Source organism: Phyllostomus discolor, chromosome 5, assembly GCF_004126475.2.
Source record: "Phyllostomus discolor isolate MPI-MPIP mPhyDis1 chromosome 5, mPhyDis1.pri.v3, whole genome shotgun sequence".
In the NCBI taxonomy this organism is placed as follows: domain Eukaryota; kingdom Metazoa; phylum Chordata; class Mammalia; order Chiroptera; family Phyllostomidae; genus Phyllostomus; species Phyllostomus discolor.
In genome coordinates, this window is record NC_040907.2 from 23,130,297 (window position 1) to 23,248,048 (window position 117,752).

Below are 117,752 nucleotides of genomic sequence, written 5' to 3' on the forward strand. Positions count from 1 at the left end.
TTGTTTATTCTCCATATATTTGAGTTTTTTCTGACTTTCTTCTGGTTGATTTCCAGTTTACCACCATTTGTAGTCAGAAAATTTGCTTGGAATTATATGTTGTCTTAAATAGATCAAGACTTGCCCCGGCTTGTGTGCCTCAGTGGATTGAACATTGGCCTGAATGAACTGAAGGGTCATCGGTTTGATTCCTGGTCAGGACACACGCTTGGTTGCAGGCCAGGTCCCCAGTTGGGGGCGTGTCCGAGGCAACCAATTAATGTTTCTCTCCCTTACTTTCTTCCTACCTTACCCTCCGTCTGAAAAGAAATAAAATCTTTTAAAAATAAATATATTAAGACTTGTTTTGTGCCCCAATATAAGGTTTATCCTAGAGAATTTTCCTAGTGTACTTGAGAATGTGTATTCTGCCATTTTGGGAAGGAAAGTTCTAGACTATCAGTTAAGTCTATTTGGTCTCATGTGTCATTTAAGACTGATATTTCCTTACTGACTTTCTTTTAGGGTGATCTGTCCATTGCTGTCCATTGTATTCAGGTCCCCTGCTAAATTGTACTTTTATCAGTTTTTCCTTTTAGGTCTGTGAGTGAATTATGTATTTTGGTGCTCTCGTCATGTTGGGTGCATATATATTTGTGTGTTATTGTCTTGTTGATGAGTTGTCCCTTTATCATGACAGAATGACCATCTTTGTCTCTGGTTACCTTTTTACTTTGAAATATATTTTGTCTGATATAAGTACTGCTACACCCATTTTTCCTTGGATGTTTGTTTGAAGTATCATCTTCTATCCCTTCACTTTGAGCCTGTGTTTGTCTTTGGATCTGTCTCCCACAAGTAACACATTGTTGGGATTTGTGTTTTAATATGTACCACTATTATTCTGTGCCTTTTCATTGGTGACTTTAGTCCATTTACAATTAGGGTGATTATTGATAGGTGAAACTTAAACCCACAGACATTTTTTTCTTTTGTTTGTTTTTGTATCTCCATAGTTATTCCCCCTTGTGATTGTTTCTGCTATTTTAGTTCAGTGGTTTTTCTATGATTTTTTTTTCTCCATTTCCTCTTTAAGTTTGAAATCTTAGCTCTGGATTTTTGTTCTATGGTTACCATTAGGTTTGTGTAAAATTCTTCAAACCTATTCAAGTTATTTTCCTCCTTTGCTTTTATGATTTTTGTGGTCACAAACTATCCCTTTTTATGTTATGCATTCATTACCAAATTATAGTGGTTAATAGTTATTTTTTCAGTGCCCACATCCATTTCCCCCTCCTTGAACCTTTGTTATAATTGTTCAATGTCCTGTTCTGAAGTAGATAGATGGTCAGGTTCCTGCTTCTGTTAGTCATCATGCTCAGTCTTGTATACTTTTCTTTTTTTGTTCCCAATAAAAGTGCTCCTTTCAACGATTCTTATGATTTAGGTCTGACAGCTGTAAATTCTCAGCTTTTGCCTGATAAAGCCTTTATTTCTAAAGAATAACTTGCTGGATATATTATACTTGGCTGATGGTTCTGCTCTTTCAGTATTTTGAATATTTCCTTTCATTTGCTCCTGTCTTACAATGTTCTACTCTGAAGTCTAATCTAATAGGGTTTCTTTGTAGATCAGTCTTTTTCCCCAGGCTGCCTTGAGAATTCTTTGTCATTGATTTTTGACAGTTTGAATAAAATGTGTCATAAAGGTAGTCTTTTTGCATTGATATAATTAGATGTTATTTATGTTCACTTCTTCTATTATAAAGTGCAGTTCTTTCCAGAGGCTTGGAAAGTGTTCTCTTCAGTTATTTCTTTGAGTAGTCTCTTCTGGTATACCCATTATCCTTACATTGCTCCTTCTAATGTAATTAGGTCGTCTTCACAGAGTCCTTCCATTTTAAATTCTTAGTTCTCCCTCCTGGGTCATTTCTAGATTGCCGTCTCTGAGCTCTCGTTTCTCTTTCCATCTGCCTGCGCTGCTGTTTCCAGTGTTCTCTCGTGTGTTCCTCATCCCACCCATTGAGTTCTCTTCAGCTCCAGAGTTTCTTAGTATAGTTTCAGTCTCTTAGTAAGAGGACCCCTTTTCTTCATTAGCTCGTTGAACTGCCTCTCAGCTTTCTCGTTTATCATTGAGTTTTTTCACAGCTGCAATCTTAAATTCCCTGACATTTAAATCACCATCTTCCTGTCTTCCATGACTTTGAGTTTGGTTTCTGGAGACTTTGCTTTTTCTTTCTGTATTCCCAAAGTACCTTGGTTGGTCATGGTATTTAATGGATTATTTTTCTATTTGAGGTAGTGACCTCTTCTTTAAATACTGTTTGCTTTCATCTCAGCAGATTGATAGGTAAGTACCTTTATTTTCCAGTAGATGGTGTTACAGAGCTAGTTTTTGTTTTTTTCTTACCTGCAGTATTTGTGCCTCTGGGATCACAATAGTGGCATTGCTTTGGTTAAGGAAGTGACATTTACCTACTCGCCTGTGTTAAGGAGCACCCCCACTGTGGTGTGGGAACATGGCAGATGGTGAAGTGGGTTTTGTGAGCTCCCAGAGCTACCTCCTCTTCACTAATCGCTGCTGTCCCTACTCTCTTGGGGGGTGTCTCCCCTGCCTCTACCAGGCTGTGCTAGGATGTGTGGGGCAACAGAAGCAAGTTTGTGATTTCACAACTACCCCCCTGCCTGCAATGGCTGTCAGTACCACTGTGCTGCTTAAGGTGGCAGACATTGGAAGTGACTGTTGTGGGGGCCAGAGCTGAGGCGTCATTGTCAACCCTGGCAATGAACTTGAGCCCAGGGAGGCCTGTGACAGAGGGCCTGGGCCTATAATATTAACCTAAGTTGTTGGTTTTTTTTTTTTTTAATGCACTGGCTAGTACAGTAATTTATTTCTCTCATAATAATTCAACAGCCATCTGATAGGGCAGTTCCTTCTAGATGGTGGTTCAGGGTGAGGCTCCCTCTGTCTTGTCTCCACCATGGCCTCAGTGTCCCCCAAGTGCTCTTCTGTTCTGGAAGGGGAGCGGGAGTCACCCAGAAAATGTAATGGGCCAGGGCTGAAGATGGGACACCGCTCTTATGCCCATATTGTGGAGAGGTCTGGAGATGTAGATGAGCTGTGTGTCCTGAAAAGGACCCTGGTTTGGTGAACAGTTGATCTCTGCCACACCCAGCTCCAAGGGCCTCTCCCTGAGGTGGTTAAGAGGTACTGGGTGTCTGGGTACTCATTCCTGCAGGTCTTGAGGCTGAGCTGCTAAGCGTTATTCCCTACTCATCAAGGGCATGGTGTGACTGTACAAATTATCTGAGGAATTAATAAAAGATCAGTTAAATGTTCAAAAACCAAAACCTTCTGGATGTGGGTTCCAGGTACCAGTGCGGTTTAAAAGTTGCTCAGGTCCTGGCTGGCGTAGCTCAGTGGATTGAGCACGGGCTGCGAACCAAAGCATCGCAGCTTCAATTCCCAGTCAGGGCACATGCCTGGGTTGCAGGCCATGACCCCCAGCAACCGCACATTGATGTTTCTCTCTCTTTCTCCCTCCCTTCCCTCTCTAAAAATAAATAAATAAAATCTTTAAAAAAAAATTTTTTAAATCTCACAATTAAGTAAAACAAAAAGTGGCCCAGGTGATTCTTTTAAGCAGCCTTCGTGGGAACCACAGGTGTTGATGCACAAAAACGTGCTGGTTAGCTTAGACTCGAGGGGGGAGGGAAATCTGAAGTGTAGTTTGAACCTACACTGCGAATTGGATGGAAAGTTGGCCGAGACCTGTCCTTCCCATGAACTTTACTTTTTTTGCCTTGTGAGCCAAAAAGCCTGATAAATACCTTTCAAAGTCAAACCTGAACAACTCAGAGCTCTTCTTTGGGGGTGGGGGCGCACAGGAATGGCAGCCATAGCCCCAGTGCTGGAAATCTTGGAAACTGGGTAGCCGCCACCACCACCAAGCACAAACTAGGGGGTTAGGTAAGTGGAAGGGGTTATAACAGTGGCCTGGGCTTAACCAAAGACTGTATAGGGGCCTGATCTCCTGAAACTCTTTTCTAGGGGCTGATGGCCCAATTTCACCCACCTTTTTTCCATACCTGTTTTTGGAGAGTTAATTATCAGTGTGTGTGTGACCACCTCTTCAGCTCCTTCCACTTACCAGGTGGACCAAAGGGAAGCTGGAAGAACAAGAATCAGTCTTCCCCCCAAACAGGAAGGCCAAGGCTGCAGCCTTCAGCCCTAGGGGTTTTGAGTTTTGCTTCCTGGTAAGTTTCCTCTCTGCACACAGTACCCAGTGGGGTTCCAGAAATGAGAGGATGCCCTCTGTTTGGTGTTCTTTCTAGCAAGGGCCCATAGCCTGGGCATTAGGCCCTGGAGCGAGGGGGAGCTATAGGTGTGTGAGAAAGGACAGCAAACCCCTCCCAGAAAGCCAGAGCAGCTGGCATCAGGGCCAGGAGTGACACCATCCTCCACCAACAGCCACAGCGCTGATGCCACTCCTGGGACTTCCCTGCTGGAGGAAGGTTCCCTTCACAGGGACGCACAGATAGCTGCACCCGTGATACAGGTCAGTGATGGAGCACAAAGCAGCACACTCAGCACACACAGGTACAATTAAATAGCATGTTTAATCATCTCACAACAGGCAGTAGTGTAGTAGTATAAACTGTAAGTTTCTTTTTAAAAAGTCACTCCCCCAAAGCTCCCATTCCTTAACAGCCAGACACAATGGCTGAGGAAATGGCCGGAGGGAATCAGGAAGTCCAAGGAGCTGAACGTCTTTCCAATTCAAGGTTGCCTCAGAGCAGCCAAGAGCTCTACAAGGAGCTGATGCACGCATACACACTCCAGTGTGCACACACACGCAAGAGACAAGAAGACAGTCGGACATAGAGGAGAACACGGTGGGACAGTCACACACATGCGCTTTCATGCCATAACATTCCAGTCTAGCTGTGGCTGTCTCCTCTGGGCACAGGGACTGGTGGCCTGATCCCTGAAGCAGCCAGCACTGTTCAGGAGAGGGAGAGGCAGCCTATGTCCAACCCAGCTGCTCTGACGACAGCCAGTTCTCCCCTAATCTTGGGCCTGACACCGCTTCTGCACTACCAGCCTGCCATCTGCAGTGAGCAGGAAGGGTGCCACTTCTCTGGCCCTGGCGAGACGGTCCGCTCCATCCCAGAGAAGAGAACGAAGAACGTGGAGCAGGCTCTTGGAGTCAGGAGGCTGGTGGTGCTTGGTTCTGTACCTAGGTTGTGTGGGGCACAGCCAGGCCTCACTGGGCAGGTGCCCTGGGAGCAGCAGCAATACCATCAGAGCTGGCTGTGTCCACCCTCGGAGCAGGGAGGGGTTTGCAAAAAAAAAAGGAGGCCCTGAGGTGAGGATATTTTGGAGGGGGGTGGCTACCAGATGAGTATAAAGAGGAAACCTCTTCATTCACAGCTTTGTTCAGGGGTTCCTGGAGAATGTCTCTGGATGCAGGTGCTAGCAGCTCCGGTTGGGGATGACGGGGGGAGTGACCAGCAGATGCTGGGAGAACAGCTGCCCACTGAAATGGGAAGTGTGAGAACCAGCCTGGCAACGCTCTGGACCCTGGCACTGCCAACCCTCCCCTGAGGAGACAGACCAGGTGGCTGGCTATAAGATCTCCTCTCGTGGGCTCCTGGCCTTAAGCGGGGTCTGTCCGTTGGGCACGGAGCCATTCTGACCATGCAGGAGCTTGCCCTTCTCTCTGTCTGGCCAAGTGAAGATGGCATCATCGCTGTCCAGCTCGGACTCGGAGTGCATCAGGCTGCTGCTCAGCACTGGGCCTTTCTGTTTGATGCCTGCGAGGGAGAGAGGGGACCCGAGAATTAGGAGCCACATCCTTCCCCAGCCTGAAGAGGAGCAGAGGGACTGGGAGGGGCAGATGGGAAGGAGGCTTCCTGAGTGCTCTTGGTGGCTGCTTATTGGGACAGCCCCATAAGGGGTGTCTATAAACTGGCCATCAACAAACAGTTCCAATGCTGATTGTTTATCTCCAGTAGCTTTGATTAATGCCACCCAATGATATTTTCTCTCTCTCTCAAATGTGCTATGTCTTATCTCCCTGTATGGACAGAGTGACATTCTCAAGGCAGGAAATTACAACAGAGAACAGAAGCTCTAAAGAATGAGCTTCCACGGTGCCCTGGCTCGGTATGGATGTGATGTGCTTGCCAGAGTGCCTGACACTGACAGAGGATATGACTTTCACTCTATGGGGATGTTTGCTCGGGCTTCACTGAGCTGGCACCGGAGGTGGGACAGCAGGCACAGGGCTCAGGAGGCTCTCCCTGCTGGGAGAGCCCGATTGGAGTAGAGGTTCTCAGAAATAGCCCCAAGCCATCAGCTCATCGGACCACACAAACAAGGACCCGTAAGAAGCACCTGAGATCAGAAAAGATGTCAGATTCTGCAAGCCATGGAGGTTACCTTCAGTTCTATGCCTATGGCTGCAGAGGCCACGCTGCACAGTGTGGTCTGGCGATGGCTTTAGGGCAGATCCCATCCCACAGCAAGATGGCTGCCCCCTGGCTGGTACCAGTACTATTCCAGAGAAAGCAAAAGGAAGGCTGAGAGAGCAGGACTGCAGAGGGGAATTGCCAACAGCGAGAACCCTGCTCGGCAGTGCTCTGGCCCCTGGCACTGCCCACCCCCAGCAGAAAGGAGCTACCTCCTTTCTCTATAAGGTAACCAGTAGTCAGGTGAAGTGTGAACCCTCATCATCTGACAATCACGCTCCCTCCCCTGGTCCCACCCAGAGCCCCAGAAAACAAATGTCCTGAGATGATTCTCAGCCATTGTGCCCCTTCCTGGCCAGACATGACTGAAGGCTGTGAATGCTGGGGGCAGCCAGACTCTTGACGGCATCTGTCACCCAGGAACCACACCCTGCAGACCATCTCAGGGGTCCTGTTCTAGGACGTGACTGCAGAGAGCTCCACCTCCCACTGAGTCTCAGGATGGCGGAGCTGCAGGGCCAAAGAAGAGTGCTACTCGCATCCAGGGCTTCTACAAAGTGGGGGCTGTGGCCAGCATAAGAACCAGGCCCAGGGAAGGCTCAAGGTCCTCAAAACCCCTGCTGTGCTCCTACAGAGTAAATACCCCTGCTTCTCCGTGACTTCGGGGGCTTTCTCCTCCCAGTCCCCACTGGAAGCGTCCCTTCTTCCCCACCGCCCTTCTGGGTCAACGCTGCAGAAGATGGGAGTCGGGGAAGGGAAGCAAATGCTCCCTGCTCCACAGTACACAGCACTCACCCAGGGCCCCCCACCGCGGATTCCTGCTCTGCTTGAAGAGCTGAGTGGACTTCCCCCACTGAACAATGCAAGCTGAGAAACTGCTAACTTCAGTGGGAGCTGAAGAGACACACCTATCACAAAGCAAGTGCCTTCCTAGGTCTACACCTAACAGAAATCCATGCCTGTGTCCGCTCAAGGACAAGGAAGAGGGACATTCACAGCAGCACTCCTCATGACAGCCAAAAATGGAAAGAAAGCAATTGCCCACCAACAGTATCCCTGACCAATTAAAATATTCACAGTGGAAATTACACAGCAGTGAGAATGAACGAACTATTGCTAAACCTAATATGGATGAATGTCATAAATGTAATGTCGAGTGAAAGGAGCCCAACACATTGATTCTGTTGGTATAAACTACTCCAAGACACCAGAAATGGTCGGTGGGGGTGGCTGGAGAGAAGCACAAAGGCACTTCTGGGGCGCTGATTACATGGGCCTGTTCACTTGTGAAAATTCATTGAGCTGTGTTGACAATTTTCTGTACATACTAGGTTGAACCACAAAAAAACTGCCATTTTTATTGGCCAGATAGTAATTTCACACAGTTCAACCTAATATACTTCAATAGAATGGTTTTAAAAAGATCAATAGAGTAGCAAAACAAAATCATAAACAACGGCTGCCAAATGTGAACCAATCTCCCGAGCCGGGCGTCCCCCACGATCCGCCTGGCAGCCTCTGGGCCCAACGGCTCGCCCAGCCCGGGCCGTGCTACTTCCGCAGCCGCTCTGCATCCAGGCTCCGCCTGGCTCCCAGCAACGCTTCTACACACGTCCTCTTCCTCTGCAACACACCACCGCACTCGACTCGCCCTTCCAGCTCAGCATCTTCAGTGCCACGCCGTATGCAATACCGTCTCGAATCCTACGAGTGACTGCCCTGGGCTGTGCCCGCTAATCCACAAAGTCCAGAACAGGAGCCAGGGGTTCTGGCCTGGTCAGACCCACCCCAAATCCAGAGGCACCCGCACGGCCCCCTCAGCTGGACACCTTCCTCCAGAGAAGGGCCTGCTGAGCCTCATCTAGTTCCGCCCTAGTTACATAGATGGGACTGCCACCCTGTGGCTCTCCCTTGCCACCCTCCCCTTTCACAAGAAGCCTGCTTTGGTTCTGCCTTTCAGCCCAGCACTTCTTGGCACCAGCAGCTAGCTTTCCCTCCCTCCCGCCTCAAAAGAGGTGTCTGCCCTTCTCCCTCCATCCTCAATGTCTTCTGCATCTCTGCCCAGACTTGCTCCCTGAGAGAAACCCGTCCAATAAAGCTTTGCTTTCCAACCCCCATTCTGCTGCTTCTCCACTTTTCATCGCTCAACCTCCACAAGGACTTTTAAATATTTAATGTCTCCGTTTCCTCACTGCCTGCTTCCTCCCTCCATAACCTGCACTTTCATTTCTGCCGTCACCCACCACTGCTTGGGCTCTGCAGGTGACCAGAAACCGAACCAGTGTGTGGGCAGTTCTGGCCCTGCAGCAGCAAACTGCTGGCCACACACTAGTGACGCCCCTCCCCCTCTTTGAGGACCAGCCTTAGGCTCCTCAGCCCTGGGCTCTTCTCCCTCCACATTCTCCCCAGGAGGGGTCTGATCCACTTGGGTGTTTCTGACTCTCACCTGCAGGTAGATTTCTCCGCTGACACTTCTAGTCCTAACTGCTCTCTGCTCAATTCAGTGTAATTCATCTTCTCTTACCCAAACCATCAACTGCACCGAATGTCCTAATTCTGTCAACAGTGCTGCCATTCTCTGTCTCAGGTTGGAAGTCAGCCGTGACCTTGCCCGTCCCTGCGGTCCAAGAACACTATGCTGTTCAAGCCATCACTACCTCCTCCTCCGGCCATCACGGCAATCCTGCTGGCCTGCACCTGTAATCTCTCCTCTGCAGTCAGTAAAAAACATTGTCATTAGACTAAATTTCTGAAGCCAGAGCTTTCAATATGTCACTTCTCATCGCCATCAAAATAAATGCTTAATTCCTTAGGTTGATGTGCGGCTCTTTCCCCAATCTGGTCCTCGATCTTCCAGCCTCACTTCCTCGTCCTCATTCATTCCTGCCCCAAACCACATGCTTGATCTCCATTTCTTCCAGGCTGCCTCAGCTCAGAGTAACATTGCCCGCCTCACAGGTGCCCAAACAAGTGGCCTGGGGGCCACCCTCTACTTCTGTCTCTCACACCCCTCAGCCAACACAGCACGGACCTTGTCACGTCTCCCCCCAAACCCAATCCAGAAGCTGCCGGCCCCTCTGTCCCACCACCTCTACCACTGACCCTCCCCTCACTACTCCTGCCCTCTTCCGTTCCTCCACACAGCAGCCACAGCTGTCTTTTCAAAATGTAAATCACACCGCATCGTTTGCCCCTTAAAAATTATTGGTGGCTCCCCATTGCTCGTAGAAGGAGGCCACAGCAAGTTCCCCGCTCCCTGTCCAGCCTCAGGCCACCCGCCTTCTCGCCAGTGCCTGTCTACCTCCTCAGATGCTCTCCGCCCTTTCCAGCAGCTGGGCCTTCGCCCGCTGGGCCCTGGAGTGCTGCTTCCCAGCCTTCACGTGTCTAACTCCTCGTCCCTCGGGTCTCGGGTCTGCCGTTCATTCTTTAGAAAGACCTTCCGTGGTCACGTCTGTGTGTGTGTGTGTGTGCGCGCGCGAGTGTCTGTGTCAATCCGTTTTCCCAGATTCCCTGCCCTCAAGAATTTCACTGACCGGGAGGGAGACAAACGCATCACTAATAAAATATAGACGTGCTGAACTGACGGGGAAAGGTGAGCGCGACTTCAAGTAGCAGGTTAAGGGAGGGTTGAGAGGGAGCTTTCTGGACAGAGACATGAACCAGGAGGAGAGAGCAGAAGGAAGGAGGAGCTCGGAGAAGCAAACTGCTGTCCCACCACGGCCGTGCCCACCGGACCTGAAGTGTGCCACTGAAGGACTTGGGGGGGGGGGGGTGCGCGGTCAGAGCAGCATGAAGACAACCGTGGCTGCTGTGCGGAGGGCGGCCTGTGCACATTCTGACCTCCAGGCCTCCGCTCCCAGCATCTGCGGGCGGATGCCCTGGCTGCACGTCTCGGTTTACCGCCCGCCAGCTCCAGGCCCCACCCCACCGCGCTCTCTAACCGAGCTGCCCGGGTGTGGAGCCCAGGCGGCCAGTGGCCATTTGTCTTCAGGTGAGCCTTTCCTCCCTCACGTGACTGAAACTCTGAGGAGGAGGCCTGTCTTACAACTCTTTCTTTTCCCTACTGCCTCTCCTAATGATGAATAATTATTTGGAATAGAAATAGTTACATTCAGAAAGTTTAGAAAGAGCTCTACGAAGCATCCAGCCCCCCAAGACAGACAATGCCTGTGCTGCGGCATCCATGAGGGACGGAGCCGGTGACTGAGCCCGGCGAGGAGGGGCCTCTCCCGACCCGGCTCTCGCAGGCCCGTCCCCTGTCCCCCGTCCCGGGGCAGCAGGGCGCCTGCCCTCCGCCTGCGCTCGGTCCAGGAGGTCCAGGACGGAGCCGCGGGCCTGCCGGAAACACTGGAGAGGAGGCGCTCTGACCTCATCACTGCCTCGCCTTGCTGGCCAAAAGGAGAGACCACAGTCCCCTGAGCCTGACTGCAGGGGCAGCCTGAAAAGCTGAACTCCAGGACAGGATCCTGAGGGGACCGAGCAGGCAAAGGAACGGAACAGGCCTAGCCAAGCTCTGCCGAGGAGTGAGCCCGGCCACCAGGGCTGGTCCTCAGCCGTGCCTGCCAGCACAGGGCCCTGCCCACCCTCGGCCTTCCTCAGGGGTGGACAGAAGGCTCTTCCAGCACAAACAGTGGCTAATGATGCATTTAGGAGGGAACCAGTGACGGCAACTCTTCCCAGGGAGAGTACGCAAATGTAGGTGCCCCCGGCCCCCGCTCCCCAGGCCACTACCTGCTCGGGGGGTTGGCTTCAGTTCCAGGCTTTCCTGGTCCGTGGCGTCCAGGATCTTGTACTTGCTTTTTCTCTTGGGCTTTCCTTTTTGCCTGAAAAACACAGGGCCCTCCGCTGCTCAGGAGAGGGGCTGTGTGTAAGATGCAGGCAGCCCACCACCGAAGGCGGCCACTGCAACCTGCTCCTCAAACAGGCCTTACCAGCTCTGGGAAGAGGCAAGGGAAATATGAGTGTCTTGGCCTGGACTCACCGGTCCCAAGTGGCACTGATGGACAGATTGGTTAAAAATGGAGAGACTGAAAATCCTGTGCTGAGGGGTGTGGGGGAGAGAAGCAAGCATTAAACCAAAAAAGCTGTGAATGGTGGTTGTCTTAGGTTGGTGGGAATTTTTAAAAATTCTTTGAGTTTTCTCAAGTTTTACGTGTGGTGATAGCAGGGGACTCCCAGCGGTGCCACCTGCTAACCGTGCCCATGGGTGAGGGATATCATTTTCCTATCTGTAAGGTGAGAAAAGGGTGTCGTGCGTATTAAAACACAGTATCTATAAAGTGTTATCGTGGTGCTTGGCACACAGTAAATGTAGAAATAATACTTATTAATAATGAAAAACATGCAGTAAGCATCACCATTAAATATTATAAGACCAGATAGGAAGACCAAATGAAACAACCCGTAACACTTAACCCCGACCAACCTAAGACTACAACTACGTGAAAGCATGTGGACACGTGAATCCCTTCTAGGAAGGAAGGAAGGCAGGAAAAAAGGAAGAACTCAGGTGCTAAGGTGGCGGGGCTGAGCTACTGAGTGCTGAAAGACTATGCCCTGGAGGTGTGATCAAGGTCCACACCCACTCCCACCCACTCCCACCCTGGCCATACTCCCCACATTGCAAATCACCGTGCTGACAGCCACTGGCTGCAGGAGTGTGCTTCCGCCCTCAGCGGTGTCCAAGGCGGGGAAAGCCTTGGTGCGCAAGCCTTGGCTGGGCCAAACCACTACAGCAGTGACGGGAAGGGAGGAACCCAGGACTCAGCGCCTCCCCCATGGAACGGGCCGGTATCTCTCTGATGAATGACTACGGGACTAGAAGCCCGAATGAATTTCTAAGGAGAACCCATCTTACCTTTTACAACAACAGACCAGAGTCCAGGACAGGGTTCCCAAGGCAACAACAATGACGAAGCAAGCGATGATAACATATAACACGCTCCACTCTGCCAAGAAAAATGAAAGTCGGGTGTGGAGAGAGGCTGGAGGGAGGTCTGGCCCAAGGTGGGGCCATTCCCTAGTAGATCAGAAGGACCCCAGGGCTCCCCAGGGAAGGTGAGACCTCAGAGTCTAAGGAACTGTAGCTTTAACCCTGTCTCTTCTCTGAGACCCTGGGGCAGTGGGGCAGAGGAAGGAGCTTTCACAGCTTTAACAGAGGGAGTGGGGTTCGGGGGGAAAGAAAGCAGAAGGCTCCCAGGAGGCTGTGGCGTGCAGGCACCCCGGAAAGACGGCAGGCCTTGGGGCCGGTCTGGTTTGGGCTGCGATTCGCAGTTGGTGTGACTTAAGTTTGGTTCTTATACCACTGCTTCAGAGCTTCCCTCTAACCTTGGGCAAGTGCGGAGGAAAGAAGTAAAAATCCTCTGCAAACAGAAAATACACAAAGTTCTTGTCTCCGCTTGCTCATCTGCCTCGGAAACACCAACACCCACTCACTCAACGCAGAACCGCATTCGGTGCCAAGTCAGCTGGCTCGGTGCCAAGCGGAATACTCACCACAGTTGCTGTCTCCATCCCTCAGCTGCACCTTGATGAAATTCTCCATCCAGAAAGGGTCACAGATGCAGCGTTTGGTGAACGAGTCACAGTGGCCGTGGTCTGAACAGTTCAGCTGGCACGCTGACCACGGTGGCAAAGAGATACAAGACAGCAGGGGTCAGAGCCAGAGGAAAGCCCGCTCCCAGTGCCTATGTGCCGGGGAGCACCCGGTCGGTGGCCCGGGGTGCAGTGCCCCGGGATTACCATCCTGGTTGGGTGGGACTGGAGCAGTGGGAAAAGCCACTGGAACTCGGTTCCAGCCTGTTTCCACCTGGTTCATTCTGTGTGCCAGCAGGTGTTAACATTTCTCATCCTGCAGATGCCCTTCTCGGAATAATTTAATTGGCGAAATTATTATTGCCAAAATAAAATGTGTAGTATTACAAAGGAAAGTAATTACATTGAACATGTTTTTAATACCTAAGAATATGATTTTTAAAATAATATATGTGTGCTTTTATTAAAACATGAAGCAGCACCCTGGTCAGTGTGGCTCAGTCGGTTGGAGCATCATCCCATAAACTGAAAGGTCAGGGGTTCAATTCCTGATCAGGGCACATTTCTAGGTTTTGAGTTCGGTCCCTGAGTCGGGGCACATAGAGAGGCAACCATCAGTGTTCCTCTCCCTTTGTCTCCCTCCCTTCCCCTCTCTCTAAGCTCAGTGAGCATGTCCTCCAGTGAGGATTCAAAAAAAAAAAGAATGAAACAAAGGAACAGCAAGATCTGGAAGTGGATCTAATAACTGGTAACTCTGAGGGAGTGATGAGTAAGACAATTTCAGCAGGTTGTGCGACAGAAAATCATCTGCGACTCCATTGCCTCGAAGTCACAGGCTGCATTAATGATACTGTAGTCTGTTGCCTACTTTCATAATTGAGGGCAATAATCAAGTTCGGTTAGTGGTTAATGAAAAGAAGAATGTAATTTCTCCCCAAACATACAGCCCCTCTGAACCCTATCTCAGGGGCCCACAGACCCCAGGTTAAGAGCCTCGACCAGTCAGGACTCTCCTGGTCATGACAGTCGGGGGAAGAGGTTATCTCGGTGTTCCTGGGCACAGCGGGTGAAGGCAGAGGACGGGGGGAATGACGGGTGAGGGTGGCCACTGGGCAGGCTCTTGTTCCCGACACCCCAGCATACTCACTGACAGTGTAGATTTCCAGGGCTCTGAACACCAGAAAGTCTGCCTTTTGCTTCCGCAGCTCATTCTTGAGCATCGCTGCCACCTCGTAGCCTTTGAGGATCTGGTGGGGAGGCTCATTTTGAACAAAAAATACCATCTTGGTGCTGTAGAGACATGCAGCAGTACGTATGAATGAGCCGGAGCTGTCACCAACGACAGCGGTAGCTAAGTACCTTCTGCTTAAGCCAGGGCCTGCGCTGAGAATTACATGCATTCTCTCCCAGCAAGCCAGTGAGAAAGGGTTACAGCGTCAGCCCCATTTCAGAGGACAGCACTGGGCTCAGAGGTGTTAAGTAACTTGCCCAAGGTCACACAGTTAATGATGGCAGAGCCAGATCCCAACCCTGATGTCCCTGACTCCACAGCCTGTGCTTTTAGAATGCCCTACGCCGCCCCAGCTAACAAGACAACCCATGCCAAACAGGTAACCGCAGGTCAGGAAAATGGGGATTTGGTTATGACGACATCCCTGCTACCATTAACAGCTGAGACTGTGGTGCTGTTGGGTTTGTGCGTGGGTTTCTTATAAGCCAAACCACAATGCTTTGTAAAATGTAAATAATGAGATGGCATCCAAGAATTATCCATTAGCCAAAATGATCGTTACTATGACAGCAACAAGAAAGACTCCACAATGGGGTGGCTGGTACAAGTTTATGTCACTCCATGCTCAGAACCTGCTTCCTGTCAATTTCTGTCCGAGGCAGACCACGTCTAAACTCACACCTGGGTGGCACCACACCTGTCTCCGGCTTGGCCTCAATTTTGGGTGCCCTGCTTCTTGACTTCATGTTCGTCTCACAGACGGACCTTCCCAACTCCGGGAGTCACACTGGGTTCATAGCGGCGCCCAACACACGGACCCACGGAGGCACACGGCACAGCTGGGGGGGACCAGCTGCTCACAGGGTAAGTCCATTTATTCCCAAAGTGCTATGTAAACAGCATCATTTTCTGTGTGGCATGACATACAAGTCTGGGAAGCACTGGCAGGAAAGACATTCTAGAAGCCAGCTGCAGAAGGCTAACAATGGGGTATCACAAATTCCAGAATCAAGAAACAAATCTTTACATAGAAGGTCTGTGGTCCATTTCTCATTATCTTCTGTAGTTATCTAATCCATGCTTATAGTTTCGACTTCTGTCTATATACCAGTAAATCTCAAATCTTTATCTCCCCTCCCCATGCCGCTGCTGAATGACCATATCTACCTGCAAATGCTTGCCAGAATATCTACCCCAGACCGTCCACAGGCACCTCAAATCCAACATGTCTCAAAGTAAATGCATAATAACCACTCACTGAGCACTCCCTGTGTGGCAGGGACTACACAAACGCTGTCTTATCGGACCCTCTGTAACAGCCTACAAAATGGGAACCCGCACCTCGCAAGAGACACAACAGGTTTGGGGAGGTGAAGCACCGTGTCTGGGAAGGGCCACACTTTCCCCACTGTAATATATGAACTAGCTCCCTCCAATGACCCAATCCCTCCAGAGTTCCTCAGCTAAGCCAAGCCAGTCGAAGCCAGAAACCCAGCCACCCGATGCTGCTCTCTCCCTCAGGCCCCCAGCGACACCCAGCCTGCGAGCATGCCCTTCCTCACTGTTCTCACCAGCACGGTTTGTGTCTGGCCTGTTCCCACCAGCCTGGGTGGGTCCAAGCAGCCACTTCCCCTGCCTGCCCCTCCCTGCTGAGCAGAGCTCACAAAGAAAGTCCTGGTCCCCATGCTGCCTCGGACCCAGGGAACCCCAGCTGTACCTTAGGTCCACTGGGAGCTTTCAGACTGTTGGTGCCAAGACCTCGCTCTAGACCGAGAGCACCGTCATCTCTGGGGTGAGGTGGGGGTAGTGGCGTGTTCATGAAAGCCCCAGGTGATCAATTCTCTGACGTAGCCCAAGCCGGGAACCACCGATCTCGATCTCGTCGCGTGTCTCTAACCTCGGCTGAGACCCCAGTATGGCTCAGGGCCGGCACCCTTTCCAGGCGCTGCTGTCCCCAACCTTTCCCACTTTCCGTGGGCTGCCCACCTCACTCCCACCGCCTCACAGCAGATGGGCCCGTCTCCAGTTTCAGAGACAAAACAGGATGCTGGTACCCACGGTCTGAAACTCGATGCTCGCTCCCTCTGCATTCGCCCACAACAGCACGTCTTCCCTCCTTTCCCGTCTCCAGGGTGCTGCTCCGGCTCGGTCCCCCAGGCCTATGTCCATTGACAACCCCCTCACCAAACTCTGCCTTCTGCGTCTCCTCTGTGCCTGTCCCTCAGTCTATAAAAATGTGCAAGTATTTCCTGTCTTTAAAAAGTGTTCTGTTCCTGACTGGCATAGCTCATGGACTGAGCGCAGGCTGTGAACCAAAGCGTCGCAGGTTCGATTCCCAGTCAGGGCACATGTCTGGGTTGCAGGCTACGGCCTCCAGCAACCGCACGTTGATGTTTCTCTCTCTCTCTCTCTTTCTCCCTCCCTTCCCTCTCTAAAAATAAATAAATACAATCTTTTTTAAAAAAGTGTTCTGTTGATATCCCCCAAATTCTTTTCAGCACCAACCTCTTCAAAAAGGTGTTGTTATACTCACCATCTCTGTATCTCTTCAAACCATGCGATGAATTTGTCCTCTGCCCCCAACATCTAAGTAAAATGCTCTCACCATCACACACCTACAACCTTGCTGGGCACCTGCATCTGAATCCCTTGGCAGCCCAACCCCCCTTAACTTCCAGACCAGCTCCACCTGGCTCCCCCCACCGCTCTGACTGCTCTTTCTCAGTTTCCTTTGCCGCCTCTTCTTTCTAAGCTTCCCCCTTAAATATGGCTGCTCTCCAGAGCTCTGTCCTTGGCCCTCTCGACACCCCCAGTGTGACTACTCATCTGTCCTCACAGCTTTGGCTCCTGCTCTTGTTCCCGACTTCTGGCTTTTCCTCCACCCCAAGTTCCAGCCTGTACTGGCTATGATCTGCTAAAACATCTCCCTAAGTCGCCCTGAACAGAACAGTCAAAACTGCCTCATTCTTGGAAACGGCATTCTTCTGTGTCCTGGCTTCAGTCAGCGGCACTCACCACCTGTTCAGGCCTCCAAACCAAAGCCTCGTGTTTGATACCTCACTCATCCCCAAAGTCCCATCGATTCGATTCACCTCTGAATTTTGTTTTAATCTCTTCTCTTCCTCTTCCATTTCCATCGCTGCTACCTCCATTCACCACCTTTTTACTAGACTGGCCCAGGAGCATCCTGATGGACCTCCCAGCCGTCAGCCTCTCCCTCTTTTAGCCTGGCCCTCCCACTGCTGAACTCCCTTAGAAATCATGGTAATTTCCTTGCTTCACAAACAAAACAAACAAAAACGTCACACGCACGAAGAACTACTCGAGTCCTCCTGCCCTAACGATTAACACTGAACCCCTGGCTTGCATGTGACCTTCCTCAGTCGGCACAGCCAGTACTGCCCTCCCCCGCGCTCCGGGCCCAGGGAGCTCTCTGAACCCAGTGACTCTCCAGAGGAGCTGCTGTCCTCCCTCCCGCAGGCCCACTGTGCACGCTGAGACCCGTTCTGAGTTCCTCCCACGCTTGACCAGTGCAAGCTTTGCCGCTCGTGGAAAATCCCTGGACTACCCGCCCCCGCCCCCCGGCCCAGCCCTCCTGAAGGACGTCGCTGCCCTCGCCACCCTGCCACCAGGACACCACACGTTCTGGCAAACCCACCCTGTACCGATGATACATGTTTACTTGATTATTCCCCCACTAGACTGTGGCCTTCCAACACAGTGGACCTCTTCTGACCTCCTGCCCTGACACTCTGCCGCAGCGCCTGCCACAGAGCACTCGAGCTGTTCCAGAAGAGAAGAGCTCGTTACAGGAAGGCACGCCACGCGTGGTTCCTGGTCAGAGAGCCCACCCTTCTCTACCAACCCACACTGCTTTCTCAGCTCAGTCACGAAGCCCGGGGGGCCCCTGGTCTTTCCTTTTCTCCTCCCCCCACTCGCAATTCATTGCCCAGCTACCTCTGCTCCGAGTACGGCTGAATCTTTTGCACGATGATGTCGGAATCCAGCACCCCCAGGAGGACCCCGATCTGGCGGATGAACATCCCCTTCAGCCTCTCAGTCAGCTGACTGACGTTGACGTCCAAGATGACCTCCACCAGGTTGTTCTTCCTGGGATCTGGAAAGCATGTGGGTCAGTCATGGCTTTAGAAGTAGGGGAGTTCACACACCCTGTGCGTGTGCTTGGGCACAGGAGAGAAAGTAATGAGGGCATCAAAAATGCAGCTGCCTTTCAAATGGAAAGGGACATTGATGAAGTCTTAGGGATGCATCCGGTGTTGGCTTGGAGAGCTTTGAAAGCGCTCATGGTCCCTAAGTCACCCTGAGAATGACCAAGCATGTGCTGGGGATCAGGGAGGCAACTGGGTTTAGTGAAGGGAGTGGGAAAAAAAAGAACATGTGTTTTAAAAGCTTCTCCCAGCCCCAGCTGGTGTGGCTCAGTGGACTAAGTGCCAGCCTGTGAACCAAAGGGTCACCAGTTCGATTCCCAGTCAGGGCACATGCCTGGATTATGGACCAGGTCCCCAGTGTGGGGTGAGAAGCAACCACACATTGATGTTTCTCTCCCTCTCTTTCTCCCTCCCTTCCCGTCTCTCTAAAAATAAATATAAAATATTAAAAAATAAACAAAGCCTCTCCCTCAGCCAGGCAGCAGCCATCTAACAGTAGTCATCTAACAGTCTCTCCTGATCCACATCTGATTTTCGGTGACCTGCTGTACTTTGCCTACAACATGGGAGGGAAAACGCTCATCTCATCCACCTTACCAGTAACGCGAGTGTGTCTGCCCTACAGGTTTCACAACAGCCCAACACAAAGGAAAGCCGGGCAGCCAAGAAACAAGGAGCCACATCGCAGCTCACGGTGCCTTTTCAACTCTGGAACTGGGAAACCACTGTGCTTTACTTTTGATTATATATTAAAGACTATTCTATACTTGGAAATTCAATGATTATTCAGAATACCTTATTCATATACCTCAATGTACCCTTTGCTTGTTCTGATGTATAATCTGCATAATTACTGGGCTCCTTGTGATCTGATTTTAAACAGAGAGTGATGGGACAAGGAATGGACCACCTGCCAAGCCCCTTTCCCATCTGCGACATCACACAGGAGCTCAGCCCAGATAATGGAGTAGGTCCCTATCCCACCCCGCACTCACTTCCTCTCTAAAGCCAAACAAGCCTCCAGGCAAATCTGGAAATATAAAGGACACCAGTCACTTTACCTTCCCTGGGTTGTCAGAAAAAGCCTGAGGCTCAACTCACAAAAATAAATTGTTTTCTGCATCTGGAGCTGATGAGACATCGTGACTCAAGTCATCCCTGTGCTCAGATTCCCAGAGCACCTGAGCCGTGTCTCATCGGTCGCATGCAGAGCAGAAACTGCAGGAAGGGGCACAGAGGCCTGGCTCCGACACAGCTGCCGTGTGACGCTGAGCGAGCCCTGCCTGGGTTTCTGCTCCTGCATCTGAGATGAGCAGGGGAGGTCCACGTGCCTGTGTGGGCAGGAGGGGTAATGCTGCCACAGACAGGCCCGAAGGATTTTTCAGCTTGGGGTCTCTGCATTTTTTTCAAAGCTGGATATCCCACCTGGCTCTGTGCAGGCCGGGGCCGGCGGGGTCTCAGGACCGAGGCCCTGCTTGGCTGACCCAGCAGTGCCATCCAGGCCTGTCACACACGGACTCACCGGGTTTCACCTCCACAGTAGTCCGGTCCGTGCTACTCTCACCCTTCGCATCAGTCACTTTCAGATGGAAAGTGTAGGTGCCCTCGACCAGGTTGGAAAGGAAGAGGACGGGCTGGTGGTCAGAGCGATTCAGCACCTCCTGTGGGGGTGAACAACACGGTCAGGCTGCAGCACAAAACCACTCTCCTTCTGTGGACTCGGCGGCTGCCTCTGTCACCGCTAAGCCCCTCTGAGCCGCACTCTTCAACTCCACGCAGTCTCTGCTCTGCGACAGCGCTGCAGCCACAGCTGCTGGGATGGGGGAGCAGAAACACACCCTGTGCCACACTGGCTTGCAGAGTGCCCCTCGGCCAGTCACGTAGCACCCCCGGATTTCAGAGAGCAATCCGGCTGTGACGGAGGAACCGCCTGGTTAACACAGACCCTAGGATGGTGGGCCCGGCCTCCTCTCGCCATCTCACCACCGTGGCCGGGCACCGCCCTCCGGCTCCTGGCACACTCACCCCTGCTGCGGGGCTCCCCTCATCCCGGGTCCAGAGGTAGCTGACTATTCCCTTGTCATCCGAGGACTTGGAGCCATCCAGCTCTGCCGTGTCCACGGGCAAGGTTATCACCACGTTCCCAGTTATCTTGGCAATAGGTGGTTTGTTCATTTCTAAGCAAAGAGAAATTATTGAAATAATATAACATTCTGGGAAAAAAGAAATGCTTCTTCATGACACTTATGGGGAAGTTAAACACCAAATGCATCTTAAATGGAGAACTGGTTCCAGCACCTGTCCCCGCTGGCAACATTGCACATTTAAAGCCACCACTGCCACAGGCCCTGAGGCTGCAGCCGCACCCAGAAATGTTCTCCTGATGCCACACAATGGAGGGGACCAGCGCAGTGTCCTCTAGTCCTCTAGTATTGTTGTAGCAGCCTCCCCGAAAGCAATCCATTTCTGTGCTTTGGAGGTACAGGACAATTGGAAACAAAGGCCCACAGTGGATTAAAGCCTTGGAGTTTAGGTTTCATCCAGCTAATACCATAAATTGTCTTTAAAATACGGGTTAAGCTCTGACCAGTGTGGGTCAGTGGGTTGGGTGCCGTCCCATAAACGCAAAGGTCACCAGCTTGATTCCCAGTCAGGGCACGTGCTTGGGTTGCGGGCCAGGTCCCTGACTGGGGGAGTGCAAAAGGCAACAGATTGATGTTTCTCTCCCTCTCTCTCCCTCCCAATCCCCCTTTCTCTAAAAATAAATAAATAAAATCTTTAAAATAAGATAAAATATAGGTTAAAATGTTATTCTCTGAACATCTTTTTTGATGCCTCCTTAGTACTGTAACAGAGAAAAAGGAGAGACCTCTCTTAACCCGGACCCCACCTGCAGCTTTGTTTACTCAGGTGTGTGCTTTCCAGTGCTTATTGAGCTCAGGTTACCGCAGGTGGGGGTCGCCTGCATATCTGACAGTTTTTCCTACCATCAGCTCATAGCCCTCGCCCAAGGCCAAGGCCATCACTGAACATTGTGCCTGCGAACCAGAGCAAGGCCCATCAACCCTTGCCTCCAGCTGGCTTCAACATGCAGATTCCTAGGACCAGCACAGACAGCGCCAGTGCAGGACAGCCATTCTAAGGTCTGACAGCAGGTGTCACTGTAGCTAGCAGGAAAGTCACAGGAATGCCAGGTCTTCGCAGCACAGAGGCAAAGTAAAAATGCAAAAGGAAAAAACCTTAATCCTTAGATTTAGTTGTTGATAGTTGTGATTTTGTTGCCATTTTAATGTTCATAGTTTTGAACTATCAACAACTGAATCTAAAAAAACAAACTAAGCAAACAACCAGAACAGGAACAGAATCACAGAAATGGAGATCACATGGAGGGTTATCAGCAGGGAGGGGGAGGGAGGAGAATATGGGAAAAGGTACAGGGAATAAGAAGCATAATTGGTAGGTCCAACAGGGGGAAGTTAAGGATAGTGTAGGAAATGGAGAAGCCAAAGAGCTTGCATGCACGACCCATGACGTGAACTAAGCGGGGGATCGCTGGAGGGAGGAAGGGTACTGGGCGGAGGGGACAAAGGGGGAAAAACTGGGATGACTGTAATAGCATAGTCAATAAAATGCATTAAAAAAAAACACCTTAATCCTTTCCCTATTCAGTGAGAAGGAAAGAAAGGAGGAAGGAGGAAAGGGAACACAAGAAGTTAAAGTTCACCTTACAGTCACTCTCAGTGAAGGTTGTTTTCGAAAAGCAAGTAACAGCTGCCCTTACCCAACCTTCTCCCCCACACCCTGTCTCTGACCGATTCCTCAGCCAAACAAGAGACGATGGATTCTCAGTTATCCGACCCAGAGGCTGCTGCACCAACCCGAGGCAGGGAGGTACCTTCTTTGACAATGACATTCACAGAGCTCTGGCTTTGCAGGTTCCTCTCATCTTTGACAGTCAAGGTGAACACGTAGGTTCCCACCTGCAGCCCCGTCACAGTGGCAACACTGCCGTTAGCGTTCTCGAGCTGCACCCCTTCAGGGCCCCTGGACAAGGAGAGAAACCAGAGGATGGAGCTGTGCCTGCTGCTCCCCTGTCCCTGACTCAGCAGGTGCAGACAATTATTGCCTCAGCGAACACATGAACTATTGTTTCCCAGACCTTGAGAGGACAAGTTTTAAAATATTCTATTTGGGCAGAGTGTCATTTGGCCCCAAAATACAGGCTACCTGCTGAGCAGAAAATTCCATTCACCAGCTTCCAAATACATCTAGCCTTATCCTTTATATGAGCTTCTAGAACATTCAAACTCTTTGCTGTTCCAGTTTGTAAAGGGAAGGAAGTGCTCCAGGGAGGTCTCCGATCAAAAGAATGACTTCCGAGTGATGTTTCTGAAAAGTATTTCTGGCCCAGTAGTTGGTTCAGCTCTTGCCAGCAAAGAAGCAAAATGTATTTCTTAATCCCATGCCAAACTCACTCTTGCTGAAAAGTCAGAGAAGGAAATGGGCCAAAGCTGCAGTGGAATTCTCAGGGCAAAACCGTCCGCTTCTTAGCGGCTCTGTAAGCAAAGCTGCCTCCAGCTACTGGACAGGGGCCTCAGAGGGCCCGGGACACCTGCTCTGTGCCCACATCCAGCACAACGCTGCACGCGCCAGAGAGCCCTTCTGCTCAAGAATCAAAATGCCCCAGAGGTTTCCCTAAAACTACAGGAAGACCAGAGACATCTGCAGATTTGCAGATGGCACTGTAAACACCATTGTTTTGTTTCACTGTTCAAATCTACCATCTCTGGCCCTAGTAGCCCTCCCTGAAACAGACGCTTCTCCAAGAAGCTTGCTAAGCATGATTTCTGCTATAAACACTAATAAAAGTCAACCAAAAGGTTCATCACTAGTATCTTCAATAGTTATAACTAAAACGCCCTAGGCTGGGAAAGATTAGGTTCTCAAAAAGATAGAAACAAGAGCAGAGAAAAATAATTTCTAGAATCCAATTCACCAATCATAAGCCACGTACGATCCAGAAACAATGCCTTCCCACTATTCTCTGGTGCCCTAGACCAAAAACCAGAACAAAAACTAAATAGCCCAGCTGTCCTATGGTCGCTACCTTTGGAAGTAGAGAAATTTAACTCCTTTTCAACTTTTAACTCTTCCTTGGAATTCTTTCACTGCTTTTGGGGTCCTGCATATAATCTGAATGCCAGTTGTTATGGTTTAAAGGAGACAAAAGGAACTGCGAGATTTAGGAACGGTTCAATTCGGTAATTCTAGTTTAATTAGAATTATTTCGGTTACCGCCTTTGCCTCTGGCTAGCATGCTTGGTAAGTGCAGTCTTGTTCAAGGGAACGGAAACAGAGCAGTGCTTTCATTCTGTAGATGAATTTCCAACTCTCCTTAATAGCTGCTCTGTCCCATCCCCCCTGCCGGCCTTACCCAGTTAATTTTGAGCAACAGTATTTTTCTGCTCCATTACCCCTTCCAACCAGCCTCTCAAGTGTAATTAAACTATGCATTTCAGCAGATGGATTATACCTGCGAAAGCACCAGGATCACAAAGTACTACCTGGGGACAAACTGATGGTAAGCATTCTTTTTTTCTTACAAAAATTACTTTATATCATTTTCTTAGAACTGAAGTTTGACATTGCAAAGTTTCTTTCTCAGTCACTCCCCTCCCCGCCCCTTGAATAAGTGAACAAAAACAAGTAAACTCTTTAAAAAGCAAGTAAAACCGTGCTCTTCAAACGTCTGGAGCCTCTGCATAAGTAAGAGTTTGTGTCAATACTCACTGTGTTTTTTTCCAGAGATAAGAGATAATTTTCTGATCATCTGAGCTTTTGCTACCATCCAGGGTCGTGCTGTCCACGGGAAGGGTCAGCTCTTTATCTGGGCCTGCGTCTGCCTGCGGAGGCTTGTTGTTTTCTGGAAGACAGAGACGTGGAGGTCAGAAGCAGGCAGCCTGGCTGGGAAAGGAGAGGATCCAATCGGGCCATGTGTTCCGGAAGCCACGAGGACTCCGCCTCTCTGCCCGCAGAACTGTCAGACACCGTGGGACAGCTATGTTCTGGGGTGTACTCAGGGAGCTCACAACGCAGACTGCGAGGCTGAAACAGAACAGTTCCGAAAGAACATGGCAGAATTTAATGAAGTTACAGTGCCACACTGAATACAAAATATTATGCCATAGCAGTGCACATAAAAGGGTCTGAGAGGTAAGACGGGGCTTTCTTGAGGAAGTAGGCTTGAGGCTGGTCCTCAAAGGGCACATGATAGGATTGCGGATGGCAGAGACTCTCTCTGCTCTGTGGCCTCAACGACACTATAACTAGCGAAGGGCAAGGGCATGAGCTGAGGCTGTGACATACTCTTCCTCTCAAGCTATGAAGAAAAAGCACCAGAGGAATAAACAACAGAAGTTGCTAGGACAACAGAAGCTGCCGGGTGCTCTGTAGATTAGTGCCTCCCACTTCCCCCCTCTTTCAGCTCAGAACCCAGACCCTCTTCTTCCCCAAGGGTAAAGGGACCAGCCAATCGGAGAGCCTGCACCTCAGGTTGGACCTTACCAGGCTGCACAATCACAGTCACTTGAGCAGTGGCCTGCTGTCCTGTTGTGTCAGTCACTGTGAGCTGGTACGTGTAGTCTCCTTCTTGCATGGCAGACAGCTGCAGGATCGGTGTTCTAACGCCCTGGATACATAAATACAGGCAGTGGAAAAACAGCCTCCCAGAATCCCATCATACACTAGGTCCTGCTCGGGTCTAAGAGATTTACCCAGTTTTCTAAGCCTAGTTGGTGCTGGGCTATTACCTCCTAGTTCAGCCAAATTAGTGAATCCTGGATCAGACGCTGTGAAACATCTTGTTAAAAGGTTCCCCCTTAGAAGGAACAACCCTCCCCGACACAGCAGCTGTTTCAAATGAAATCAAGAGCTCTCACAAGGGAGGGGAGTACAGGAAAATACGCAAAGACAACCAAAATCAGTCTCCACTACCCAAGCAGAAAGGCCACAGATATATAACAACACAACTTTAAAAACAGTGCTCTTCCTACGAAGGCCACACAGCAATCCCAAGCTGCCTCAGTAAAACATGGCAGTAGCTCAAGATGCTCTGTGAAGCCGTGCTGCCTTCTTACAGGTCGGCACAGACCTTACAATGGCAGAGAAACCCAACACACTCCTCAGACTAACTCCGGGTGAGGTGTGAGCCTTAAGCCACGCCTCAGATCTAGAAACATGGATTCTTGAGTGTCAGAAGGAACATCATTTGTAACCTAGCATTCACCCTTCCAACACAGGAATGTGAGAACAGGGGCCACAAACTGGCAGCCTCTGGGCGGAATCCAGCTTGTAGAGTTTTTGTTCGGCCTGTATGTCTTAAAGAGCTGTAACATTTCACACAGAGGTCTAGATTTCTATCTTTTCTGGAAAAGTTGTGCATTCTAGCAATACAGGGACCATACTTCCATCTGGCAACCACCAGCTGGGCCTGTGGGGCAGCCGACCCTCTAGCCTGGGCTTGAGTTCTTGGGTGCACCACGCCCACCCAGTCTTCTGTGTGCGCTTTGTCACTGGTGTGGTGGCAGGTCTAGGCTCTTCCTAGACATCTCTGGAAAGACGATGCTCCCTGCCTCATCAGGTCGTCTGCCCCAATTTGTAGGATTCACACCGGGGTCACTTCTAAATAGTCTGACTTTCTGGAATCGCCGTGGAACAGCTACCATTTCTCATCCAGTCTTTTCCTGACACTAAACATTTAAGATAAATGTTTCTGCCAGTATGTTAATTAAAGGATCTTTAAACTTTCTGGATTTTTTTTTAAATTATATATTCTATGCACAAATCTGACTTTGGTAATTAAAATAGAGCAGATATAAGCCTTGGATGGGTGATCCAGTCCAGCAGCTCTAACTCCCCTGGGCAAGAAAGAAACTCCTCCCTCCTACCTGCATCTCCACCACCTTCCCTTTGCTGCTGGGGCTGAGGGACCACTCATAGCTGGTGATGCCGTGGTCGTCAGTGCTCTGGTTCCCAAAGAGGGTGATAGAGTTTTGGGGCAGGGTGATCACTTGGTTGGGGCCTGCGTTGGCCACAGGAGGATAATCCACAGCTTTGTTCACTGTCAGGCTGGCCGTGGTGGAGTTGGAAGCTCCGTCCGAGTCCACCACCGTCAAGCTGTCAGGGCAGAGAGAGGCGTGCAGTCACAGAGGGGCTTTGGTGCAGAGGAATCAACATGAGAGGACTGATAGCCAAGGCTAAGGAATACCAAGGTGGCAGTGTTACCAATTGGTAACCGATTCTTACCATTCCTCTGGGAAAGGCAGAGTAATACTAGAGGCTAACCCTGACTGAGGGTTTACTGTGTGCCAGGCACTGGGTCAAGTGATTTGGATCTCAATAAACCGTCCCAAGAGCTCTGTAAAGTCTATCCTCATTTTTCTCCTTATACACATGAGGAGACTAAGGCAGAGAGAGGTAAAGGAACTTGCTCGGAAGTGGAGGTGTCGGATGTGCATCCAGGCAACGTGTCTGCCACGCCGTGCCGCTCAGCTGTCTGCGTGTGTCTGTGTGCGGGGCCGGTACGAGCACGGTCTGATCCGACCCCACAACAGTCACCAGTCTCCCTCTGCAGGTGGCAGAGAGAGGCTACGTAACCTGCCCAGGGCCCCATCATGAGCCAAGAGGCAAGGCCAGTTCTGACTCCCAAGCCCAGAAACCAAGTCTTAAGAAGTGATAGTCCATGGCCCCTATTCCTGTGGGGCTTGAAGACACTACACTAACTACAGCTCTGACTGCAGCAGGCTCTCCTGCCATCATCCTGGTCCAGAGGTGTGCGTATCACAAGGACGGACACCCTGGCACACAGCCTCTGGGATGGACTAGGAGGGCTGGCTGCGGTGAGACACAAGCCTGAGATGGAAATGCACTCTCCTACGCAACAGCCCCACAGTTTGTGCCAGTGTGAAACAGGATTTGAAAGAGAAAAAAGTGCTCATTTATAAGAACAGGCTTTTACCTAAATGATGCTTTCCAGCTGAACAGCCTAAAGCTGCTCTTGCCACCTCAGAATGTGAGCATAAGCAAGCAAGGAGGTTTGGGCTCCTTCCATTCCGCTGACGGAAAGAGGAAAAGCATAGAAAAGGCCTGTCGTTTGTTTAAATCTCACCACCAGCCACAGACAGAGCCAGACATCTGTGGGCTTTCCCTGTGGTCTGGAGGGGGTTTGGTACCGCAGCCTTGAGAAAGAGCACAGGAACATCAGACACGCAGACATGCAAACCAACAAACACCAGAAGGAGAACAATCCACAGGAGTTTTCTTCCTTTTCCAGTTTGCCTGTTGCTTTCACAGTTTTTTGTTTTTGTTTTTAAACATATACTATTTGTCTCCTATTTCAGAAGAAAAGCAAGTTACAGATAGGTGGCAAAATGGCAGCTGCCCATCACGGACTTCCACCTCAGTCCCTGGCTTTCGGGCAAGAACCCTGGAACCAAACAGCAGCTGACCACAGGGCTGGGGAAGGGCTGCCCATCACTGCCGTGTAAAACCGGGGTGAGGAAAAGCGAAGAGGAATCAGACTGAACCTTAATGCTAATCAAACCCAAACCTGTCAGTTCACAGACTGAGGCTTAGAAAAAAAGAATCACTCCCTAATCCCCCATCCAACCAAACCACTGCAGGCTAACATTACCGTGAAAAGCTCAGACTGCCTGGGCAAGTTACTTAACCTCTCGGTGCCTAAATGTCCTAATTTATAAAATAAAAGTAATTATTTTTTAAAAATATATTTTACTGATTATGCTATTACAGTTGTTCCATTTTCCCCTTTACTCCCCTCCACCCTGCACACCCTCTCCCACCCACATTCCCCCCCTTTAGTTCATGTCCATGTGTCATAAGTTCTTTAGCTTCTACATTTCCCATACTATTCTCACCTTCCCCTGTCTATTTTCTACCTACCATCTATGCTACTTGTTCTCTGTACCTTTCCCCCCCTCTCCCACCCCCCTGTTGCTAACTCTCCACGTGATCTCCATTTCTGTGGTTCTGTTCCTGTTCTAGTTATTTGCTTAGTTGGTTTTTGTTTTTGTTTTAGGTGTGGTTGTTAATAATTGTGAGTTTGCTGTCATTTTATTGTACATGTTTTTTATCTTCTTTTTCTTAGATAAATCCCTTTAACATTTCATATAATAAGGGCTTGGTGATGATGATGAACTCTAAAATAAGAGTAATTATAATACCTGTTATAACGATTAAATTGGCTACTGCATGCAAAGAGCTCAGAACAGTACTGAAGACATAGTAAATGTTCAAGAAACAAGTTATTATTGTTATTATTTTTAAAAAGATCATCCTAGCCCAGGCTAAATTCCATAAATGTTAAAATTCCTACATTAGAAATCTAAGGTAAAAACCATTCACATTTTGATTTTAAGCCAATGAGAAGACTCCAGCCTTGTGGAATGGCAACTGCCTTTCCTCCTCCTGAAGTCCCGAGGCGCTGACGGTTCTGCACAGTCAGAACCTGCACATTCACCTGCACGGTGGGTGTTGTGCTGGATCGCTCAGCACTGTGTTTCTGGCTGTGTCTTAGCCTGACTGACCTCAGGTCCAGTGAAGAAGACAGACACCCATGCATAAGCTGCTGCTCCACGGTAGGTGCCACATAAGGGCGCCGAGTGCAACATTCTCTGCTCTTTGGAGGGTCTTAGAGAGCCTCATAGGAACCTGGAGGTCCTTAAGAGTAGGCAGAACTCCAACAGATTGAGAAGAGCATTCCAGGAAGCTTAAACAAACCCATATGGGCCACATCAAGGAACGGAGTAGAATGAGCCCTGACATAGGGTTTAGAAAATCTGCATTTCAGTTCTGGGTAACCTCAGAGAAGCTAGTAAATGCGTGGAGCCTCACCTTTCTCGAATATAAAATGAGGGCAGTATCATGTACACACGGTGTCTGTATGGTGCAAGCGCTTTGTACCATATGAGGAATTCTGCAGATACAAGAGTTACTCTACAGTCAGCCTCACACTCTTAACCGTACTCTACAATGTTGACACCGGGTCCCCAAAGGACTGCCTTTGAATCAAATTCTCCAAAAAGCCCTGTTAGAGGAAGATCCTACAACTCACATTCAAGTAAACTACTTGTCAAAAGTAAAGCGTTAAGAAGCGTTTCCCAAGGGGAAGAGATAAGATGGTAGGTAGGTTCCTTCTAGATTTGTCCTGAGAAAAAGCAAAGAACGATGGACCCTTTCACTTAAGAACAGCAATCCTAAAAATACGTTTGGGGATCTGCAAGGTAAGGCTTTGAAAAGGACGAACTGTGGTGGATCCTCATCTACTATGCAAGGGCGTTTGCCCTAAAATGCTATTAATGTTGTAACCACAGTCACCACAGGGCTCGGAGAACTAATGGAACCACAGGCTTCGTTTCCATCCAACTCTACAATGAATTTGGTATCTGCCAGAGTCACTCCTGTAAGAATGTAAAACCCACAAGGGGGGGAAAACGGCCAATGGTAAACTTGAAGGATCCTAATTTACCTGAAAGTGTAGTTCCCAGGGACGAGCTTACTTAGTTTTAATATGGGCGTATCTTCAGAAATCTTCTCTTCTCTCAGAGGTCCCTTAAGTTCTTCCCAATGGTACTTGACGATTTTATCATCATCAGTGCTTTCTTGACCGTAAAGAAACATCGGTTACAACATGAGCGCGCTGGTCTCAGCACTTATCCGGTTTACACAAACCAGGGCAACTGCCTAGAGGCTTGAGGCTAGGAAACCGCCGCGAAATTACAGACTATCTCTCCAGAGTATTTCCTTCCTAGGAATAGTGGGTCATTCTGCCTCTCTATGAATATTCCACTGAACAGTTTTCCAAGGACTCCAACACAGGCAACCTCTGGTTAAAAGGCTAATGCATAAAAAAAGGAAAATCAAAAACTCTTAATGCATGAAAAGATACTCAACCTCATTGAAAATAAATGCAAATTTAAATTATACTTAAGATACCATGTTTAAACCTCTCAGATTGGTAAAGACCAAAGTTTCTTAACACATTAAACAGGTAAAGGTATGGAGGAAGAGGCCCTTTCACATGTCATGGTAGAAGCATAAACTGATACAACCTTTCTAGGAGCAAGTTGGCAAAATTTACCTTTGTCCCTGTTATTCCTCTTCTAGGAATGTATCCTACAGACATCCTTGCATGTGTTAAATGTCATGCTTATGAGATTATTCATGGTAGCATTATAATCATGAGAAACTGAAAATAATCTAAACTAACAGTCATTAATAAAGAGTGATTGAAAACAAGTATTCAAAAAATGAAACTATACATCCATATAATGGAAGGCTATGTAATCATTAAAAGAAAAAAAATGAAGTATTTCATATACTGATTCAGAAAAAATTCTCCAACACATCTAAACAGGCATTGTACATAAGTGTGCGTAATGTTTTATCATGAAGAACTGTACGTGTCTCTTATGTATGCATAAGGCAGCTCCAGGAAGATATGTAAACTATACCACTGACTGGAGAAAAACTGGGAAGCTGGGAGACAGGGATGGTAGTGACTCTTTTTGCCGTAAACCTTTACATAGCACTTAACTCTGATCTACTCAAAAACGTAAAATAAAGCGGTGCAGCATGAACCTTTCTACCATCCTCACACGTGCTCCTTCCTGATCTGCCTCTTCCCTCCCAGCCTGCTCTTCTTCCAGCCTCCTCTTCTTGTCCAACTATCTACACGAAACGTTTAACATCGCTGGTGGTTCCTCCGCTAAAGCAGGAACCACCTCTGCCCCAAACCACTATTGCTGCCAAGATAGTCAGGGTAACAGGGCCTTAATGAATTTTAAAAGAGACAAGCAAATACTGGTGAGATTCGAGGCCTGAAACCTGCGCACGCACAGCCGGGACCAATGGCCAAGACCCAGAAACCCTCTCCTGCCCTCTGACGGGAAAATCTGAGTGAGCCCAGGCAGGGGGCGGAGCCTCTCACGTTCTGTGAGTCTCTCGCAGAGAAGGCCACCAAGAACCCTGTTAGGCGGAGACGGCTGGGCTGGGCGAGAGCTCCTCGGTTAAGCCTCTCAGTGACTTATCTCGCCAGGACAGGAAAGAGCTTTGTTTCCCATTACTGAGGATGGCAAGTTTGCCTAAGAAAATTTGAAAACCAGCAAGTTTCAACTAAATTAATGCTAAATACATGCATAATCCCACTTTCTTACCATCTCAGAATAGAAATATTACTTCAGACAAGCCACGTGGAGGTCTTAAATAGGGCCTGTCTGGTGCTCACTTCCTCATCAGCTGCTTCAGATGGTTGGTCTTCCCAGAGCATGGTCAAGAAGCCTAAGCAGCATGCAGACATAGCCGGCCAAAATCTTCTACCAGTGGGCACAGTGAACGCTCTCCTAAAACACCATGCCTAGGGAGGTACTCACGGCTGCCATCGATGACTGTAGAAGTGGTTGGCAGAGAAATCTCCTGGAACTGTGGCGACACGATGGCAACGGGAGGCCGATTCTTACGGGGCTCTGCAAGAAAACGACCCGGGAGAAATTAAGAGAGGGGCTTTGTGAAGTATGCAAGGGGGAGACCCTATTTGGTTGAATTATAAATGTTCCCATTCATTACATAGCTGGTGGCTGAAGCATCACCAAATTCAAAAGTCACAAGACCAGGTTGGCATCCTAACATAAGACACCTGGGAATGTTAAGCCTCTTCCAAACTTGACTATTCCTAAGACTACGCCCTGCATTCTTTCAAACGCTCAGGGGCCATCTAGCTCATGAAAAGTACTGAAGCAGTAAGTGCCTGCTCTTGGGCAAGCTGACCAGAGGTGGACTACAAATAAGCTTTGTGCAATAAAGGCCTTGGCAGGCAGACGATCCCTTGCCACAAGACTGTGCTGAAAAGATAATGGGTAATTTCTCAACCACCCGTGAGCCGACTGTGTGTGAGGTGACTAGGCCAGAGTGTTGGGAAAGGCACAAACCACTCTGGTCCAGCTGAGTGACTGTGAGCCCGGTGGCCTTTTCTTTGAGAAATAATCAAATGCCTTTATGCTAAACATATTTTTAAGAGGAAGTATTACCTTGGCTACAAGGTTCAAGGAATTAAAAGAAAATCTATTACAAAGAAAACAGTATTAAGAATTTCTGCCAACGTATATGCCACTTGCCAACTTCTGCCAAATATCTCTGAAAATGCAAAACAAGATATACTTGCTATTGCACTGTAATCTACTTAAAAACAATGATGGAATTTGGTGTCCAAGGTGAGGGAAAACTGGCAGGGTTTCAGTGAGGAAGTCTGTGTACAAAGGCCCACATTTCTGGAAAGAGATCAGAAAGGGCCAGCCACGCGACTGGTCCTTCTACATGCTTCTCCTAGGCTCCTGGTTTTTTCGTGTCTCTTAATTACAACACATGGTCCTCTCTCAGCATGACCCACTTGGAGAAGTAGTTCTCAGGTAGACAGGCTATCGTTCAGGCCAGACTTCACTGTCGGTCATATGACTTACGTTTCCTTGCCCAGCAAGGTGTTTCACCCAAAACGAAAGTATAAAAGTATACTTTGCCATTCCTAACCTTTTACTACATTGAATTAGGAATTGCCCCCAAAAAATGTATTACAAAAAAGAATGGGAATTTAAAAACCCCTAAAGTCAGCTCTCCACCTCCTTGGGAACCCTGAAAAGGGCAGAGAACATACCTGGTTTTACAGTCACGTTCACAAAGCCTTCCCCTTCGGAATTCCGACCATTTACACTCACTTTGAATTCATACAGGCCTGGAGTGAGCTGCAGAAAGGACAGAAGATTTCATAGTCAGCCACAAAGACTAGCAATTATACTTAAAATCACACATATGTGAACTTCCCTGTGCTGATTCTTGGCACTCTCATCTTCTTGCACTGTTTTCAAAATGGAGAAAGTAAACTAGCTGAAGAGACAAAACGATGAATAATAAACTAAAAAACCATAGCTTTTAATGTGAACCTTATTGCTAGCTGACTCTAGAACAACAAAAGGGATTTCAGTATCTCTGTACTCCCATTTTCATTTAAGAAGAACATTAAGGGCCCAACCATCCTAGTGCACAGAGTTATGAAATTAAAACAATCATCTGCAAAGAAAAACATTTTGTAAAAATACCAAATAGCTCCCAAATATCAGACTGTTTTTCCCTCCTGACTTTCACTAACTGTATAAACATAATATAAAAGAAAAAATAATCACCCAATATCCCACTGTCCTAACACATCAATTGATGGTATTTTTCTTATTTCCTTCCAATCCTTAACCACACAAAAAAACACTTTCCAGAAGTTCATCCATTTGACAAACATATATTGGGAACCAACTATATACCAGTACTCATCCTAGGCCTGGGACTTGGAGATGAATAAGGTAAGATCCCTGCCTTTAAGGAACGTGTATGTAAAAGGTGAGGCGGGGGCGGGGGGGGGTCTGGCTAAAATCAAAGCATGTATCAAACTTTTTATTATTCTTTCTTCCATTCATTTAGCATGAACACTTGTCCCATTGTAACAGTGTTTTCAATAGTTATTTTAATAGCTGCAGAACAGTATATGAATACATGTGCCATAATTCTCATAAGCATTCCACATTGCTGGCTATTTGAGTTGTTTCCAAATTTTTACTACTATAACTAACAGTATGATGACACCTTTTGGGCTTTTGAATTGTCTTCTTTGGGTAAATGTTAATTGACTACACGTAGCGTTTCTGACCACTCCCTTCTTTTTGTAATGCCCTCCCCTTCCTTGGCCTTCACTTCCCTGCCCACTCCTCAGTTTCTTCAGTCTCCTTTTTCCTTCAGTGACAGTGTTCCCCAGGATCCCACTGGCAAGCCATTTACTCCGTCATTCTGCACACTCTGGGTGATCTCATCTGTTGCCATGGCTTCACCTGCCACCTCTTTGAGGCTGGTGTGCATGTTTAGCTCTCCAGCCCAGACCCGTATATAACCTGACCTCCAGCTCCTTACCCTTGCTGGACACTGCACTCAAATGTTTCACAGGCACCTCACACTCACTCTGTCCGAAACAAGTTACTCATCTGCAAACCTCCCGTAACCCAGCCCCTCTTTCTGTGCTCCTCTTTCCAGTGACGACCCCCACGTTCGCACCAACACCCGCACAGGGGCCTAAGCCAAAGGCTAGAATTATCCTGGACTTCTTCAACACCTTTGGGCAATTAACTGATCGCCAAGTCTTATCATCAACTCAACCTCCATAATATTTCTCCAATCCAATCACTTCTCTCCATTCACACTACCATCAGTTTAATTTTTAGCCATCCATTGCAGCTTGGCTGTTAAAAGCAAGGGCAGGGGGGAGGCTTTAACGACAGAAAATTCCAGTTCAAATCTCCTGTTTTACAGCTTTGTGAACTTTGGCCAAACCACTTTATTTTTCCAATTTATAGTTTTTTCATTTGTAAAACATATATTCATATCTACATCTTGGGGTCACTATGAAGATTAAATAAAATAATTGTATTAAACAATCAGCTTGGTTTCTAGCATATGGTATGAGGTCAATAGGTGGTTTTCAAGTTTTATTTTATTTACTTAGTTTTCTTTTTACTCAGGTTATTATCCTCTCACACCTAATTTTGTCAACAGATTCCTCACTGGTTTCCCTGGTCTGACTCTTCTTCTCCTCCATCTGCACTCAGGGTGACCACTCTGAACTGAAAATCTGAACATGTCTTTCTCCTGCTTAAAGCCTTTCAAGGGCTCCATGATCCCTCCGGATTGGACTCAAAGTCCTTACAAAGGCTCTGTGTGGTCTGGCCTCTGCATCCTCCTACCTTCCTTGTGCCATTGCTCTTCTCATACCTTAGGGTCTATTCAGGCCGAACCACATGCATTTCCTTTTTTCCATGTTTTCACTCTAATATTTGCCCCAGTGGATTATCTCCCTAATTACAGTGTCATCTCCCCTGATTACAGTGTTATCACTCTGCCCTTTACCCAGTAAGTTAGTAACCCAACTAGGCAAACTCTAAGAAATCTACTCCAACTCCCCAGGGTTTCAATATCCCCTGCACTGACCTAGTGCACCCCTCCCACATTATAACTCCCTGTTTCCAGTCAGTGCCACCCGCTGTCTTTGAGAGCTAGCTGTCCATTGTCTTTGAAAGCTAAGAGTATGGCTTAACTCACCGGTAAACCCCCAATGCCTGTCACATAATTAGTGTACAATAAACAGTTTAGGAAGGAAGGGAGGGAGGGAGGGAGGGAGGGAGAAAAGAAAGAAGTTAACTGCTTGACCAAAGAAAATATAAATTGTTATGGCTCTTAATAATTATATTGAGTCACAAGAAAGACTGAGCCAATTTACACAGTTATGTGGCCGCAAGTAACCTAGCTTATCTCCCAAATTCTAAACTCCTTATGTTACCCTTAAAAGCTGTTCAGTGTATATTTGCAGCTATCTCCACCATGCTTGTACAGTCTTCTCATCATAAATGAAAATTTGAGAATCATACACTAACAAATATTGGATGTCAGCCAGTCAAGACTTTCGAATGATTCACTTTCAAAAGATTGCTCCCAATAGGAGTGTGGCCAGATAATTCTATATTATAAACTTTTAAAAATGATCCACACCTCTACCCCAGCCCTGCAAATGACAGGAGGCAAATTCACCTTGGATAGTTTGAGGCTCTTGGAATATTTCCCTTCCATTTCTCCACCATAGTCTTTAGGATGAGTGATGAGCTGCCAGTCATAGTTGTAGGTTTCTCCTATAGAACAAAAGTTACAAAAATCATCAAAACACACATCTACACACAAATAGAGCAGGCACACAAATCTCAACAACAAATCTCATCTAAATCTTTTTTTTTTTTTTTTTTTAAGAGAGAGGGCAAGGGAATGAGAAAGAGAGGAAGAGAAATATCAATATAAGAGAGAAACACTGCTTGGTTGCCTCTCATCCGTGTCCTGACTAGGGATGAAACTGCAACCCAGGCATGTGTCCTGACCAGGAATCAAACCGGCAACCTTTTGCTTTGTGAGATGATGTCCAACCAACTGAGCCACACTGGCCAGGGAGACATCTCATCTAAATCTTTTTTTTTTTTTAAGATTTTATTTATTCTTAGACAGAGACCAAGGGTGGGAGAAAGAGAGGAAGAGAAACATCAATGTGTGATTGCGTCTCGTATGCCCCTTACTGGGGAGCTGGCCCACAACCCAGGCCTGTGCCCTGACTGGGAATCAAACCATCGACCCTTTGGTTTACAGGCCAGCATTCAATCCACTGAGCCACACCAGCCAGGGCGAAATCTCATCTAAATCTTGACAAAGCCTTAGTTCTTAAGATTTCATCCCAAAGCTTGTAGGGAAACCAAACATTCTGTTGGAAGAAAGGATGGATTCTGATATAGTCAGGGTTTCTTCCACTTTCTTCCAGCAATGGTCAATCCTGCCCCAAACTTACCCGACTCAGGGCCGATCCTCCCTCAAAATACCAGGTTTCTCATGGTATGGTATCCTAATGAAAATGCGTGCCCTGCCTACCAACCACCATAGATGAACTCCTTGGGCACAAAGGCCATTTTCTTGCAAAACTTCTTTTGCAACAAAGAACAGCAATAACTTCTAAATAACATGGTTCAAAAATAGCTTTTTACAAAGTGCTAACAATGCTCGTCTCACTGAGGTCATCACACCCTGGTGAGTTAAAAGAGCTACTTCATTCCTGCTGAGCTAAATAACACAGTGCAGAAGGTGGTGGGGATGGCCCACTTAAAACAGGCCCCACTGAAATTAATTAAGATCAAATGAAGCATTAAATGGTCTTCATTTGTAGCTCAAACTGTATGACTGGGTAAAGCAAGGATACGAGGCCTTTATCTAAATGGAATCCCCCCCAGTAAAAGTGGTTTTAAATTTTAGGGAAGAAAAATGCATGTGTGGCTAGGAAAGAGTGGGATTTGGTAGGAAGGTTTAGTTTTAAGTTACCACCCAAAAGTAACAAATAAAAGGAAATATAAGAAACCTCAAATGCTTAGCAGAGAATGGTCATCTTTTTCTTATAAGTTCAAAAGTTAAAGTTAATGCATAGAACCCCATTCCAAGATAGCCTTCATCTGAAGACCAGATTTTCTTTTATGAGCCTGAGATACAAGATCTATTACTCTTCCTTCCTTTCCAAAACACTAGCTTTCTCTTGGCCAGCGCTCACCAACGCCCATGCAGATGTTAGGCAAGGTGAGGAGCAGGAGGGAAGGAGCACAGGCAGGACTGGCGCTAGGAGAAGACATTTCCTCCGACTGTAGCTGGACAGTTTTTCACATAGAAAACAGACCCACACTAGCTTGGAAACTGACAATTTTGTAATCTCTAAGACTAACAACACAAATTTCCAAAAAAGAACAATATTCCTAGAACAGAAAAGCTCAGGGGATAAATTATGTCTTATAGCCAGAAATTGATCAAAGGGTAGGCAGGACTTGAGTACAGGCCTGCTGGACAGAATGCTGGTTTTAATGACGGAGGGCGGTGGTTTTCAAACGGTGCCTGCAAACCCTGGAGGGGTCCTGGGAGGTGCTCCAGGGGCTGCCATGGGAGATGAGGGGGATGAGGGGCAGGCAGAGCTGGTCCTGCCTCATTGTTCCCAACCTTTGAAAGTTTGAAAACACCCACCTCCTGTATCTGATTAAAGGTTGAAGAACCTGGAGAGTGGAGAGTTGGAAAAAATCTGTTTCTGAACTGTGTTCTGATCTCCACGGCAATGTTAACTCACAGAAATGCATATGCAAACAGAGGTCAGAAAAGAAAACACCATGGTAGAGCCCAGCATATCTTTCACCAAAGAGTGGAAGCAACGGCAGCTCCAGGCAGTTCTTTCCTCACCTCTGTCTTCAAAGACCACCAATCCATTCACCTCAACTCACCACCAGAGGAGGAAAGGGGAAAGCGCTAGAGGGAGGTGGAATAAATTGACAAGGAAACAGAATGTGAGGACAGAAATACAGAACAGAGAGGGCATTTAGGATCGGGAAAAGTACTTTCTGCATAAATATACTATTTGATGTTAGGCCCAGAAAGTAGAAATATTATATTGGAACTGTGTATACCTAAAATGGAAGTACCACTGCACTGACTGGCGTGGCTCAGTGGGCTGGGCATCGCTCCGCAAAGAGAAACGTCGCTGGTTGGATTCCCGGTCGGGGCGCACGCCTGGGGGGAGCATGCGAGAGGCAACCGATGTTTCTCTCCCACACTGGTGTTTCTCCCCCTCTCTCCCTCCCTCCTGCCCCTCTCTCTAAAAAATAATAAATAACGTCTTTTAAAAAATAAAATAAAATGGAAGTACCTCTTCCTGAATTGAGTATGACATTCCGCTTGACTAACATTATAAATGACAGTAATATAGACCCACTGCAGTCATTTTTCCATCAAAGTATGCTTCACTTCATGTCACAGATAGTCTTAAGAAAATATGTATGTGTTTATAAGTCAAATTTTGGTATATAATGTATACTTCTAACGTGAAAGGGATGCTCATATTACAAAAGTTTTCTTAAACAATGAATTAATCATACTTAAATTTATATATTTTGTAAATTTGAGTTTTATATATTACATTGGGCCTGTCTTTTTCTTTTTATAGTAGCAGTAATCTTGAATAACTTCTCTACAAATTTTGTATCTGTTATTTTCTAGTTGTTTGGCCAAAACAAAGAAACAGAGTCTCAGTTTCTTCCTCTTTTAAGTGCATATATTACAACCTGCATTTAATGAGCATTAGCTATATGCTAGGCATTGAATTGGGTGCCTTATATATACTATTTCATTTTGCCCTTAAAGTAACATAATTATACAGGAATCATCCTGATTTTACTGAGAAAGAAATAGAAACTTAGAGAAGTTAAATAACTTTCTGAACATCATTCAGCTAATGACAGAATGAGCTGGGATTTCAATCCGGGCTTGACTAAAGCCTATGATCTCACACAAATTATATTACCTCTTGCATCACATAAATATTTGTGCAGTTGCATGGGATATCCCATTCTCACAGGATTGTTGCAATGAGTAAATGGGTTACAGTGTATAGATATCATTATACATTAAAACATTATCCAAATGTAAGGGGAGCCCTGGCTGGCGTGGCTCAGTGGATTGAGCATGGGCTCGTGAACCAAAGGGTCGCTGGTTTGATTCCCAGTCAGGGCGCATGCCTGGGCTGTGGGCCAGGTACCCAGTTGTGGGTGTATGAGAGGAGACCACACATTGGTATTTCCCTCCCTCTCATTCTCCTTCCCTACCCCTTTCTCTAAAAATAAATAAAATCTTTTTAAAAATGTAGGGGAATGTTTTACCTTCAAGTGGTTCTTGAAGCACAGACGCATTTAACTGAACTTCATCCTTAGGCAAGGTAATCTGGACACTCTCTCCAGCAAATACCACCAGTTGCTTTTTAACTGCAAATAAAGAAAATATACAAGAGATAAGAAATTAGATCCAAACTATCTCATTTATCTTCTTCCTTTTGTGGCCAAATTTGTTTTATAAACAATATTCAGCTACTGTCTTCATTTCCTCATTATTTAGACACTCGAATCCCCTGAAATTTGATTCTGCCTCCACTTCTCCACTGAAAAGGATCTTTTGAGGTCATTAACAAACTGCTTCTTGGCAAATCTAACAGCGTTTCTCAACCCTCACCCTTCGCCTCCGTGGCATCTAATACTGCTGACTGCCTCCATCTTAGAACTTTTGGTGACCATGACACCACATTATTCTATTTTTCTTCCTTTCTCTCTAAGTTTTTCTACACTGTATTTTAACTATGGTTGCTCTTTAAACTCTCTTTCTATAGAGTTGAATAAACAGAATTCAGCTCTGTTTCAGGGACCATCTTCATGCTGATAACTTTCTAAATAAAATACATCTACAAAGGCCCTGGCCAGGGAGCTCAGTTGGTCGGCACATCATCCCAATATACCACGGTTGCGGGTTCAGCCCCAGTCAGGACACAGACAAGAATCAACCAAAGAATACATAAATAAGTGCAACAAAAATCAGCGTCTGTCTGTTGCTCTCCCCTCTTCCTCCATCTCTCTAAAATAAATTTTAAAATATACATACATAAAGTTCCTAGAAGAAAAGGCAAGTGTTGACTACAAGGCCAGCCTTACTTTCTTTCCATTCCAATTGCTGCAACCACAGGCTTAGACCACTCCAAGAATCTTCACTGTTCTTTCCTCTGTTAGCTCTTTCCACTCTACTGCATTCTGTCTTCCTAAAACACCCACCAACATTAGTCTTTCCAAAATACCCACCATGTTACTCTCCTACTCAAGACCCCCCACCCCCCCGACACACATCATGTTTAAGGCCAAACTCACAACCTGGTATAAGAGAACCACTATCATCTGATCATATCATCTTGCCCTTCCTACCCAATTCTGTCTCTAATTATATTTTTCTCTTGTGTTCCTGTTGAAGTCTACTCCTGGGGACTTTAAAGCTATTTGCTTCAGTTAGGGTGTGAGCTTTCTTTACTCTTAATACAATGCTTTGCTTTTAGCTTAAAGCCACTCTTCTCTCCAAGAATTCTTCCCAGACGGTTTCAGTTCAAACTGATCTACTTTTTAAAAAATTTTATTTACTTATTTTTAGAGAGAGGGGAAGGAAGGGAGAAATAGAGGGAGAGAAACATCATTTGGATGTCTCACACATGCCCCAACCGGGCCCAGGCCACAGCCCAGGCATGTGTCCCAACCAGGAATTGAACTGGTGGGCCCTTTCTCTTTGCAGGAAGATGCTCATCAGGGCCAACCAAGCCATGCTGATCAGGGCCTGACCTACTTCTTGAACTACTTTAGCATTTCTGGAACACCATACCACATCAGCTAATAGCAATATATTGTCTTTATACTACTCATCAGCTATTTCATACATGTTAGGATTTCTCAACCTTGGTGCTTTGGACCAGATAATTCATTGTTGTGGCCAAACTGGGTTGTGCACTGTAACAAGATCAGCAGGATCCCTGGTCTCTACCCACTAGATGTCAGCAGCACCCCTCCTCCATAGTTGTAACAACCAAAAATGTTCGCTGGTTGTTGAGAAACGCTGATTATATAAATCTGACAATAATCGTTCCTTTGGTATGAGACCTTGGGAACTAGGGAGCTTAAAGCAAACAACTGGCTAGTCCACCTACATTTCAAGACTGGAGGTGAGAAAGCTTCCTAACAAACAGGAAATTTGAGATTATCAGTCTGCATGGGAACACTGCGTGCACTTGGGGAGTAATAAAATCATCCATTATGGAAGCTTCACCATTTAGACACGCCAGGAGGTGGAATAAGAATTCTCTGAAGTGGCTTTCAAAAAAAAGAAGAAAGAAAGAAACCACTATACTCAAGGAAAGTATAAAGGACAAAAATGTAGTACATCCCAACCCTTTCTCAATTATACCAAGAATTATATTTGCCTGAATAACAAATTACTTTAGTGCCACAAGACTGAAACCCTAAAATTTCATGTTATATTACACCAAAAAAAGACCCTTGGAAATTAAAATTTGGCAAAAAATCATTTTCACCGGCTTTGTATCACTCTGTTGACTTTTTCAGGGGTTGAAGATCAACTCAGCCTCCTTCATTGACCACTTCCTCCTAATACCTAAGAATGGAACTCATGAAGCACAGACTTGTTAAGGCAATATTCTACGTATAAATCTCCATCTTATGGATAGCTTTAAAAAAACACAGATGCTGTCAAAATCAGAGAGGTAAATATCTGACCTACAATTGGCCATTCAGAGGCAAACAGGTACACAGATCCAACTCTTTTTTCCCAGTAGCCTTTGTTTGCTTGATTCCTTGAACATTACTTAATTGAATCTATGCCTTGAAGTCCTAGGCACAGTGGAATCTGGCTTGGGAAAATGAGCCTCATAAATTCCCATAGGTTGGGGCCTGTTGAAAAACGGATGGAGAGCCCCAAATCCTATGTTTACAGGGACACTTACAGGATTATTTTTTCTCTAACCTACAGAATTAAAAGACATGCCTCCTTCCTTTCTTTCCACTAAAAGGGAACACTTTGATCAAATGTTCAACTTCCCCATCCTATCCCCATGGGCAGAAGCAAAGGGCCTCACCTGGATATGGTGCTGAGGTGGTCTGGAAAGAAGCGTGGGGGGTAGGAGTAGCATAACTGTAGGAGGGAGTCACTGGCAGAGGAGTAGCAATCTGGATTTTCCCAAGGCTTTTCACTTGCTGAGTGCTAGGCATAGTAGCCAGATCCTCTGATGTCTCAGGTTGGACTGATACATTCTTTGCCCAAACAGTAACCTCCCCAGGCACATCTGTGGTTAGGGGATTGGAAATTGTAATTGCCTTGTGGACCTAAAGAAATACAAAAATTCAAATGAATAGGCAAAAGTTATACAGCCTATTTTTTAGGTATGTCTCATGAAATAATTGCACATCAAATTTTTTTAATGTAAAACTGTCAAAAAAAAAAAAGAAACTAACCTCACCATCCAAACCAGTGTTAAAATGTTGACATAAATCTTAAAACAAAACAGTTATAATTACATTCTGTGTAGTACTTTTATTTTTTTCTCAATATTGATATTCAATCTTTCTGCAAATACTTATTACACACCTATTATGAAACAGGCCTTGTGGGTCCAAAATATAAATAAAACATAATCACTGTGGTCAAAAGTGAACAATCAAGTGGGGGAGAGAGAACTTAAAACACAGTAAACCGCAATGGTACCTGTATCTATAAAAGTTATGGCGAACCAAAGAAACACATCTGAGAGCATTTAATTCATCTCTTGGAGAAAGGGAACACATGAAGGATGGTTTAAATAAAGGCGTTCTGGAAGGGGAGAGTCCTCAGCTGAGTTTTAAAGGGTAAAACAGTTGTTTACTCAAAAAGCTGAGGCGAGAGATGCGTACAGGCACCACAAAAGGGATTAACATGGCACGTGCTGGGAACTGAGAACTGAGAATTCTAAGCAAAGAGAGAGGCAGAAAAGTAATGGAAGGTGAGCTGGAAAGATGGTCAAGGGCCAGACTAAAGAAGACAGTATATGCTTGTTTAAGGAGCCAGTTAATGGCGAGCAATTAAAGAGTTGTATGCAGGGAAGTGACAAGGTCGGGTTTCTGCTTTAATGGATCACTCAGGTTGCTGCCTAGTGTAAGGGTTTAAAGAAGTAAGACAGCAGCAGGAATACCACTAGGAGGGTGCTGTGTTCATGCAAATAAGAAACAATGAGTGGCCAAAAAAAGGTGGTGGTATGGATTTTTTCAAGTTAACTTAATTGAAGTATAATTTACATAAAATTAACTGCACACAGTTAAAATGTATAGGGAGTACTTCCGGCCAAGATGGCAGAATAGGTAAACACAGCTCAACTCCTCACACAACCACATCAAAGTTAAAACTAAAATACAGAACCACCATCACTCAAAACCATCAGAAATCAAGCTGAATGGAAGTTTGACAACTACAGAATTAAAGAAACCACATCCACCCAAACTGGTAGGAGGAAATGAGACTTGGAACAGGCTGGTCCCACATCCACATGTGATGGGTAAAAATTAGGAAGGGATATCTTGTATTCAAGGAGTCCCAGCATCACACCAGTCCTCCTAGCCCAGGGTTCCAGTGCCAGGAAGATAAGTCCCCACAACTTCTGGCTACAAAAAGCAATAGAGACTGAAGTCAGTGGAAGAACTGCTAGAGCCCCAAGCAGTTCCTCTTACAGAACCCACGCACAAACTTACTCAGACTCACTCCCTCTGAGCTCCAGCACTGGGGTAGCAGGTTGAAAGGCACCAGTGACACACAGGAAGAAACTGAAGATTCTGGCAACAAGATGAGTGCTGGGGTACAGCTTTTTCCCAGACAGAAGGGTGGGCAGAGGCCATTATCCCTTTTCTGAACCCTCCCCCCACAGAGCTATAGATCCAGCAGGCTGGTGCCATATCTGAGACTCCATCAACCTGGCTAACACTGTTTTCCCCTCCCTAGAGGTCCCCAGAGACTCTGTCCCACCCAACATACCCTCCCATGCAAACTGCTCTTCCATATGACTGGCTGGTCTTGGCTCAGGGTTTACAACTTCCTAAATCCTATCAAACAAGGAACAGCTGGCCTCAGTGAGTCCCGAGCCCCTGTACCTCTTGATAAGTGGGCCCCAGGCCTGGCACTAACAGCAGCCAACCTAGATTCACAGCTTTGCTTTGCCTGAGAATCTCCAAGCTCGAGTACAAATAGCAGCCATCTCACATTGCTTTATAGCTCAGGCAGGGTGGACCCAGGCAAAACACAGGTGAATGACCTTGATCAGTACCACCCAGGAAACCCCAGAGCCTGCACACCCAGTAGACAGCTACACACGTCAGAGCACCACCAACCTGCCCCTGCACAGCTGATCCTCCACAGAGGGCAGAGGTTGGTGGTCAGTGGTCACAGCCAGTCCCTGCTGTGGTAAATCCCTCCCATTGACCTACTAACAGCAATCAAGTTCAACTACAAGAGGAGGGTATTCTCAGTCCACACAAAGGATGCGCCTCAAGTACCCAACTTGGGTGATAGGATAGGCTGTGCCTCTGGACTCTCTACAGGACACCTACCTCATTAGGCCATGCTACCAAGACAGGGAGTACATAGTACATAAAAACTTAAAACAAACACAGAGAGGCTGCCAAAATAAGGAGACAAAGAAACATGGCCAAAATGTAAGAAGAAATCAAAACCTGAGAAAAAGAACTAAACAAAATGGAGATAAACAATCTATCTCATGCCGAGTTCAAGACACTGGTTATAAGGATGCACAAGGAACTTAGTGAGGACCTCAGCAGCATAAAAAAGATCCAGTCAGAAACAAAAGATACACTAATTGAAATAAAGAACAATTTACAGAGGGAAAAACATAGAGTGGATAAAGCCAAAAATCAGATCAATGATTTGGAACATCAGGAAGAAAAAAAAAACATTCAATCACATCAGCAAGAAAAAAGAATCCAAAAAAACAAGGACAGTGTAAGGCCTCAGGGGTAGCTTCAGAGGTCCAACATCTGCATCATAGGGGTGTCAGAAAGAGATGAGAAAGAATAAGAAATTGGAAATGTATTTGAAAAAAAAAAAAAGAAAGAAAACTTCCCTAATTTGGTAAAGGAAACAGACATGCAAGTTGAGGAAGCACAGAGAACCCCAAACAAGATGGATGCAAAGGGGGTCCACTCCAAGACACATCATAATTAAAATGCCAAAGAGAGAATCTTAAAAGCAACAAGAGAAAAACAGTTAGTTACCTACAAGGGAGCTCCCATAAGACTGTCAGCTGATTTCTTAAAAGAAACTTTGCAGATTAGAAGGGACTGGCAAGAAATAGTCAAAACAGGGACCTACAGCCAAACCTGCTCTACCCAGCAAAGATATCATTTAAAATTGAAGGGCAGATAAAGAGCTTCTCAGACATGAAAAAACTAAAGGAGTTCATGATCACCAAACCATTATTATATGAAACGGTAAAGGGACTTATTTAGGAAAAAGAAGATCAAAACTATGAACAATAAAATGGCAAAAATTAAAAATCTATCAACAATTAAATCTAAAAAACAAACTAAGCAAACAAGAACAGAGACAGAATTATGGATACAGAGAGCATTCTGCTGGTTACCAGATGGGAGGAGACTGTGGGGGAATGGGTGAAGAGGTGAGGGGATTAAGAAGAACAAATAGGTAGTTAACAGAATAGCCATATGGATGTAAAGTGCAGTATAGGAAATGGAGTACTCTAAGAACTTATACATATGACCCATGGACATGAACAATGGTGTGGAGATTGCCTGAGGGAGTGGGGGGTGCTGGTTGGAGGAGGTCAAAGGGGGGAAAATCACGACAACTGTAATAGCATAATCAATATAATCTAATTTAAAGAAATAAAGTATGTAGGTCAATGGGTTTTGACAAGTATATATACTCATGTAACTGTAATAAAGAGAGAACATTTCTATAAGCCCCAAGTAGGTTCTTGCTTGCCCCTCTGCAACAAATTCCTGCCTCCATCATCAGGTTCAGGCAACCAGTGATTTGCTTCTTGTCACTATAGACTAATTTGGGCTTTCTTACGTTTCATATTTTAAAAATCTTACACACACCATTCTGGTTTCTGGTTGTTTTCACACATGTTTTTAAGGTTCATCCATGATTGTGAATATCAATGGTTCATTCTTTTTATTATTGAGTAGTTTACTATTATAGAAATATAAGCCCTGGCTGGTGTAGCTCAGTGGATTGAGTGCAGGCTGGGAACCAAAGGGTCGCCGGTTTGATTCCCAGTCAGGGCACATGCCTGGGTTGTGGGCCTGCTCCCCAGTAGCATGTGTGCAGGAGGTAACCACACATTGATATCTCTCTCCTTTTCTTTCTTCTCTAAAAAATAAATAAAATCTTAAAAAAAAAGGAATATACGATTTTTTTATCCATTCACCTACTGAAAGAGATTTAAGTTGTTTTCAGTCCTCAGCTCTTATAAACAGAGCTGCTATAAATATTTCAATACAATTGTTTCTGTAAACATGTTTTGATCCATCTTGAGTAAATATTTAGAAGTACTTATTGTTAGTTACATATAAGTGCATGTTGAACTTCATATGAAACCATGAACTGTTATTTAAGTGGCTGTACTCTTTGCATTTCCACCAAAAATGTATGAGTTGTGGTTGCTCCACAACTTCACCAATACTTGGTTTTCATTTTTTTTTTTTTGCCATTCTAATAGTACCTCACTGTGATTTAATTTGTATTTTCCTAATGACTAATGAGGCCAGTCATATATTTTCTTTGGTTAAGTTTATTCACATCTTTGTTCATTTTTTTACAACTTTATTAAGGTATAACTGATAAAATGAATAAACTGACCATATATAAAGTCTACAATTAGGCAAACTTTGACATATGTATATACCTATGAAACCATCACTGCAATCAAGATAATGAACATATCCATCCTGTCCGAAGATTCATGTTCCTTTGCAATCACTTCCCCACCTCCCACCTCCCTCCCCAAGTAACCACTGCTCCACTTTCTGTCACTATAATTAATTTGCATTTTCAAGAATTTTATATTTTACGTACTTTCTTTGGGGGGGGGTCGGGCTTCTTTCACTTAGCAAAAATTTTTTGCTATTCACCCATGTTGTCATGTGTATTAACAATTCTTTTCTTATGATTGCTGAGCAGCATTCTATCTGATTCATTAACTGAAAGATGAACACTAGGGTTGATTCCAGGTTGGCTACTACAAATTGAGCTGTTATAAATATTCCTCTAGTCTTTATGTGACTATATCCTTTCATTTCTCTTAGATATATATCTATGAGTAGAATGACTGGTCATATGGAAGATGTACCTTTAGATTTTTAAAAAAACTGCCAAACAATTTTCTGAAATTATTGTATCATTATATAGTCCTACTACCAAACTGAGCCCTCCAGTTGTTCTACAGCTTTGCCAGAATAAGGTGTAGAAAGTCTTTTTAATTTTAGCCATTACGGAGGTGTAGAGCAGCATCTTATTGTGGGTTCAATTTACATTTTCCTAATGAATAATAAGGTTGAGCATCTTTTCATGTACTTATTGGACATCTTATTGTATAACTTCTTTGGTGGGCAATCTGTTCATGTCATTAGTTTTCTAATTGAGTTACAAGAGCTCTTTATATATTCCACAAATAAGTCCTTTGTTAAGTATTTATTTTGCAAATATATTTTCCCAGTCTGTAGTTTGAGTTTTCATCTATCTTGATAGCATCTTTAAAACAATAAGTTTATAATTTTGATGAGCTTAAGTTTACCAATTTTTCTTTTGTCTCATGCTTTTAGTGACTTACTCATTCAAGATAACAAAAAATGTTCTACTGTGCTTTCTTCTACAAGCTTTATAGTTTTAGTTCTTAAATTTAGGTCTATGATCCATTTTGAGCTGATTTTTATGTATGGTGTAATATAAGGATCAAGGTTCATGTTTTTCCTTATCACTATTCAATTATGCCAACACAATTTATTGGAAACACCATCCTTCCCCTGCTGAATTGCTTTGGCACATGAATTGACCATATTTGTTGAATCTATTTCTGGATTCTATTCTGTTTCATAGATTTAATCTCTCTTTACGCCAACACCACTGCTTTGATTAGTACAGCTTCATAGTAAGCCTTAAAGCTTAAGTCTTTCAATTTTGTTGTTCATTTTCAAAATCATTTTTGATCATTCTAAGTCCCAATCCATGTACATGGCTGTATGAGTTTCCTAGGGCTGCCATAACAAATCACCAAAAACTTGGTGACTTAAAACAGCGGTCCCCAATTTTTATTTTTTCAGCACCAGAGACTAGTTTCATGGAAGGCAATTTTTCCCCCGACTAGGCGGAGGGAGGAGGTGGGAGGGAAATGGTTTCAGGATGATTCAAGTGCATTACACTTATTGTGCACTTTATTTCTATTACATAGTAATATATAATGAAATAATTATACAACTCGCTATAATGCAGAAACAGTAGGAGCCCTGCGCTCGTTTTCGGGCAACTAGACAGTCCCATCTAGGGGTAACAATCTGTATTTGCAGCCGCTCCCCAGCATTAGTATCATTGCCTCAGCTCCACCTCAGATCATCAGCATTAGATTCTCATGAGGAGCACACGACCTAGATCTCTTGCATGTGCAGTTCACAGTAGGGTTCGTGCTCCTACAAGAATCTAATGCCACCATTGATCTGACAGGAGGTGGAGCTCAGGCAGGGATGTAAGCAATGGGGAACAGCTGTAAATACAGATGAAGCTTGGCTCGCTCACTCACGGGCCACTCACCTCCTGCTGTGCGGCCCAGTTCCTAACAGGCCATGGACCTATACCAGTCCGTGACCCAGGGGTTGGGGACTCCTGACTTAAAATAAAAATTGATTTTCTCATAGTTCTAAAGGCCAGGAGTACAAAATCAAGGCATCAGTATGGCCACATTTCCTCTGAAGGTTTTTGAGAAGAATCCTCTGTGCCTCTTCCAGCTCCTAGAGGCTCTTAGCATTCCTTGGCTTCTGGCAGTCTCCACCTTACCCTAGCCTTCTTTCTTGTGGGCCCAAATCTTTCTCTCTCTTTCCTTTTTTAAATAATCCTCTCCTGAAGGTATGTGTATTGATTTTAGAGAGAGAGAAACATGGATGTTAGAGAGAAACATCCATCAGTCGCCTACTATATACACTCCAACTGGGGATCAAACCCGCAACCTTGGCATGTGCCCTGACTGGGAACTGAACCTGCAATTTTTTTGGTATACCCAATGATGCTCCAGCAAACCAAGACACCCAGTCAGGGCTCTCTCCCCTCTTTCTTGTAAAGAAGCCAGTCATTGGACTTAGGGCCCACCCTAAAAATGGAATGATCTCATCTCAAGATCCTTAACTAATTATATCTGCAAAGACCCTATTCCCAAATAAGGTCACATAGTTAAGGTTCCAAGTGGATGTAATTTTGAGGGGTACACTATTCAACCCATTACAATGGTATCTCTCCCCATTTATTTAATTTTCTCTCAGCAACGTTATAGAGTTTTCTGTACATAGTTTTACCCCTATTTCATGTTTTTGGATGCTACATTTTAAAACTTTAATTCTCAATTATTGATTACTAATATATAAACACACTTGATTTTGTACATTGATCTTATATCCTGTAACCTTGCCAAATTCACTTAATAATTCCAGTAGCTTTTATGTATATTCTGTGGAATTTTCTAGGTACATGATGGTATCATCTGTGACTAAAGGCAGTTTTGCTGCTTCATTTCCAATTTGTATTCCTTTCATTCTCTTGCATTATCACATTGGCTTGGGCCTCCAGAACAATACTGAGTGACAGTGGTTAGAGCCATTCTTTGTTGTGTAATTGTCATTCCATTTTCCTTTAAATCTTAGACATAGATTCCTTTACTTTTTAAGCATATTTGAACAGCTGCTTTAAAGTATTTGCTAAATTAATAGGTGAGTTCACTCAGAATTCATTTGTTATTTTTTCCCTGAGCATGAGTCACATTTTCCTGATACTTTTTTACATATCTCATAATATCCAGTTGAAATTTTTGGTAATAGATTGTAACAACTCTGGATTCTGTTTTATTTTTCTGAAGGACGGTTATTTTTAGTAACTTCCCTCTACTTAAACTAGAGTCTCCCATACACACACACATACAAAGTATGTTGCCATTGACATCCCTGCTCAGTTCTTTTCATTCTTATTTTGATTTCAGCCTGGGTTCCTAGGTATCACCCTGTATGTGCATAGTTTAGCAGTCAGCCAATGATTTGGGTAGAGGTCACTCAAACACCTGAAGCCCACAAAGCTTCACCCTTTGCCAGTCCTTCTGTGTATTGCTTGAGGGATGCATTCTAAACTTCAGCCAATTGTTAAACCTCCCTTGACTTTTACTTTTTACCAGGCTCTCTTGGATCTCTTTCGCACATGCAATTAGTTTCTCAGTCAGCTAGAGATATGTGGAGAGCTTATCTCAACCCTTCTGTGGCTCTCTTATTTTCAGGATCTTCTCATTACGTTTCTGGCAGGCCCTCCACTCATCCAAACAGGCATTGCAACCTCAACCTAGTCAAGCTGTGGATTCTCTTCATTCATTCTCAACCAAATTTGCCAATTCTATTCAGCGCAGCTGTAAATTTCACCCTCTGCCCCAAATGAGGTCTACCTCCTCTTGCAGAAAAGTTGCTATTTTTCATATCCAGCCACACACTGATAAAACTGAATCTCTTTCTTTTTCTCACAAACAGGATTCTTTATTTATAACCATTAAATGTCTGAGTTTTAAACAGACTCTTGGACTGAGGGCTCATACCCATCAGTTCATTCAACTTTAGTACCTGTCTCATCACCAGTACCTTTCCCAAAACTGCTGCCTTCACCATGAAATTCCATGAGTTTTCTCAATTCAAACATGGGCTTCTTCGGTATTTTGACTTTTCTAACAAAGACATATGGGGTGGATAATTAGATGGCAAGCCTTTTCTATGTGTTTTCCAATGCTATCTGGAGTCAATTTACTTACAACTTCTTTCAAGTAATTTGTCTGCATCTCTCAGGTCATGAATTCCATCATTGTTTTTTGGATTTGGCAAGCCCGTTGATGCCAAGCATAAGAAGTCTTCCAAATATGATCGTTGCATTTTTTTAGTAAAACCAACACAGAAAAGACGAAGCAAATAATCATCAGTAGTCTTGACATCAACATGATCTTCAATTATGGTCTGCCATTTTTTGATCATGGAGCAAGCACATTTTGTCACAGGTAAGGTCCGTGTCGTGGAAATTAGGTAATTTTTATCCTGAACATTCTCAGTAATTAGCTTGTGTTTTCTAAATGCAATGTCATCATTCTTCAGATCAATGAGGGCCAGGGGTGTCAAACTCATTTTCACTGGGGGCCACACAGCCTTGCAGTTCCCTTCAAAGGGCCTAATGTAACTTTAGGACTATATAAATGTAACTACTCCTCAACAGTTAGGCGAGAGCTCTGCCAGATACAAACAAGGTGTCGGGCCAGATTCATCCCGAGAGCCTTTGTTTGCCACCTGTGAGCTAGGCTCACTTCAAAACCACAATCCGTGAGACGATCAGATACGATTTGGGTTCCTTGAGTCCTTCCTAACTAGTGTTTTTCCAGTATTTATCAGAAAGCTGTGCTTTCACATCATATCCATCTTTTGTAGAAACTGGATAAACATTTTCTTCTTGGCTTCCTTTTTGCCACCTTTTGTAAGTGCTTGTTCTTGATGAATGCCATGATGCTGCTCAGACAGCCAAAAGGAAAACTACATTTTCTTGTCACCTGAGCCAGGGTGATGGTGGTCAAGACAGATGGGACAAGCCCCAGGAAGAAGGCTACAAGACTCCCACTGTACTTGTTTAAAGCATTACCAAGAATAAAGAATAAATACTTTTCAAATAATAAACACTTCTCAATTTGCTTCTGCCTCTATTATATTTCTAGTAGCTATTATATTCCAGTTTTATATGTATTTTTTTACAATGAAATAATTATGACTCCATTGTGATGTCTTAAGTGAAAGTTCTCCTATTTCTATTTTCCCATTTTAAAAATTGTTTACATTTTGCTTTTGGAATTCCTCAATTGTCCCACACTGAAACCATTTTCCTTTAGTTCTCTGACAATACTTGGGAGTCTCTGACAATTAACTCGAACACCTGAGCCAACCTGGAGTCGGTTCCTATTGACTGCTTTTTTCCTGCTGACTATGGGTCACTCTTTCCTGCTCTTCAGCATGTCTAATAATTTTTGAATATTGGACATTCTATCTAATACATGTAGTGACTCTAGATTCTACTGTTTTCCTTGGGATTGTTTAGAGTATTTTTTTCCTAGTAGGCAAGTCATTTATCTAGATTTAAACTGTAGACTTTGCTTCCTCTGCAATGTGCAATAACTGATACACTGTGTAATTCTTGCAGCTACTTTATTAGCCTGGTCACCTACAGGTCTTCTTGAGTAACCTGATGATTGGCCAAAACTTTGGCCATAGGTTATGCTCAGATTTGGGTAGGGCCTGCTATCACTGTGTTTTTTTATTCTGGAGATCACTCCCTAATTTTTCAGTCTTAGACTCCATTCTCTGGACTGCAAATCCATAAGACTTCAGATTTTTGCCACCTGAGCTGCATGTGGTTGGGGAATGCACTCAGTTACAAAAGCAACAAACTCACACAGCTCACCTGGTGCAAGCTCAGTTTTTCACAGCCAGAACTCTGCCTCTCTGATTTCTGTCTGCTTTTTTACCAGGCCCTCTGGAATCTCCCCATGTTTAGAGGTTCAGCCAGGAATTTTAGTACAGTTTAATGGTCAGGTTATGGATTTTACCCTCTTACTTTCAAAGGCACCTTCCCTTATATTTCCAGGTAATTTTTCTGTTTTGAACTCTGTTCTTTGCCACCATAAGAAAGTAAGACTGATTTTTCCACTGCCACTTTCCTTGGCTGTGAGGGATGGTTAATGCCCTCAGGCAAGAAATGTTAAAAGCTGCAAATTCACAATTCTTATCACATCCAGTTGCTGTTTTTCAAGAGTAAACTCTTCTCTAGCTTCTGCCTGCTTCTGGATCCTTTCCAGTTTCTTTAAATACAATTTTTACATATTTTATAATTATTATGTGTGGGAGAATTCAAGAGACCACTTTATTCTGCCACCGTTACCGAAAATTCCCCCTAAGGGATGGATTTTAAAATATTAAGGAACTGTATTTGTGAAGCTGAAATGCATCTGAGACTTGGTGAAAAGAATTTAAGATGACTCCCATGTTTCTAGCTTGAGTGAGGGACTAACTATAGCAATGTCAAAAACTAGGATAGGCTGGCTCTAAGAAAATAACAGGTAGGTTATGTTTTAGACATATTGAATCTGAAGTACCTTTGGGAAATTCAAACAGAGACCCCAGAGCTGGAATCAAGTTCCTAAAGACAGAAGCCAAGCCATGGGAATAAATGAGTTTACCCAAGAAGAACATATAAATAAAGGAAACAGGCTCAAAATACCAATGGGAATACCAGTATTTAAGATGTGAGCTGATGCCCTGGCTGGCATAGCTCAGTGGATTGAGCGCGGGCTGGGAACCAAAGTGTCCCAGGTTCGATTCCCAGCCAGGGTACATTCCTGGGTTGCAGGCCATAACCCCCAGCAACCACACACTGATGTTTCTCTCTCTCTCTCTATCTTCCTCCCTTCCCTCTCTAAAAATAAATAAATAAAATCTTAAAAAAAAAAAAAAGATGTGAGCTGATGAAATGACCCACAAAACTGACTAAAAAGGAATAATCGGAGAGAAGGAAAAAATAAGAAAGTGTTATAACAAGAAAGAAGGGTCAATTGCAACCTGTATGAAATAATGCAGGGAGGTTCAATCAGATAAGGACTAAAAAAAAATACATTATACTTGGCAATTGTGAGGTTACCAGTGAACGTAGCAAGAACAGGTTGGAAACCAAATTCCACAGGGCTGAGGATTAAATACAAGTGAATGAACAAAAGCAAGTGTAAATTACCTTTCAAATTTTTGAATGAAAAGAAAGAACAATATAATAGTAACTAAAGATGCAAGGGGACAAAGATCAAGGACATCTTTGGAAGGACTGAACTTGAACAGTAAGCACCATGCTCTCAGACTGAAAAGACAATAATAGGCTATTAATTACTCAAACATTTAGGAGAGCTTGTGGGCCCAATTTGGGGAAATTAATATCAGAGAAAGCTTCCTATAAGAAGTAAAGCCTGGGGTGACTCTTGAAGAATAAGCAGTAGTTAAGCAGGTGAATGCCAAAAAATTATAATTCAAAAGATAAGATGATGTATTTATAGTTGTACACCTGACACATACATAATTTTATTAACCAATGTCACCCCAATGAATTCCGTTAAAAATTATTTTTTAAACTTATGTTTTATATATATTTTTAGAATTTTATTTATTTGTTTTTAAAGAGAGAGGAAGGGAGGAAGAAAGAGAGGGAAAGAAACATCAATGTGTGGTTGACTCTCATGTGTCTCCTAATGGGGACCTGACCTGCAACACAGGCATGTGCCCTGACGGGGAATTGAACCAGCAATGCTTTGGTTCACAGGCTCGTGCTCAATCCCCTGAGCTACACCAGCCAGGGCCTGTTAAAAATTATTTTTTTAAAAAAGACAGAAAATATGATGGACTTCTGCTTCCAGTCAAGATGGAGTAACAGGTACCAGATTTATCATTCCACCTCCAACAATTCAAAAGCCAGACAAAATATATGAAACAATAGCACTCAAGACACTGACATTAGGCAATGAAGAAAAGCAATTCCTAAGAAATGAAAAAAAAATAAATAAATAAGATGACTACTATGATTGCCCCAGCAACTGCCAAGAGAAAATTTCTAGGCTACAGCACAGGAAAAGGAAATCCAAACAGAGACTGGCAGTCTTCCTGAGTTGAAGAGATGCAGCTGGGCCCTGGCTGCTATGGCTCAGTGGATTGAGCACCAGCCTGCAAACCAAAGGGTCACTAGTTCGATTCCCAGTCAGGGCACATGCCTGGGCTGTGGGCCAGGTCTCCAGTAGGGGGCGCGCAAGAGGCAACCACACATTGATGTTTCTGTCCCTCTTTCTCCTTTCCCCTCTGTCTATAAATAAATAAATAAATAAATAAATAAAGTCTTTTAAATTAAGTAACAAACACACCTAACATTAAAAAAAAAAAAGATGTAGCTGGACATCTGGGAGAGCAGAGAACTACATAGAGACAGAACTCTGAAGATCTGCAGAGGATCCCCCTCAAGTATTCAGCTGAGTATTAATCATCTCATATGTCTGTGAAAATGACAAAGGCCAAAGAACTACCAAAATGATTATAGGGCACAGTACCCAGAGTTCACATTGGCCAGGAATAATATCTATTCCAAAAAGCCAGGACTAAATCTTCATAACTCATGGGGCATAAGTTAGAATATTAATAACCACAAAAATGTATCATCTTACAATTCTGTAAGACATAAATCTGACACAGATTTCACAGGACAAAAAAATCAAGGGGTTGGCAGCGTTGTGTTCTTTTCTAGAAGCTTTACAATATAATTGATTTCCTTTCCTTTTCCATTTCTAGGAGCCACTCACTTTCCTTGGCACATGATCCCCTTCCCCCATTTTCAAAGCAAGCAATACTATATCTTTCTGTGTGTTTCTTTCATAGTAATATCTTTCTCTTTCACTTTTAAGAGCCCTTGTGATTCATTTGGGCCTACCTAGGAAAATCTCCCTATTTTAAGGTCAGCTGTTTAACAACCTTAATTTTATCTGCCAGCCTAACTCCTCTTTTTCATATACTATAACACAGTCACAGGTTCCTAGATTAGGAAACTGGCATCCTTGGGGGGGGGGGGGGGGGAGGTTGTTATTCTGCTTACCACAACTAAGAAGTCAACAAAAGGGGGTAAAATGGAATAAAAATACCCAATTAATTCAAAGGAAAGCATAAAGATGCAGACAAAATAAACAAAGAACAATTGGGACAAACAGAAAATAATACTAAGTTGGTAGACTTGAATCCAATCATATCAATAATCACTCCAATTGATCGGCAGAGACTGTCAAACTGAATAAAAAGCAATACCTGGCTATATGCAGGCCATAAGAAATCGCCTTAAAACATAAAGACACAAATAGGTTAAGGGAAAAATGATGGAAAGATGGTAAAAAATATATACATTATGCTAACACACAGTAACCAAAAGAAAGTCTGAGTGGCTATATTAATATCAGACAAACCCTAATTGGTGTGACTCAGCTGGTTGGGCATTGTCACAAAGTGAAAGGTTGCTGGTTGCATTCCCAGTCAAGGTACATGCCTAGGTTGCAGGTTTGGTCCCTGGTTGGGGCACACTCAAGAGGCAACCAATCAACTTTCCCTCTGACATTGATTTCTCTACCTCTTTCTCCCTCCCTTCCCCTCTTTCTAAAAAAAAATATATATAACTATTTAATAATTATTTATTTATGTTTAATATTTGTAATATATTATATATTTAACATTTACAGTATACTGTATCTTTAATATATTATAAATATATTTACTATTTATATATTATATGTCTTTAATATATAAATTTGTTTAATCTTTATAAATATATATATTTTTTAGACAAAACAGTTTTTGGAGCAAGGAATATTACCAAAGATAATGAGGATAATTTTATAATAATAAGTTATCAATTCTTCAAGAGGACATAATAATCCTAAAAATGTACACATTTAATAGGACTTCAAAGTACATAAAGCAAAAGTTGATCTAACCATAAAGAAAAACATATATCTACACAGTGTGATATTTCATTACCTCTCTAAATAACTGATAGAAATTAATAGAAAATAAGTAAGAACATAGAGGATCTGAACAACACTAACCAATTGACCTAACTGACATTTATAGGACACTTGCCCAACAATAGTAGCAGGATACATATTCCTTTCAAGTGCACATGGAATTTTTAACAGGATAGATCATATTCTGAGCCATAAAACAGGTCTCAATAAATTTAAAAGGATTTGAGTCATACAATGTTCACTGGCTACAATGGCATTAAATTATCAATCAATAATAAAACAATATCTAGAAAATCTTCCCAAGTATTTAAAAATTACATAAGATACTTCTAAATAACCCAAGTGTCAAGAAGTAGTCAAAAGGGAAATTTTAAAGCATTTTGAACTGAATGAAACTAAACACAAAATATCAAAATTTGTAGATGTGGCTAAAGCAGTATTTAGAGGGAAATTTATAGCACTAAAATGCCTATGTTAGAAAAGAAGGAAGTTTCATATCAATGACCCCAGATTACAACTTAAGAAACCAGAAAAAAAAAGAGCAAATAAAATTCAAATTAAGCATGAGAAATGAAATAAGAGTAGAAACCAATGAAAGAGAAAATGGACAAGCAATAGAGAAAAATGAATGAAACCAAAGACTGTCTGAGAAAATCTAGCCAGTGTGATCATTAGGAAAAAGAAGGAGATGGAGGAATGGAGGGAGAAAGAAAGAACACAAATTGCAAATATCAGGAATAACAGAGGTAAGAAATTAAAAGGACAATAAGGGAGTATTGTGAACTTTATGCCAATAAATTTGACTAATGGGATAAAATGCACAAATTCCTTCAAAGACACAATCTGTCAAAGCTCACTCAAAAAGAGCTATTACAGATAATCTAAATAGCTATATATCTATAATGCAAATTGTATATGGAGTTTAAAATTTTCCTACAAAGAACTCCAGGCCCAGATGGCTCTACTAGAGAGTTACACTGAACATTTAAGTAATAAAAGAAAACTACAGACTAATATCCATGATGAATCCAGATGCAAAAATTTGTAACAAAATTTTAGTAAATCAAATTTAACATTATTAAAAAAAGGAGACTTCTGGCCAAGATGGAGATGTAGGCACAAACTGCCTCCTGGCACAACCAAAATAAGGACAATTTAGAAAAAAAATAACAACCAGAACTGACAGAAAATTGAACTGAATGGAAGTCGGACAACCAAGGAGTTAAAAGAGACACATTCATCCAGATGGATAGGGAGAGCAGAGTTGGGCAGCCAGAGGGAGAGGGGTTGTGGCACAAAAACTGGTGGCACCAGGAGAGTAAGGCATCCTGGGCGTGCAAGACCACAGCGGGCAGACCATGGGCGCGCAGGTGGTGGCAAGGGTGGCAACAGGCAGACCCACCAAGGCGGCGATTGTGAAGCGAGGCACTGCGCTCAAGGCTGACCAGGTGGTCCCACATTCAAACACAGATAAACCACGCAAAATTGGGGAGCAAGACAGACTGCGCAACCCAGGGTACTAGCGCCCAGAAATAGAGCCTGGGGCACTGATTGAAAATAGCTGTGGGGTTGAGGCACAGGGAGAGACTCCTAGCCTCACAGGAGAGTTCATTGGAGAGACCCACAGGGTCTTGGAACGTGCACAAGCCCATCCATATGGGAATTAGCACCAGAAAGGCCCAGTTAGCTTGGGGGAAGCAACGGAAGGGACTAAAATCCAACAGAGAGAGGAGCAAGCGCCATTGTTTCCTCCTGGACTGCGCCCCCACTTACAACGTCACAACCCAGCAACTGGGTTGCCTCACCCTGGAGAACACCTAAGGCCACGCCCCTCATATGTAACAGGCGCAACCAGATTAAAAAAAATGGCTCAAATCAATGTACAAATCAAAGCCCGAGAGCCAATACTTTTAAGTGACCAACAGATAGCCAACCTATCAGATGCACAGTTCAAAGCATTGATGATGCTCAGGATGCTCACAGAATTGGTTGATTTGGGTCGTAAATTAGATGAAAAAAATGAAGGCTACGGATAAGAGAAATGAAGGAAAATACACAGGGAACCAATAGTGATGGGAGGGAAACTGGGACTCAAATCAATGTTGTGGACCAGGAGGAAGTAAGAAACAACCAAACAGAAAAGAATAAGAAACAAGAATTCAAAAAAATGAGGAGAAGCTTTGGAACCTCCAGAACATCTTTATACGTTCCAACATCCAAATTACAGGGGTACCAGAAGGGGAAGAGGTAGAGCAACAAGTGGAAAAGTTATCTGAACAAATAATAAAGGAGAACTTCCCCAAGCTGGTAAAGGAAATAGACTTCCAGGAAGTCCAGGAAGCTCAGAGAGTCCCAAAGAAGTTGGACCCAAGGAGGAACACACCAAGGTATGTCATAATTACATTAGCTAAGATAAAAATGAAGGAGAAAATCCTAGAAGCAGCAAAAGATAAGGAGACAGTAACCTACAAAGGAGTTCCCATCAGACTGTCAGCTGATTTCTCAAAAGAGATCTTGTAGGCAAGAAGGGGCTGAAAACAAGTATTCCAAGTCATGAAAGGCAAGGACCTAGATTCAAGACTGCTCTATCCAGCAAAGCTTTCATTTAGAATGGAATTTAAAGATAAAGTGCTTCTCAGATAAGGTCAAGTTAAAGGAGTTCATCATCACCAAGCACTTATTTTATGAAATGTTAAAGGGATTTATCTAAGAAAAAGAAGATAAAAACATGCATAGTAAAATGACAGCAAACTCACAATTATTAACAACCACACCTAAAATAAAAACAAACTAAGCAAATAACTAGAACAGGAACAGAACCACAGAAATGGAGATCACATGGAGGGCTAGCAACAGGGGAGTGGGAGGAAGAGAGAGGGGGGAAAAGGTACAGAGAATAAGTAGCACAGATAGTAGGTAGAAAATAGACAGGGGGAGGGCAAGAATAGTATGGGAAATGTAGAAGCTAAAGAACTTACGACACATGGACATGAACTAAAGGGGGGAATGTGGGTGGGAGAGGGTGTACAGGGTGGAGGGGAGTGAAGGGGGAAACTGGACAACTGTAATAGCATAATCAATAAAATATATTTAAACACACACACACAAAAGATAATATATCATGACTAAATGGGGTTTATCCCAGGAATGCAAGGTGGGGTTAACACTGAAAATCAATCAAGTTATTTACCACTTTAACCCACTAAAAACAAAGACTTATATGAATCTCAATAGATGTAGAAAATGTATTTGACAAAATCCAACATTTATGCCTGATACAAATTCACATCAAACTAGGAATAGAAAGGAACATTCTCCACCCGATAAAAGGAATCTTAAAAAAACCTACAGCTAGCATACTTAAGGGTGAAAGACTGATTTCTCCTAAGATCAAGAATGTGGCAAGGATGTATGCTTTTACTGATTCTATTCAACATGTATTAAAAGTTCTAGCCAGTGGGATAGGCAAGAAAGCATCCATACTGGAAAAGAAGCAAAATGCTCTATAGTCACAGACAATATGATCACACACAGAAAATCCTATGAAATCTATTTAAAAAACCTACCAGAATGAACAAGTGAATTTACCAAGGTTTCAGCATACAAGATAAATATATAAAAAGTAATTGTATTTCTAAAGATTTTATTTATTTTCAGAGAGAGGGGAAGGAAGAGAGAAAGAGAGGGAGAGAAACATCAATGTGCAGGAGATACATAAATTGGTTGCCCCTCACACCCCTCCAATTGGGGACCTGGCCCGCAACCCAGGCATGTGCCTCGACAGAGAATCGAACCAGTGACCTTTCAGTTTGCAGGCTGGCACTCAATCCACTGAGCCACACCTGCCAAGGCAAAAGTAATTGTATTTCTATACACTAGCAACGAATGGAAACTGAATTTTTAAAATATCAATTACAATACATCAAAAATGTATTAAGGATAAATCTGACAGAAGAGAACAAGGTCTATACCCTAAAAACTATCACACATTGTGGCCAGAAATTAGAGATGACAAATAAAAGGGAAAATATACTGTGTTCATGGATTAGTAGACCTACTATTATTATTAGGCTATCAATTCTCCCCAAATTGATCTACAGCCCGAACATAATCCCAATCAAAATCCCAGGGGGCTTTTTAAAAAGAAATTGACAAGATGATTCTAAAATTTATATGAAAATTTAAAGAACCTAGAATAACCAAAACATTTTTGATAACAAAATACAAAGTTGTAAGATTTACATATCCAATTTAAAGGCTCATTACAAAGCTATCAAGACAGTTGTTGATGTTAATATAAACCATTCTACTGTTTGTTCCCTGTAAATTTTTCTTTATCTCACTACATGTAACCTTCATTTCTGCCTGGGTCTTTTTATGCTTTTGAAGTACCCAGAAAGTTCCTCAAGCATCCTGATAACCAGCATGCTGAACTCTGCATCATAGGTTACTTATCCCAATTTGTATACTTCTTTTTCTGGAATTTTATTCTATTCCTTCATTTGGGCCATGTTTCTTTGTCTCCTCATTTTGGTAGCCACCCTATATTTGTTTCTGTGTAGTAGATTGAGCTGCTTTGACTCCCTGGTCTTAGCATGCTCGATTGTAGAAAAGTGTACCAGTAAGTTTGATGGGGTAGAGCCTTAGGTAATTGCCAGGGCAGGGTAACCCATATGAACCTGGTTGATAGAGTTTCTGATATGGTGTCACCACGCTGTGGCTCTGTGTAAGGGAGGATTCAGTAAGGGAATAATGCCATCGCCTGGCCTCTGGAGTTTTGTCTGGGAGGAAGCTGTCCCCCAGCACTCACCCTGATGCCAGATACTTCAGTTTCTCTCCATATGTCACTGGTACCCTTCCAGCTGCTGTCCCAGTGCTAGAGCTGAGAAGGAGTGAGTCTGAGTAAGTCCTAAGTCCATTGTTGGCCCTTTAAGAGGAGACTCCTGAGAATCCCACAGTTTCTTCCATCACCCCAACCTCTTCTGGTATTTACAGCCAGGAGTTATGAGGACTTACCTTCCTGACACTGGAGTTCTGGGCTGGATGGTCTGCTGTGGGGCTGGGATCCCTTGCTCCCAAGGCAGATTTTTAGCTGCCACCCATTCCACATCTCCCCATCTCCAGCCCTCCTGCCCATCTGGATGAACGTGATTTCTTTAATTCCTTGGTTGTTAAACTTCCATACAGCTTGATTTTCTGATAATTCTGGGTGATAGTTGTTTTATAAATTAGTTGTAATTTTTGCTGTGGCTGTGCAAGGAGGTGAACCATGTTTACCTATACCTATACCTTGGCCAGAAGTCCCTGATTCCATTTATTTTTTAATTCCAGGAAATCTATATCACTCTAAAGCAGATCAGAGGCTGACTAGAGATAAGGGCGGGAAAGAAAGATTAAAAAGGGACAGAAGGAAACTTCTGAAGTAATGAATACCTATTTTTGTGGTGATGGTTTTATGGGTATACACATATATCAAAACTAGTCACATTGTATACTTTAAACATGAACAGTTTATATGTCAGTTATACTTTAGTAAAGCTGTTTTTAAAAAGTATGGTGTCCATGGAAGAGCAAACATTCAAACATGGCTGGAATGGTAAGCAGAAGAGAGCAACAAAAAAAAAGCCATTCATGCAACCAAACATATTTTTAATGACTGTACAACATCCATTTTCCCCTTCTCAGAGTACTTCCAACTTTTTTATTAAGTAAACAACATCTCATCATTGTGTGCAAAGCTCTAAATAAATTACCACTTTAGAATAGAGTCCCAGAAATAGGAAAAAAGTATGAATATTTTTAAGTAAGGCAGGCAGATTTTTAAAGAAACAGCTTCATTTACTATTTATTATTTTTAAAGAAACAGGAAAAAGAGATAAAAAAACGAAACTTTTTAGTGGGTTGGGGACACTTGGGTGAAATTTCCTTAGGCATTTGACAGAAATCATAAAAACTAACCCAATTCCGAACAAACCATAAGTCATATAATCATGCCCCAGAAGGCACACATGTGCCTTCTTCAAAGAATCTTTATTCAGAATGATAAAATGTTTCTATTTACATTCCCTTTCTCCATCTCTCATTTCTCTCTCTCTTCCTCCTCTTGCTCCTTCCTCCGTCCTCCTCACCACTATTCTGGGACTACCCTCTACAAATCAAGCAAGCCAGACCCAGTTATTGATACCATAACTCAAAATGAACAAAAAACCCTCTATTACAGGCTATTCTTGACTATGAGACTCTGAGACTTCAGAGCACACATAGGATGTTGGTACTTACCTGGATCCTATCATCACAGTCCAGGTAGAGGCCCTCCTTGATAAGATACATGCTACCCTGGTGTCTACTTAATATTGAAGAACGATAAGCAAAAATTCCATTCTCTACACAATTTGATTTGAGGCACAACTGTATTAAAATAAAAACTACTATTGCCACAAACAAAATCCTACTAAGGCAGGGAGACAATGCAGTGTCTCCCTACATTAGCAAAGCCAGTGGGGTATAAAAGACATATCCCAGGCAAATTCTTAGTAACTAAAGATGTGTCTGGAGAATATAGCAGGGTTCATGTTTGTAGTAGTCAGTTACAAAGTTATGTCTTCTCAGGTCTCCCTGATGAAATTAAGACCACCAAAGAAGGGAGAAGGGGGGAATGATGAAAGGAGTGTTGTTAACTAAGGATAGCTGCTTCTGAGACATTTTTACCATGGCTTGAGTTCAGCCAATTAGCAAGGATCTGTTAATGAATTCACACTAAAATCCTCATCACCTCCTGCTTTATAAGTTAACTTACAAAGTAACCAACAAACACATTTTCAAATTCACTTCACAGAGTAAAACCAGATACGTAGATAAAAGAACCAGAACACTTAGGAGATTACAGGAGAAAGTGAGCAGCGGTGGTGAAAAAAATTAAAGAAAGGCCTTTATAATTCAGGCACTAATACTTTAGAAAAAGGAAAAGTACAAGAGCAGAAATTCTTGCACAACCCTACAGAAGGAAATGGGCTGACCAGGTTTTCCCTCCATGCAATAAGCCGCTTGTATAAGAGTAGAAGGGTGGGGAGGTGGGGTTGGCGAGTGCTTAGTGAGTCTACGCACACAGACAAAACTGGAAGGGCCTCAGTCACTGAAGGGTCAGAAGCCCATATAGTTTATACACGCCAGACAGCCGAAGGGGGCCTGGAGCTAAAGAATTTTTGGTGTTTTCTGCTCAGGTAACTAAGGATGAGAATCTGGGAAAAACTAGGTCCTAAGGGATTCCAAATTTGCCAGGAAATAATAGCCAGAAGAATAAACAAACCCTGGGCAAAAATTGTACAAGCCTAAAGGATTAAAGGAGAGATTTAAAAACCAAAAGAAAGCAACCAAGCAAAAATCCCTGATAAACAAACCAAAACAAAACAAGAGCAGAGAACTGCTTGGGTTTCTGTCCTTGGTTATGCAAGGCTCTTCATCGCTGCCCACACCCCACGCCTCGATTTCCTAGTAAGAGGTAAGCTTTGGCCTTATTAAGAGTCAGCACAAGAGTTTTCTTCAGTGAAAAAAGGCTGCAGAGAGGTGTCCAAGGACTTGGCTCATTTATCCACTCAGTCATTTGTTCCACAGAAAGCCATTGCTTGTAGGGGTTGAAATGCTATAATTATTGACTATAAGCAGGGAGTTGGGTGGTAGAGAGAGGAGGATGTCAGTTTTCCTAAAGTCAAACCTTACATGTAGGGTTACCTAATTGGACCTTCATTTCCTGGACTCAAAGAGAACACTCCTTTTGCTTTCACAAAACAGGACTGGCAGCAATTAATTGTCAGTGGCTGAAATGCTTGTACTGCAAATGTTCCAGTACCCAATCAAGACGCCTTCACGCTCCTCCTGCTAAGAATTCAGAGATTCGTGGCACAGAGCAGATGCAGTAATTAAACTAAGCAGTAGCAGCTTCTCCTTCTTTCAGTTGAGAAAGGGGAATAAATTGGTGATATTCCTTTCCACTTCTGGAATTGCAAAAGCTCCACAATACCTTCTCCTGTATACAATATATGTACATTTCCCAAAGAATGAAAATGCTACTCACAACACTAGGCCTTTGCAACTCTGCAGGCATTTCAGGCAAGACAAGAGCAATTTATGATACACTTTTTTTTCTACTTTCGATGCAGAGTTGCTTGACCTACCTTAGTGAAAACAGTACAAACTAAAAACTAGTGCTGCTAGCCAGCCATCCCTAATTATAAGGAGACGATCTACCATGCATATATTTCTCTTCCTTTCCCAAGTGGATTAAGCAGAAGTTTGAACCCCAAGTCCTCTCCTAAAAGAAATGCCTACCAGTTAACCATTCTGAATGTACAAGGTGATCACCTACCACCCTCCCAAAGCCATCCATGGCTTTCTTAAGCATAGCACACAAAGTCTAATACAAACTGCCTGGATCTTCACTTTGCACCATTTTTGAGCAATGCTTGCAGTTCTCAACGTGTAATGCCAAACTATAAAATGCCTCTGTGCACAAAGGCCCACACAAAGGCCCACTCCCATTCTTGGAGCTTATATTTCAAGTTCAATACCCCTCCCTCGCACCAACATCCACCCTGTCTCCATGTTAGGCCACAAAATTTGAGATTGGTGAACAAGAAGAAAAAGAACTCCCTAGCCAACACAGGACCTTCCTTCCAGCATACACCTGAAGTCTATCAGGCCTGAGTTTGAGTTTTCACCATCTTCCAGGAGATTGTCAGGCCTAAACCTACCATGTTTCTCATTTTACTGATCGATTTCTAATTCTACCAAACATAATTATCTTCTAGTGTGCTGACTGTGCCCATCTCTCCCAATTCTGTGTTCAGTGATTTCATGTTGGTAGCTTGAAATTGGTTATGGTGGTAGTATTTACACTATGAAATTGGCTGAGTCTACAATTCAGGGCCTGTTTTTGTTTACTAGGGGAAAATCAGTTGTTAAACATGTACCACACTAAACTGTTATCCCTATAATCATCTATGCTTCCTCTCCTGTGAGACCCAACCTCCTTTTCTTTGAACTGAATTGCCTTGTTATTTCACTCCATGATCAAAAAGTCGCTTATATGCTCAGTCATTTCATGTTTTGTTCCCTATACCTCCTGCAGGACAGGCTACATAATTTGCAGGATCTGGTGCAAAATGAAAATGTAGGATCCCTTGTTCAAAAATTATGAAGAATTTCAGGACAATAAGAGTAAAGCATGAAACCAAAAACAGGGCCTTTTCTAAGTGTGGAGACTTGTGCAACCACACAGGTCACCTGCCCATAAGCTGGTCCCCGACCACTTATTCTAGGATTGAAGGTGGGTTGCTATTTTATCTGCCTCCCTTCCCAATGCTCTTTGCAAACCATTACTCTTCTGTCTTCATTGTAAAAACCTCTCCTCCTTCGCCATCTTGCTGTACTACAGCTTCAACTCTCATCATAGCTGTCATCTCCCAACTTATTTGTTACTCCTCCTACTTTATTGATGGCTTTGACATCTGGCTCTCAAAATTCCTCTTCACCCCAAGTCCTTGCCTAGTTAAGAGAACAGACTCCAGACACAATCAGACTGCCTGGGTTCCAGTCTTGATACTACCATGTACTAGCTATGTTACCTTGGCCATGCTCCTTAACCTTTCTTTTCCTGAGCTTCCTCGTTTATAAAAGAGAGATGATAACAGCACTTCACAGTATTTGTTACGTGGATTAAAAAGAGTTAATACACGCAAAAGTTTCAGAATGGTGCCTGGCACATAGCAAGTGCTCACTCCGTAGACATTAGCTGTTGCTGCTATTATCATCACCACTGTTAAAGTCAATCTCAATGTCTACATGGATAACTCATTTAATATGTGCTTTGAGCTCCCTGTTGTTGATAAATGTCTTCTTCACTCTACCTCAGCAACCTTCTTCCACAGACAGCTATACCCTAGATCCTGTGATCACCAGAACTCCTTAAGTTTTTTCAGTCAAAAACTTAATTTCAAATATCCCTGACGATTACCTCCTATCCTTCCAAGATTCACTTTTGCCTGTGCTGTGCCCCATAAGTCTGCTTCCTATCAGCAAAACCTCTGAATATCGCATCTCCTCCATCATCTCTGTCGGCCCCTCCTATCTTTACTTCTTTTCCTATCTTCTTACACTCTCTCCCTCATCCACTGTCTTGACAACAACCTCTATGTCCATGCCCCAATTTCCTTTTATACAAGATTGGCAAAGTTTCAATCCTGGATGAATCAAACTATCAGCTTTTTCTGGAGAGGGCTGCTGAAAGCTGCAAAGAGGAAAATCATACAACTCTAAAGTTTAGTACTACTTCTTGTAAAGTCATGGCCTCCATCATTAGTGCTGCCTAGAATTTTTCTATTTCTTTCCCTAGTCTGCCCTCTCCTACCCTTCTCAATGGCTATTTCCAACCGTTACCACTCTCTCTAAACCTCTGATTTTCCTGCCTCTGCATACCTATCCCCACTTCAGCTACCTTTGCTTCTGCTCTCAGTAACTCAGACATGAAGACAGATATTTCTACCCCACTTCAGAAAAAAACAGGACAATAACAGAACTACCACAATGTCCTCTACCAATCCTCAAAACCACTTTAGCGAAAGAGAAAAAAAAAAAAACAAAAAAAACACTTTAGCTATACTGTATCCACCCATTTCTTCCTTCCTATCACAATGAAGGTGTCTTTCCTCTTGCTTAAAGCTAATCCTGTGCTCCATTTCTGGATTATAATGCACCTGTCCTGGAGGGCAATGGTTCTTGAAATATAGCTCTCAGACCAGTAGCATCATCATTCTCCAGGAACCTGTTACAAATGCAAATTCTCAGGCCCTGTGCTAGACCCACTAAATCACAAATACTTGAGTTAGGGCCCAGAAATGTTTTAACAAGGCATCCAGGTGATTCTGATGCATACTAAAGTTTGAGAACCACAGCTCTGAGGGATTTGCTGTTTACTCCTTTCCTGTATCTTCAACCTCCATCTTTAATGCAATGGTTTCCTTGCCTGAAGAGCACCCTATTTGACTGCTCCATGTATACTCTTGCCCTTCTCCAGTCTATTCACCACACAGCAACATATCTAAGTCATGTCATTCTCTGCTTAAATAAAGACCAATATTTTAAGAAGGCCTCAAGGCTCTGCACACCATCAAGCATCTCTTCTTTCACCACTAGCTCTCTTGCTCTGTTTGGCAAAAGCAAGGCTCTCTCAACTTCATTTTTTTTTTCAACTTCTTGATCTTGCCACCTGACAAACTTTGAAACTGTTATCCCCTCTAACTGAAACACTCTTGGCTTGTTTCTTTCCCTAACTCCTACATCTACTTCAAGTCTCAGATTAAACTTTCCTTCCTTAGTAGCCTAGCCTTACCCCTGAGTCTTGATTAGGTTCCTACTAGATGCTCTACAGAACTCTGCATTTACCCTCTCACAACCTGCAACAAACTTATAATTATTTAATTATTGTAAGTGTAATGTCTGTTTTCCTTGCCAGAGTGTAAGCTCTATTAGGGGAGAAATCATGTTTATCTTATTTACTATAATATTCCTAGTGCCTAGCTTAGTATATAGTACCTTGTACGAAAAAATATGCAATCAATATTTGCTGACTAAATCTTTGCATACCCTGTGCCTCTGTCCAGAATGCTTTTTGCAACCTTTAATCCCTTAGTGAAATCCTACTCCTCCTTTGAGAAACAAATTAAACATCTCTGTAAAATCTTCCTGCGCACAAGTGGATCACTTCCTCTGTGTGATCCTGTTGTGTTATATACAGAACTCTTCTAATGCAATAATTATACATTACTGTAAATATCTATCGTCATATCTCAGCCTCCACTAGACTGTAAATAAACTCCCTGAGGGCCATGCCTTGTTTACTTACATATCTCTAGTGCTTAGAAAAGCACCTGACACTGATAATAAGTGTCTATAAATGTTTACGGGCTTTTAAGCCTAAGACTATACCTCTAATATTGCACTGAAAGGTTTTTTTCCTTAACATTAAACCTGGGATCCAATTCTAGGTTTGCTATTCCTGAGCTGCATGATCAAACTGTTTAACCTCTTTAGGCCTCCGTTTCCTCACCAGTAAAACAGGGTTAATAACACCTACTTGGAAATATTGCTATGAAAATTAAACAAAATGACATAGTGAAATGATTAGCACACACAGTGCCTGGCATGCAGTACTGCCTCCCCACTCTGGCTTCAATTTGATAGAGACAACCAGGACAAAACAAATACAAAAATAAGTCAGAGCAATCAAGGGAGACTGAGCATAGAGTGAGTCATTCCTTTTAATCATTTGCTCAGGAAGAATAACAATGAAGAAAAATAAGCAGAATAAACTTGCCTGGTGGTACCTCCCTTGGCATACAAAGCTTGGTAAGAAATCACCCTAGAGACCTCTTGGCTAATGGCCAAATCTGACTCCCTAGCCCAGTAGGTGAGGTATTAATCTGTGGTACCATGGTTACTTCCTACTGAATAGAAGCTACCTCATAAGGAATGTGTTTACAGGCAGAGATGGGGGAGGGGGAGAAGAGAACTTGACTGCAACCACATCAACCAAGTATCTTGCGATCTGGCAGAAATCACTGCAGAATCGTTGGTGGAGACTAACGCCCCCACGATGGTACTTACCTGCAGCCAAGAACCAGCTTTGACTAGAAAATGAGCAGCTTTCTGCTTTTACCAAATAATGGTCAGACTTGTATGGAGTGAACATCACTAAGGTCAAATTACACTTGTTCATCTGGGAAGCCCCCACGAAGATGACACCAAGTGGCTTTAGACACACACGCCTCAGCCTAGGAGCACTGCCCACCAGCACCAGCTCCATTGCCTAGGTGTGCCAAATGTAAAGGCAGATTTAAGGGATTCTCTGCTCCTTACTCATAATACGCTTACCTCTTCAGAGCCACTGGTATTCAGATGACCTAGTTCCTTGGAGTCGTTCACTTCAGAATGCTGTGTCACTGCAGGTGTAACTTTAACTTCATCAGGAGACTCTCTCTTCGCAAGCTTCCTGATTAAGCTCTGCTGGTTACTGGAAGATACAGTGGGTCTGAGTGGAGCTCTGAGAGGGCTCTGCCTCCTCTCGGACGCCCTGCTCCAACCTAGCCCCAGAATATGAGGCGCATCATCTTCAGGTGTAAAGCCTAAATCATCTGCAGTTTGGAGTTTTTTTAGAAACACCAGCATGGAATTAGAAGAGTCTGTCCTAAAAGCCTGGCAGCTCTGGGGCCTGCTGCAGTCAGCCTGAATGCACACCCCTTCTAACCACCAAAGGGCGTGGCACGCAGAGTCCTGGCAGCAGGCATCCCAACATGACTGGAGAGAAGGGGTTCCTTCGAGAAGCTGGAGGTGATTTTCTCCCCCAGATCTTAGGCCAACTCCAAATTGTATCTTCACCTGCTCGCACCTGCTTTCACTGGCATCTAAAAACAAAGAACGAAAATATTTTAAGATGAAATAAAAACAGAGACTATTGTTCTGTAAAGAACCCCAAACACCAACATGTGAGGCTATTTTGAAGACTGGCTTTTAAGAAGGTGGGAAAGCTATCTCCTAAGAGGAACAGAAGAAGCAAAAGAGAGTGTTTTTAACTCAAGATGTTTTATCTTGTAGAGTACTGCTCCACCTTCATGGCTGGTTCCCTCTCAGCGCGGCCCTTCCATGTAAACCTCTTGCACAGAACTCTATCCAGTTCATGAAACAGGAAAAAAACCCACAATCAAAAGAGCTACTCTGGTGGCAGGACAGGGAGGGAAGTGGGGCACAGTCACCTCTAAGGCATTTCTCAGGAGCAGCGTGAGGACTACAGGACCAGAAGAACAGATAGCTGAAGAAGCTTGAATATTTCCCCCACTGAACTGGCAGCAACACAGACAAAATGCTTGATCTTTAGCAGGTTACAGGTTTATCATGTTCTAATCAAATGTTTGACAGAGTCAGGTAGTTTTACATACCCTGGTGTTAGACAGACCAGTAGTCAAGCTTAGCAAAAATTTTAATCATGAGAGGGATTCTGCTAGAACTTCTTAATGACAAGCCATGTCATAATAGGAAAAACAGTGACTTACTGTGGTTAACCTAGATAACATGGTTCAAAATTCTGGCTAATGTTGCTTATGGAGAAACTTTTGGTCTGCTGAATTACTGCAGGCATGGCATTGACTTTCACTTCTGTATTCTTAAATGCAGTAAAGTCAAAGCAAGCTCCAAATGAAAGCTGTTATACAGAGTTCATTTTAAGGTCTTGGTTATGCAGGTGTCTGTAACCAACTATGGTCAGGGTTATACGGGGCCAGAATCAGAGTGAGGCAAGAGAGGTGCCTCAGGCACAAAGTTTAAAGAGGTGCTTACTCACAGAGTCATGAAGTGCAAGGGTGGTTACCCAACCCTTGAGAATGAGTGTCTCCTTAAATTTTGGGCCATATGTGCCTCTTTCTTCACCCTAGCCCTGGCCCTGCAGTTATAACATAAAGTATATTTTAGAATTTCATATAGAAAAGATGCAGAAGAATCAAACTATTAAGAAGATGGATAATCATGTCTGCATGTATGCATAACTGATAACGGGCTACAGCTAGCTAAAGCCGCAAGCTGATAATCATCCAAAGCCAACCTGACTCCCGGGAAACACCTACTTAAATGTCCGACAGACTAAATGTGGACACAACCAAAGAGAGATAAGAGGAAAATAAAGGCAGGCTTCTGGGTCACTGAGCTAAGCCAGAAGCTTTAAAAGTCCCTTTAAAAGACCAAGCAGTCTGCCTTTGGTCTTTCAAAGAAAAGAAATGCACTGGCACCAACTTAACACCAGGCAAGGCAATTGGGAAAGTTATAAAAAACAGAACTTCCTTAAGAAAAAATGAAGAAACAGCAACTAGGAAAAAAATGAAGCTACCAAGAGCTGCAGAAATACCCCTCATTTCCTCATCCATCTTCCCACACAGTACCCAATGATGTGAATCTTGGTAACAGCTGAGGGTACAGACTTTGTTGAAATCAATAAATTGTTCAATAACTACTGTGTTACTTTTGTATCAACTTTCCATCATTCTACTCTGAAAAATTCTCTCATATTTAACAGTGAAGATGTCAGCCCCAAAGCAAAATACTTCTGAAGAGGTCCACATAAATAAAAATAACTTGCACTTTTCTGTAAGCCACTATTATATTTCATTTTTTTAAATGTACCGTGACCTCCACTTCTACCCATAAGGGAGAAATTTCCAGAGGACTTGCCCTCCCACCATGAGCAGCTAGGAAACCAGACCAAATATACGAAACAACTGTTTCTAGACACTGAACCACAGGTAGTCCAGGCTGTGATCTCAAAGAAAAAGCACATAAACATGGTGTGCCCTACGACCACCTTGGCGTTCCATATAGAAGTGAGCTCTGAACTGTGGCACAGAGAAGGAGATCCCAAGCCAAACAGAGAGGTCCTGCTGAGGAAAGAGAGTTCGGGGTGCCTGGGACAGAATTTTGGAGCAAACTACCAGAAAGGAGAAAGATCCTCAGAGAAAGAGCTCCAGATATCTAGGTAACAGTCCCCTTCAGTCTTTGACTGAATACCAACTTATGCCAAGTGTAGGCTGAAAGTACATGAGGGAAATTAGAAAATATTTTGAACCAAATGAAAAATAAAACAAAACATATCAAAATGTATGGGATTCACTTAAAGCAATGATTACAGGGACATTTGTAGGTTTAAGTGCTTACTTTAGAAAAGAAGTTTAAAGTCGACAATCGAGAGAGGCATATAGGGAGAACGCCACGTGATGACAGAGGCAGAGCTGGATTGAATCAGCTGCAAGCCACGGATGCCAAGGACTGACAGGGACCACGAGAATTAGGAAGAGTCAAGGAAGTATTCTACTTAGAGTTGCAGAAGACCAACTCTGCCAACACCTTGATTTTGGACTTCCAGCCTCCAGAACTATTATTGGCTTATGCAAGATTCTCTGTTCCTACCTGGGAGAACAGTTCAGGAGACAGATGGCTCCAAGATTTCCAAGAACCTAGATATCCAGGGCCCAGTTACATTTGAGTACATGGCTATGTCTTTTACTCAGATCGGGTAGAATTGGCTGGATGGCATTCAGGGGCCACGTGTACGGATGTGATGGTAGAAAACTACGGGAATCTGGTGTCTGCAAGGATTCTCTCTTTTAAATCAAAATTAATTACCCGACTGGAGCAAAGGGCACAGTCCTGGGTGAAGGTACCAGAAATTCTGCTAGGTATCTATGCAGTCCAGGAGTCCTGGTTTGAAACAAAGACATCAGCCCCAAAGCAAAATACTTCTGAAGGATCCGCTCTGGAAGAGCAAACAAAACCTGTCATGTGCGATATTGGTCTGAATCAGGAGGACTGACAAGTTTTCCACAGAGAAAAATCACTATAATGTGGGCAAGTCTTCAAATCTACTTCCTCCTTTATTAGCCATGAGAGAAATCATACTGGGGAGAAGTATCATAAATGTAAAGAATGTGGGATAGCCTATATGAGTAGCTCATTTCTTTTAAATCATAAAAGCCACATAGACGAGCAATCTTATAGATCTGTTGAATGTGGGAACTTTCTCAAGGAGCACTCAACAATTACTAATTATCACAGAATTCACTCTAGAGAGAAGCCCTATTCAATGAATGGACAAAAGCTTTCGGAAAAAACTGTATCCTTTTAAATCATCAGACAACTCCTACCAGTCAGAAACTCTACAAATGTAAAGACTGTGGGAAAGCCTTTGCTGGAAGGCAGACCTTAATCATTATGAGAGAATACATAGTGGACAAAAGCCTTTTTAAAATTGTTTTGAAGATTTTATTTATTAATCTTTTGGGGGGCGGGGGAGGGAAAAAGAGAGGTAGAGAAACATCGATGTGCAAGAGAAACATGGATCGGTTGCTTTTTGTATGTCCCCAGGCAGGGTCCTAGCCTGCAACCCAGGTGTGTGTCCTGGCTGGGAATCAAACCCACAACCTTTTAGTTTACGGGATGACGCCTAACCCACTGAACCACACACCAGTCACGGAATCAGGGCAGAAAAGCCTTTTAAGTGTGTGAATTTGGAAAAGCTTCCAGGGATAATTCAACTATGTTGGAATATCAGAAAATCCATGATAGTACAATGAATGTGGAAAAACATTTAGGAGGAGGTCAACTCTTTTTTTTTCTTTTTCAATTTTAAGATAGCATGGGTTTAATCAGTCTGTCAGTGTGGAACTACTTCAAAAGTTTGTGTGTGTGTGTGTGTGTGTGTGTGTGTGTGTGTGTTTAACTAAATATAATGGCCTTCAGGGGCACTGGGAATATAAGAAAAAGCTCTTATAAATTTTGAGAAATGGGCTAAAGGCGCAGCACTAAGATACCACAGCTCAGATCTCAAGATTCTGGTACAGACACTCCTGGGGAAAAAGATGTGTTTAGTGAGACACAAGTAGAAAGAGGCAGGACTCTGCAAACCCAAGGATCATCAGCTCGATTCCCAGTCAGAGCACACTGCTGGGTTGCAGGCCAGGCCCCCATTGGGGGTACGTGTGAGAGGCAACCACACATTGATGCTTTTCTCCCTCTCTCTTTCTCCATCCCTTCCCTTCTCTCTAAAAAATAAGTAATAGTTTAAAAAGAAAAGAAAAGAAAAGAAAAGAAAAGAAAAGAAAAGAAAAGAAAAGAAAAGAAAAGAGGCAGGATTTATTAAAAAATACCGAACCCCCCACACCCTAAAGAATACAGGTGGGTAGGTGGATGGGGTTGGAGGCAGGAGCTCTTTCATCAGGCCCCTTAGGAAGAGCTCAGCTCTCAATGGCATTGAAGAATGCAGAGAGGAGACAAACCCTACCACTGTAGTAAATGTGGACAATCTTTCAGGTATACATTCTTTGCTGGGCATCAGCAAACTTATAGTGGAAATGAACTCTATTAGTGTAAGGACCATGGGGAAGACTTTATAAAGAGCTGAATTCTTATTGGACATCAGAGAATTCATACTGGACAAAAACCCCATCACTGTAAGAAATGTGGGAAAGCCTTCAGATGCAGCTCAAGACTTGCTGAACATCAGAGAACCCATACTAGAGGAAAACCTTATGGAGGTAACTGATGTGGAAAGATGTTTTCCCAAAGTTTGGCTCTTAAACAATGTAAGAAATTCATAACAAAGGAAAGACTATTCATTGAAATTAGTGTGGTAAAATATAGAGAAGTAATTATTCCTTCTGGGCATCAAAGAGGAGACACTGAATAAATTACATGTTTATCAAAAATACTCTGTGCACCTCTATCCTGGAGAACATCTCACTCTTAAGGATTTTATTGCAGTACAGTTTGTACTGGTGAAAATCTGAAGAACCTCAATGTCTATCAATATAGAAATAATTACTACAGAATAGTATGTGCTATTAAAAACATGTTGCATTCTATATACAGGTAAAGCAAAAGTAGGTATATAGTTGTGAATACACAAAACACAGTTTATTCTTGCATTGTTATTTGTTAATCATTGTATTATTTTCCATATGAACAACTGTAAACCTACTTTTGCCCCACCCTGTATAGCCATAGAAACATCCCCACAATGCCTTATTAAATTAAAAGAGTAAGTTGTGAAAAGCTACATATCATGATCTTATTTGTTTGTACATATATATTATATGCCTTCAAAAGATCTGGAAAAATAAAAACCAAACTTTAACATAGAAATAAAAAAAATCAATGATCTATGCTTTCATCATAAAAGCTATAAGAGTAATTTATACCCAAAATAAGTAGAGAAAGGAAAAGATAGAGATTAAAGTAATCAATAAAACAGGAAGCAAACAAAGAACAAAGAATATCAAAGACAAAAGACAAAGAAAATCAAAGAAACAAAAATCTGGTTGTTTGAAAGATCAGTGAAACTGATAAAGCTCTAATCAGACTGCTGACAGGAAAAAAGACAGTAGTCATAAATTAACAGTATCAGGAACAAAAGAAGGATATCACTACTGATTCTGTAAAGCAGGGGCAGCAAACTATGGCCAATCTGCAATTGTCCATAAGCTTCCTATTACTGTAAATAAAGTTTTATTGAAGCACTGTCACACTGATTTATTTATGCATTGTTTACAGTTGCTTTTGCTCTAAGATGGCAGAGTTAAGTAACTGTAACAGAGTATCTAAAGACTGGCAAAACATAAAATATTTACTATCTGGCTCTTAAAGAAAGTTTGCCAACCCTGGTCTAAGAGAATGTACTTTTAAGATATCATTTATTTATTTTTAGAGAGATGGGAAGGGAGGGAGAAAGAGAGGGAGAGAAACATCAGTGTGAGGCTTCCTCTCGCACACCCTCTTCTGGGGACTTGACCTGACCTGGCCCATAACCCAGGCATGTGCCCCGACCAGGAATCAAACCAGAGACCTTTCGGTTCGCAGGCCAGCACTCAATCCATTGAGCCATACCAGCCAGGGCTATTTTGATTTTTATAGAGATGCAAATTATTTCTTTCTGGTATAAAAGATAACCTCTAAGGTTTAATTAATAATAACCTCACTTCCCACCTAGATATTATCCTTATCTCCTTATTCATTCATCCATTCAACAAACATTACTGAGCATCTGTTTCATGCTAAGCATTGCTTTGATGGAGCTCGTAACTTGGAAGAGGAAGACAGAAATTAAATAGACATAATAAATGTAGGATTGCAAACTAATCTAAGTGCTCTGAAGGAAAAAATTTGGCCTTTATAGAATAAAGGCAGCTAAATTTGGAATTTATTGAATAGATATATTATCATACATAATATCAAAAATAGTCACTGTGTGTTGTTTGAGATAAAATAAATATTGGGAATAACTTATACATCCATTACTAGAGAACTGGTTCAATAAATTAAGGAAGATCCATGTAGTTACTAGAATAAGACCATTCTGTATCATTCTGATATGGAATGATATCCAGGATACACTATGTTGAAAAAGAAAAGCACAGCACAGTGTATATAATGTGCTACAATTTGTGTTGGGGGAAAAAAGGATTAAAGTGTTTATGTATATTATGCATAGACTATTTTTGGAAGAATATTCAAGAGACTGGCACGGCCAGCCTTAGGAAGGGAAACTAGGAAGCTAGGAGACTAAAGTTAAGAGACTTATTTGTTCACTAAGTACCCTTTTATGCCTCTGAATTTGTATAATGTATAACATACTGTGTTTTGAAAAATAAATTTTAAAAGTTTACATAAACAAGATTTTTTATGGCTTCCCAGGGCTCTTAGAATAAACACCAAAAGCCTTAATTAACCTAAAGAGATCCCGTATGATCTGGGCCCAGCCTACTTTTCTGGCCCCATCTTATACGATGCTTTCCCTCCTTCACTGAATTCCAACCCACCAGTCCTCTTTCACTCCTTAACTGGACCATGCTCCCTCCCCTAACAAGGCTCTGCACACACTGTCCCCTCTGTGTGGAACTCTTTTTGCCTCCCTTCTTTACCCAATTAACTCCTCAATATGAGGTCTGGGTTCAACCATCATTCCCTCAAAGAAACCTCCATGCCAAGTTAGGTCTCTCTCCTATACACTCTGTGGATCCTGTTGCCCCTTTCCTTCAAAGCAAGTATAATACATAAAAGTTACATTTCTTTGTATAATCATTCGCTCAGTCTTTTCCCCACTCACAACACTGTAAGCTCCAGGATGACAGAATGATGTCTGTTTTTTTTTTCTTTCACCCCTGTGTCTCTGATTCTTGTGTTAAGGCTGACACATTACACTGTAGGTGCTCCAAAAATCTTTTTGAATGAAGGCACAAATAAATGCATCTATGCATATGCATGAAGTATTAAAAGAATAAACAGATACTCCCATTTTATTCTTGCAGCTGTCTCACACACAGTTCGGAGACCAGGACACCAAAATGAGTGCAAAAAAATGTCTTCTAAAGAACAGAAGAGCATGTCTGACTTTTCAAAAACCCTCATGCGAGGATATTTTTTAATTGATCATAGAGAAAGGGTAAGGGGGAGAGAGAAACATTGATAAGAGAGAAACATTGATATTAGAGAAACATTCATCAGTTGGCCACACTGACCTCCTCTCCACCACCGCCCCCTCCCCCAGTACATGCCAGATCGAACCTGCAACCTAGGTATGTGCCCTGACCAAAACTCAATCCACAACCTTTTGGTGTACAGGACAATGCTCTAACCAACTAAGCTACCTGGCAAGGGCAAGAGCATTTTTGAAAAATACATAGCCAGAAAAGGTGATCCAAACCAGCTGTTGAAAGAAAGCTGTTGCTATTGGTTCAGAATGAGTTTCCCAGTTTACTGAAAGGTCCAAGTGCCCTAGAGGACCTGTTTAAAGAACTGGACAAGAATGAAGACCGAGGCGTTAGTTTAGAAGAATTCCAGAGGTTATTGTTATTGAAAAAAAAAATCCCAGTTGAGAGAAGAAACAAACTGGTATCTTTTTGTTCATCAAGAGAAGAGTACCTGGGAAGTGGCTGTATTCTACATGGAGTCCCCAGTGTCTGCTTAATTCCTTCCTATTATAATAGTCCGGCGGTGATATCCTGTTATTGCTAAAAGACATGCAACGACACCAAAGAATGAACAGTCAGGAAACCAGGCAGCCAGGTACCACCCAGGTCAGTCACACTGAAGATACCCTGACTGATGACAAGATGGAGAGATGAGGCCCATCTGCCATCATAAACAAGGGGGGTGAATGACAGTTGGTAGATGAGTAATGATTAGTGGTATAAACCTCAAAGAGCAGAGTTTTTACATGAAGGTGGAGGAGTAATGTTCAAGAAGTGACAGTGAGGAGTAATAAGGACATCACATCCACCTCCAAACTCATACATACATGGAATGAGCAACCACTGCCTGCAGGCTGGAGAGGAAAGCAGTGCCTTTCTCCAGGAAAAAGCCAGGTCTCAGAACATCCTTCTCTCTCAAGTCTTCACTAACAAGTCTGGGTATAAAAGGGATTTACTAACGCCACAGATTCTTGTCATGGTGAAAAAGCTGGGGAGGGGGAAGGTGGTGAGTGAGTGAATTGGAAAGCACAAAGTTATACAGCAACTTTGTCAAATCAGACACACACAAATCATAATGGTTAAGGCACTTTACAGAGAGAAAAAAGGAGAGGATGGAAAAATATGATGAGGAACTGACAACATGATTGCTGCCTATCCATCTTTCGTATAAAATGTTGAAAGTTTTGAGGTAAATCACAACCATGTCTTAACAATGGTTTTCAGGGAACAGATTTAGAATTAGGGGAAATGGTCAATGGGATTTATGGGGATTACAAGGTCAGAGGGAAGGTAACAAAAAATTCTAATTCCCTGGCTGTTGCTAATAGCTCTGGTTAAATCCTGGTCTTCCAACTAGGAGATAAAAGCAGGGAGCTACAAGACTGGTTTGTCCTGCACAAGCCTTTTTATGCTTCCACAGCTCCCTGAGGAAGTCACATAAGCTACACAAACATCTGGTAGTATAAAAGGAACGGTCCATAACCTGAACACTCCCTGCTTTATGAGGTGACCTGGACACCTCAGTTGGAGATCTCACCTATGACTGGCTGGAGAGAGTAAGCTCAATGAGGAAAAGAAAACCTGGGGGATCCATATGGATGTTCCAGACTCTCCTACTTCACTTGTACCTCTTTAAAAAAAATTTTTAAAGACTTTATTTGTTCACTTTCAGAGAGAGGGAAGGAGAGAAACATCGACTGATTGCCTCTCACATGCCCCAACCGGGGACCTGGCCTGCAACCCAGGCATTGCCCAGGCTGGGAATCGAACTGGCAACCTTTCAGTCCACAGGCCAGCATGCAATCCACTGAGCCACACCTGCCAGGGCTCACTTGTACCTCGATTGCTATATTGTTAAAAATCATTACTAGCCCTGACCTGTGTGGCTCAGTCGGTTGGGTCCAATTCCAGTCAGGGTACACGCTGGGGCTGCAGGTCCAGTCCCAGGTCGAGGAGCAAACATGTGAGAGGCAACCAACTGATGTTCCTCTCTCACATAGATGTTTCTCTCCCTCTTTCTTCCTCCCTTCCCCTCTCTCTAAAAATAAATTAAAATATTTTTAAATTATTACTGAAATTTAGTTATAGTTAAGATCTTTAATTCATGTGAATCTTATCTGACCATTTTAATCCTTTGTCTTAGCCCAAGGGAATAGAGCCTGAGAAGACAAATGGTCAGGAGCACCTGGTGGCCAGGTGTGAAAGACCTGTGAGTTCTGGGGGCTGCTAAGAAAATTAGCCCCAATAGCTGACAATAAGGGAAGAAGGTCCTGTGATCTCTTGTTTCACATGTTTAGTTAGTGGGGCCTTGACTGAGTTATTTTGATTAACTATTACTTAATGTTTGCTCCACTATGTGCTCAATAATAAAAATATGGGAGGGAAACAGTTCTTTTTCATCCATTCAGTGGATCACAGTTCTTCCTTTTAGATGGTTAAAAGATGGTCAACTGTCTTAAGCAGTTAAAAGACATGACGACAAGAGTTCTAGTTTCAGCTCTAGATTAAGTCCATCTACTAGTACTTGAACCTTGAACAGTAATTTAACCTCTCCAAGATTTAATTTCCATTGCTTTCATTGTTGTTACTCTTGAGAAAAAGTTCACCTGAGGAGGAAGCAGGGAATCATTCCTAAAGTCAATATTGGATTCGAGATGTAACTAGGATAACGGGTAAGATGAAAATAAGCTCCAATTTTAGATTGGTTCCTCTCCCTGGCCATGCCACCAGTCTGGCTCTGTTCCCAAAGCCTAAGTAAAAGCAATATTAAATCCTTATAAAAAGGGGCCCTAGGCCCTTTTGGAGCCCTAGGTTAAAAACCCTGTGGAAAAGTCTGGAACTCACTGTTGGTAGGAGAATGTACAATAGAAAGCTTAGGTTGAGAACAGGGGACAGAGCCATTCCCTTTCCTTTTAAAACCATGGCCAAGCAGAAACTACAGCGAGACAGGACAATAAGAAGCTGGGAAAATTCCTTGGCAGGTGGAATAGGGAAACTGAGACAGCTGAACACAAAGGCTGAGCAATCTGCAGCCAGATAGGAAAGGTCACCTCCCTAGAGATAACATCTAGCCCTCAGTTGTACTTCAGCTCCAGGACTAGAAAAGCAGCCAAAGCAGGTGGGTGTCACCAGGACCAACTGCAATGACTAATGACCCCCTGGCACTGACCAATCAGTGGAGAACACAAGACCACATCCCTAAAAGCACACACTTGGAAAACTGATGAATATTCTGCTGTAACCCTCTCCTGATACCTCCCCTAAGATTCCCACCTGCAGGGGAGAGATAAAAGCCTCAAGACAAAAGACCCTGCCTGGGCTGAGGAGCAGCAGGAGCCAATCCCTTTCTCCTCCTCTTTCCTGTCCCGAGAAGTACTCTAACATTGTGAGTGTCCCCGTGAAGGTCTGTCCTATATAAGTCAGCCTCCAGCCTTTGTCACAAACCAGAAGCTCCGGACCACCTATATGGCCACCAGCTGTACAGACAACATCGGCACCAAGGAATAACCATGAGCCAACAAAGGTGACTACTATGCTATTCACTCAGCTTTTATTGATGCAGGTTCAATCTCAATCAGTAACAATTAATCAATAGTGAGAACACTCAGAAACAATCAGTAACAATATCACACAAGAGAACTGGGGAATAACGAACCCAGGTCCCAACACTCCAGATCAGGTCCGGGTCTGGGAGGCAGCTGGGCAGGCAACAGGCAGAGTCAGAGAGACACGATCGTGGCAGAGCTTTCTCCAGAGGCAGAACGTGCAGCACATCTCAAGGTGACTCACTCTCGGATGCACTGTGCACCGTCTGAAGTCCGTCCTCTGCTTATACTCTCTTGTACAATGCAACGTTGTGTCAGCTTCTGATTAACGCAAGCTGTTTTGTGCAACCTCAGTAGACACATGTGGTTTATGTCGCTCTACTGCACATGCTCTGAGAGGATGGTGTGACCCTTCAGATAAGCACATGTTGACCACCTTGTACTTCGCATGCTCTGGAGACTGCATCATCCCCCTGAGTCACTGCTTTACGGCACATGCTCTAAATATGGCTTCTTAGTTGACAAGACTGACACCATCTCAGTTTGTCCTGCTCTCCACACTTCCCCACAGGCACACATCTCCTAAACTGTAAGGCAACGAGCAACTGGCAGCTTGTCCCAGGATAATCTCCTGAACCTGTTCTCAAGGCCACCTTTTCTCTGACTTCCCTGAGACCTTAAGCAGCCCAGCCTAGGCTCTCCAGTTGCTTCCTCTATGCTAAGCCCTTCCTTGTTTCACAGTCCCCAGCTTTAATAAACATACTCTCATAGTCGCCCAGACTCGTATTCTGAAATCTTTCCCACATGAAGTCAAGAACCTATGTACCACCAGCTGGCCCTAGGCAGACCTGGTCAGGGCCAGGCCCCCTGCCCAGTAACAACAGGACTCCCATATGTACTGCGTGAAGGATCCCTAAAACAGGAGGCTCTGGAACTAGCAATGCTTACTTATCATTACCACCTCTCAAAAGGCAGAATTCTAATACATCTAGCACAAAATCTAGACCAAGTTTCATAATTTCAAGCAGCAGGGTAGAAAAGTCTATAGAATATATGAATCATGGCTCAAAGGAAATTCACCAAATACTTTTAGAAAGCTATGAAAAACTCTGGAATTATTTAAGAGGTAGTGCTGTTGCCTCTGGCATTCTTCAATCTCAGATAACAAGCTTGACTTCTCCAGCTAACTTGGAAACTGCTGGCTGACAGCCAAGCAGAAAGCACAGACAGAATGCCCCCACATCTCAGAAGCCACAGTGCTAAGGTCCTTGAGAATTCAAGCTTTAACCAAATTCATCAAACTGTATCCCAATGGAAGGGCTGAAATGGTGGGAAAGGGTGTGGAGAGAATGCCGCACTAATATTATTCCAAAAGAAAAAGAGCAGTCAGTAAATTCTTCCCTGGGGCAGGGGGTGCAGGGTGGCAGCAAGGGGAACCAACTTTCTGTAGAAAACAATAATACGTGGTTAGGACATTTTATAGGTAAAATGTGCACCTACTTTTAATATTCATTGAAACTAAAATTCTTTTCTTGGCATCACGCAATTTTATAATATGATCACAAATCCATTCAAAGCTTTCCTGTAATAAACTATTCTCAAGCAATAGGACAGAAGCCTTCAATGTGGTGAAGCCGGTGACTAAACTTCGGCTGCGCACCATCTGTCTTCCTGCGGCTATCATCAAAAGTCCGCGTTCTCTCAGACACAGCTGGCCTTGGCCAACATGGCTGCCGTATGAAAATGAGACAAGCGGGCATATTATCAATCTCAAAATCAACTCACAGGAACTGTTCAAAAACAAACCACCCCAGGGGGCACCCTTCACCTTCCTTTTGACTGTCAGCATGTCTGTCACCTGCACACCCACTAATAAACAAATACAAAAATGGTTCCATATTACTCCCTGCACCAGTTCGCTCCCTCAGGGGTTAGCCTATTCAGAAAGCCAGGCAGAGGAGGTAACTAAATCCTTTAAAGCGCACAATCGGGTATTATGAAGTTTGGAAAAAGCCAGGGTAATAACCACTGCCCTCTCTCCTTTTCAAAAGGGCCAACACTTTTTTCCTCAACTGCCATAGGTTAGATTGAAAGGTGGCAGCAGCCTCACAAAGCAATCCTTTGAAAAGAAAATAATTACTATTCATTGCCTTTGCTGTGTGCCTAGCTTTCGGAGTACCGTTTGTTAAACGTTATGGTGTAGGTGATTTGCTGAAACTAAGCTAACTGCTAAATGAGAATAAGTAGGCTTTGTATCCACAGTCTGACTCCTTTCCCTTTACCACAATGTTTCCATCTCTCCCAAACACCATTCTGATCAAAGACAAACTCCCTATGGAACTAGCTGCTCAGCAGATACCTCTCAGACACTATTCACATTAACTCATTTGTCTACAGACAGAGGTGGGGAAAAACGCTTCCAAATAAATGATTACAAAACCTGAGTCTTGCAACACTTCTCTAGTTAAGAATACTTAGAAGACTGAATCCTCTCCTATAAGGCTGTCACAAAGAAAACTCAAAGGCACTAGATTGGGGCAAACTGACGAAGAGAAAAAGAATACAATAACATCTCTGAAAAAGAGGGCAATATTTACATGCAAAAAAAGAAATGTTCTTTTAATCTACCTACTTAAGGGAGAATAACTGTACTTTCAAGGTTAAAAGAACTATGAAAATAACCCTCATTTAATCTTGGTTTAATGAGAAAATATATTCAGTCTCCAAGCTGAGGTTCATATAGATCCCTCAGAAGAGTGAGCTTAAAAACTTGTTTTCAAAAGAAAACCCCACGTCAAGATCAATACCCTTATTCCATCTTACTCTATCTTCTGGCCTCCACCCTACAAGTCTAGTAAAGGCTCTGGCACCTGAAATAAGACTGACTGGGTTTGAATCTCAATCCAGTCAATTTACTGTGTCACCTTGGGTCAAATTTCCTGGTTTCTTCATGTACAAGGACCTAACCTGTGGGATTACTATAGATGTTATAGGAGACACGCTATGCAAAGCGTATGCAAAGCCTGGCATGTAAAAGCTCAGTAAATATTAGCTGCCATTACTTTTGTTGTTATTACACTTCATTTCAGCTCAGGCACCACTTCTTCCAGAAAGTCTTCCTTGATGGAACCTTCACCCCAGGGTTCCTCTTTTCTGTATATTTTATATATGCTTCTATCGTAGTATCTCTCTCAATGGATCACATTTGTTTGTCTACCTCACACACTCTGCCCTCTTTAAATGCTGGGGTTGTAGCTTGCATCTCTGAATTTATACTTGTCATGTAGTAGACATTCAAAGAATTATTTGTTAACTTTAAAAGTTTATTCAATATTTAAATATATTTGTGTTATTTTTGTTCATTTCCTTTAATCCTCATCTGAGGATAATTTTTAAATGATTTTTGAGAGAGGAAGTGAAAAAGAAACATCAGCATGAGAGAGAAATATCAATCAGTTGCCTCCCATATGAGCCCCAACTGGGGATCAAACCTGGGGATTGAACTGCAACCTAGATATGTGCCCTGACCGGGGATCAAACCTGCAACCTTATGGTGTATGGGCTGACACTCCAACCAACTGAGCCACCTAGCCAGGGCTACATTATTTTTTTTAAACAAAATCTAACAAAAAATGTCAGTTCCAATATGGAATTACTTGAATTTTAGTCACTTGAGTCAGATCCTTAGGGTTAATTAATTTACTTGAATAAAAGAAGACAAGGACAAGAGATAAAAACAAAGTCCTCAGTTAACTAAAAAAATATTTTCCAATTAAACTGGGGAGAGCACTGAATGGGAAGTATGATGAAGATGTCAGAGAGAGAAACTGAAAAAAAAGCTTAGTGGGTTAGGAGGAGACAACTGAATCATGTGACCAGCCAGGAAAAAAGCCTTTCTGCCTAAACATTAAACTGAAAAATCCTTTCAAATCTCAAAAGCAATCTTTCCTCAAGAAAGGGCCAATCGAATTTCAGTTCCTTGAGCTATCTATTTCAGACCACTCAACTTCACTCACAAGCAAGATATGCTTTCATCATAGAACAAAGCAACAGTGGGTGGAGAATAGCTTTCCAGTTCACCTAAGCAAACAGCCATCCATCATCCATCACTGATGACACCTAAATCCATTCAATTTCTCTTCTCCTGAGTAATGATGGGAAGAGGTGGGGAGAAAACCCTCAAAATGCTAGTCACCTAGGTGACAAAATGGAAACCGGTCTAGTATAATCCTACGCCCTTAGCATCTACCTGACTGATACTTAATTAGTCAAAAGTTTGCATTAACTAGATATAGTTACTGTTAAATTTCAAAAGACCTATCTATTAAGGCTTGGTCCAAAGCCATTTTCACAACTGAGGTATAAGTGAGAGTATTATTCAAAACACTGCTATAGCTGGAAAGAGCTCTCCTACCATAAACTCACCTGCTCAGAAATGATCCAGTCATCAAGGGTTTTATAATATTTAAAGGTAGATTAAAGGCAAATGACTTGGCCATGTGCTTTTTAAACACACACACACACACACACACACACACTGTAACTAGCAGTTACATTGCTACATGTGACATACTCAGAATCTGTATGCTTCACTCTTTCTCCCACCACCTTATGACTAAAAGACTCCGGAGAACGCTGTCAGCAAGGAGAGCACGCCTCCAAGCCACAGTGTGAAGGAACCCACACCTTTCTATGTAACACTGTCTTTGTATTTTAAAAATCACAGGTATCAAATGATAACAGATAAACTTTGGCCTATACATAAAAATGGCTCTAAAAGGAAAAATTTTGTTTCCAAAGAGAAAAGTGTCTAGATTTGATGTCATGAACCTAGCAGTTCCCTGTAGAGCCCCTGTAGATGTGCCTGTCATCAGCCTGCAGTTGACTGCTGCCTCTGACTGCAGCGCTAATAAATCATTTGCATTCACCACAATCACAGCAACCTTCTTTTGAAACCCACACAGTGAACCTTCAATCAGAATACTGTTTTGTCTTTTGTAAAGATTTTCTTTCTGTCCTTTCCTTTTCTCTTTCCTTTCCTTCTTTTCTTTTTTCTGACTGATCTTGTTGTTTCTAAAGAGAAGGCCATTTAGAGGGCTGCAGCAGAAATATGTAAATTAAATAAAATAGCAGTAAGCTATGGAGGATAATACGATACAGCAAACCATGATGTGTTATTTCAGCAGATATGGCCAATAGAGGAAAAGTTTATGTCAATTTATCCATTAAAAATCTCTCTTTTTGGAGCATTATGTAAGTGTCATAAAAAAAAAAAAAAAAAAAAAAAACAACCCTGCAGTGGGTTGAACTGGGACATGTGAGGACTCAATACAACCAAGCTTCAAACACTTAAATATCTCAAACAACTTTTTGCTTATAGCAAATAAAACGCAGAGCTACAGATGCTTTCTCATCTGTGTGTAAATGAAAGCAAAACTGTGTGAGTAGTTAGTATTCTTAGAATTTTGGAGCCAGTTTATTTAAATGAAATCAAAGTCAATCTGTATCTGTACAGAAATAATTTTCTTAGGGCTCTCATTCTCTAGTTCTTACAGAGCTATACATACTCTTCCCTCTACCCCTCCCTCCGAGGTCAAGAAGTGAAAAGAGCTCTGCAGGTTAAAAAAACGCTCCCAGCAAACCTGGGAGAAGGAAGTTCAAAGGGATCAGAATATCCCTTGTCTCACCAGCCTGCTTTCGAACAGGGTTCAGCACATCCCTGCCCCACTCTTTGTGCTCCCAGAGCGCATCTGGGAATTGATCATGCTGCTTTATGTTTTTTTACATCTATCTCTGCCTCTACAGAGTGAACTCTCAGATGGCAGGAACTAGGTTTTATTTAGATGGGGACGGTGTTTGTTGACCTGAATTGAATATATCTACTGTGTGAGCATAACACCTACATATTAAATATCATTAAGTGATTTGAATTAAGCATCCTAAAGAAGGAATTAAAATTCAGTAAGCATATTTTTAAGACACTGAATGGAACACCACACATATAAAGAACCAGGGATACACTGGGGGCGGGGGGTGGCGGGGGTGCGCTGGGATGGGAGTAAAAGGCAGAAAACTGTACTTGAATTAAAAATAATAATAAAAATACATTTAAAAAAGAACCAGGGATACAAATATTAGAAACGTGTATTTTAGTTAAAGTCACCAGTATAATATGGCACTGATATTCAGATACTTCGGTATTATTTGGTTTATTTACTATAGATGTATGACTTTTTAATAGACTTCATTTTTATGACAGGCACCTATATGCTATCCTTCTCTTAGAGCTCCATTTTCAAGTTGACTGTAATTCATACTGACAGGATAAAAATTTGGGCAAAATGGTCAATACTTCAGACTTCCAAATTACCTGGTACGGGCTCTTTCTAACCACAGAGAAAGTGGCTTTCCCTACCTTCGTCTGCAAAATGGCAATATTTCTTTGCTGCTTCAAAAGTAACCTTAATTATAGGCAGAACATAAGGATATCAAAATGCATCTTGGTGTATATGTGTGTGTGGCTCTCACACATACACACACTCCCTGTGGGCACACAGAACCACGCCCCCCCCAAACACATCGATGCACAGAGGGCCTTCATCTTTATCTCTTCCTCTCTTCCTCCCCACTGACAGAAGCAGCCATGCTGCCAAGGCAGCAACCCCCACATGAATTATGAGAGTGGAGGCGAAACGGCTCAATCAAAACAGCTTGGGAAAAGAAAGGAGGGTATGCTTGTCAGCAAAGTCTCTGTGGAAAGGCCAGAAAACTTTTGCTTCTGCCTTGACCATCCTGGGCAAATAACCCTATTCCAGGGCTTCTTACCTGAGCTTAGAGGCCAAACACCAACACTTAACCTTTCACATGTGGGTAATATGGAAATGCACCCAGTTATTTGAAAAGTGCACTGTGAGAAATGTCAGGGTGCGGCTTAGAAGCACACTCTGGAGAACAGAGCTGAGAGCAATTTTGAAAACAAGCCTTAAAAGACTGATGAAGTGGAAAGCACAAGCAGAAGCAAAGCTCGCACTGCTCCAGCACAGGGGGCTGTTTTGCAGGCCAAAAGCCACAAACTGACCCAGCAGGATACAGATTACTCAGCTTTCTGAAATGGAATATGACTCGACACCTCTCTACAAGGCTGCTTCATTTGTTCTGATTAAGATTCACTCATTCTACCAGGCCCACTTCCATAAGCCTCCAGCTGACTCAGTTAAGAACAATAAACACTGTTATCAGAGGGGGGGTGGGGGGAGGGAGGGAGGGAGGGAAACCATTTCTTAACAGGCAGAATAGCAGTCCTTTAAACTTTTAAACCTGAATCTCAAATTAGAGCTACAGAAGTAAAGCCAAGTCAATATAAACTCCTCATCTCCCAGGTCTGATAATACTTGTCATTTTCCTCATTACTTAAAAGATAGAATCCACAAACACACACTTATTTCAAACTCAAATATGCTACCTGGTTTAGAATCCAAGTTATTAATGTTAAGCCAGTTGGAAGAAAAACAGCATGTTTAAAATCCTGTCATTTGCTGGGAGAGTTTAAAAAGGGGGGAATTGGCATGAGCTACACTGGGCACCCACCCTTAGGGACAGAGACTGCAGTTGGGGTTTCAGATACGCCTTGGCCAGCATTCTTCCCTGCTTTTGTATCTCCTAGGGCAGCGTCTGTGATGGTTAGTACACCGCTCAGGGACATTATAATTCTACTTTATCTTAGGATATTTTACAGTTTCCTTTTGTGACTGACCAGAGAAGGTCAGGATTTATATAATTTGGTGTGTGTCAGACGCTAAGCACTGGAACTGTTCCCCTCAGACCTGATGCCAAAAAGGCAGCAGCATCCTGATGCAGAAAAAATTTTCATGAGCTGACTGGCTAGATGTATCTAAAACCCATGAAGTCAACCGAGGATACATACTTCCAAAATGGGAGCCAAGGCTGCAGCTGTAGGACTTTTTCCAAATCTTCAGATAACCACTCTCACTGCTCATTCAGGAATCTGAGTTATTAGCGGTGGAGAGAATTGGCTGGATTGAAATACTAATATTGTGGACAAGGGCTTCACCTACATAATTCTTAGCAGAAGGTTACTCTATTGAGACCAGCTTGAGACATCAAATTGCTGACTCTCCCACAGTCCTGGGATTCTGCAAGCAGAGTGGGTCCCTGAGTTGCCTTGGGGCCCTAGAGAGGCCTCAGCCTCTTTGGAGGAAACTCTATACCAGTGGCATCATTCCTCTCCAAGAGAACTTCCGTTCCCTAGGAATGACAAAGGACTCAAAGACTGCCAGCTCCAGCAGGACAGAGACCATGTCCACCTTACTCACCACTGCATACCTGATGCCTAGGTTGTGAGCTTCCAATAAATATGTTTTGAAGGAAGGAAGGCACTAACTCTGTAAGCTCCTTCTGACACAAAACCCAAAAGTACTATTGAATCACCTTCAGTCAAAACACTGTGCCAACCAAAAAAGTCGGAGCTAACCTGGCCTAGCACAAGGCTTTGCTAAGCACGGACACAACATTAGCGTTGCAGGACGTGAGCCAGGGCTGAGGACCAGGTGGTGTCCTGACAGCAGGAGAGAGTTGCCTTCCAGAGGAAAAGCATCCTTGGCTGAAGGATGAACATGCAGCCAGTCAAGCTCCTCCCTCAGTGGCATGTTACAGTTATGGAAAACGCACAACACAGCTCCCTCTGTCATGGGCTTCAACAAACCTCCTGCCTGTAAAGCTGTATGAACGGAGGTCTAGTTTTTCCTGACAATGCAGAAAGGTCGGGTTGCCTACATTATACTTAAAAAATGTAGGGACAGCCTTGACCAATGTGGCTCAGTTGTTTGGGCGTTGTGCCAAAAGTAAAAGGTCACAGGTTCAATTCCTGGTCAGGGCCTAGGTTGCGGGTTCAGTCCCCAGTCAAGGAGTGTGCAACAGGCAACCGATCAACGTTTCTCTCACACATCGGTGTTTCTCTCCCTTTCTCCCTCTCTTCCCCTCTTTCTAAAAGTAAATAAATAAACAAATAAAATCTTTTTAAAATTTATTTTTAAATGTTGGGAGGGACTGACATCCCACTAAATAGAACTGTAAAGAAGCCAGCAAAGACCTCAATCCTGCTGCCCACTGGGTCATCGTGGAATCAGACAAGAGTTTAACCAAAGAGAATTTTACTTTGTCACATTATAATGACTATTGCTAACATTTCCTGAACTGTTATTTATGCACCTGGAAGTGGGTTAAGCACTTGGTGTGAATATTTTATTTAACCCTCACAACAATCCCATGAGGGGTGCTGCCTCTCCCATGTTGCGGGTGAGGAGCCTGATGAAAGGTGGGTTTCAGGAAGACCAACCAGTAAACAATAGAACCAGGGCCCAGATTCAGGCCTGTCTGACTTCAGAGTGCACGCTCCCTACCCCTGGCCACTCTGCCTTCTGCCTCTTGCTCAGATGGTAAGTAGGCAGGTGATCAAGACCAAGTCTTAACTTCTCTCTAGAATTTAACCCAGTAGTGTCTGGAACCAAAAGTGGCTAAAGGATCTTAACCACACGGGCTGACATTTTATAAGGAGGCTCTTGGATTAAAGGATCAAAAAGAAAATTCAAAATGCAGGCCCTTAAACCAAGAACTATGCATTTTGACTCAAATTCTTCAATATTGCTAATGTCATTAAAAAATGGCCAAACACGAAGCACGCACATAATTCTTGGTCATATTCTTGCCAATTCCACATATTGAATTGAAAAGTGTTCCAGTTAGTAAGATCACTTACAAAAAGGTTTCCTTTAGTTATTTTCAGAGAGAGGGGAAGGGAAGAAGAAAGAGAAAAACATCAATCAGTTGCCTCTCACACATCTCCAACTGGGGACCTGGCCCATAGCCCAGGCAAGTACCTTGACCAGGAATCAAACCAGTGACCCTCCGGTTCACAGGCTGGCACTTAATCCACTGAGCCACACCAGCCAGGGTCTAATTAGTAAGATTTTTATACAATCTCCAAAATAGCCAAAAGGCCTTGCTTTGGCCCTGCAAATATTATTTTGTTTTAACAAACTCCTCCACTATCTTATTATTTCCTCCCTTGAGGAATTCCTGAGAAAAGTGAGTTTAAGAAAGTTTTTAAATTGAATTGGATTTATTGGCCAATTATGCTATTTTTTTATCCCTCTTTGCTTTGTTAGGAAATGTTTATTTTTGCATAATGTTTCTAAAAGGCAAAAAGAACCCACCAAAATTATAGTTTTCCAAGTTAGAGAAAAGGACTTAAGATGATTATCTTTTACTAAAAAGTATGTAAGCAAGAACTTCATTGCACTGGGAGAGAGGCAAAATTAGAGGATTCTGATTGGTCTTACTTAGCTCAGTTAAACTGTGATGTAACAAGATACCGAAGACTTGCTCAATGTTAGCTGAAGTTTAGAATCAAAAGGCTTGCATGGTTTATGTTAACAGCCAGAACACGCTACCTTCCCCCAGCTGCCATGTACTCGACTCATTGTCCTACAATCCAAGGAGACAGATTTAGGATTAATAATTTATCACCTTCCTGTACTGCAATGTAGTTAAGAATATAGGACAGTTTGGCAGGAGAAAGTTCCTGCTGAAGGCTCATTGGTATGAGATATATTTCATTAGTCATCCATAGGTGCCCAAAAGATACAAGAGCATGGATATAATGCCACCTAAAAAGTCTCCTGAAAATGTTTTTCTCCTGAAGATAATATCAATGCACATTCAAAATACATTCTCTTAAAGGAAAAAGAAAACACTTAGTCTGCTACAAGAGGGGTTACAGCCATTCCTTAAAGTACAACCAAAGGATAGAGGCAACGGAGGAAAGTGAGTTCCGGTGCCTTCTATCTGCCAGAGGCAAATACAAGCAGTTATATTTTGATAAGATCAAAAACAGAATGAGTACTGGGGAAAAGATCTCTTGTCCAACCAGGAGCTGTCCTTGTCCTATATGTAGTCTCTGTGTGGTTTGAGGGTGATAATTAATCTCTCCCACCCAGAGTTTGGGATTAATTACAAAACATAAAACATGGTAGTCAGAGGTAGATGGAGACTGAAATACTATCTTTATAAGAAGTGATAAGGGGACTAGAGAACAAAGCTTAGATGCACAATCAAAATGGGCTTTCTAATACTTCCCCATGCTGAATGAAACTTACCCCAGTGGACAAAGGCAGGGGGTCCTAGCATGGGCAGACCAGTTACCTAGAACACGGCAGGGAGATTGATTCATGCAAATCCTGAAGACTGGCCACTCCACACAACAGGACTCTTTTCCAGTCTCACCAGTCAGAAAAATCAGTCCTCCATTAATGAAGACAGACAGAGTAAAGGTGGAAAAAAGAGTAAAAATTTCCTTCCAAATATTATTCCCTCCTGGGAAGTAAAGTGTCCATTAATGGGCTAAGATTGAAAATCAGAGTAGGAAACAATGATTCTCTTTAACATGTATATTCCAATGTGGTACTATTTCCAGCATTATCTTTAGGTTAACCCAACAAACCTTTACTGTTACCTACTATGTGCCAGATGCTAGGTATGTAACTAGGAGTAAGATACTTGCATGAAGCAGTCACATAAGTAATCATAGTAGACTCTGCTCCCAGCCATGATGGAGTAACAGGTACCAGACTCACCATCTGCCATAAAACTACACAACCGACAGAACAGACAAGACAACTGTTTTTAGGAGATAAAAGGCAATGTGAGGCTACAACCCCTGAGAGATGGGAAACTTGAAGTGAGCCTTACTACTGCCCAGTTCTCTGTTAGAGACAATTTCCCAACCAGCGCACAGAAAGCCAGAACCCAAACAGAACAGAGGGGCCTCAGTGAGCCCAAGAAGCAGCAATCTGAGTGTGGCTAGAATCTGAGTGGTAAGACACTGAAGAGGAAGGAGCTGTGAAAGGAGGGGCAGGGCCGCAGAAGCCTATTGGGAGGATCCCCTGCCAGGCAGAGGGGTTAGGGTATAAAGGCACCAGGGCAAGCCCACCTGGGGCTTATTGGATAGTAGATGCTACAAGGCTGAGAGGAAAACAAATTCACCAGAGGTCAAACAGTTCTAGGGGAAGGAGGTAGGAGCAGTTTGGAATTCTATCTCTGCAAGAGCAAAGAAATCACATTAACACTGTAGATCAGCAAACACCAGAAAGGCTTCACCTTAGAGTGGGTCACACTCTAGAGCAGAGGTGTCAAACACATCTTCACCAGGGGCCACATCAGCCTTCCGGTTGCGTTCAAAGAACCGAATGTCACTTTAGGACTGAATAAATGTAACTACTCCTTAACTAGGGGCAAGGAGCTCAGTGCTGCCGCCAGGTAGAAACAAAGTGCCAGGCCAGATAAAACAAGGTGGAGGGCCGGATTAGACCAGCGGGCCTTGTGCTTGCCTCCTGTGCTCTAGAACAAGACCTACTTAGAACCTCTCCTCATAAAGCCTACCACCCCACAGTATAATCTGGTGTAATAATAAGGAGATGTGTAGACACCATGGGAACTTTGAAGAGCAGGTTCAATCAGGGGGCTCAGGGAAAGCATTATGAAGGAGCTTATGGTTACCTGAATCAGAATACATCAGGAGGCAGAATGGTAACAGCATATGAAAGGAATGGAGCGCTCTGCCTGGGAACATGAGATAGCAGCACACCCCAAACAGTGATCTGAATGCAGAGGGGAGAAAGGAGAATACAACGACTCAGGGGTCTCTGCCTGAGAACAGGAGTGGAGGTGGTCTTTTCACGACTATACGGGACAAAGGAAGAGGAAGAGGGGTAAAGGATCGTGGGTTCATTTTTGACATATTAAATTAGAGGTAGCTGTGAGACATCCAGTTGGAGATGTGTAACACAGAGGTGGCTGAGTGGTTTGTAACCCAGAGAGAAGTGAATGAACAGTTACAGATAGGGGAGTACTGGGCACACAGTTTACAACTATGGGGGGAAAAGAGACTTCCCAGAGACTGCACACAAGAGTAAGACAAAAAAGAGTAGAAACAGCATTCCAAAGAGCAAAACATTTAAGGGACAAGCTAAGAAGAGAATGATGAAGAATAATTGGAAAGCTCGATGCATAAGCTGGAAGGAGAACCAAATACAGCCTGGTGTAATTTAAGGCAACTGAGGAAAGGGTCTTAAGAAAGGACTATGCAAAGGTGCCCAATGCAGCAGTTAAGTGAGGTAAAAACTAAAGGTGTCCCACTGAGAAGGTCACTGGTTACCTTGGCAAAAGCCAAGGTTTGGGCAGAAGCCAGACCTCACTAGACTCAGAGGAGGACAGAGGTGGCAGATGGGGACAGCATGTGTGGTCTGCTCCCTCGGAACGCTTCAGTGGCTGGAAAGACTAAGTCATGGACCTGGCTAGAGATGCCTCACAAAGAACAAATCTGGCTCAATAAACACTATATTTGTTGACTGAATATGTGATTTTTAAAAAGTAAATGAATGATTTGTACCCATCTGGTTGTTTTACCAGTTCTTGTTTCTTACTGTGTCTATCTGCACACTGGATATGAATTATGCATAAGGCAAGTTCCACTTCCTCCACAAAACCCTCCCTGATTTTTCTAAATGTCAAAAACCTCCTCTTTTAAAATAAAAAAGACAGACAATAACAAGTGTTAGTGAGGACAAAGAGAAACCGGAACCCTCATATATTGCTGGTAGAAATGTAAAATGGTGCAGCTGCTATAGAAGAGAAAATGTTAGAGTTCCCATATGATCCAACAATTCCAATCTTAGGTATTAAACAGAATGTGGTATACCCATACAATGGAATACTATTTGGCCATGAAAAGGGATAAAATACTTATATACGGTACAACATAAATGAACGTTGAAAACATTATGTTAAATGAAAGAAGCCAGACACAAAAGATCACATACTAGCCCTGGCCAGTGTGGCTCAGTGGATTGAGCACCGGCCTGTGAACCAAAGGGTCACCTGTTCAATTCCCCATCAGGGTACATTCCTGGGTTGCAGGCTGGGTCCTCAGTGAGGGGCGTGAGAGAGGCAACCACACATTGATATTTCTCTCCCTTTCTTTCTCCCTCCCTTCCCCTCTGTCTAAAAATAAATAAATAAATAAATTTTTTTAAATCACATACTGTATGGATTCATTTACGTGAAATGTCCAGAATAGACAAATCCAGAGTCAGAAAGCAGATTAATGGTTTCCAGAAGTTAGGGGGAAGGAGAAGAATAGGGAATGGCTGCTAATTAGAACATGGTTTCTTTTCACTTGGGGGTAGTGGATAAGAAAAATGTTCTGGAATTATATAATTATATCTCAATTAAAAAAGAATATCCTCCTTTAATCTCTTACTACAGAACTCCTAAATCCTGCCCATCTATTTAGCACTACTTCATACTGAGTGAAAAGAAACTCCCTTCAGTGACAGAGAGATATCTTGAAAACAGCCTCATCCTTTTCTGGACTATTTCACGTTCTAATAGATACCATACTCTACCCCTGACATCCCTGCCCTTTTCAGCTTATTCCCATATCTACCATTATCATTCTTCTATATCCCAGCAAAATGATCTAGAAATTTACCAGTATTATTCTTCTGCTTAAAATGTTCAGTAGCTTCCAACTTCCAAAGTAGAATACTTGCTTATAAGAGGTGCATAAAACAAATCACTGGAGTATGAAAAGGAAATATCAGCACAATTTATATGTTTTTTAGTTGATTCCTTTAAGTTTTTGTTTTTGGCAGCTCCTATATACATAAGACATTAGCACAATAGTAGTTGTTACAATGTATGAGTAAACATATATTAGGGTATATCCTCAACTTTTTTATGGAGTAGAGAGCATAAGCAAGAATATTTGTAGACCACCTACCAAAAGAGACTAAAATCAAAGCTTCTTTGCCTGGCACATAAGATCCTTCATGACCTGGCCACCATCTACCTCTTCAGGAACTGCCATTCCGGCTCTGCTCTTTATATTCCAGCAACACCAAACTGCTTGCAGAGTTTCCACTATATTAGGCTGTTTCATACTTTTGTGCCTTTGCTCTTGCACTCCGCTGCCAGAGAATACAACTGCCCGCCAATCACCACCCTCAATTGTAGGGAAATTGTAGCAATGTTTTGCAACATAGAATAAGTGAGTGTTGATGAATGCTCTCCTTCTAAATGTGTCCTTGAGATAAGTCCCTAAAAGGGTAATTACTAAGTCAAAGAACATGAACATTTTAAAGATCTGGATACTTATGCGGAAAAGCTCTCTGTTCAGACTTCCCAGCACAATATGAGGGCAACCACATTACCCTTTGACAACATTAGACATTTCTACATTTATCTTCACCAATAAGACAGATTAAAAAGGATCGCTCATTTTAATTGGCAGTTCTTTGGTAATGAGAACGAATATTTTTTAAATGTTTATAAATCATTTTAATTTCTGATGTATGGTACTCTGTGTCCTTTATTCATTTTTCCTATTAGGATATTATGTTTTTTAAAGAACTGATGAGGAAGAGATCTAATAAACTCAAATATATAACAAATCTGTCATGTGTTGCTTGTCACACTCCCTCAGTTGGAACACAACTGGTTCTCAGTTCTTCCATGGTAAAGCTCCAAACTCTCCTAAAACAGAAGCTGTATGATCCAATCTCCACCAAAACCACTCCTAAGAAGGACATACAGAGGATCCAGAGACCCATGAAAAGATGCTCAGTATGGCTAGCTATCAGAGAGATGCAAATTAAAACCACAATGAGATACCACTTCACACCCGTCAGAATGGCCATCATAAACAAAGCAACAAACAAATGTTAGAGAGGTTGTGGAGAAATGGAAAATAGTATGGAATTTTCTCAGAAAACTAAAAATGGATCTGCCTTTTGACCCAGCATTTTCACTGCTGGGATTATATCCTAAGAACCCTGAAACACCAATCCAAAAGAACCTATGCACCCCAATGTTCAGAGCAGCAAAACTTACAATAGCCAAGTGTTGGAAGCAACCTAGGTGCCCATCAGTAAATGAATGGATCAAAAAACTACAGAACATTTTACGCAATGGAATTCTACGCAGCAGAAAGAAAGGAGCTTTTACCCTTTGCGACAGCATGGATGGAACTGGAAAGCACTATGCTAAGCCAGGTGGTGAAAGACAAATGATCTCACCTTTACCAAGAACCTAATCAACAAAACAAACAAACAAGCAAAATATAACCAAAGACACTGAAATAGAGAACAAACTGACAGTGACCAAAGGGGAGAGGGGAGAGGGGAGGGAATTTCAGTGGAAAAGGGGAAGGGTTTGCAGGAACAAGTATAAAGGACACACGGACAAAAACAAGCGGGGGTGTGGAAATGGCAGGGAGGTGGAAAGGGCTGAGAGGGTGGGATGGGAGTAAAAGGCAGAAAACTGTACTGAAACAATTTTTTTAATTAAAAAAAAAAAGAACCACTCCTAAGAATACCACCTTTCCACCTTTATACTCAAACTGCTCACTAGGATGCTGCTTTTAAGCAACAAGCTCAAGCAATACCAAGACTAGCCCAATGAACCCACAATATGTCTGATCAAGCATTAGACTGAAAAATAAGAAAAACTTGGAAATGCTGCTTCCTCCCCTATACTTGAAATCCCTCAGATGACAAATTGCTTATCATGGTTCAGGGTGAAAAACTGTCTTTAGTCCTCCAAAAGATCACCTGTGGTTGGAAGGCACCGTAGCAGAAGAAAAAGAGCATGAGCTTCAGAGTGGACACACCTGGGTCTAGAAACCTGGCTCTGTCATGTTCTTGTCATGTGAACTTGGTCAAGTCATTGTGTGCCTCTGAGCCTCAACTTCCTTATCTATAAAATGAGAATAAAACTATCTGTTGTAGGTTTATTGTGAGGATTAAATGAGATAAGACATGTAATGTTTATAACCAGAGGTCTGGTAGGCTATAGGTGCACTTCAACAAATGTGGTTTTCCTACTCTGATGGTGCTAAATCAGTAACTTATTTAATTCAAATGATCTTACATAAAATGCTGGCCTGAAATAGCTGTCCCAGCACAGCATCATCTGGGTAAGAAACATTTAGGTCAGCTTTCTGTCAACTGCAATTTCCACTGCTATAATTACGCAATCATCAACCACCACTGCAAGACAACAAAAATCCCAAAGCTGATGTTAATAAAATTGCTAAATACAGTAATTACCTGAGTCTCAAGATCATGACCACCAATTCCTTTAGAAAAGCAACAGAAACCTTTGTAATTATAGGAGCAAGAGGCTCATTAGTTATCCCAGACAGTGGTCTCTATAACAGAAGGCTTTCGGTCACTGCCCAGAATGGGCAGAATTTCTGAGCATACTCAGAAATCTTTCTCAAATTGCTATTTTTTCACATTTCATACTCTGAAAGAAACAATGTCAACAAAAGAACTGAAAGGGGGGAAATGACAGAAAGAAAGGATATTCTTTGAAATCTAGCCTTCTTGGCACTCTTTTCTGGCAAGAGTCTCTAGCCTGGTGAAATAATCTCTAGGAGGAAAACATACTTTATGAAATCTCTCAGCATAAGCGCTCTCTATGGAAAAAGCAAGGGACACATTCTCCCTGTAATGCTGATTCCTTTAGGAAAGGAAAGGAAGCAAAGAATCATTTATTAAGCACCTATATTCGGAGTACTGAACTATGCTATTTGATTATGTTATCTCTCAAATCCATTTGCACTTTATTTTTATTGTTGATACTTTGCCCACCTTCACCCAGCCCTCACCACCCCTCCCCTGCTCAAGGTTTTATTGTTATTAAGTGGAAATATCCAGCTCCAGGTCCACATTCCATGGACCTGGAAGTCTGCCCAACTCTGAAACCTTTATCTTTTCATTATACCTTCAGCAAATCTCAAAATGGCCATGCCAATTCTCCCATATGAGAGAGAACTCAATATGAGAGAGAACTCAATTTAACTTTTAGCTCCAAAATAAGACAGACAAATAATTCGAACTAAGTGTCCAACAACAGGCTGTTTCCTTCACTCAGCGCACTGCTTTTCTGCCTCCAATTAGTCTTTCAAATGAATGGAGGGACCCACATAAAATGCTCTTTTTAAAAATCTTAAATCTATAAAGAAAATGGTACCTGTTGACAACCACAGAGCACTGAAGCAGAAATAAGTATAAAACAGGCACAGGATCCTCAACCACTTCCCAGATGTCTGCCAACAAAATCCTGATAAAATCCAGGAACCAGAGCTTGGCTTCACTCCCAGCCTCTTCTCCATGGCCTTCCAGATAGGCAGAACCAGTCCACTAGAAAGAGAGAAAGAAAAGAAATTATGAGCCAAGTAATTAATAATTGATTCCTAGAAATGTGGCATGCAAGACAGAGAACATGATAAATTAGGGGGAAGAAAAATTCCCAGTTTGTCTTTCACTGCTCATCTCTGCCAATAAATTTTAAACTTGAACTTTGGCATAACCTATAATTATCAGGATAAAAACACAGCAAAGGATATGAAATGAATCCACCGTAAAAATGAAATACCTTATTGTCCATTATTTTCTAGTCTAACAGTAAATCATCTGTGTGGAAGAATGGAAAGAATGCCAGCCTGAGAAAAAGGCCTGAATTTCAGTTCTGACAGCTTTGTGACTTTGACCAAACACACCTTCTTATCTATGAAAAGAAGAGATTTAGACCTGAAGTTTTTGTGTAGCCATATTGTGTGTTTTTTTTAATTTAATGTGACTGTCTTCAGGCCGGGCACACACTCCAGTTTGCCACTGTCCCTACCACTATCATCTTAAAAATATATCCAATTTATACTTTGAGGTCACCTCCCTAACCCCTAGAATCATTTGTAACTCCTGACTTGAGCTCATATATACATTCAGCAAATATTTACCCAGCCCCTATTATGTGCTAGACAAGTGCTTGCTAATCTAGAATCTAGGGGGCCATTTGATTTACTTCCTTCCAGAAGGAACAAATTAATTTCCATCAGTTTCTTCTCTTATACAACTTCCATATATTTAATAATTACCCAAATCTTGGCAACACTAGGAGGGCTGATCTAGTTCTGAAGAAGCAGTTCAACATCAGCTGTTCTAAATGTGCACCTGTTGTCCACATCTGGCAAATGGCACAGACTTACAATCACCACTGCCAGCCAACAGTCAGGGAGACTGGCATTGCATGGGTTGGATATCAATACTATTACCAGGAAACACACACACACACACACACACACTCCCACACACACACCTGCACTGATACAGCCTAACCAAAAAACATTTGCATTGAGCCTTAAGCATCTGAAAGACTTTATCTTTCTCATTTCCCGTCCATTCCTATTTCTAGTTGCTCTGTAGTTGTATGTTAGGGAACAGGGGGTAGAAAGGTATGTGGGCCAGAGACATGCTCAAGAGATTAATAAATAAAGCCAAGTTAGAAAGTATATCCAGCAACTTCTCTAGCCTCTAATGGTGTGTGTGTGTGTGTGTGTGTGTGTGTGAGTGAATGGATCTTACCCAACACATTTGTCTACCACAAAAGGATCTTAAACTCAAGGTGACTCAACACCTGTCATCAGTAGCATGGCAGGTGGGCGATAGAAGCATTAAAGAAATGAATAGGTTTTGAAAATGGGAGTAATAAACACCTTTGGATTAGCAAGCTGATGAGAAGTACAATATCTTACAAACCATGCATAAGAGAGAGGCAGAGCTATTTCCTGTGAACTTCCAACCAGTCATCCCTAGGAAACCTACAATTGCCCAAGGGCGCAAATCACTGCTAGGGTCCAGTCAAAGGCTTGCTGACCAGGGCAGGAACAACACATTACCAAGATCCAAATGGTTGGTTATAGAATCAAAGGTAACAGCCCAGTGAAAGAACACACACCCCCACAATACTTGACAAATGAAAATCTAGAAAAGCGTGCAATAGTTCTGGCATTTGGGGCGTTACAAGTACACCCGAAATAAAAGCACTCTGTTGCAGCAGCTGTTCAGACAGAGCAGGGGGTAATGTTTACTTAATACTTCAGGTTGACGGGGAATGTGTCACAGTTCAGTCTGTCAGCTACATACGTGGAACTCCATTTATGTACACAGCGTTAAGATGTTTGAACAACGACAAAGCAGGTCTGAAACAGCCTATTCAAAAGGTGTGAGTAAGCAAGATTAAAGCTTCCTTTTGAAAAAAGTCTCAGATATTTGGGAAAGTTACAGAACAGACTGCCATGAATGCTTATATTTGCAGATACTGTTTTCCAACTAGCTAGAAAAATGAACAGGTTGTTCAGGGCGGGGATGGGGGGTTATCTTTCCTATTGACTCCTAGCTTCCGGTCTGTTAATCACCTAAGAAAGCACGAGAAAAGTCAGCTAATGCTCTTCACCTACTACGTCTATTGTCGGTTGGACAAGATCATCATGAGGTGAGAGAATGCAAAGCTTTCCTGGAATCCCGCCTAAATTTCCTTTTTCGGCTTCCTACATTCCACCTTTGTGCTCCCTGCAGCCACCGCAGGACCCTCCTGTGGGGCATAATTTTCCCAGTACTGGATAAGGCAGGTTTCGCACTGTGATTTACACCTCGTGCTCAGCCCCGCCCTCTTTAATCTGCATCAACTTTTCATGTTGGTGGAAACAACGAACACCAGAGACAGCAGATGAGGGTGAGGCTGCAGAAGTCGAGGGAACTAAGACAGCGGAACCCCGAGCCGGTCTGTCAGTCAGGGGATGGCGGGAGCTCCAGGACCAGGTGCCGGCCTGAAAGAAGCGGGCTACAGCCTGGGACTCGAGCTCCGCACCTGTAAAGCCAGAAGCAGCTGGCTACCCTAACCGGGCCAGAAGCGCCACCTCCGGGTCCCAATACCCGGCCAGCGAACCCCCAGAAATAGCCCGTCCCGCTTGCCCCTCCCCTGAGCTCGTGGTCCTCGGCCAGGCAGTCAGCCGCCTCCGGCCACCTACCCGGGCTCAGGGCCACACAACAGGACCCCGGCTCTCGGGAGCCTCCGCCTCCCGATCCATGGGGTCAGGGCCCCAACCTCCGCTCCCCTCACCCGGAGGAGGAGGAAGAAGGCAGTGCGGGCTTCCCACCCGGCAGCTCCCTCTTGCCTCAGCCTCCCTGGACAGCGACAGCAGCCGGAAACACCGCCTCCTCCCACCTCCCGGGTCTCAACCCGGAAATACGCTCTTCTTGTTAAGGAAGCCCTCCTGCCCCACCACCCCGGAAGCTCAATTCCAGCCGCGAGGACGAGGGGGAGGAGGGGCAGTGCTGGGAGGTAGAACTACCTACGGGCGAAGGAACCTGAGCCTCCAGGGTGTCGCCTCCCGCTCTCCAGAGGCAGTCCGCCTGACCTGCGCGAGCCCTGGACCCCAGACTCGGGCAATACCCACAAGCAAGATGGCGGCAACGGCAGCACCCACTGTGGCTTAGCGCTCCGCGGTGTCATTGGCCAGACTCTGGAGTGAAGCCGCCAAGCATTGGTCGAGAGCTCTGCGGGGGTGGGGGTGGAGCTGAAGCTGCCGGGTGCCTGGAGTGGGCAAAGCGGCGTGAGCAGCGGCCCCAGGCTCCGGCAGCGTCGCGCTCGGAGAAGACCTCGCAGCTCGGGGCCGCAGCCTGGTGAGCTCAGCCGCCTTCAGGCCCTCCCCTACATCCCTGCCGGGGCCTCTCCGAGACGGCGCTGATCGACGCCGAAATACCCGGGGACCCTATCGTGACTCCATCGCGCCATATCGCGACATCATCGTGCCCTGTCGAGACTCCATTTTGTCACAGCTCTTCTCAACATATAGCTATATATTTTTTTATTTGCCCTGTCATCTTTGGGGGCTGTCCCATGTCGTGATTTTGCCGTGATCTCTCCGTGACATCACCGCGCCATCGTGAAGTGTGATCTCATCGCCGCCCTGTCGTGACTTCATCAATGTCGTGTTGTGACTTGGCCGCGGCGGGACAGGTGGTGACCGCCAGGAACCCTCTTCCCCTTCTCATCTCCCCACCTCTGCAGCCCCGCTTTGATTATCCGGCTTTTGGATTCTCCGTTGTCCTGGGAGCTACCCGGGACCCTTTCTTGCTTCTCCAGCCCCTGCCGGCATCCACAAGCTGGTATCGGGCGAGGAGAGGGAGAGCAAGGGGTTAATTCTGCTGCTCCTTCTGCTGCTGCTGCTGCTGCTTCTGCTGCAGCTTCTGCCCGAGGGAGGGAAAAGAGAGGAGGCAAGGAGCCTGCGGGGGCGACTGAGAGCCCTGGCTGGAGGGGTGGGGTCCCGAGGGGCCACCAAACCTTTCCTGGTCAGTGCCCTGCATCCTCACTTCAACCGAGGCTTGTGTCCTGCCTCTTCTGAAGAGAGGAGGAGGAAGGAAACCTAGAATGCCCTTTTCCCTCCTGTCAGCCTGAATGCGGATAATCGAACTTCACCCTGTATGTCTCCATTCCCACCTGTCTGTCCTCACCACTCCCTCCCTGTGTGCCTTAGTGGAGGGAGATAAAACTAGACTTCTGGTGCCAGGGGGCAGCTGAACAGTGGGACCGGCCCCCTCCCAACCCCAGGAGGTTGGTGAGGAGACCTGTCCAACTGAGCAGCAGTATGCATGGTCCTTTCTCACTTTCTAGAGGTGACCTTGGACCAGGGTCCCTTCATCCCTAAAGATTTGAAGGTGCAGCCCCTTAAAGGGAGGTCAGTCCTGAGGATCCCATCCCTCCTGCTCCACCCCTCCCTCTGTGCTAATCCCTCCTTCCATCTTCCACTCCCACCCCCACCCCCACCCCTCCTCTGCAGAGGGATGCTCAGTCCCTCTTGTGTTCACAGTTGGGCAAGACTGGCATCATGGCCTCAGATTGTGAGCCAGCTCTGAACCAGGCAGAGAGCCGAAACCCCACCCTGGAGCGCTACCTGGGAGCCCTCCGTGAGGCCAAGAATGACAGCGAGCAGTTTGCAGCCCTGCTTCTAGTAAGGAGCTGACTGAAAATTGGGAGGTGGGAAGGGCTGGGTGGTTGGACCCCCTAGGAATGGGGTCTACAAGTCCTCAGGGATATATAAGTGCTGCTGGTATCCCTGGAGTCACCAAAGTAGGCCCAAGACTACTCTGGTCTTTGAACTGAATACAGGGACAAAGGGGAGAATGGGGGTGAATAATGCTTGTGGCCCTAGGAGCCTTGGAGGAGGCTGCCTAGGTCTGCTCTCTGGGGTGTCCCAGAGCAGATGGGAGCTGACTCATAGGGTAACAGCAGCAGGTAGTAACTAGTGCAGAGTACTTGAAGGCTGGGGGTGATTGTTCTGGGGGTGGAAAGGATAGCAGGACTGAAAGTGACTGGGAAAGGGTCCCAGGGGATGGCCAGGATGGCAGTAAGTAGGCTGGGTGTAAGGGAGCTGGTTCTGGGCTCAACCCTGTTGGAGGAACCCAAGCTGGGGACAGCAGAGCAGGAGCTGCAGTGCTGGGAAGGGGGGTTGGTGTGTGGGGGTGAAGGGAGGAGGGAGTACAGCCTGCTGCTTGTTTGCCATGGCAACAGGGAGAAGGCTCTGGAGTCAAGGGCTCACACTGCAGCAGAGGAGGTGTTTAGGTGAAATGTAAGGGGAAATGTTTTGACAGGCAGAGCGGCGAGACAGGAGCCATTTCCCCTGAGAAGGTGGCGGGAATGGATCAGAGACTCCTCTGGAGAGAGCAATTAGGAAGGGACTCTAAATCCTTGGAGGATTTTAAACTTGGAGTTCTAAGCCCCTTCTATCCCAAGTTGTGGGCATCAAGATTAGTCATCAGGAAGAACTTCTCAACTGACCAGGTGATGAAACAGTCAGTAGTTGAGGAGGCCTGGACCTCCCTTCCCTGGAGATAATCATAGATAAGGGATCCTAGAGGTCACACCCATCTTGTCTCCGGGGAGAAAGAAGGAGCTGGATGAAAAGACCTCGGGAAGGCTTTCTGACCTCAGAGTGGGTCCCATTACATAACCTAATCCTGCCGGAGTCAACACTCCTGGGTGCAATGGACAGTCTTTGCTACCTCTTTCATCCTGCTGATAGCACATACTCCCCTTCAGGTGACCAAGGCAGTCAAAGCAGGTGACATCGATGCCAAAACTCGGAGGCGGATCTTTGATGCTGTGGGCTTCACCTTCCCCAATCGTCTCCTGACCACCAAGGAGGCACCGGATGGCTGCCCTGACCACGTTCTCCGAGCCCTGGGTGTGGCCCTGCTGGCCTGCTTCTGCAGTGACCCTGAACTGGCCGCCCATCCCCAGGTCCTGAACAAGATCCCCATCCTTAGCACCTTCCTTACAGCCCGGGGGGACCCTGATGATGCTGCCCGCCGTTCCATGATCGATGACACCTACCAATGCCTGACGGCTGTGGCAGGTACACCCCGTGGGCCCCGGCACCTCATTGCTGGTGGCACTGTGTCTGCCCTGTGTCAGGCATACCTGGGGCATGGCTATGGCTTTGACCAGGCCCTGGCACTTCTGGTGGGGCTGCTGGCTGCAGCTGAGGCACAGTGCTGGAAGGAGGCGGAGCCTGACCTGCTGGCCGTGTTGCGGGGCCTCAGTGAAGATTTCCAGAAAGCCGAGGATGCCAGCAAGTTTGAGCTCTGCCAGCTGCTGCCTCTCTTTCTGCCCCCGACAACTGTGCCCTCTGAATGCCTCCGGGATCTGCAGGCCGGGCTGGCACGCATCCTCGGCAGCAAGCTGAGCTCCTGGCAGCGCAACCCCGCACTAAAGCTGGCAGCCCGCCTGGCACACGCCTGTGGCTCCAACTGGATCCCGGCGGGCAGCTCCGGGAGCAAGTTCCTGGCCCTGCTGGTGAATCTGGCATGCGTGGAGGTACGGCTGGAGCTGGAGGAGACAGGCACAGAGGTAAAAGAGGATGTGGTGACTGCCTGCTATGCCCTCATGGAGTTGGGGATCCAGGAATGCACCCGCTGTGAGCAGTCTCTGCTTAAGGAGCCACAGAAGGTACAGCTTGTGAGCATCATGAAGGAGGCCATCGGGGCTGTCATCCACTACCTGCAGCAGGTGAGGGGCAGTGGTTCGTGGGGGATCCAGTGTTGGGGAGGCAGAAGGCAAGGAAAAAGGAGCATTAGAACTCCCTCACCTCCGTGGAAAGGGGAGACAGCGAAGATGCCCTTACTGAGGACTGATCCTGCAGCACTCCTGGGAGTAGTGTGTGACCCAGCCTACCCCACCCTCCCTCCCTCCCTGTGCCTCCACACAAGTGCCATACCACACACCATATGTGCATTCACATCACAGTGCATACACGCACACACAACACAATAACCTCCCACTCACAACCCCCCAGTACACACACACAAAATCGAAGATGTCTGTTCTGCTCAATCTCTAGCACTGCTTTACACACATGCGCGTGCAAACATATGTTCCTGCAGGGAGAAGGAGCAGAGCCGCCTGGGTCCTGCCCTGTGTAGAGGTTCAGCTGACTCCTCCCAGGTCAGAGCTGCTGCAGAGGGAATGTTTACTTAGCTCTGGACCTCCAAGTTTCCTTTCAGCCCTGAGATACTTCAGAGGTAGTTGGACGGGGGGAATGCTAGCTGAGTCCCAGCAAGTGCAGGGGCATGACATCTGAAGTCCAGCTGGCTCAGTAGACATGCCCTGAGGACCTACCTTTGAAGGGCTCCCAGGCCAGAACTCCCTTACAGCTGTATTATTCCAAGGCCAGCCAGCACGCTGTCTAGGCTGGGGAGGGGCCCTGGTTTTGCTCCATCTCAAGGAGGTCCTGTGGCGACAGGTGGGGCCAGAGAAGCAGAAGGAGCCCTTTGTGTTTGCTTCGGTGCGGATCCTGGGTGCCTGGCTGGCTGAAGAGACCTCGTCTCTGCGCAAGGAGGTCTGCCAACTGCTGCCCTTCCTCGTTCGCTATGCCAAGACCCTCTATGAGGAGGCTGAGGAAGCCAATGACCTGTCTCAGCAGGTGGCCACCCTGGCCATCTCCCCCACTACCCCAGGGCCCACCTGGCCAGGGGACGCTCTCCGGTGAGTTTATAGTTAGAGTGTCCAGCCAGACAGTTTTAAAGGAAAGCGTTAACGCAGAGACACCTCCTCTCCCCACCACCAAGCTGTGCCAGACTTGCTGACTGGCGCACGAGAGTGCCTTGAGGACTTTTGCTGTTTGGGAGCGCTTGTCCCCACAGGACTCCTGGGCTGCCAAGTCTCACTAGTCATCCCCAGATTTCTCTATAAGGAGAAAACTCATGCTTATTGAATGTCATGCCAGGCATTCTTCTGTACCCTTTATCAAAGAGATCTCATTAGGTCCACACAGCAAGTCTGTGGCATAAGTCTCATGCACATCTTCAGGATGAGAAAAATGAGACTCAGGGAGGTAAAGTCACTTGCCTATGCTCCCACCATGTGGCAGAGCCCAAGACTGAGCCTAGGCCTGTACCGATCCAAAGCGTGTACTTTTTCTGTGGTGCCTACGAGGATGTGCCCTCCTTCTCTCCGACTTCCAGTTCTCTTAGTGGTGTGCCCCCAAAAAGGGAATCTCTCCCCCACTCCTCACACATCTGTCCCTTCCACACCCCAGGCTCCTTCTGCCCGGCTGGTGCCACCTGACGGTCGAAGATGGGCCCCGGGAGATCCTGATCAAGGAGGGGGCACCCTCACTTCTGTGCAAGTATTTTCTGCAGCAGTGGGAACTCACATCCCCTGGCCATGACACCTCCGTGCTGCCTGACAGCGTGGAGATCGGCCTGCAGACCTGCTGCCACATCTTCCTCAACCTGGTGGTCACTGCACCTGGGCTGATCAAGTGAGGCTGGGGAGGAGGCTGGGGGAAGCGGGGCGGGGGGGTGCTGCATCAAGTTGCCCCAAATACCCATCTCCTACTTTGTTTCCCTGTGCCCACGGGATCCTGTTAGTGTTAGTGTTAGTGTTAGTGTTAGAAGGAAGGGGTTGCAGGACAGACAGAATCACCCCCATCTTTGCAGCCTCTCTGGGCACGTCTTCCAGTTCCAGTCAAGCTAGTCTCTGATCCCCAGATGCCATGAGAGGGGTCCAAAATGAACTCTCCGCCCTGCTGCCTGATTTGCCAAATCCTGGCCTGGGGAAGCTGGGAACCCAGACTTTTAGGTTGTCCCACTGCTTGGTCTTGCTCTGTCAACCTGCACCCCTGCCTTCTCCCGTGTTTACCTCCCTTTCTCCCCAGGCGCGATGCGTGCTTCACATCTCTCATGAACACCCTGATGACGTCGCTGCCCTCGCTAGTGCAGCAGCAGGGGAGGCTGCTTCTAGCTGCCAATGTGGCTACCCTGGGCCTCCTCATGGCCCGGCTCCTTAGCACCTCTCCAGGTAAGCCCTGGGGACTTGGTCTTAATGGATGGGGGCAGACGGCCTGGGTGACCTATCGGCCACTGGGGATGTCACCATTTGCAAAAAAAAAAAAAAAGTTTTATAGAATGTTCCAGTCCAGAGGAACTCTCTGAAGTATGTCTCCATCCCCCACCCCACCCTTCCCAAAATGATATCACTCTCTTCCTTCTGAGGACTTCTAAGGCAAGGTCTGGTGGGTGTAAGTGCAGGCCTACTCAGAAGCACAGGCACAGGCACCTGGAAACCCAGCAGCCCAAGGAATCTGAATCTAGTGTTTTCAGGGTGGGGCCACCCCCAGCCTTGAATCAGAAACCTTGCTTCGCTCCATTGAGGTTTTTCCTCTGCTCAGCACTTCACCTCCCTTGTGGCAGGCTTCAGTACTTGGTGCCCCTCTGCGCGTACCCTCTCCCTAGCTCTGCTTTACTCTGGCTGTGTGCAGGGGCAGGGGCGTCCCCTCCAACCCCTGCCAGCCCTTTGTGTCTTCTGCTTTGGTCATGGGTGTCTGCTTGGGTCCCTCTGTCCCCACCTGTTCCCTCTGCCCCATCTGTCACGTTGGAGTTGCTGAGCAGGTGCCTGGGAACAGGAGTACCCAGCGGTAGGAAGAGGAGCCCCCCTGCTCCTTAGCCCCTGAACTTCCTCAGTCCCAAGCAATATCACCACAGGTCCTGAGTAGAACCCCAGTGCTGGTTCACCCACAAATGCCACCAGGTTAGATTAACGACCTCCAGGAGAATCTGCAGTGCAGGGGTGACCCCCACGCCAGCTCTGGGTCCCCTCTAGCGCCCTCTTCTGGCCCACGAATCAAAGTGGTGCAACCTCCTCGCAGTTGAGGAGCCCTAGGCCCAGCAGGGGCTCCCGTCACTACTCAGACTGTACAGGAAGGTCTAACCATGAAGCTGAGTGTACCAAGATGATTACATTTATTTCTCATAGCAGATTTCTAAGATGATAGCACTGTTATAGGTCCTGTTTCATAAGTGAAGAAATGAGACACAGACCCAAGGTGATACAGTGAAATCAAAGACAGGGTTTGAACCCAGGAAGGCTAATTCCAGGCTATGCTTCAGCCCCCTAGGGCCCACACAGGAAGGGAAAGTAAGGGCCTAGCAAAGCAGCTGATGCATCTGGTTCATGCCCCCACTGCCTTCTTGCCTTCCAGCTCTTCAGGGAACACCAGCATCCAGAGGTTTCTTCGCAGCCGCCATCCTCTTCCTGTCGCAATCCCATGTGGCACGGGCCACCCCTGGCTCAGACCAGGCAGTGCTGGCCCTGTCCCCTGACTATGAGGGCATCTGGGCTGATCTGCAGGAGCTCTGGTTCCTGGGCATGCAGGCCTTCACAGGCTGCGTGCCACTGCTCCCCTGGCTGGCCCCGGCTGCCCTGCGTTCCCGCTGGCCGCAGGAGCTGCTCCAGCTGCTCGGCAGCGTCAGCCCCAACTCCGTCAAGCCGGAGATGGTAGCCGCCTATCAGGGTGTCCTGGTGGAGTTGGCACGGGCCAACCGGCTGTGCCGGGAGGCCATGAGGCTGCAGGCAGGTGAGGAGACGGCCAGCCACTACCGCATGGCTGCCCTGGAGCAATGCCTGTCGGAGCCCTGAGGGGGTGTCCACTGGGGACAGACCCGGGGGTGGGCAGTGAGGGAATGAGGGAGGAGGCATCTTCCCTGAAGCCCCCAAACTGGATCCCCTTCCCCAACTCCCCCCCAAACACCCCAGCTTTCTGGCTTTTTCAAGAGCAAGGGCATGGTGCCCACCCTTCAAATGTAAGGAACTGCGTCCTGCCCCCTGAGGCTGCTCAGGGGCAGGGATTGTCTTGGAAATCAGTGAGGCTGTCCCCGCCAGGTCGGGGAAGGTTGGAGTAACCCCCAGGGAGGGGGGCTTTTAAGTGTCATTGTGGCCAGTGTCTGGCTCCCCGAAGGAGGGAGTCCCCAGGGTGGGACAGGGCTGGCAGGAGCTGGCTGCTTCAGCCCATTTGCCCTGCCGGCCAGGGTGTGGGCTCCTTTGGCTGTGGTGCCCCTCTGGCCTTCCAGGTCCACGTCCTTTAAATTGGCCATTCAATTCTTGTCTTTGGCCCTCTTGGGCAGAGAGCGGGCTCAGGCCATTGACATCACAGTTCTTCCTATCAACTTCAGTGACCCAGGGTCTGAAATGCTCCATCCATCCAGGGAAACCTGGGACAGACCGTGCTGGTGTGGTGGGGGGAACCTTCCGCCTGAGCTTCCTTGAAGGGACCCAAAAGTCCTGCGGCCCCATGGTCTCTAAGCTTTTGTGTCGTGTTACAGCAGAGTGATGATGAGGGTTGGGGGGGGATTTATTTTGCCAGTCCTTACCCCTGCTTGGACACCTGAGCATCTAATTTCTGTCCTCCTGGTGCCATCTGGCCTGGCTGGAGCCAGGAACAGGAGGGACGCTTTCCCAGAAACCGCATGTTTCCCCAGTGATTGCACCCCATCGCATCGTGGTGCCTGGCTTTAAATCCCACCCCGCTTATGACTCCTCTCTGCAGAGAGACGCGACTGGCGGCTCCAGCAGGGACTACCATTCTTAGGAACCCAGGGGGACCCCCACATACCTGATTCCTTGCTTCCTTTCCCCTTTCTTTCTCCCTCCCCTCCCCCAGTATGTTCTGTGATCGCCAAGTTCAAAGCTGTGCACATGTGGACACTCAATAAATGTTCATTGGTGAAGGTGGCTCCTGTGTGGTCTGTCCGGCACCTTTTCTCTCCCAGGCCCAAGCAGCTCACAGCTGCTATTTGCTGGACACAAGCCTTGCCGAGCACTCTGCACAAGTGTTATCTAGCCCACCCCAGAATCCTAGGAAGCAAGCATTATCCTGATTTTACAGAGAAGCAACTTAGCCATGGGTAGGCGATTTGCTCAAGGTGCCAACAGCTAAGGGCCAGAGCCAAGATTCGCAGACCCTCCGACTTCAGGCTGCATGCACTCTTCATTGCTAGGGCAGGGCTGCAAACTCACATTGATGTGACCAGGCCTAGTGGGGGCCCTGGTGCTCTTCTGTACAAATGAGGTGCTGCCCCACCCCCCCATGCCAGCAGGTTGTTGCCAAGTGGCACTGCCACATCCTCCAAATTTTAAAGAATTCAGAAATCCTAATTTTCATGTGAAACCTGATTTTCGAGTGATAATTTTTTTAATGCAGTCACTACTGCCCCAGCAGAACATCTGTGCCAAAGGGGAAGGGGAAGGGCCTGAGGCTTGAGCAGGAGATGAGCAAACGCCCACTGCCACACCAGACCTGAAGGGTGGCTGTCAGACTGGGGCCAGACCAGCCCAGGGCCCACACTCTGCAGAATCATCTCCGCCTAGGCCCTCGAACCTACAAGCATTCACTCGGCATGTCCTGTGCGCCTACTTACGGGTGGCTGTGCCCAGACAGAGAGGAACACTATTTATTTATTAGATGTACCGAAAGTCAAGTTCTTAGCATGGATTCCCTGAAATCCCTGAAAAATACGAAAAGATATACCCCGCCCTCAAGCAGCTTAAAATCTAGAGAGAAAACAAAGCAACAAGGTATCAGCAACAAGGGAATAAACGGTTGCTCCTATGGAGGTCTGAACAAAGTGTGGCTGGAGCCTGAGAGCCCCTTCGCCTGGCTGAATAAGTCCAGGAAAAGCTTTTGCTCTGAGACTTGAGGGTGAAGACGGCTTGCCAGGTAGACAAGCAGAGGAAGAGCAGGTACAAAGGCATGTAAGCTTGGGAACAGCAAGTAGGTCATTAATGCTACAGTGGAAAATGTGCGTGGGAAGTGTGGAAGGTGAGATTGGACCAGGGGACGTGGGCCAGCTCTTCCAAGCCCTGGGGTGCTGTGCTAAGAAGCTTAGATGTAGGATCATGCAAGACCACAGACTTTTGAGCAGGTTGAATGTGACCCAGCTGCATTTAAGCAAGATGATTTTGTCTGCAAGAGGGACGAGTGAGGCAGAGCTCAGAGAGGAGGCAGTAAGTCTGAACTAAGTGGCGGTGAGGATGCAGAAAACACAGGTAGGAATTATGTAATAGGGCTTGGTGATTAACTGGAAGTGAAGAGGGGTGGAGAGCCAAGGATGACTTCCAGATTCCTGCTCTGGGCCACTGAGTGGATAAGGCCATTCACAGTCACAGGAAACACTGGGAAACAGGTTTGTGCACAATATAAGCTCTGAGTGTAAGGGGTATATTCGTGTTACTTGTGGTGCATCCAGGGCAGTTTTCTGCACTCTGGAATCGAGACAGGTCCGGGTGAGCAAGATATGTAAATTGTCTGTATAGAGGGTCCTTAAAGTTCTGGGAGTGCTTGAGGTCATCTGGGGAGGTGCAAAGAGCAGAGAAGGGACCCAAAGCAAGTGGCAACCAACCACTCACAGTCCCTGCACTCATGCAGTGGGGGAGCCAAACGTTGAAGACAGCTTCGTAATACAAAGCAGACTGTGCCCTGTCTGTCCTTTAGTGAGGAATGGTCAAGAGAATTCTGGGCTGCGGACTCCGGAGAGGGAGGGTTAGGGGAAGTTGGAGAGGCCAAACTTGCTCCTGGTAATTCAGCTTCCAAGGAGACTGGAGCTGCAGTTGTAAGATTTTACCACAAGGTGGAGCCTAAGCATCTCTGTGCCAGATTGCACACCACCCACCACCCCGTTCCCCTCAGCCAAGCCCAGAGCAGAACATTATGAAAGGCTGGGAGGAGGGTGGCTGTGTCAACAATGAAGGAGACAGGCCACAGTTTTTCCCTTACATAAATGTCCAAATGCAAGTTCACTTTTTTAAAAGAGAGGAAAAATTCTGAGCCTGGGGGAAGAGCAATATGTAAACATGCAAAATGGGAGTCTGTATGTTTGGACATGTGTAGCTATATGTCATTATATGTGTATGTCCTGTGTTCCAGTATTGTATGTGTGTTTCCCATGAGTGTCTCTGTGCATGTTGTGTGTCCCGTCTGCCTAGGGGTGTCTCTGTGTGTGCCCAACACATATCCCAGGCCTCCGCATGTGTGCATGTGTCTCAGAGAGTGAGCAGTCCCTTGGCTTGAAAGAGTCTGCAGCCATAGAACCCCCCCTTAAGTTTTTAGGAGCCCCCCAAATTGGCAGCAGACAATGGAGAACATTCCTCTCCCCAGTAGCCATAAGCAAAATCATTTATCAGATGACTTCCTCAGATTATACCTGGGTTCTATGTCTAGCTATCCAGCGTCATGCTCGCATGGAAGCTTCCTACAGGAACACTCAATAGACTGAGAGATTCACAAACTCACCATTCATTCCTTCATCATTCCTTAAGTAAACATTCACTGAGCACCTGCCATTCACCAAACCCAGTGCAGGACACGTTTTCTGTTTCTCCTTTCACCTTGTGAAATAGTTCATGAGGCAGGAAAGGAAAATTAGTTGCAGCTGTCTGGGGTGCTACTTAGAGTGTTTAAACGTTTTTTTCCCTGACGATGGACCGTGGGAAGCCCCAGCAGAGTTTTCAGTATGGAGGTTACATGGTCTAGTCACTCCTGTTGCTAAATGAAATTGGAATGGGATCAGAAGAGATATGGATGAAGGCAGGAGACCAGTTATTGGGTCTGCAGTGGTCTGGGCAGAGGTTCCCAGCCTTACTGTGCTTCTGAGTCACCTTACAGGCTGTTGAAATACAGATCGCCAGGCCCCACTCCCAGGGTTATGTTTGGGCTGGGATCCAAGAACTGACCCTTCTTTTTTAATTAATTAATTAATTAATTAATTTTAGAGAGGGAGAGAAACATCAATGTGTGGTTGCCTCTCATGCACATCCCCCAATAGGGACATGGCCCACAAGCCACGCATGTGCCCTGACTGGGAATCGAACCAGCAACACCTTGCTTCACAGGCTGGAACTCAGTCTACTGAGCCACACCAGCCAGGGCTCAACTGGCACTTCTAACACATTCCCAGGTGATGTAGGTGATGCTGGTTCAGGGAGCACACTTTGGGAACTATCAGTCTATGAGAAAGAGTCTGGTAGCTTAAGGTGCTGACAGAGGGAGAGAGAGATTTCTTTAAGGGTGAGAAATGACAACATACCATGAAGAGCAGCTTAGGTGGCGGGGGAGAGGTCAGAGTCTGGGATGATTCCATTTTTAATTGAAAGGATGGTGGTGGCCTTCATGGAACCACAGAACTCAGGAGGATAAGCACGTACGGGTTGCTGGGTGGGGGGAGGAGGTGTTGAGCTCAGTTCTGGACTTGGCGAGTTTCAGTCGGCAGCAGCACGACGTCTGGAGGAAATGCCCTACTGACAACTGCATCTGTGCGCCTGGGTTTCTGGTGAGAGATACAGACTGGAGATAACACGGCTGGGATACGACGGCAGACAGGTAGTCATTAAAGTTTTGAGAGGGGATGAACTCACCCATGAAGATGGTAGATAGCAAGAAAAGGCAGAAGCTTCAATGCTGAGGATAAATTACTGACATTAAAGATGTGGCTGAAAAGAGATGAATTAGAAAAGAAGACTGAGAAATGGCCAGAAAAGAAAGGAGAATAAAGCGAAAAGGAGGTGTCTTCGGCTGTAGGGAAGCTGGGTGAGGAAACCCAAGGAAGCCACTGGGCAGGCAGCCAGCCCAGCCAGTCACTTTGGCCTTCCCAAGACCCCTGGAGAGCGCAGCGGGTCCCCACAGCTGGGCAGGGGCATTATCAGCCTTGCTGCCCTGGAACTGTCCCAAAGGGGTCCACCTACCTGCATGCCTTGCACTACACATACACACCTGTCCTGGAGCCTGACTTCTAGCGTCCTGTGCTGAAGTCAAGGATGGGAGTGAAAGTGGTCTCACCAAAGACTCACACCCACAAATACACACACACACACACACACACACACTCACTCCTGACCTCTGATCTGTCCTAGGCACAGTCACAGAATGCCCAGTTCTACTCCGTCCACTGCTCTAGCTGGTGCTTCCAACCTCTGGAGAGTTCTTAGTGATGGATCTGGGGCTGCTATTAGTTAGTCTCCTCCTCCCCCCCGCAGCACCCCCAGGCTGAGATGACCCAGACCTGACCTCTGCAGCTACCATGTACCTCCTGGGATACTCCCCTCAAGTCTCCTCCACGTACATCTCATGGTTCATGGTATCTCCTCTACCTCCCCTCTCCTCTAGTCTACCTCAATAATTTCACCTTTACATTCTCATCTTGCACTTCACAGAAAGGGGCCTAAGAAAACGTCTGGTCCTCTCTGCCCTCCCCTACTTTGTTGTTGTTGTCGAAGCTGCAGAAACTGAGGTCAGAGAGGCAAAGGGATCTGCCCAGCATCACAGGCCAGTCGAAGTCAGGACGAAATTCTAGGCACCTGAGTCTCACCCAACACGGAATAGGAGTTCTGAGCACAGAGAGGGGCTGGAGACGGGTTACCCTGGCTCTGCCACTTAACTAGCTGCTTGACCTTGACCAAGTCAGTTCACCCTCCTGTGCCTCATTTTCTTTACGCGAGAATGAGGACGATAAGGCTAGCCATCTCCCAGGGCTTTGTGAGGATTACATGGCTCCATACGCATCAAGTACTTCGCACGGAGTCTGGCACATCTGAAATAAGTGTTTGCTGTGATTCTTTCTACTACAAAACACCTTCCTTCTGCTTTCTTCATTCTCATTCCCCTTAGCATTCCTCTCTTTAATCCCTGTCCTTGTTTCTCTCAGGGGGGCAGGACTGGGGTTTAGGAATAAGAAAGATGGAGTGACTACAGAGACGGGAACAGCTAGAGAGCCGGTCAGGCCCGCCACGGTAACGCACAGCCTGCCCGGGGCCCACACGGCGTCGATGACACACAGATCACTAACAGGCCCACGTCCCGGCAGGCAGCCGAGGCCCTCCCGGCTTGAAAAACACCTCGAGCCCTTCTCAGGCGGAGCTCACGCCCAGCCCCCGTCCCAGGCTACTCTCTCAGTCTGGTGAGATTGTGTCTCCCCAGACCCTGGCTTGGTCCTGGGAGTTACCGACTCCAGGGAGGCGGGAGGGACGTGGGCGCCCTCAGAGGCGCTTTGATCTGGAAACATTCCGAGAGACTGCGATGGGCCCCTACGCACGCCTCGGCACGGGAGCCGACGGGCTTGAGTCTCACAAGCTTCTTCTTCCACGTTCACAATCGCCCACTTCACCCACAGTCCGGCGAGGTGGTTAGAGAAAAGACTGGCACCCCTGCGGCAGACAAGGAAGCTGAGGTCGAGGAAGAGCGGTGCTTTGCTCAAAGTCAAAACAGCAATAAAGCCGAGATGCAAACCTAGGGCCCCTACGTCCCAGCCTTGAACCCTTCTCTGCTTCACAGCAGCTCAGCTGGGAGACCCGCGGGGGCTGAATTCACGCCCCGTTACCCACCACGGCGGGTCGCGCCGCAGCCGCGCCTCCGCTGGAGCAGTCCCGGGTGAGACGGGAGAGAGCGGCCACCGCGTGTCTCTTTAACGCGCGCCCCCGGAGGCCCGGCGCGCCCCCGCCACTATAACTGGAGTGCATGGAGCAGGCAGCGCTCAGAGGAAGCAGGGCGGGTGCTGGGCACCCGCTGACCGAC

General features: G+C 44.9%; 2 protein-coding genes and 2 long non-coding RNA genes across 12 annotated transcripts; 2 read left to right on the top strand and 2 right to left on the bottom strand.

Annotated features, from left to right (window-relative positions):
- Positions 1-3,216: 3,216 nt before the first annotated feature.
- LOC118500562 lies at positions 3,217-4,137 on the top strand. The gene is made up of 2 exons (XR_004903132.1): positions 3,217-3,378; positions 3,609-4,137. It is a non-coding gene; the product is annotated as an uncharacterized LOC118500562 (long non-coding RNA).
- Positions 4,138-5,065: 928 nt separating this feature from the next.
- KIAA0319L (KIAA0319 like) lies at positions 5,066-103,345 on the bottom strand. Of its 5 annotated transcripts, none has more exons than XM_028511761.2 (21): positions 103,206-103,345; positions 100,046-100,215; positions 70,261-70,790; positions 42,556-42,802; positions 39,761-39,862; positions 36,075-36,172; positions 33,109-33,196; positions 31,835-31,927; positions 29,932-30,064; positions 26,333-26,561; positions 24,951-25,074; positions 24,177-24,309; positions 22,282-22,430; positions 20,412-20,563; positions 19,909-20,047; positions 18,175-18,334; positions 14,134-14,276; positions 12,948-13,070; positions 12,310-12,400; positions 11,184-11,275; positions 5,066-5,795 (listed from the first exon to the last, which is right to left on the bottom strand). In XM_028511761.2, the coding sequence occupies exons 2-21, from the start codon at positions 100,185-100,187 to the stop codon at positions 5,608-5,610; spliced, it is 3,156 nt and encodes a 1,051-aa protein (XP_028367562.2). In that variant the 5' UTR covers positions 100,188-100,215; positions 103,206-103,345; the 3' UTR covers positions 5,066-5,607. The 5 variants fall into 5 exon arrangements, with proteins under 5 accessions (XP_028367562.2, XP_028367564.1, XP_028367563.1 ...); XM_028511763.2 differs by having other exon boundaries at positions 103,210-103,293; XM_028511762.2 differs by lacking the exon at positions 103,206-103,345 and adding an exon at positions 102,882-103,075.
- LOC118500563 lies at positions 75,901-84,904 on the bottom strand. The gene is made up of 3 exons (XR_004903133.1): positions 84,891-84,904; positions 77,739-77,743; positions 75,901-76,695 (listed from the first exon to the last, which is right to left on the bottom strand). It is a non-coding gene; the product is annotated as an uncharacterized LOC118500563 (long non-coding RNA).
- On the top strand, positions 102,590-111,919 carry NCDN (neurochondrin). 5 transcript variants are annotated; one of them, XM_028511766.2, is made up of 7 exons: positions 102,590-103,873; positions 104,724-104,864; positions 105,953-106,921; positions 107,655-107,896; positions 108,450-108,674; positions 109,071-109,213; positions 110,394-111,919. In XM_028511766.2, the coding sequence occupies exons 1-7, from the start codon at positions 103,841-103,843 to the stop codon at positions 110,828-110,830; spliced, it is 2,190 nt and encodes a 729-aa protein (XP_028367567.1). In that variant the 5' UTR covers positions 102,590-103,840; the 3' UTR covers positions 110,831-111,919. The 5 variants fall into 5 exon arrangements, with proteins under 5 accessions (XP_028367567.1, XP_028367570.1, XP_028367573.1 ...); XM_028511769.2 differs by having other exon boundaries at positions 102,868-103,536; positions 110,394-111,915; XM_028511772.2 differs by having other exon boundaries at positions 103,423-103,536; positions 104,694-104,864; positions 110,394-111,566.
- Positions 111,920-117,752: the final 5,833 nt, after the last annotated feature.

What these genes read in the sequence shown, in the direction of transcription:
- KIAA0319L (XM_028511761.2), bottom strand. Translation starts at nt 100,187, where the DNA reads ATGGAGAAGAGGCTGGGAGTGAAGCCAAGCTCTGGTTCCTGGATTTTA. An exon ending in GAACGTGACTGTAAAACCAG is followed by an intron (nt 31,928 to 33,108) that starts GTATGTTCTCTG and finishes GTTTTCTTGCAG; the next exon opens with AGCCCCGTAAGAATCGGCCT. An exon ending in TACAGTCATCGATGGCAGCC is followed by an intron (nt 30,065 to 31,834) that starts GTGAGTACCTCC and finishes TTTACGGTCAAG; the next exon opens with AAAGCACTGATGATGATAAA.
- NCDN (XM_028511766.2), top strand. Translation starts at nt 103,841, where the DNA reads ATGTCGTGTTGTGACTTGGCCGCGGCGGGACAG. An exon ending in AGTTTGCAGCCCTGCTTCTA is followed by an intron (nt 104,865 to 105,952) that starts GTAAGGAGCTGA and finishes ACTCCCCTTCAG; the next exon opens with GTGACCAAGGCAGTCAAAGC. An exon ending in TGGCCAGGGGACGCTCTCCG is followed by an intron (nt 107,897 to 108,449) that starts GTGAGTTTATAG and finishes TCCACACCCCAG; the next exon opens with GCTCCTTCTGCCCGGCTGGT.